The 144,179-nt window shown below is 34.9% G+C and overlaps 2 pseudogenes; one reads left to right on the top strand and one right to left on the bottom strand.

The window, feature by feature from the left end:
* Window positions 1–42,603: 42,603 nt before the first annotated feature.
* Window positions 42,604–43,896, bottom strand: LOC137763591 (protein BTG3-like; annotated as a pseudogene).
* LOC137764463 (stromal membrane-associated protein 1 pseudogene) lies at window positions 43,854–99,541 on the top strand (annotated as a pseudogene).
* Window positions 99,542–144,179: the final 44,638 nt, after the last annotated feature.

Raw genomic sequence — 144,179 nt, 5'->3', positions numbered from 1 at the left:
TTGAAGGTCTCTCCTCACCAGTTCTCTGTCTTAGTTCTAGTTTCTTGGTTCATCCTGCACTCTCATCTCTCTGCTCAGTTCATGGAAGCTGCTGGTCTCTACCTGGTTCTCCTTCTCTGATCTGTGGCCTGGAAACTCTCCTATAGCAGTAAGCTAGACAATAATAGGGTTCATCTAATTTATTTTTTTACTTGAAATGTTGTTCAAGGCATTTACTAATGCTTTCTTGAAGCTGTTGCCTCATTATTTTGTGTTTTTTTCTTTTTCATTTCCTTTGATTTTCTTTTTACTATTTCACACAGGAGAACAAATCTGGTCTCTGGTACTTCATTTTGGTGAGAAGTGGGATTCCACTTGGAAAAACAAAAAATGTTGTTTTAATGTTCACATTTATTTTGGCTTTATTTAAAACTTCAAAGCTAGAAAGAAAACATTTTCAAGTCACATATCCAACAAAGGACTTATATGCAAAATATATTTTAAAAAACTCTCCACATGCAGCAGTAAGAAAACAATAAACCCAATAAAAAGATGGACAAAAGGCTTGAACAAATAATTCACTAGAGAGGATATACTGATGGCAAATAAGCACATGGAAAATGCTCAACATCATTAGTAATTAGAAAAATGAAAGTTAAAACCATGATGATATACCACTACCGACCTCTAAGAATATTTAAAATTAAAGTCTGAACATATCAAATATTGCAAGGACATGGAGAAAATGGAATTCCTATACATTGTTGGTGAGCATATAAAATGATATGATGACTTTGGAAAATAGTTTGTCAATTTCTTAAAAAGTTAAACATATGCCTGCGTATGACTTAGCCATTCCACTCAAGGTACTTATCCAAGAAAGAACAAAGCATTTTTCCATACCAATACTGGTACATGAATGTTCATAGCAGCTTTATTTGTAATAACCAAAAACTGGAAATAGCCCAAATGTCTGTTAATGGAAGGCTAGGTAAACAATTATGGTAAATTCACAAATAGAATACTATTTGACAGTAAAAAGGAAAGAACTATTTTAAAATAATTATGCTGTGTGTAATAAAGCAGAGACATAAAAGAGTCCATATTATATGATCACATTTATTAAAATTCTAGAAAATGTGAGCTAATTAAATTGACAGAACACAGATGTGTGGTAGTGGGGCATTGACAAGGTGTGGGTGCATGTGGGAAGAAACCATTACAAAGTGGCATAAGGATACTTTTTTTGGGGGGGGGAAGAGATACTTTTTGAGTGATAGATATGTTCATTATCTTGATTCTAATGGTGATTTCATGGTACACACACACATCAAAACTTATCAAATTGTACATTTTAATTATACACAGTTTATTTGTGCCAATTATATCTCAAAAAGCTGTTTTAAATATTTTAAAAAATCAGAGCTTTCTATGGACTAGGCATTATGTGGACAGTGGGTATATAGGGTTAAGCAAAGGAGACGTGCTCTTTGTGAATATTAATGTGCAGTCTGTCAGAGGTAAGTTTTGATTAGTGCTATGGGGGGGAGAGACTTTCTGTATTAAATTCCACTTTGTATTGTTTTAAGTCCTTGAAAACAGGAACCACCTCTTCCCTTTTACTTTTTCATACCTGGTACATTGCAGGCTATAGAGTAGCCACTCCACAAACACTTTTTGAATTAACTTATTAGGGTTTCATGGATGAGAAAAAGATACCATTCTAGTTCCCAAAATGGTTTCTCAATGATACTGAAGACTTAGATAAAAATTACATGAGACTATCATGAATTATATGACTAATACATGCCTAGGATGCAGTGGAAAAACAGGGTGCCTAATATATATTTGTAGGTCAGGAACTAATTCTTGGAGGAGCATTTAGTTCAGCCTTAAAGGACAAATAACAGAGAAGAAAGATAGCGGGGAAGAGAGGTTTTATAAAGAGTGATTAGTATGTTCAGAACCACAGAGGTGAAAAATATAGGCAGTATTATTAAATCCCATATGGCTGAAGTTTGAATTGCATTTGGTAAAACAGCAAGATATGAAGTTCTAGAGTTAGCAATAACTAGATAAAGGACTGTATGCTAAGTTATTGCTAAACTATATTTCATGCTAAAAGCCAGAAGGAGCCAGTAATAACTTTAGGTAGGGAAATAATATTGATACAGTGAAATTTGCATTTCATAAAATCATTCTGGCATTGAAGAGAATTAGGACCCTTGTATGGGGACTGAGTAGGACATTTTTGTAAAAATGTAGTGATGAGGTCCAGACCTATAGCTGAGGCACTGAAAATAAAAAGAAGGGAATGGATTTAAGATGTAGTATTAGAATCAAAATGGAACTTGGTAACCAATTCAATTTGGGTAGTAGAGCAAATGACTTAGGAGACTGAAGAGAGGAGGATAGCACTCACGGAAGCAGATAATAAAGAAAAGGAGCAGGTGTGATGCAGAAGGAAGAGAATTAAATCAGACCTGGTTGGTGGATTTGGAGACACCTGCTTAAAACTCCTAAGCCCTTCTCACTTGCAGGTAAAGTCTTTCTTTCCTGCAGAAATTTAGTAGTAGTAGCTTTCCAAGTGTTTCTTTAAGAATGCCCTGGCATTTCACTCAGTTGTAACAAATGCGAGCTGCTGGGTTTCAGAGGAAGATGTTCCTCCCTCTAAATAAAGAATCAGGTGAGGAGAAGCTGCCCCCGATTTCTGTCCTTGCAACAAGCTCTATGTCAACATACATCTTGGGTCATCCGGTTATGAGGGGCAAGCCTCAGAATCAAACTCGACACTAAGATGATGGAGCATAAAGAAGGAAGCACTCAGGAATTTGATAAAAAGTTTGAACTACTTCACTAACATTGAAACTGCTCTTTTTTTGTGAGGTAATAGTGCGTCTACATAATTTAAGTCAGCTTTAACATGGTATTTTGTTTCGTGTCAGCTGACAGCACTCTGTTACAGAGGGAAAGACTGGGAGCTTGGAAAAACAAAAATAGAGGAGAAATACAGATTTGAAAGATATTAGCACCTAAATGATAAAGTTATTGTTACATATAATCCATTTTTAATAACAGAGAATGTATGTCCCATGCTATCCATTCAATATCCATTCCAACCTCCTCCAGTTTGCTTTCCTATAATACAGAAGCTGGAAAGGTAAAAACTGTATTTTTCAAACTTATCTGGCTCAGATTTCTAGAAGTGATTTAGACTTGGCAGGTCACATGCACACACAAGACATTGGAAGACAGAAGTGAGATGGAGGCCATATGGCGGCTTCTTTCGCTATTTCACCTGGCAAATACAGATATTGAGGCATTTGCTGTTTTACGCAACACAACAACAGTTGTGCCATAGTTCAGTAAGTGGCTCCATGAAAGCAGACAAACAGGGTACAAACACCAATTTTGCTGAGGTTGTAGTAGGTACGATGTGGTTCTGGAGACAAGAACAAAACTATAATTTTTTCAGTAGTGGTATCCCGAACATCTATAGGCGTGTGAATATGTGAATTCCTAATCATGGTTGATTTTGATTTTTGGTAGTTCCTGGTGACAATGTAAATGTGGTTCTAGGGTTTACAAATTCATAATCTTTAAAGAAACTTCCTTGACATACTGGTTCCCTGGAGTGATTTGCATAGTTGTTTCTAAAACTCAACCTAGCATCTCATTCTTCAGCCCTCTCACTGATTTCTTAAGCCTTTTAATATCCTACAATAATATCCAATTAATATATTTTAATATTCTGAAACAAATTCCCTCTTTCTTAAAGTACGTAGAGTGGAAATATAAAAAGCATAATTAATTTTTCATTTTTATACACATTTATGTGTTAATTGTATGTTTTCTGTGACTTTGTCATTTTTTCTGGTATCTAGCAACGTGCTAGGCACATGACAATTCATAATTCTATATAGATATACAAATAAAAATAAATTTATATAAAACCTAATATCATATTCTTGTAGTGTTTGTTTCAAAATATTCCCTTTGACTAGGTTATAAAAATAGCAACAAGAAAGTATGTTAAACATTCATTGTGAAAGTTTTATGAGGAAATGTGAAAGGTGAACTCCTGACATTTAAAGTATAAAATGTATACAGACATTCATTTGAAGAGGACAGACACTACATAGTATATGCATTGTTTAGTGACAGGTTTACATGATGTCAACATAATCTTCTGACAGTGAATAAATTGGTGAATATGGGTACAAGTGCCTGACCTGATCTCACTCTATGTTTATCTACTGTTTCTAAATAAAATTTCCTATTAACTTGCATAGAGTTTCTATCCCCAGGATTTCCCATTGACTATTTCCAGTTTAGTTTAAAATATATTCTTCAACTTAACATGGACAATTATTGGAAAGAAAAAAAGAACACATAAAGACAAAATTTGTAATGTTATTCACAGGTAGCCATAGCTTGACCGTTATTAAATTTCTGCTTAACACCTATCAGTCTGTTAGCCATCAGGAAATAGGACTGTCCTTATACTTAAGAGTAAGTAGTTTTCAATCTAGTTTTACTTGGAGAATTGTGCATAGTTACTGGAATTACAGTTATCTTTGTGCTCTGCCTACATTGGTTCAAATCTTGAAATCTATCACTTACTAAGTAAGAGAGTAACCTAATTAACTTCTCTGAGGCTGAATTTCTGCATGTATATATTCACATTTATTAATAGTTATAGTAGCATAAACCCCATAGGAGTTACATAAAGATTAAATAGGATTGTTTTTCTCCTAAAGCACTTAGCCTAGTACTTGCCACATAGGGATAGATTCAATAAAGTCTAGTTTTTCTTAATTGTTGAGGAGCATTTTTGTGTTCTCCTATTTGAAACGTCTCTCTCACAGGCCTTTCAGTGGTTCCAATGAACAAGTTTAGCCTTAGTCTATAAAGGTTATCTAAAAAAAAATATGCATTTAAATTTTATATACGCATGAAGTTATAACAAATGCATTAACTAAACTGCTTTAAGTGTTTATGTCAAAGGATGCAATATTAACCTTGCAGAAAACTGGGACGATAAGGTGCAGGCATATATATTTTGACTAGAACACATGGTAACTATGGAGCTGTAAAAGAGATAGAATTTCAGCAAGGGGAGAAATGATAGGTCATTGTAAAAATTAGTTCTGCCATCTAATTCAAACTTCTTAACAATAATGATGATGTCAACAACATTTTTGAATGTCTAAAAAAGTTAACTGAAAAATGTATCAAGAAAGTATGATTTCAAGTACTCAGAAAACTTGATTTCGTGCATAATAACTAACAGTGATGTCTTTGATATTTCAAATATAAATGTTAAGAATCATTGATTTGATAATTAATCAAATTTACAAGATGTCCTCCTTATCCAATCATATGTATATTTACGCAAAAAGTTTATAATGATTTCAATTAGTCTTCTAGTTGACTTTTTTGCATTCCTTTAGCAAGATTTAATTAATTTTCAATAACTTGCCATGGAGCACTTGTTAAGGTATACTAGATATTACAGAGGCACTGAATATATTAATTTTGTGTGACTTGAGTTATTAATATATTATTCCGGCAAGGTTTTTGGACAGTTAATTAAAAATGTTTAACAAGGCAGCACATTGCAAAGTACTTAAGATAATCACCAAAGTAAGACACATTAACAAATAACACAAGAGAAAAAAGAATATATACCTTAATCATGGCAACAAAACAAATATCTTTGTTGCACCAAATAAATGTGCATTAAAAAAATCATTCCAGTTTCTAATATTGTTGGATACTATCAGTCACAGTGTGGATTTCATAATAAACGGTGCCCTGGTATTACCATAAATGTGTTATGTCCTGATAATACAGTCAGTAACTAATGTCGCCACATGAACAGAATGTGTTAGAGGTATGACTTAATTACTCTGCACCTCCATTTACACTTTCTCAATATGTTCAATCATAATTTTCAAATATCAGTCTGAATATCACATTAATTTCTTTCTTGGAACAAGATACTTGTAATCTATCTGTCTTCTGGGGGCACAGGTCGTTAATATCTTTGAAAGCTGGGTGTATGTTCTGGAGAGAGAAATCTCTGTAAATAAATGCTTGCAGAAATTTATATTAGGTAGGTTGATTTAGAACATATTTATTATAACATATCAAAGAGTATAATTTAGTTCTTCATAGAAAGTTATAATTTGGAGGTAGAAAACATCTTGAAAATTTATGCTTATAAAAATTTGAGGGAACCAAAGACATTTTACAGAGGGGATGTGCAGGGATTTTTGTTTTGTTTTGATGTATCAATTATTCCTCAATAAAGCTGTTTTAAAAAAAGGATGAGTCCAAGGTAAAGAAAATCGTCTATAGGCACAGCTAACACTGAAACAGAGGTTTTCTCATTCATTCCACTTAACTTTTCAATATAATTTATACTTTTAAGTTATAGTTCACATGATTAGTAACAAAAGGTAATAAAGCTTGTATATGTTCAAAATGTGATGTAAAAATCACTTTATTAAGAATTTAAGGCAAGAGCATTTCAATCTCTTCATTAAAAATAATTTGAATAGCTTCTAGATTCACGTTTCTGTCAGCTAAAGCAGGTAGATTATGTTAAACATTAAAAAAATTTTTTGCAGTTTCTTTGAAGTACTCGATGATTGTGATATATATTAAAGATGCACTTTAAAATTAATTTTTGAAAAAAATCATGAGTCTGCATAAACTTACTTGCAAGCGATTATTATTCATATTGTCGAAATTTTTTTCTGCTTATGTTCTTTCAACTGGAAACATCTTTAAAGTTACTAAAGTAATTTTCAATGACATGCACACACACCTGCATAGACACATTACTTTTAGAGAAAATATCTAAAAAGCGTAAACTGAGTCATACCTAGATATAGTGTAAAATGTATGGATCCAGAACACAGCTGCACATTGCAAAATTTTATTTTACCATTTTTGGAGAAACATAATAAAAACTATTTTTCAATATAGGGGCTAAGGTTATAAAAACTTTGTTTATTTGATCATTGTACAAAGATAGTTGCTCCTTGCCTAATGTTCATTAGCTATACCTGCTGTTAAAATAGGCCAGAAAGAAGATATAGAGGACACGTTCCCTTTTGGAGATAGCCAATATATGTGGATATCATAGATAGTAACCCCCAAAAATTGTGATATTATGAAGGAGATTGAAGATAAGGGGATTTCTTCTTTTAAAAACTACAAAATTATTTTCTTCCAGTTTCATGATTCCAGCAATACAGAGGAAAATTGAAGAATTACTTAAGGCCTATAGTACCTATTTAATCAATCCATTCATCTGTCACAGAGGCAGTTATTGGTGATAAAAAGATAAAAAGCATAGTTCGTTTCCTGAAGTTGTGGGAGAGGGATAAGTAAATGAGGAATTTGAACACAGTGTGATATACTCCCAGAACTAAGAAATCCCGAAGGAATGTCACCAAAACACACATTGCTAAATATCATTTGAAATCCTCACAGCAATATTTCAAGGAAGATATTATGACTCCCACTTTATAGAGGTAACTGCTCAAACAGGCTAAGTGTTTATTTACCTGAGATTGCAAGTGGTAAATTTTGACCTCAATCCCACCTTTAACAAGAAACTCTTTACACTTTGGTATGATATGGTTCAGAAATTTGTATCCCGTATTCATCTTATCTTATGTATTTGGTTTTACTCCATTCACTCTTCTGGAATTATCAGGTCAGGAAGTCAGGTTAGGAATATTTTCATTTGTAATTTTAAAAATCTTAAAATAGTGTTTTCTGAGTAAGAATATTTTAAATCTTTTTACACATTGGTCATCATTTAATGTAATATGTAAGATATAAGAGGTAACACTCTAAGTGACATTAAGGTAAAATTCCATAAAAAAATCATTAAAGCTACCAAAACACTAAACACAACTGAGGACTGTTTTATGAAGCCTTTTCTTAAATACTCTCACCCTTGTCTTACATGTCCAGAAAAAAAAAAAAAAAAAAAGGCTCCAGTCATCCAGTGGACCTATAGAAATGCTCAGCTGTTAAGTACTACATTGAGTAGCTATTGTAGACTACACTTGACTCATCCTAGAGTATATTATGATGCACCTGTTCAATAAAAATTATAGAACTTCATATTATTATCCTTAAAACACACAAGAAAATAGGATAAAAGGTTGAGAGCTAATAAATGAAAATTTCTGCTTCTGGGAATATGGAGTAGGCATCTTTTTTCCCCTTTCTCCCATTAAGTGCAACTAGAAATCCTGAATATTGTTCATAAAAGAAACATATGAAAACCCTTAAAAGTGTAGGGGAGGAGGCCAACTGGTAGGGACCTCAGGACACAAAGAATGACACAGTTGTAAGTTCCTGGATTTTCTTTTTGCCTCATATATCTAAGATTGGAGATGGAAAAGCTGGCAACCTAGGACTGCCAACAGGTACGACAAAAAATAAGCCCCAACAAAGGCCTGCCATCTCTGATCAAAGGATCAACAAAAGGGAAGCCTAGGAAGACAGAACACTTTTAGAAACTATTCACTGTACTGTAACCAGATACCACAGCAAAAGTTATGCCCCCAACCCCGCATCCATGGCAGCAAAAGCTGAATGGGGAGTCAAGAGTTCTAACCTTGCCATGCTGTACCAAGGTGCCTCAAACTCTCTGCTACAGTGGTGTCAGGCAAGGACAGTAGGGAGTCAGAGCTTCCATCCCACCAGATAGAGCCTCCAGTGAGGCACCAATTGTGGTGACAGAGGAGACCACAGGAGGACCTGGAATTCACACCCCCATCCAGAATTAATGTGGCACCCTTTCACCTCTCCTTCCCAGGTGGGGTGGTATCAGAGGAGGCCTAGTGGGAGTTAGAACTTTGACTACCAGTCAGTAGAAAATAGATCATCATTTCTTTCTCCTTGTGGTGTCAGGGGGGGCCACTTGGCCTGAGGTAATGAGGTACTCTTACCCCTCTCAACCAGGGATGAATCAGTGGAGGCACAGTGGGAAGCGGGAGCTCTCACCCCCCACCTATAGAACCTTCCCCCTCAGGTGTCAAGGAAGGCCAAGTGAGAATTTGAATCCAGAATCTACTGGTTTAAATCTTAATATCATCCAAAAACACCTTCACAGAAACATCCAGAATAATGTTTGGCCAAATATCTGGGCACCTTGGCCTAGCTAAGTTAACACATAAAATTGACTATCACACTCATATCCTTAATTCTTCCCTATGTGATATGATTCTATGGGAAACCTTCTAACTTCATCATAGATATACATTCAGCAAGTGACAGAATTTATAAAACCCATTTATTTCTTTAAAAAAAGATAGGTTTTCGATAATCTCTGTGAAATTAACAAATCTTTGGGAAGCAACAATGAAATATTATTTAGAGAGAATGAAAAATAAATCAGCTTAATATTTTCAAAATATTCCTTTTAGAAGCATGCAGATATGTAAAAATGAATAATAACCAAAATATGTTGAGATTCTTTCTGTCTTCTCTCTTAATCTTCCAGTTCTCCTATTTTTAAAACTGTTTGTTGGGAACATATGGTTGATTTTATAAAGAAAAATTAATATGAAATTAAAATATTCATTTCTGATGCAAAGAACATGAGAAGCATTTGAAAATATAATTGAACATCTATTTGAAAATTTTAAAAGAGAATTCTATAAATTGTTCTCTTTGGAATTCCATAAAGTTGCATACCTATGGTACCTCTAAACTAGGTTGTGTGATTGATGAGTTAATTTCTAATTATATTTTCTTTGAGTAGAAGAAAAAATATGTCCCTGACATGCAAACTCATCAATGCTACTGGTCTCTTTTCCATACTTCCACTTGTCCCGTATAATGAAATATGAATTTTCTGTTTGGGGGTTTGTTTGTTTTTTTTTTTCCATAATAGGGATTGAAAAGCAGGTGATATATATTAGACCTTGGAACCTGGATACAGCAGAGGCACTTATTTTGTGATCCTTATAGCAGAACTGTCTAGGAACTGATAGCCCAAGGTCAAGCTTCAGTCTTCTCTGAAAAGTAAACAGTGAATCTTTTTGAAGCATTTTGACAGGGAAACAGTCGTTTCCAGCTGAAAGGACATTAAGTGTAGGATGTGTACATTATAATGCACATGTCAAATTTCAGAAATGATAGTGGCTTTTGCCTCTAACCTAAGTAGCCCTGCACTGATGGTTCAGGGTATTTTAACTGAAGTCAACGTCAGAGTACACTGTTCGTCTCCTTCTTTATTCTTGTGGGGACACTTGTGGCAATAAGAAGTCTTTTTGCTCAGTCTATTCTGAAGGAAGAAGCACTCTCTAAAGATTTATGGAGACACAGGTCAGCATGTAAAATTTAAGTTTTCAACTTTATATTTTCTACTAAATGCAAACTATTTTCCCCACTAAACAATCTAGTTCCAAAAACATGAGAGAAGTTTTGTATACTCACAACTTGATACACTGCTTGACCCAGGGTAGGTCCTCTGTAAATATTCATTCAGTTGAGCTGAATTTATTTGTGTGTTTTGTTGAACAATAAATTAGATTATCCTGCTAATAAATTTCAAAAAGGACATTAAATTTATGTGATTAAATATAAACTAGGAACAATGATAAAAGATTTGATATTTTGTGTGGTGTTGGTTCATTCTAATATGTGAAACTGGAGAAAGAAATGTTAAAAGGTTCTAAATGCTTTTCCTAGTGCAGGAGAAGAGAGCACAATGTGAAGGGGAGTGATAATGCATATAACTAGGGGAGTAATTAGCAATAAAGAGCCATCACTAGATACACAAATAAAAGCAAACTAAACAATAACAACAACAAAAATCCCTAGGATTTTTTTCTTGGCCCAAATACTTCTCATTTCTTTCGTATTTTTCACTTTAACATATATCCCTTTCATCAAAACCTCCTTAAATACATTGTCTTAGTGCATGTGAACTAATTCTACAAAATGCAAATGACCTAAATGTCATTTTCTTTCATCAAATTATATATTATTTGGCACAAATAAATACCATCCAGATTATTCTCAAAGATTCAGAAATATAACATAGTAAGAATATATTTATGTTAGATGGCTAAGGCTGTAAAAGTCATAAAAATTCACTTTTCAAATAGGGCACATGAACCCACATGTTCTTAAAATGTGGCCTTTTGTGTTCCTAGATTTGATAGATTGTCCATAAGCACACTAATCTGTGAATTTTAATGAATGCTTATAAACTTAGGTCAATGAATATTTCATGAATCTTCACTGGTGATTCATGAGAATTTCACATGGCTCGTATCAAGTTTTTGAGAATTTTGTATTGGAATTATTTTAGAATAGATGTAGTAACACTACAGTTATTTAGGTGAAGTCTACATGCTAATTACATTACATTAGTTTATCTAAAATATTAATTTCTTCCATCAACTACGTTTTAGTGTTAGTTAACAGAGTCAGAATAAAAGCACTCAGCATGAAAGTCTGCTTACTTTGCTGTATATACCATGCAATCCACAGGCCCATAAAAATCCAAAAGTTTTTAGATTTTTTTCCCCATACTATTTATATGACAGTATCCTGGCGCTTTTATTTAATTCTATATTTGGACTGCCTTTCCATTTCTTTTATTGCCATCTACTTCCTTATTTTTTAATCTCTATCTGGTCCCTTAGACTAGATCCTCACCTCCTGCCTTACACAGAGAAATTTAAACTAAATGGAGGCTCTCAGAAAGAGATGGAAGCTTCTAAGAAACGTGTTATGGCATTAATGTGGATTTATAGCAGAATATATTTTTTTCTTAAATATGAGAAAACTGACAGGGCAACATTAATTCATTGATCAATCATTTTTTTAATTTTTTTTTTTTTTGGCTGCGTCGGGTCTTAGTTGCAGTATGCAGGATCTTTAGTTGTGGCTGGCGGCCTTCTCTCTAGTTGTGGTGTGTGGGTTTTCTCTCTCTAGTTGTGGTGCATGGGCTCCAGGGTACATGGGCTCTGCAGTTGTGGCACGTGGGCTCTCTTGTTGAGGCGAGTGAGCTCAGTAGTTGTGGTGCGTGGGCTTAGTTGCCCCGTGGCATGTGGGATCTTAGTTCCCCCACCAGCGATCGAACCTGCATCCTCTGAACCTGCATCCCCTGCATTGGAAGGCAGATTCTTTACCACTGTATCAGCAGGGAAGTCCCTGAGCAATCGTTTTTAAATCATCAATTGATTATGAGCACCTGTGCCAGATACTAGGAATGAAAATATAAAGAAGAAATAGGTCTGATCTTCAAGGATGTTACAGTGAGAAGACAAACATTAGCAAAATAATTGCATTATAATGCTAGAAATGTAAGATAGATGCAGCTAAAAGATACGTGAAAAGAGGGAGTGAACCACATGAGAGTTTAAGACAAGTAGTAACATATTTGATTACTTGGATTAAAGTAATTTCTAAATAATTTTTTCCATATGAACTATGTATTTTGCCCATATATGTTACTGTTCCATCAAGGACAAATTTAAATGTCAGCTTTATTTCATTTTATATCTCAGTTGTTTTATAAATGATATATATTTTTGGCTTTACATGAGGTATCCTAACAATTTATAACTAATATTAATTTTAGTATAAATCATTGAATGGATGATTATTAGATGATTCTGTTGAAAAATAAGTTATTGTTTTGGAATCATACATGATTTTAAAGACTTTTGGTTTCTAAAGTCATTATTAATTTTTCCCCTATAGCCATTTTACTGACCTTACAGGGTGATAATGTTTTTTTGTTTGTTTTTTTTTATAAATTTATTTATTTTATTTATTTATTTTTGGCTGTGTTGGGTCTTTGTTGCTGTGCGCGGGCTTTCTCTAGCTGCGGCGAGTGGGGGCTACTCTTTGTTGCAGTGCGCGGGCTTCTCATTGTGGTGGCTTCTCTGGTTGTGGAGCACAGACTCTAGGCGTGTGGGCTTCAGTAGTTGTGGCACGCAGGCTCAGTAGTTGTGGCTCACAGGCTCTAGAGCACAGGCTCAGTAGTTGTGGCACACAAGCTTAGTTGCTCCATGGCATGTGGGATCTTCCCAGACTAGGGATCGAACCCGTGTCCCCTGCATTGGCAGGTGGATTCTCAACCACTGCGCCACCAGGGAAGCCCTAGGGTGATAATGTTTTAAGGGTAGAATCTCAACAATATATGAAAGAAAATTTTGGAAAATGTGTAATTTTATTTATAGGGATTTTTCCTTTTTTAAAAACAACCGTATTACTGTATATAAAACAGATAAACAAGGATTTAATTATAGTACAGGGAACTATATTCAATAACTTGTAATAAACTATAATGGAAAAGAATTTAAAAAAAGGAATATAGATGTATACATATGTATGTATAACCAAATCACTTTGCTGTACAGCCGGTACTAACACAATATTGTAAATCAACTATACTTCAATTAAAAAAAAAAAACTGTATTGAGGTAAAATTGATATAAAAAAACCTGCACTTGTTTAATATATACAATTTGATGAGTTTGTACATATGCATACACCCATGAAACCATCATCACAATCAAGGTATTAGATATATCCATCACCTCTAAGAGTTTTTTCGTGTCCTTTTTTTGTGTGTGTGTGGTAAGTATACTTAACATGAGATCTAGCCTCTTAACAAATTTTTAAGTGCACAGTACAGTATTGTTAACTATATGTAGTATGCTGTAGAGCAAATCTCTAGAACTAATTCATCTTGCATAACTGAAACTTCACACCAGTTGAATAACATCCCATTTCTCCTGCCACCAAGCCCAAGCACCATTCTATTCTCTACTTTTTATTCTATGAGTTTGACTGTTTTAGGTATCTCATGTAAGTGGAATCAGGCAGTATTTGTCTTTTCTTTGACTGCCTTATGTTACTCAGCATGATGCTCTCAAGTTTCATCCATATTGTCACAAATGACAATTTTCTTCTTTTTAAAATCTGAATAATATTCCATTGCATTTATATACTACATTTTCTTTATCCATTTATCTTTTGATGGATATTTAGGTTGTTTCCATAATTTGGCTATGGTGAATAGTACTTCAGTGAGCACCATGAAAGAGCAGATAACTCTTCAAGATCCTAATTTTAATTCTTTTGGGTATAAACCCAGAAGCGAATTTGTTGGCTCATATGGTAGTTCTATCTTTAATTTCTTGGTGAACCTCCGTACTGTTTCCACAGCGGTTGCACCATTTTACATTCCTCCTGACAGTTTAGAAGTGTCCCAAATTTCTCAGTTTCTCCACATCCTTGCCAACACTTGTTTATTTTTTTCGGTTTTATTTTGTTTTTAATAATAGCCATCCTAACTAGTGAGAAGTGAGTTTATCACTTTCTTTTTTTTTTTTTCTTTTTTGTCTTCTGGCATGTGTTGCCTATGTGGCTACAAAGTAAAAGACAAAATTTGCGATGAAAACACTATAATAATTATATATATTAAAAAAAACTTTACCCTTTTGAACTCTTAGGAATAGGACTTGATAATACAGTACTATGCTCATGTTTGATACATATTCTCAGGTTGTATACTTGGCTGAGAAACCAATTTACATTACAGTTTTCATCCTTTCCCTCACCAAATTTGACTTCTTAAATCCACTAGTACTCTCTTTGTTTTTTGTGATTGTGTGCTAATCATTAAGTATGGCTTTATTTCTTTCCTTGCTATTAGAAAATAAACTGATAAATTTATCACATAAGGTAAATAAAAAAGAGGAGCAACTTTCTGCCAATAAACCACATTAAACTTTTCCAGTAAATAGCTTCTACTATCCCCTCAGACCCAGGAAGAGTGACAGAAAACTCTGATTGTTGGAAAATTTACTAGTAGTTACTTATTATCTACTTAATAAAAGGAAAATCTGCTGTTCCTCTTTTTATGAAATTCTATTTTCTGGTAGCACTGAATATGAAATAAAATAATCAGACATAGAAGTTGAAGAAAGATTTTAAATTAATTAAAAATTGCAGCAAATCTAACATTCACTTACTATCTAAAGGAATAAAAATACATATAAATAAACACATTTGATTTTAATATTAAAAATACTTAGTGTATTGCATGTTTTTTTTATTATACTAACCATTGATGTCCATTAAAAGCAATTAAAATTTCCTTCTGGCTTCCACAGTTCTGAGCATAAGACTCTACATGGAGTTCCAATGCATTTCCTTACCTCCCCACCTCACACCCCACAATGAAAAAAAAGACCTTAGGTGCTGCTATTTAAAACATTTATTAGCAAACATCTGCTTTCAGAATTTGAGAAGAGTCCCAATGAGTGAGAGTATTTTTATGACTCACCATACAAACTATGTTGTATTGTTAGCTTTAACTGCATAACAAATTACTCCAAAATCTAGTTTCTTAAACAACCACCATTTGTTATTTCCCACAAATCTCTGTATTGATTAGATAGTTCTGCTGATGTAGGCTATGCTCTGCTGACCTCAGCTGGTCCTCTCTAGACATCTATGGTCAGTTGGCGGGTCATCTAGGCCTGGTTGATCTAGGGTGGCCTCATTCTTAAGCCTGGCAATTGGAGTACATATTAGTAGTGGTTGCAGGGGTGATGTGATCATTGTTTTTCATCAGGCAACAGGCTACCCTAGACTTTTTTTTTTTTCCTTACAAATGGGATGGCATATTTCAATAGCATCAAGAAAGGGAAAATCCCAATGTAGAAGCAATTTTCAACTTTCTGCTGTGCCACATTTGCCACTACTATTAACCAAAGTAATTTGCATGACTGGTTTCAGAGTCAGTATAGTAGGCAACTATCTGAGGGCATAGATACAGGGAGAACTGAGTAAATTATAGCAATCTATGAGAAATTTTATATCTGAATAGTTTTGATTTCTTCCACAAAGATACATGATATCAAAGATATTATTTTGCAAAGAGTAGGTTGTTATGGAAAGGGAGGCTGTATGAGGAATTGGCTTCAACTACAGAGAGATTGAAACCAATAATAAAAAGTGAAGCCAACATTACTCCGTGTTGTCCAGGACTGGTGTACAAACTGATGTTTTCTTTCAAAAATTGTTTTCTTCTCCATTTCGGTCCCAGTGTAAACATTTATAAGCTATTAAGTTCCTGAGTGATTTGAAATACAAACTGATCCAAATTATCAGTGCCAGCAGGCTAGCAAATAATAGCCAGCTGACCAAATATGGTATGAAGATAGAAATAAATTATGATTTATGAAATGCCTGTATACTTTTTGAAAATTAATTTCAGAATGAAATGGCACATCTGTCCAGATGGCATTTAGACAATTAATAATGTCATAAATCATTACTTTTTTTATGTGAGGAAAATGTTTACTACAGTCCAACATCATTATTCAGGAAACAGTGAAACTTTAGAATGGTAGACCACAGAATAAACACTACAAAGCACCGAGCTGATCTCCCCGTGTGATGCAGCTGCTTCCCACTAGCTATCTATTTTACATTTAGTAGTGTATATATGTCAGTGCTACTCTCTCACTTAGTCCCAGCTTACCCTTCCCCCTCCCCATCTGCTTTGTGACCATCTAGAGGGGTGGGATAGGGAGGGTGGGAGGGAGATGCAAGAGGGAGGGGATATGGGGATATATGTATACATATAGCTGATTCATTTTGTTATACAGCAGAAACTAACATAACATTGTAAAGCAATTATACTCCAATAAAGATGTTAAAAAAAAAACACTACAATCATTCAAATTGTTTAATTATTCATACTTTTTTGATTCATTTATATTATTCAATTTCTTTATGCATCATTTGCATAATGAAAATATTAATGCTGACTTAATGGGATAATTGCAAGAAATAATTAGTGAATATTTTATGACATTTTAAAACTGAAAAATACTATATACCTTTTGTTCCAATACAATTAGATAGGTACATTCTTAAAAAAAAAAAAAAACATTGTCAAAGCAATATTATAAATTGTTTCAGTAGAAAAAAGACATTTACGCAATACAGAAGTTTTTCACCCATTCCTATGGTTAAAAATATGCAAAGCCACACTGACATAATATGCCTATGAAGTAAGACACAGCATTTTTTCCAAATTATAGTAGGTTTTCCAGAAGATAGCTCCAAACTGAGTAACAACAATAGTGTATAGTATAATCAAGTCAAATTACATAAGTAATTGATCATATTATAGCTAAATTTGCATCACAAAAAATGCATATTCTAACATACAGAGTAATAAGCAACCACTTGAAATGTTTGTCTTTATGGCATACCACTAATTAAAATTTCTGATGCACTACTTCAGAGATTATATTTCGTCATCAGTTTTGAAAAAAATTGTTTCTAAATATATACCACAGAATATTATGAGAGTATATACATTTTGTACTTTCTACCCAAGAATAAATATTGGTGAATTTTTATGAGTGAACCTCAAAAGTCATTTGAGAGAAGAACCTTTTTGTGAAAATAATGACGGCTTTAAATAAAATAGTGTCTCCTAGGGAATGTGTGTGAATATACACGTGCATGTGTGAATTTCACTTATTTTAGATCTTTAACAAAATCTTAGTGCTTAATATGCATTGGACTGTCTTCTCAGAGCACTAGAAATATTATCTCAAAAATTATCATAACGGGGCTTCCCTGGTGGTGCAGTGGTTGAGGGTCTGCCTGCTAATGCAGGGGACGCGGGTTCGAGCCCTGGTCTGGGAGGATCCCTCATGCCGTGGAGCAGCTGGGCCCGTGAGCCACAACTACTGAGCCTGCGCGTCTGGAGCCTGTACTCCGCAACAAGAGAGGCCGCGATAGTGGGGGGCCCGTGCACCGCGATGAGGGGTGGCCCCCGCTTGCCACGGCTAGAGGGGGCCCTCGCACAGGAATGGGGACCCAACACAGCCGAAAATAAATAAATAAAAAAATAAGTTTAAAAAAAAAGTAACAAATGTTCAAGTACAATAAAAAAAAAAAATTATCATAATAGACTTAGGTAGTATGTTAGTATTTCACCCACTTCACAGTGAGAAAACTGAGGTTAATAGCTTGCTCAAATTCACATAATTATTACACACTGAAATACAAAAACTAATCTTTGAGCTTTTTATAAACAGTATTTAGCTTGAAAGTAAATAGTTTGTGTGATTATATCCCAACCTTTGTTCCATTGTTACTTTCTGAAATGCTTCTATTGTAAAAATACTTAGAATGTTGTGCTTATCTCATTGTTCTTCTTTTCTCTCTAGGTCTGGACTTAAAAATTCTTAATATTTTAATGGTCTTCTGATTCTTCAAACAGATTTTTTCCTTCAAATTTCGTGAAACTCTTCTAGTTGTCCCTGTAATTATGTTAGTATGCAATACGTTTCTTTATCATTCCTAGAAGCAGAACTCTTATACTCTATTTATGTAATAGGATTTAATATTTTAGCTGGACAACACTTCTCAATTACCTCTAGTCCTACCAGTGTAAATCTATCTCTACTGTCCATGAAGGTAATTAGCCACAGTATCATCTCAGGCCCTCCATGTTGCGGATATCAACAGAGGACTAGGCTTACAGGAGATTTCTTTGGGAAAATTCCTGTGTAGATAGAGAAGGGGAAGAGCAGAAGTAGGCAGAGAGAACGTGCAGACTGCGGTGTTGGTCTGACATTTGTTCAAGAGGAAAAGGAAGGAACATTGAGTAGAAAGAGCCTTAGACTGCAGTGCAGCCAGAAGAAAGTCTTAGCCAGGCCAACAGGGAGTCCCAGAACAAAGATTACCCATTAGAATAGTCCCATGTTAGGCCGGGACGGCTCAGCTCTAGGAATCCCACCAGGCTCAGTCACTAGATGGGAAGCACCCAGGGAGCATGGCCTTGGCCTGAGCCAAGGAGGTAGTGAAACCCAGAAGGTGGAGCAGGTGAAGGCTGTTGGTTCTCTACATTCCTTGCAGCAAGTTTCTCCTGAAGGGAGACCTGCAGAGTGCATTTCTGTGATTGCCACAACTACAGTCTTACCAATGTTCCTCTGTTTTACATTGCCCTTTTATTATTTGTTTTCTCCTCTAAATAATGAATTAAAATTAAGTCCTGATTTTTAACGTTGATGAAAATATCAAAGAAGAAAATAGAAATGTATTATGAAACACTTAGAGGTGTTAAACAAATCCTAATTATTATGTCATCCTTTAGATATAGCTCCTTACAAAAATATTTCATTCATAAACTTAACAAAATAGATAATAAATTTGAGTTGTAGCAAACTACTATCCATCTTGATATGCTAATGATATATATGTTAAGACATTTCTAATAGAAGCAGCAGTACTAAGGCATACTCTACCTAAGCCCATGATTAGAATTTGGCATTGTTTTCTATATGATCAGTTCAAAATAACATGTGATTTTTCAATGACCAGCACTTAATTGAGAAAATTTAAATGATTCCAAAATAGTAATCAACTTTGAATTTCTAAGATGAAATATGCATATAAGAAGGTACCAATTACAATAATAATTCCTGTGAGAGTAAACATCATCATCAACAGAATTTATGGGCTACCAAATTTTATGTAGGTATGTACTAAATAATTTCCAATAAGAAAATACATACACAAAATATGTAGGTGAAGGTTCTTTTCAAACCATATGTAATTTTTCTGGCTAGATGAAACTGTTTAAGTTTGAAGTCATTTATATTTTAAGAAAATTAAGAAATGAACTAAAATATTAATAAATTATGTAAAGTTATCTGCAGTTTTCCCATTATTATAAATTTATATTCCAGTAAAAAATAATATCATAATGAATTTCTCCCATCAGTTTGTGACACGATATTCTTTGCTTATTAATACATGCATATAAATATCTGAAATGTTAAAAAACATAGACATATTCAGTTGGAGAATGAATGTTCCTATATTAAAATCAATTTGATTATAATTGCTGTGGGGTGAATTTGGGGGATAGAGTAGAAGAGTGAAAATGACAAAATTATGACTAATATGTAATATCATATGTTAATTAAAATACATTGTTTAAAAATACTGATTGTTACTATTAAATTCAAATAACAAGAGCAACTTGGTACATGTATTTAAAATATTTTTTGTCTTGTTTCACAGCATAGTAACAAGCAAGTAAAACTAAATAACCCCAAAACCACTTTATAGTTTTCCTATAATAAGTTATAATAAGTCCTGTGGAAACTCCAAATTACACTTAGAAATGTACATTTATTATTATTTCAGAGGTTTCAGAGAAGTCCAATAAACACACATGTGAAAAATTCTTCTCACATGCACCTTTAGATAAAGGTTTTCAACTTTTTGCATGCTTCTGTTATACTGCTGATCACCAAAATTTTTTTGTATACTATTTAAATTTTTTAAAAACTTTTATTTTATTTTATATTGCAGCATAGTTGATTAACAATGTTGTGTTAGTTTCGGGTGTACAGCAGAGTGATTCAGTTATACACATACGTGTATCTATTCTTTTTCAAATTCTTTTCCCATTTAGGTTATTACAGAATGTTGAGCAGAGTTCCCGGTGTTAGACAGTACGTCCTTGTTGCTGATTACCAAATTTTTGATAACACATGAGAGAAAATTAAATATTTTAACACACTATATAAATGAGGAATAATGAAAATCTATCAATAATACAATAATTTAATGTTGTACATTACTTATAAAAGCATCTGTATTAATCGCCATCTTCCTTTTGTCTACCCTAAGCATTCTCTTACCATTTGAATAGAACTCTTGCCCTGAATGCTTACATGTACCTGTAACCATAAGATCTTTTTTTGAGTGCAAACCTGATTCTGAACCAAATTTCTCACTTAGAGCCATAAGTAGTATGCTACTTACCTCCTTGTTCTAGTGGATACGTATCAGTGTAACAGTATGCATATTCACTACGGAACTTTTTTTAAGAATGAACTTGATATACTGATTGAGAACTTAAGCCTAGGTTATGGATATTCATCTATGCTTCATTCACTTTGAATATTATATCCTGGAATCATGAACTCTCTATAGAAACAATCTTTAAAGTAATATGCTAAAAATTATAGAATAAAAAGTTTCTACTTATTCATTATCCTTCTTATGAGGAGCGGTCCTGTGGGCTCATTTCTAAATAGGTGAAAGTTCTCAAGCAATGAATAATAAATTTAAATTTTATGGTGCTAGTACCTTCTCGATAAAGTGTTTTCAGAAAACTGACTAACCACCAAAAGTCCAGATAGCCATATAACAAATTATTAACAAGAAAAATGAACTTCCCTTTGAAAGTTTTCTACAGGATGAAATATTTTGAAAATAAGCTAGAATGCAGATGTCCATTGAAAATATTGTTTCTAATAGTTTAGTAAGATGTAGGGGCTGGTGTAAAATTTATGCTAAATGAAAAATCTTAACCCATTAGTAATTTATGACCTAAAATTTAATCAACATTAATGAAATAAATGTGGTAAGTTTTTAAGTATATATGTCTAAAAAATGATAAGCTTTTTCCCCCCATTTTGTAAGAGCTGTTACAAATATTGATGAACAGAGGAAAGACACTAAGATCATGGAGACATGCTGACTAAGAAGTGGGCATAGTGAGCGTTCAGAAGCAGAGGCTTTTGAGTAGCAGTGATATCATAGCAAGAATAAATTTCAAGTACAAGAAAGAAAAACTGAATTTGCCATATGTTATCTGATAACTGTCTTTACAACCTGGACCTCATTTGTAACAGAAAGTCTATTTAAAATTCTGAAATACTTGTATATAATCAGCTCCAAACCTACAAAATGAAGGTTTTTCTCCTACTGGTGAAATAACTAGGCTTCTAGTCTCCAGAGTGAGTTTAAAAGGAGGGAAGAAGACTTGAAAGTTGTCAGCACTTTCAACAGCAGATACTATCTGTATAATCAGCTGATCCTAGACCATGTAGGAATTTGTATTAGAACTGGGAACATACAGGATTCTGGCTCAAGATGGTGACATAGAAAGATCCTAAACTCACCTTTTCCCACAGACACTCTGGATCTACAGTATGTGGAACAATTTCCTCTGACTAAAGCCTAAAAACTGGCAGCGTGACCCCTTCACAGGGCAAATGACAATGAAGCGGATAGGAATGGCTGAGACACAGTTTTTCCATAAACCCCACCCTAAGCCTAGTAAAATCAAAACCTAGAGCTTCTATCCTGCATCAGGCACCTCAGCTTTTAAGACCAGCACTTGAGAGAACTGGGAACATACAAACCGAATCAAAATCAAATAATGAAAAAGAAATCTTACATTAGTCCCAAGAAAAAGTGTTGAGATTTCAGAGCACTAAAGTATAGTCAGTCTGAATTGCTTTATTCCCAAATATAATTTGTCTAGTGCCTTATGGTTCTGTTTGATCTAAGTAAAATAATTTTATAACCTACTCTTGACAGTGCTTTCCTTTGTCTAGATTTTATAAAGCCAAAGCTAAAAATGTGAATTTGAGGAGGGTAAACAAAAATTTTCATATTGAACCATATATTTGGGGGGGTGTACAACTCAGATTATTCAGGGTTAAAAACAATTTTAAAATATAAGTGATGACAACAGCTTTTCACAGAGTAATAGGAATTAAGCTTTTATCATTGCAGTTTTCAGTACTTGACACAGAACCTTGATGAGGGTTACGACTGACATGGAAAAGTGTTATTTAAGTACTTGCACCAAAGATATCTATTGCTGAGGAACAATTTTTGAGTGAGGAGTTTATATAGTATCTTTTTATAACCCACAGTAAAATTCATGATTGTGGCTGTCATTCTTCAGTGGAGCTAAAATATTGTAGACTAGAATCTAATCAATAGTATACTTCAGGTGGAATAGAGAGGGTACATCCTATGTGACAAGATCTATACTAAGAATTTAGAAAGCATTTTCTTTTTCAATAATTTCAAAAACTTTGAGTTTTTGATATCTCATTTTATAAATAAAGACAATAAAACTTAGAGACATTACATAATTTACCCAAGGTTACATAAAGTGGCAGAGTCAAGATTCCTTGTATATAATCAAACTTAGAAACAGCTGTATGTTTGTATACCTGCAACACCAAAAATATGCTTTCTTGGGAAGGAAAACATGTGCTGTTAAAAGTTCTGTAATAATGAATGATACCAGAAAACCACTGGTAACAGTGTCCAGGAAGTAGCAGCAAAAGCCACAGCAACAGTTGCAACATTTTCATTATAGTACTCAGCACATGAGTAAACTAATCACAGTGAAAATTTCCCTTAGTACCCACAAACAGGAATTTCCACCAAACATGTTCTAGGGCAAACTGATTTGGTGGTTCATGTTTTAGAAAGGAGTGCTTGTTCTTTGCTGTCATGTCATAGTTTGTATCATTTCAAGTGGATTAAAAAAGATTAAATATATTACTACAAATAATAGTACAAATAATACAAACTATTCTAGCCCACTGCCTTTCTTTCTCTCCTTTTACATAATCTCCCACTTAAATCTTCATTTTCTTTGGAATGTATTTAAAATGTATTCAGAAAAACAAGAGGAAACAAAGCGCCTAAGACATAAAGTACAGCAAGTAACAGAGGCATGAGATATGTTATTTTTATATTAATAAGAATATATTTGTGTGAGATGTAGAAAGTAATAGAGATCTAATGTCAAGAACTCCTAAAATTCTCAGAAACGGCACAATTAGCAAAAAACTTATTGGTGAATTTTAAAAGTGCTAAATCTTCAGAAAAATCATTTGGAATTTTCTTTTTTAAGCCATTAAATGCAATTTAATTGCATGTTTTTGCATAAAATTTAGTATAAAATTACTCTATAGCACATAAAATATTAATTTAAGAAAGTTTTAAAGTTTGTGGAAAAATACATTCAAAGTCCAATGAAACTCACTAAAGCATCCCTTAAATTTAAATTTTTCTTTGATGTATTCATTTTTTTATTTTCAGAAATTTGCCCCAGCTTATTTCCTTAGTCTTCTGGGATCTCAAAGTGTTCAAAGATCACACAAGATTGTAAACACAATTAAGTACACATTATATGAAATTATTTAATAACCATGTTTCTGAACTAAATTGTTATTGACATCAACCATTTCTTCATGAAGTTCCACTTAACACATTAAATAAGTTGTTTTTATATTAGTTCAAATTGAATTATTTCTAAAGCAGTCAAATAAGTAGAAACCACACATAGCATTGGAAATAATGGTCAAGATGTAAAAAGTTAATATCGTGCTTGTAGAACAATCTCTTTGTTACCTCTTTCATGAATCCTGCATGTTCATATGTAATATGTAGTGTTTAATACAAAAAACAAAATCGCTATTGAAGAATTTCTAAGAAGGCACTGTTTATGAAAAATTAAGCAACACCACAAAGTGTGTTGTTTTAGTTATTGGAAAATATTATGATTGGTTATATTAAATTGAGTTAGTAAAACTTTCAGTGTAACACTGGAGTAAAGTATAATCTTTACAGACATTTGTAAATGATAGGAAACATCTATTTCTATCTATCTATCTATCTATCTATCTATCTATCTATCTATCTAATCTGTCTATATTGTTTGGAAATTTTAAGGTTGGAGAAATCCTCCATAGACTTCTGTAGTCAATTAATAAACACACACACTTTGTTTCTTGCCTTTAGAAAATCATTTTAGCTTGCTGTCTCATGTAATCTTCATAATTAAGCTGTGAATTTGCAACTGGGTCATATTTTATAGAAAAGGAATGTGAGCATGATTTATGACTGTTAAGTAACATTTTTTGGTCCCAAATTTCCCTGCCATCAATGCCAATATTTTTCTTTTATGACTTTGCTTCTCTCCCTGTTACAGAAGAAAAGATACTGTATCTTAAAACGTAGTATATATAACATCTATATGCATATTTTATAGATGGTATATATATAATATCTATACACATGTCCATATACATGAACAGTTACATACAGTATCTACATACATACAGATTTCCATGCTGTAGTATAAAGTAGCAAATACGTGTTGAATTCATGAGAAAATAGTAACACTAACAGAACCTCCAACAACTAGCATTACTATGTATCATGAACTCATCTAAGTGCTTTTGTATTGATTAAATAATTTAATCCTTAAAAAGTATACTATTAGTATTCCAATTATAAAGATAAGTAAACTGAAACCTGGAGGTGTAAAATACCTAGTTCATGATCACAGTTACTAAATGGTAGAACTTAGTTATAAAACCAGACACACTTATTCTAGATCCTGGACCTACCTACTCTCTTGTGATGCCTTTCCCTTGTGGGCCATCACTAGTGTTAGAGCGGTCGTTAACAGAGTGCATTCCTTTAGGGAACAAGGCTTTAGCCTTGTTCAGAACTTCTTAAAATTATGTTGATGATCTCCTGTTGAAGCTAGACAGAGACCATTGAGATAACAGAGACATTCTAATCCTGTTACTATAATCTGGTGACTTGGTTGTTGGAGGAGGTGATCCAGAGGACATGACCGCTGGTTGAACCAAGAGCTAGACCCTGACAATCAGAGGATCCTTACCCATTTCCCTTCTCCTCGGAATGTATGCTCTGCCCACCTTTCCCACTGTGGGAACCATTTTCATGGATTTAGCCTTGAGAAAGCAATATGTTGCTGAGACAACCTGTACTGTATATGCGACTAAATCCAGTTAAGGCCCTTTCATAAACTTTTAAGGTTCTGGTGGGCGGGTGTGGAGTTCTACTCAATTTGTGGCCATCAAAGACAAGCCTTGTTTGTAAGTTCCCTTGCTTATTAAACCTGGCACCTACCAATCTAGAGTGGCCCACCTCTTTCTTCAGTTTATTCTTGCCCTCCATGTATGGGAGCTAGTTTCAAATTTCACCTGGGAAGCTTTCAAGGTTTTGAACCAACAATGGTGCAGTGGGTTATTTCCAATTTCTTGTCCTGGTCTCCAAAATAGGAACTTCCTACCTCTCTGTGAATAATTAAGAAAAAGTATTTTATTTTCTTCACATCATATTTGCTCCTCCCTTTCTAGAGTAAGACGCAGCAGTAGCAGCAGCCATTCTGTGTAGCACAGGCATAGGACATTTCTGTTTGTGACTGGGTTGCCTTAATTCAATGTAGGAAGAAGTAGAAGAAAGTCCAAATTCTCTGTAAGTCCTAAGCCATGTTTCAAATCCTATTTTACCAGTTGATACTGTGGTTAAGCACTTTAAGTAAAATTCAATAACTGAGGTAATCACTGTTTTTAAATTATCACATCATAGCATGTGCCATTCAATTATTTCACCCATTTTTCCTTATTTCTTCTTTTTCTTTTTTTTTTTTATTTATAGAATTATGCATGTGTTGAATAATCAAGAAGCATTAAGAATACACGTGCCAAGCTTTAAGAATGACTTTAATGGTGAGTTTACAGCATTAATATAATTACATACTTGCACCTATATAAATGCATAAATACATATTAATTTGAAGAACATAGGACGTAGAGATCAGTTGATGCTTAGAATGTAACTATGGTAATCCTATCTATCTATTTATCTATCTATCTATTCAAGAAAGTTAATATACTTATTTGACCATGAGAAAAACCCTCTTAATAGCAGTGGTATTAAACTTAAGAAAAATATGCTAGCCCTGGTAGGGGAATGAATTATTAGGTTAATACCTGAAATCTTATTTCAGAGTCTTTGACTTAAGCGGTAAAATTAAAATATATATTCCTATTTTATTGTTTTCTACTTATTATATTTTCTATATGTTTTTTTATAAGTATATTATGTGCATTGTGAATCCTTTTAAGTTTTGGGACAATTAGATTAATTTGAAGAAATTACAATTCTCAGCAAGTCTCTGGACTGGGTAATTTATTGTGTCCATTTCCCAATGTGGTGTAGCTGAAACCTATATTTGCACAAGAAAATCAAGCTCAGATTTCATAGCTTGTTGGGGGGAAGGATGATATGGGGTGAGGGTATGGGAGGTACAAATTATTGGGTATAAATAGGCTCAAGGATATATTATACAACATGGGGAATATAGCCAATATTTTGTAATAATTGTAAATGGAATGTAACCTTTAAAAATTGTATATAAATTTTTTTAAAGTTTTTTAAAAATTTAAAAATTGACTATCATAGTGGGGTTTTTAAAAATCACTTTAAAAATACTTCATATTTATTAAAGGTACTGAGAAACTCGAAAGCAAGTTTGTAGTGATAAAATGAATGCTGGCAATGTAAACTCCCTGAACAAAAACATCTCCTTGTCTAAGCTGTGTGAGACTTTCAAAGGAGTACATGATGTATACATTTCTAATCCGTTCAAAGTAATTTCATTTAATAATCTATTCATGGTCCATATAAGATTTAAAATCAGACAGAATTAATAAGATACTGAATCTTAAATTCCATGAAACAATGAAATGCGCATTTCTCAGCAAGCCATTCTATTTTTAAGTGCTATCTTCTCTTCCCTCAACTGATGGAGAATGAAAGCTAGAAATGTTGCCTGTCACACTCCTTGCTTTTATTTCCAAGTGTTAACTGACTGAATCCTCAATTTTTTATAGCTCAAATGTAAGTTAGAAGTTTTTGTTATTAAGTTTCAATAAAAGGAAATAAAAGAGCAATCCACTTAATTCTTTCTCTACCAAAGGAATTTTCATTATCACTGTATTTTTATATGGTTGGAAAACTTATTTTAAAATATCTTTATGAACACAGAGGAACCACATTTGGATGACTATGGTAAAGTTTTGCTACAACTCCTTATAGACAAATTATCTGACTTACAGCAAGCACTTAATTTTATAGTAGCTTATATTAGAAGTATATTATTACTTGTAGCATTTATAATAACAGTACAACCACAGTCTTATATTCATTATACCAAAATCCAAGCATTCTAAAAAGTGGGTTTTGTTTCTAAACTATTTGGGCAGCTAAACCTTAGCTTAGCCAACCTGAACTCAGGTGATGATAAAACCAAACCAGAAGTGAAATAAATCCATTTATAGTCTTTGTAAAGCCCAACACATGTGGATATGCTTACATTTTGCTGAAGTTATATGAATGTGTTTCACTGAGAGGTGCTCCTGGACTCAACTGAAAGTGTTATGCTATATAACATGTATGAAGCTTTAAAAAAATCTGAAAATTTTTGAAATTTAGAGCCCATTGGCCCCATGAATTTCTGAGAAGGTATAGTAGATCTGTAATAGTACCTTCTAGTCCCAGTTCTTGAAAAAGAAAGAAAATCAAAAGACAAAACATTTTACTTAAACCTAAAAAGCATGCCCTACAAATATGCCCAATCTCTCTCATCATCTGCATGTTCTTTACTTGATCTGTTCTCTTCACTCTACTTTCTGTTGTCATCCTGTTTTTTTATACCTACCTCACTAACAGCCTTTGCTAGTAATGCAACTCTCTCATAGTACGTATTATATTCCACCAGTTAATTTTCTTGTCTCTCCCTAACTGAGCTTTCAGACTAGCTTATCCTCTTAGCTTAGTCATACTTCTGTAATTTTCCAAATCTTACTTTGATGTGACATAAAAAACACTACAGAAAGCTTGTTAGTATATCAAATAGGCTGTGAGTTAAAGAAAGTGTAATTTCTATAGAAGTTGACTGAAATAAAAGAAATTAAGTTTAAAAGGAGAAAAAAAATTCACAGTTATCCTGTGGTAGATATAGCTGGTTGACTAGTCAACATCTGTCCTTTACTCTGCCTTGGTAAGAAAACCTTGATATTTTTTAACCCTCCTGTGATAGTGCGTGTACTTTTGTGAACGCTCCTGTAAAGATTTAATAGGTCAGAGTGACCTCATTCCTTTTTATTGTTTTTGGTTTGTGAGGAATATAGGACACATGAAAAGAGATTTTCAGTGAACTTCTGGAAAAGGTTTACATACCACTAACAAAAAATGGTAAACAAGGCCCAGATGGCTTCTTAGGACAATTCTCCCAAATCTATATATTCAGAAGACTGAAGTATTCTGAGGCATAGAAAAATGACAACATATAAATCGTTTGTATGTAGTGAATATACCATTAGTCTGTTACCAAAACAAGAAAAGAATTAAAACCAAAACAACCCACTACAGGCAAACATATCTTATTAATGTTGATGGAAAATCTTAAATAAAATATCTGCAAAATAATTAAAGCATTAAAAAATACAGTACATCCCCTGCTTGGGTTTATTTCAGGAATGCAAACATGGTTCAATTTTAGAAAAGCTGTTGTTTCTTATGGTGATAGATATAAGAAAGAGGGCTTAGGATTATCTCCACAGATGCTGATAAAAACATTTGTTAAATTTATCATTCATTCCTATTCATTGATATTTGGGCCTTTAAATCTCTTTTTTGGAATAGGTTCTAGTAAATCATTCAAAAAAGCTAAGCAAAAGATTCGTAAGGTTTCTTGTGAAAAGGTTTTATTAATTTCCCTTGTGTTTTTTACCTCTGATTTTTCTGTTTTTAATCATAATACTTTTTATTCTCTTTTTTTATTCTTGATCAATCTTTCAAGTGGATTGGTTTGTTAGTACTTCAAAAAACAAACTTTTGACTTTGTTGATTGTATTTATCTTTGTTTTATTGATTTGCACTTTAATTTTTATTGTCCTTTCTACTCTCTGTTTATTCTTCACCTGACTTCTTATATTGGCCACTGATTTTAATATTTCAGCTTCTCTCTCTCCCTTTCCCTTTTTGGTTTATACCAGTGTTTTTTTTAAGACTTTATTTTTAGAGCAGTTTTAGGTTTACAACAAAACTGAGATGAAGGTATAGAGATTGCCCATATATTCTCTGCCCCTATACATGCATAGCTTCCCTCATTATCAAAATCACTCATCAGAATGGTGCATGTTTTTTTTTTTTTTATCAAGAATGAACCCTCATTAACACATGATTATCACTCAAGTTTATAGTTTACTAAGGTTCATTCTTGGAGCTGTACATTCCGTGGGTCTGGACAAATGTATAATGACATGTATCCATCATTATAGAATGTACAGAATATTTTCACTGTTCTAAAAATCCTCTGTGCTCTGCCTATTCATCATTTCCCCCGTACACCCCTGGAAACCACTCATCTTTTTATTACCTCCATAATTTCACCTTTTCCAGAATGTCATATAATTGGAATCATATAGTATTTAATTTTTTTCAGATTGACTTCTTTCTCTTAGAAATATGCATTTAAGGTTCACCATGTCTTTTTTTTTTTTTTTTATGTGTTGAGAATGTGGTTAGACTTTTTTTTTTTTAACATCTTTATTGGAGTATAATTGCTTTACAATGGTGTGTTACTTTCTGCTTTATAACAAAGTGAATCAGTTATACATATTCATATGTTCCCATATCTCTTCCCTCTTGCATCTCCCTCCCTCCCACCCTCCCTATCCCACCCCTCTAGGTGGTCACAAAGCACCAAGCTCATCTCCCTGTGCTATGCGGCTGCTTCCCACTAGCTATCTATTTTACTTTTGGTAGTGTATATATGTCCATGCCACTCTCTCACTTTGTCCCAGCTTACCCTTCCCCCTCCCCATATCCTCAAGTCCATTCTCTAGTAGGTCTGTGTCTTTATTCCCGTCTTACTACTAGGTTCTTCATGACCTTTTTTTTTTCCCCCTTAGATTCCATATATATTTGTTAGCCTACTGTATTTGTTTTTCTCTTTCTGACTTACTTCACTCTGTGTGACAGACTCGAACTCCATCCACCTCACTACAAATAACTCAATTTCGTTTCTTTTTATGGCTGAGTAATATTCCATTGTATACCATGTCTTTTCTTGATAGATCACTTATTTTTAGTGTGGAATCATATTCTGTTGTCTGGATGTACCACCGTTTATTTATCCAGTCACCTATTGAAGGACATCTTTGTTGCTTTCAAGTTTTTGCAGTTATGAGTAAAGCTGCTATAAACATTTGTGTGCAGATTTTTTGTAGATATAAATTTTCAGTTCCTTTAGGTAAATATCAAGAAGCATGGTAAGATTATGTTTAGTTTTGTAAGACATAGTTTTGTAAGAAACTGTCAAACTATCTTCCAAAGTTGCTGTACCATTTCACATTCCCACCAGTAATGTATGAGAGTGCCTCTTGTTTCATATCCTTGCCAGCATTTGGTGATGTCAGTGCTCCAGATTTGGCCATTTTAATAGGTGCATAGTTGTATCTCATTGTTGTTTTAATTTGCATTTACTGATGACATATGATTTGGAGCATCTTATATGCTTATTTGCCATCTGCATATCTTCTATGATTAAGATCTTTGACCCATTTTTAAATTCATTTATTTTATCATGAAGTGCTTTTTTGTTTTTAATTGAAGTATAGTTGATTTACAATGTTGTGTTAGTTTCAGGTGTACAGCAAAGTGATTCAATTATATATATATGTGTGTATATATAAATCTTTTTCAGATTCTTTTCCCTTATAGGATATTAAAAACTATTGAGTATAATTCTGTGTGCTATACAGTAGATCCTTGATGGTCATCTATTTTATATATAGTAGTGTGTATATGTTAATCCCAAGCTCCTAATTTATCCCTCCCTCCCTTCCCCTTTGGTAACCATAAGTTTGTTTTCTATGTCTGTGGGTCTATTTCTGTTTTGTATATAAATTCTTCTTTTTTTTTTTTTTTAACATTTCACATATAAATGATTTCAAATGATATTTGTCTTTGTCTGGCTTACTTCACTTAGTATGAAAATCTCTAGGTCCATCCATGTTGCTGCAAATGGTATTATTTCATTCTTCTTTATTGCTGGGTAATATTCCATTGCGTGTGTATATATATATATATATATATATATATATATATATATACACATACACACACACCAGGATATATATATATATATATATATATATATCCTGGTGTATATATATGGTGTGTGTATATATATATATATACACTATATATATATATATATACACACACATATATTCCATTGCACATGTATATGTATATATATATATATACACATACCATATATATATATATATATATATATATATATGTGGTATATATGTATACCACATCTTCTTTATCCATTCATCTGTCGATGGACATTTAGGTTGCTTCCATGTCTTGGCTATTGTAAAACTGAAGTTTTAAGAATTCTTTGTATATTTTGAATAACAGTCATTAATCAGATGTGTTTTTGCGAATATCTTCTCCCAGTCCGTGGCTTGTCTTTTAATTCTCTTAACATTGTCTTTCACAGAGCAGAAGTTTTTAATTTTAATAAATTTCAGCTTGTCAATGATTTTTTTCATGGACCAGTTCTTTGGAGCTGAATCTAAAAAGGCATTACTATGTCCAAGGTCATCTAGGTTTTCTCCTGTGTTACCTTCTAAGGGTTTTATAGTTTTACTCTTTTACATTTAAGTGTCTTATCCATTGAGTTAATTTTCTTGAAGTGTGTATGGTCTGTGTCTAAATTCATTTTTTGCATGTGGGTGTCCAGTTGTTCCAGCACCATTTGTTGAAACAGGGTCTTTGTCAAAGATCAGTTGACCATATTTACGTGAGTCTGTTTCTGGGCTCCCATATGTTTCATTGATCTACCTATCACCAATACTATACTCTCTTGATTACTGTAGCTTTATAGTGAGTCTTGAAGTTGTGTGGTGTCAGTCATCTAACTGTTCTTCTCCTTCAATATTTTATTGACTATTCTGTATTTTAGCTTCTCTTTTTGTAACATAAATATTACTGTTTTGTTGCATCACACAGGATTTGACATGTTGTGTTTTCATACTCTTTTAGTTCTAAGTATTTTAAATGCCATTGTATTTTCTTCTCTTATTCTTGATTTACTTAGATGCGGTAATCTGCAAGCTAATTCTCAATCCTATATGAAAGAGGTTAGCCATAAATAGTCAAAATATTTTGAAGAAGAAGAAGGTTAATCATCTTCTCTGCCAAATATCAAGTTTACTGTAAAATAATAATAATTACAGCAGTATTTATATATAGAAATATATAACCAGAGCAATAGACAAGTATTGTCCAGACAAGGACCCTCATGTATACTGAACTGAAGTATGTGACAGAAGTAACATGGTAGATTGGTGAGGATAGGATAAACTGTTCAAAAGAAAGATTAAAAATATTTATAGATATGGAAAAAAAATCCTACCTCACATTATATATAAAATTCAAATATAGATGGATTAAGGATTACATTATCTAAATTTAAATTTTAAAAATTAGTAAAATGCCTAGTAACACCCTTTTGTTATTGGGGCATTGTGGTAATTTTACAATAAGACCTAAAATTTTTGAATTGATTATATTAAAGTTAATGGCATCAGTTCATGAAAATATAATAACAAGTGAAATAAAGTTATGAACTGGAAAAAGATAATTGAAAAAATCAACAAAAAATTGGTATCAATAATATATAATAATTCCTATTAATCTATAAGGAAAAGATAGTGCAATATGAAAATATTTCTATGATATATATAACATTCCAAGTTCAGAGAAGAGAAAACACACATGGCACATAAATGAATGAACAGATACTATCCCTTGTTAGAAATTAAGGAAATGCAAATTGATAGCAGTTACAATACCATTTTTTAACATAGTTTATTGCCAAATTTAAGAAGTTGAACATGATTGTTAGCAAGTACGTGGATTAACAGAATCTCTTCTAAATTGATATTTGCAAATATAAATTAATATAATTACTTTGGAAAACAAAATAATATTTACTTATAAATTTGAATAATCAAATTCTCTATTAACTGACATTATACACTTAAGCATATCTTCAATAAAAATTTTGTACTTGTGTGCTAGGAAACATGAACATGGATATTCAAAACTGCAGTACGGTCAGCCCTTCATATCCATGGATTCCACATCTGCAGAGTCAAACAAACTTGGATAGAAAATAATTTTTAAAAATTACAGAAATTTCCAAAAAGTACAATTATTTACATAGCAGTTATTGTATTGGGTTTTATAAGTACTCTAGAGGTGATTTAAAGTATACAGGAGGTTGTGCATAGGTTATATGCAAATACTACGCTATTTTACATAAGGAAACTTTGGTATTTACTGGGGGTCCTGAAGCCAGTCCCTTGAAGATACCAAGGGATGACTGTATTCACAATAGAAAATAATCTAATTACTGAAAAGTGCCTAATAGAAGAATAGATAAATTCATTGTGATATATTTACATAGTAGAGTATCATATAGTAGTGAAAATCAATAATTAGAGCTACACAGAATAATAGAACTGAATTGAATAATATTTAGTGAAAAAGTAACTCCATGAAGATTCCATATAATGTGATACTGTTTTTATAAAGTTGAACAGAAAGATAAGCATATGCATATTAGATAATTTTTTTTAAAAATCAGATAAGTGATAATTCCAATTTTGGATTATCTCTGATGTGGGGAAGCAAAAGTTAAGGAAGGAGTTGTTCTATTTTTCAAGTAGGGTCCCATTCCCAAGTTGTCTCATTAGCTGTTTTAGAGGTTATTACAAGATTTTACCAAGCTAGCAAGATACAGGTGGTATGTCTATGGATGTTAATTGTATTATTAAAATAAATACATAGAATAAAAATAAAATAGGGTATGCATGGATTCTTAAATTGAATTCCCCAAGAAGTAGACCTTGAGTCTAAGATTTGAGGAGACACATTTCATTTGGAAGGTGATCCCAAGAAGCACCAGTGTGGGAATGGGAGAGTAGAACAGGGAAGGAAAATAGGCCAAAAGTGGTGCATTAATGAATAGTTTACCTCTATGCCAAAGTAGAACACACCTCTCTCAGAGTTGCGCCAAAGTTGTCCAAAAAGTCCAAAGCTGGCCCTTCTAATCATAACACCTATTTGTCCTTGGCAGAGGATTTCAAATGCATTTAAAAGCATTTATCCTTGGAACTCTAGCCTGCTCTGCATGCAGCAAATCCTCCTCATGGCACTAGGGAAAGCTCTCAGGCAGAGAGTTACAAGTGCTTGTAGTGAGATGCTATCATCTTCCAAGAAACAGTGAGCTTGAATGCTGGGGAACTATGAGTCAAACACCAATAGCACCTACTATAGTCCACTCAAGTACACTTGTACTTCACATTAAATTCCTCTGTCCTCCCACTGATTCTTCAAGGTCATTGTCAGTCAAAATTTCTAAATCAAAAGGATTTACAGTAATATATTTAGTGGGACAAGCTACACTTATCACTGTTACACTCGTTTCTGAGGCTGTAATTGCTATGTGTACTTTCTGTCCTCTATTATCCATTCTGGACTCCACTCATTTTTGGTTAGAATTTGTGCTAGTTTATGTTGATGACTCAATGAAATAACCCATGGTTAAGGTGACTGGGCCCCTGTGCTCTTCCCTGCTGTGATTACTATAATTGCCCATTTGTGCAACTATCACCAGGCTGGAAGTATAAAGAAGAGCTCCAATTACTTTTTCTCCTGAAAGTAATCTATTTATTCTCTTGGTGACTTCACTATTTTCATGGCTACAAATATTTTTATTTAGTAAGATCCTGGTACTATCAGTAGCCCTGAACTCTTACTGTTACAACTTATACCTACTTCTTTCGTTACCTACAGCACATTTCTTACTAAAAGTATAATCGCAGAGTAAAATATTAAATGTTCAATTCTTTAGATGTATGTGGCATTTAATTTTCCATGGAGAAAGATATAAATTAATCATTTTAGAATTAAATAATATTCAGCCTGGCTAACTTACTATGTGCTTCTTCTTTCTAAAATAAATGTCAATAAAAAGTTAAAACTGTGGGATAGGGAGGGTGGGAGGGAGGGAGATGCAAGAGGGAAGAGATATGGGAACATATGTATATGTATAACTGATTCGCTTTGTTATAAAGCAGAAACTAACACACCATTGTAAAACAATTATACTCCAATAAAGATGTTAAAAAAAAAAAAAGTTAAAACTATTTCAGGAGAAATAAGGGAGGAAGGTTGACCCTTAGACACATGTAAGAGAATGAAAGACAATATTGTTACTGACCAATCTAATAATCAAGAAAGTCTGAAAAAAATAGATTGTTCAGCTTTAGAAATATTTACTGAATATCATTACCACTCTCTTGAAATCTAGGGAAATTGCAATTTATAAATTCAGTTGCAACTCTTCTAAGCGCAAGATACTATATTTAAATTGTGTTTTATTTATGTTGTAGATTCTCCATCTGGTAAATTTTGCTTATTTATTTTCTTCATTGTAAGAAAGAAATTTGCTTTCTTTGTACACTGATAGCTTGAGTAACAGTAAAGTAAAACATTTGACATTGACTTTTTTCAAAATAGATTTTACTCTACTTTTAACAATGCTGATAAGGAATTTGGAGGCTCCTCTACCAATAAACAAATATGAGAAGCATAAAAGTTTACTGATGCATTATTTTACCTAGAAGTAATACATTTGTTTATTTTCAATTAACTAGAAGTGCTAGAGCATATTTTGGTATAGTGGATGAAATAAAAAGCTTGTTTTGCATAGCTTTCCTGAAGAAACTAAAAATGCTTTTAAACTATAATGTTAAATTTACAGTAGAGGATTGGAGTTCTAATTTCTATGAGTCTGGGTTATAAGACTACATATGAGACAAATATCTTTCATCTGTTAAAATAATTATTTCTAGACAGCTGTATTAGTTATTGACCATGCAACATAAAGCTAGACATGATCTACTGCCTTAGGCCATTCCCTTCATATGAAATGTTAAATGTCTTTTAAATTTTATTTATTTATTTTTATTTTTGGCTGTGTTGGGTCTTCGTTTCTGTGCGAGGGCTTTCTCTAGTTGCGGCAAGCGGGGGCCACTCTTCATCGCGGTGCGCGGGCCTCCCATTGTCGCGGCCTCTCTTGTTGCGGAGCACAGGCTTCAGACGCGCAGGCTCAGTAGTTGTGGCTCACGGGCTTAGTTGCTCCGCGGCATGTGAGATCTTCCCGGACCAGGGCTCGAACCCGTGTCCCCTGCATTGGCAGGCAGAGTCTCGACCACTGCACCAGCAGGGAAGCCCTAAATGTCTTTTAAAGATTTGTTTGGCAACTAGACAACAGTTAAAGGTAACATTAGTTCTTTTTCTTTCTTTTCTTTTTCCTTAAATTAAAAAGAAGAATGTCAGCAAACTCAAGTTTTCAGTGTGGTAGAATAATAATTATTTATCAATTTATTAATGAAAAATAATCATATTTTGTATGACCAGGCAGCTAGCATTGAAAAGAAATTATGCTGAATATATATGTGCATATGTATATGAGTACACACAGGTATATCTGCCACCTCAGCTGTGCTACCACTACCATCATTACAAAAGCAAAGCTGCTGGAGTCACTTTCCCCGACCCAACATATGACCCTTGATAACTTATTTTCGGTAGATTCTGTATTTATCTATTCAAGAAGATAAATAGTGTGACTTTCCGGGAATTGAAACTTTTTATGAGGAGGCCCTAGGTCCTGTACCCTCTTAGGCATACTCCTGGGTAGCTTTCTGGGCCTTTGGTTATGTTCTTAAATATTAGCACCAGGTAGAAATCCTTTAACTCAGTAAGTTCAGCAAGAATCTCTTTAGTAGATTAGAAGGAGAATGATAATTTGTAAAATCTTCAAGTAAATTGATTATTTTAAAATGAACAATGTAATTGTCTATAGTCATTACAATAAGAGAATATTTTAAAAAGAAACCACTGTCTGCTTTTAATTTGCTTTCCCTCAATTTATCGTAAATGCAATTCCTCTAAAGTAATTATGCTTTTGGTTTTAACTGTAAGTTACTTAGTAGTCCACTAGATCAGGGTTTCTACACATGCCTTAATAAAAATTTGTTTTCTGAAACTTTTCTAACAAATTGAATTGAAATTCCAGGAGACATTTTAACAATCTCTGTTTTTAACAAGGACACTTGATATACCTTTTCATCAGGTAAATTTGCAGGACACTGCATTAGACTATTGGCTTCAAGTGACCAGGGACAATTGCCTGCCCATAGTAAGTGCTTAATATGTATGTTAGAATGAATGGCATTAAGACAGAGTTCCTTTTTCCAGGCTAGTACTACTTCTAATAAAGATTGCCTGCTTAAGCAGTGATTGGCATCTACAAGCTGCAGTAGATACTTATCTAAACTTCGGTTTATTGGATGGTTATACGTTTGCCTCAACATATAACATAGGCAAACATTTACAGGCTTCACGTAAGGCATTTCTTCCCATGGAATCCCCTACCTCTGAGTTTAGAATAAAAACATACCAAATATATATCTGTCCTACATGTTTTCTCTTAATTGTTTTTCTTTTCTCAGTCCTAAGAAAGAGATAAAGAGAGAGATCATTTTCCAAATACTGAAATCTTCTAAATGGTTACATTTAGGTGGATATCCATCCACTAGTCTTCATCATGACTCCTCTGGTGTATCTCTACTCTTCTGGTAGCTGCTTAGTATACAGTATTACCCCCAGGATTTTTTCCTTTTTATAATTTTTTCTTTTCTATCTTAACTTTCGTTTCCTCAGTTTAAGTGGGAAGTATCTGCACCTAACTTAAACATTAAGGTGAAGATTAAATAAGAGCAAACATAGCATTGGAAAAAGCGGTCTCACGTGCACAATCCTTCCACCCCTACCCCGCTGCACATACCTGGATTTTGGGCCTTAAACACTTCCTTACCAAGAAGTAAAGAACCCATACAACCTGTGTCAGGCTTCTTGCCTGGTGTGGGAGTATCTTTCCCTGTTGCAAACTCAGTGAGCTTTCCTTTGTTCTGCTTAAGCATGTAAATCAATGGCCCTCAGGCGCTCCCTCAGCTTTCAGACTCCCTGAAGATGTGCGTGCATCCTTTTACTGCAGCACAAGATGGGTGCCCTGTGTTGGCTGCCAGGGGAATGCTATAGCCATGGAGGGCACACACTATTGGAGGTGACTTTGCTCTGTCTCTTCCCTACATGACTTCAGTGTTGTTCTCTCCAGTGCTTGACTGCATTGTGTTTTCCTTGGCAACTCTGATCCCAAGATGCAGTGTTGAGTCCTCCCATGGGATTGGTAAGCAGTGCATGGTGTTCTGCTTGACACAAAATGTCTGAACTTCAAAGAGTATTCATTCATAAATTGCTTTCTCAATGGAAGTTATTTACCAATTTTGTCATCTACTAAGTGGCATAACCCTCACCAAATTAATTTGGTCTGAGCCATTATTTCACGCTTTTCTTTAGGAAATACTTCTTAAAACATACAAAACATAATAAAAGGATTGTGAACCATTTAACGGTGTAGTTTTCTCCAGAGGGTATTAACTTGAAAAAAATTCCAACATATTTTAAAATAATTTTCATGACGATATTGTCAATACCTGGTTTGGCTTCAAAAAGTTGGCTAGTGTACTTCTTAAATCTTCTATATAAACATAGATTACTAAAATAAACCTAAACTGAGTACAGCATAGCATTTGCTTAGCCATCTGTTATATTTATATAACCAGTGTCCGGGCTGCTTCCTGGGGTTCTACAACTTAATCAAGTGCTCTATTTACACAGTCATGAATTCCCTCAGAGCTGCCTCTAGTGATGAAGTTTACATTGCTAAATTTATCAGTTAGTTCTAGCTACTCGCCAATCAGTTAATAAAACTGGAAAGCTAGGTCAGAGAGGAAAATCTTAGTTAAAATTCCTTTGACTATCTTAAGAGATTATTTTAAAATGCTGAAATTGTTGCATTCCTTCATTTATTTATTTATTTGTGGCCAGTCTCAGAACAATTTGCAGCTATTGTAGAGACTCAACTGAAGTAATGGAATACAAAGGAAAGGGGCTGTATATTTTGTAGATATAGGAATAAAACAATAAAAACCTTACAAAAAGTTGGTCTGCTTTTTATTACACCAGTAGTTCTAAGTGTTTTCAGTGATAAAATACTCATTCACAAAAAGATCCTTTGTTACTTAAGTTCTAATTAAAACAAGTGCTGCACTGACTGTTGAGTTTTATGTATGCATATACATATATCTTTTATACATACAGATACGTATACATTATATTTATGTTGATATATTTATATTATATATATTTGTGTGTGCATATATATTTCAAACTAGCACTGCTTTGTTACTTATATTTTGATAAACATTTTATTCTACATGAAGGATTACTTTGAGTGAAACTGAGCCCCCCAAAACAGTTCCTCTGCCAAGTTTATGACTAACCTCTTTATCCGAAACATTATTCCCTTTCATGTCCAATACCTCTTCACCTCACGACTGAGGAGTATCAAAAAAAAGGGGGGATTGAAACCAAGCAGGACCCTCTGGGGTCCTCCTGAGTACAAAAGTCTTACTGTGTCCCGCATTTTTTGTTTGTAGGAAAAAGGTTTCAGCCTCCTAGACTTTCCATGAGTTCCAAAGAGTAGACTCAAACAGTTACTAATTAGAAGAGTGAAGGAATGCAGAAACAAAGGAAAGGCAGTCAAGAAACAATAGTGCAGCAATGGGGCAGGGTCCTGGTTCCTCCTCAAGGGATGTACATAACAATATATCTCTGAGTTCTTCTATAGGAACTAAGGCCCCCAGCTAGGTGGAGGATGGTAACTTCAAGCTGAGAATGAGCTTGTGGACCCCAGACTGGTTGGATGCAGAAGGCTGATGATTGAGATTCCTGAAACACCACCCTGTTATCTCACCACCAACCAATCAGAGGAACGTTACACACCCTGCAGATATCCCATCATATTTTGTCTATAAAAACTGTTCCCTGAAAACCATTGGAGAATTTTGGGTTTTTTAGCATGAACTGCCTGTTCTCCTTGCTTGGCCCTGCAATAAACCTTTCCCAGATGCTACAGACTCTGATGTTTCAGTTTGTTTTTCCTCACTCTGTCAGGCATAAGAACTTGGGTTCAACAACATGAGGACACGGTTATGTAATCCTCCCTGACCCCTATCCCCAGACCTATATCTGTGTGTTTGTTTTCTTTTAAGTGGGAAACTCAAGTTAAACAATGATTATGAAAACAAGGAACAGAAATTAAGTTACTTCAATTTTGTTATTCCATGTGACCACTTGGAGATTTTTTTTTTAAATAATAAATGTTCTTAGAACAATTTTAGATTTAAAGAAAAATTGAGCATAGACCCTATGCCCCTCTCTGCTGCACAGATATTACTAATATCTTGCATTTGTGTGGTGCATTTCTTACAATTAAGGAACCAATATGATTCTTTATTATTAACTAAGATAATTTTTGTTAAGTTTCCCTCTTTGTGTTGTAAAGATCCTTGGGTTTTGACAAATGCATAATGTCATTTATCCACCTTTATAGTATCAAACAGAATATTTTCCATGTCCTAAAAACCCCTGTGTTCCATCTATTTATCCCACCCCCCCCCCCCCCACCCGTGAACTCCAGGCAAAGGCTGACCTTTTTACTCTTTCCATAATTCTTTTTCAGGATGTCATATTCTTTGACATTTGACATTTGACATTGTAGTAGTCTTTCTGACTGGCTTTCTTTATTTAGCAATTTGCATTTAAGGTTCCTCCATGTCTGTTTTTTTTTTTTTTTTTCTTTCTAGTTTTGTTGAGAAATAATTGACATAACATCACTGTATAAATTTAAGGCATACAGTATGATAGTTTGATTTACATATATTGTGAAATGATTACCAAAATATATTTAATCCATCATCTCAGAGACTTAAAATAAAAAGAAAAGGAAGAAAAAGACAAAAAAGGAAAAAAAAATTCTCCTTTTGATGAGAACTCACAGGATTTACTCTCTTGACAACTTTCCTATATGCTATACAGCAGTGCTAGCTATAATCATGTTGTTCATTCCATCCCTAGTATACTTATTTGTCTTATAACTGGAAGTTTGTACCTTTTGACCACCTTTCTCCAATCTCCCCTTCTCCCACACTCTGTCTATGGTAACTGCAAGTCTGAGCTCTTTTCCATGAATTTTTTTTTTTTAATATGTCACGTATAAGTGAGCTAGTATAGTATTTATCTTTCTATGTCTAAATTATTTCACTTAGCATAATGCCTTCAAGACCCATCCGTATTGTCCCAAATGGTAGGATTTCCATCTTTTTATGGCTAAATCATATTCATATATGTGTGCATGTGTGTGTGTGTGTATGTGTATATATATATATATATACACATATATTCTCTCTCTCTTTCTCTCTCTCTCTATATATACACATATAGTCTATATATATATATAGAGCCACAATTTCTTTAGTCATTCTTCCATTGATGGACACTCAACACTTAGGTTGTTTCCATGTCTTAGCTTTTATAAGTAATGTTGCTATGAGCATGGGGGTGCAGATATCTTTATGAGTTGGTGTTTTTGTTTCCTTTGAATATATTTTCAGAAGCGGAATTGCTGGATCATATGGTAGTTCTATTTTTAATTTTTTGAGGGGCCTCCATACTGTTTTCCATACTGGCTATACCAGTTAACAATCCGACACAGTGCACAAGGGTTCCCTTTTTTCCATATCCATGCTAGCATTTGTTAAAGCTTATCTTTTTTTTTTTTTGCCTCAAACTACTTTTTATTTGCAACTACATGATTTCACGCAATTCTTCGAAACAACGACATAAAATAGATTTCCTTGTGTATAAATAACTTACATACTCTCCATAAAGTAAATGCTCAAAGGTGCTAGAACAGATCGTCCACTCCTACAGTGTTCTCATATCCAACAGAGTTGATGCACAATATATAAATACTCAAGTCCAATATTAAAAACTCAGGCACTTGACTAACTTTAATAAAGTTTCTCAAACTATATCAATATATCTAAAGTGCATATATATTTTTTAAGAAAGATTATTCTCAATAACTTCTCTATAAAAATAAGTTTGATGGTTTAGCCCATCTAACTTTACTACTTTGAGTATGAACTTTTAATATGCAGTCAGGCTTATTCTACCTTCTCTCAACATGACACCAACAGAATCAAAGCAGCTAGTGAGTTGCTAACATGTGAGGATTAATCCAGTGATTCCGGTCACAATGCATTCCAGGAGGAGGTACCCATGTTACTGGAATTGGGCGATATGGTTTATTCTTCCTTCCCCGATTTGGATAACCAAATGGAACAGGAGGAGGGCAGTGACTTTGATGACCATTCCCTCGGTACATTCCTGGTTTTTTTCTGGGTAAAGGGTGCCACATTGGAAGAGGCGGGAATATCAGCTCTGAAATCTGGTACACGGGGCTGGGGGTCGCAGCCCCTGAATTGGGTTTCACTTCTACTTCCTTACTTGTTTCTTCATCTGAAGAAGAGGACCCTGAATGATAATCAGAGGTAACTTATCAAGGGCCCTGGTCACTTTCTTGGAAATCTCCTCCTTGTTCTCATCCTCATTTTCAAAGCTGGCAACAATGAATGCATTGTTTTTCTCTCCATACCCACAGCACACCTCACATGGGTCCGCCCATAGAGTGAGTTCCTCTGGCAAGCCCAGGTCACTGTACAAAACGCAGCAGCTGTTCTCACAGGCTTTCAGGACGTCAGGATCAACTCTCTGAAACTTATTGACACGAACGCATCTGTAGGCCTGTCCTTTTGATGGTTTTTCCGGATACCAGTGATTTTTATATTTTTCTTGGAGTATTAGAGTCAATTTCTCAGCAAACCTCTCGACTGCTGCTTTTTTTCAACTTATCATGTTTTCGAACTAGCCTTGTGAAAAAGAAGACTACGGCAGCAATTTCGTTCTTCATCTTTCCCGCCGCCGCCTCCGCTCTGGGGCCACCGATTCCCTCCTGGCCGGGAACCGAGGGCGCCGCCTCAGCGGGCCGGCGCTCGGCGGCAATGAGCGCGGCGAGCCTCGTCTGGCGCGTGCGGCTCCCGCGTCGTCGGGCGGCCGACCGCGCGCTGAGAGGGCGGGCTGGTGCTAAAGCTTATGTTTTTGAAAATGTCTATTGTAGCAGGTAGAAGGAGATACCTCATTGTGGTTTAAATTTGTATTTCCTTATTGACTTGTGACGTTGAGCATCTTTTTATTTACCTGTTGGGCTTTTAAATATTTTCTTTGGAGAAATGTTTATTCAGATCCTTTGCCCATTTTTCAATTTTTTTTTTTTTTTTGGTTATTGAGTTGCATGAATTATTTATATATTTTGGATAGTAATCCCTTACTATATATATTGTTTGCAAATATTTTTTCCCATTCCAGAAGTTGTCCTTTCACCTTGTTGATGGCTTCTTTCACTGTACAGGACCTTTTTATTTGATGTAGTCCCAACTGTTTGTTTGTTGTCGTTGTTGCTCATGCTTTAGGTGCCATATCCAAAAAATCATTACCAAGCTCATGTCAAGGACTTTTATTCCTACATCTTCTTTGAGGAATTTCATGGATTCAGGTCTTACATTTAAATCTTTAATCTATGTTGAGTTAATTTTTGTGAGTGGTGTAAGATAGGGGTCCAGCTTCATTCTTTTCCATGTGAATATCCAATTATCCTAACACCATTTATTAAAAAGAGTGTTTTCTCTCCATTGAGTACTCCTGGCTCTCTTGTCAAATATTAGTTGACTATATATGCTTGGGTTTATTTCTGAGCTCTCACTTCTGTTCCATTGGTCTATTTGTCTTTTTGTTTGTTTTTTGTTTTTTAAAGATTTTGTTGATGTGGACCATTTTTAAAGTCTCCATTGAACCCATTACAACATTGCTTCCGTTTCATGCCTTAGTCCCTTGGCTGTGAGGCATGTTGGATCCTAGCTCCCCAGCCAGGGACTGAACCTGCACCCCTCGTATTGGAAGGCAAAGTCTCCCACTGGACCGCCAGGGAAGTCCTGGTCTACTTGTTTTTATACCATTACCATGATGTTTTGATAAATATAGGTTTAGGGTATAGCTTGAAATCAGAAAGTATGATGCCTCCTGCTTGTTCTTCTTTTTCAGGATTGCTTTGGCTATTCAGGGCTTTTTTGGTTCCACATAAGTTTTAGGATATTTTTTTTACTTCTGTAAAAAAATGCCGTTAGAATCTTGATAGGGATTGGATTGAATCTACAGATGGCTTTCTGTTAGTATTGACATTTTAATAATATTAATTCTTCCAATCCATGAACATCAGATACTTTTTCATGTATTTATGTCTTCTTAAATTTCTTTCATCGACTTCTTGCAATTTTCTTTAGTTAAGTTTATTCCTAAGGACTGTATCCTTTTTGATGCTGTTGTAAATGGGATTGATTTCTTTATTTCTTTTTCAGAAAATTCATTGTTAGTGTATAGAAATGCTATTAATTTTTATATGTTAATTGTGTGTCCAACTTTACTGAATTCATTGATTAGATCTAACAGTTTTTTGGTTGTGACTTTAGGATTTTTCTATATAAAATCATGTTATCTGCAAATAGTGACAATTTCGCTTCTTCCTTTCCAAGTCTGATACCTTTTATTTCTTTTTCATGACTACTCTAGGTAGGATATAGTACTTGCAATACTGTAAGTTGAATAAGAATGGTAAGAGTGAGCACCCTTGTCTTGTTCCTGATCTTAGAGGAAAAGCTTCAACTTTTCACCACTGAGTATGATATTATCTATGGACTTGTCATATATGGCCTTTATTATGTTGATATATGTTTCCTGTATGCCTAATTTAAAGGGTTTTTATCATGAATGGATTTTGAATTTTGTCAAATGCTTTTTCTGCGTCTGTTGAGATGATCACATGAGTCTTTTGTTTCATTCTATTAGTGCGATGTATCATATTGATTGATTTGCATATACCATGGTTAAACACACACACACACACACACACAAACCATCAGGATAAGAAACAAGGAACATTGGATATACAAAACAACCAGGAAATAATTAACAAAATGCAACAGTTAAGTCCTCACCTACCAATAATTACTTTAAACATAAATGCTTTAAATATACTTTCTATCCCTTTCTCTTCCTCATCTCCTTCTGAAATTCCCATAATGCAAATATTGTTCCTTTTCATTATGTCCCATAATTCCCATAAGCTTTCTTCACTTTTTTTTCTTTTCTTTTCTTTTTTTTTCTTCTCTCACTGGATAATTTCCAGTGTCTTATCCTCCAAGTAGCTGATTCTTTCTGATGCATGGTCGAGTCTACTTTTGAAACTCTCTATTGAATTTTTCAACTCAGTTATTATATTTTTTAACTCTAGGATTTTTTTGTTTGTTTGTTTGATGTTTGCTGTGTGCTTGTTGAACTTCTCATTGAGTTTATGCATTGTTTTCCTAATTTCATTTAGTGGTCTGTCTGTGTTTTTTTGCAGTTCACTAAACTTCCTTAAGAGGATTATTCTGAATTCTTTGTCTGACAGTTCATAGATCTCCGTTTCTGTAGGGCCAGTTATCAGGGCTTTATTAATTTCCTCTGTCATATTTACCTGATTTTTTGTGATCCTTGATTCCTTACATCAGTATCTTCACATTCAAGTAACTGGGTTCCTCTTCCAGACTTTACAGATTTGCTTTGGCAGAGTCAGTTGTTCACCAGTTGGTTCGTTTTGGGTTTCTGTGTGTGTCTGCTGGTAATATCTTTGGGAAGATGGGTTCTGCTATTTTTGAGTGAGGCAACTGTTGAGCTCTGAGAATAGAGATAGGGGGTATGCCACTGGCTGAGAATAGTTGAATAGAACTTCTGGCTTGGTTCCCTACCCAAGTGAGGCTGGAAGATGGGCTCCACAGTTGCCTGGATTCTCTGGTCATGCTTACTAGATGGGAGTGGATACTATATTCAGTAGTAGACAGGGCTATGAATTGGCTTCCCTGCTCTGGCAGGGCAGAGGGATGGGACCAAGATTTGAAGAACCAAATCAGGCTACAGTGTGTGCACTGAATTCTTTGGTCATGTGAGGCCACTGGTTTTGCTCTGCAGATGGGGGAAGCCATGGGCTGTGCTCTCTATTCAAGTGCCGCTGTATGTAGGGCTATTGAACGGGCTACACAGCATTCTGTGTGCTCTGGTTGGGGTTCCCTCGTTAGACAGGCTGAAGGCTGTATTCAGTGATGAGCAGGGCTATGCATTAAATTCCCTGCCCAGGGGCAGTGGAAGAAGCAGCTCTAAAGCTGGTAAAGCTCTTTGTATATTGTCTTAACAAAGCTGACCACACCCCAAGTTCCCTGACCAACAGGGCCACTGACTTTGTTTTGGAAACTATCAGTCTTCCCATCTGCCTTGCAGCTAGAGTGCAGCTAGGCTGTGCAGCTTCTATGAGTTGACGCCAGCCCTTCTGGTTAGATGGGGCCAGAAAACACTTTCCACAGTGAGTGGTCTGTGATTCGGCTCTTTGCCTGGGTGAAAGGGGGAGGGGCTGTTCCAGACGAGTCTCAACTTCCTACACAGGCTCTCCATTCGGGATGCACCAGGAGCTACCCTCAGCCTTGGCTGTAAATTAATCCCCCGTCTGTGTGTAGCATGGGAATGTCCCATGCTAGGTACTGGCTTTACTTTAGGGCCGATCAGTTCTGCCCTTTTGCCTTTGACTCAAATGGCACTGAGCTGCACTGTTTCCAAGAGTTGTAGCCTGTCTTTTGGTCAGATGGGCCTGAGGACACTCTCCATGGTGTGGGGTTGGGGTGAGTCTGTGACTCAGCGACTCAGCTCCTTGCCTGGGTGTAGGGACACTGGGCTCTAGGGCTGGCAAAACTCCTCATTTGAGGATCTATATCAGGCAGGTCTGTACCCAGCCAAGTTCCCTCATCAGAGTGTGCCCCTGACTTGATTCTGCAATGAGCAAAGCCACAGGGTAGTATTACTACTTGGGTTCACATGTGTGAACTTGGTCTGCTAAGATCTTTGTGCTGGCTGTTGCAAGCCCTTCCCTCTCACCATCATATCAGCCCTGCATATTCCCCTGCAATCCCTGTGGTGCGACATCAGAGTAGAGGCTCCTGCAACGCAACCCACGATGCTCTGTGTGTGTGTGTGTGTGTGTATGGGGGGGCTGGTTGTCCCTTCTGTGTTCTCTTTTCCCACTAGAGCAACCAGAGGCTTAGAGGAGACCTTTCCACATGGTATTCTGCTGGCCTGGGGGAGGGGCAGTACAGTCTACATGTAGCCACTTTTCTTACCCTTCCAATGTAGTCTGTCTTGGTCTCTTTGTTGCAAGGGGTGCTTCAACCTCACCCCTGTGTTTTAGGATTCTCTCAGTGATGCCTTGTTCTTAAATAATTGTTAGTTTTTCTTCTTGTTAAGGGGAATGAAGTCATGAAAAACATATGTTGCCGTCGTGGTGATGTCAGTCCTCCCTCCATGTCTTTTTGTGGCTTGAGGCTTGTTTCTTTTTGTTGCTGAGTGATATTCTATTGTATAGATGTACCACAATTTGTTTCATCATCAACCTATTGAAAGAAAACTTGGTTGCTTCCAGTTTTAGGCAATTATGAATAAAGTTGCCTCAAACATTCATGCGCAGCTTTTGTGTGTGGAGGTATATGTTTTCAACTCATCTGGGGAAACACCTGGTAGTATAGTCATTGGATCATATACTTAGACTATGCTTAGCTTTGTAAGAAACTGCTAAACTGTCTTCCGACGTGGCTGAACCATTTTGCAATCTCACCAGCCATTAATGTGAGTTCCCTGCTGCTTCACACCCTCACCAATATTTGATATTATTAGTTTTAATACTTAAAAAAAATTCTAATATATATGTATCTCATTGGTATCCCATTGTTTCATTTGCAATTGCCTAATAACATATCTTGTTGAGCACTTTTTCAGATACTTATTTACCACCTACGTATCTTCTTTGTCAAGGTTAGGATATTTTGCCCATTTTTTAATTGACATGTTTATTTTCTTATTATTGAATTTTAAGAGTCCTTTGTATGCTTTGGACACAAGTTTGTTACCAGATATGTGCTTAGCAAGTATTTTCTACAAGTATGTGGTTTGTCATTTTGTTTTTTAAGTGTATTTTGCAAAGCAAAGTTTTTCATTTTAATAAATTCCAACTTATCAATTTTTTCTTTGGATCATGCTCTACTTTACACCTTCTCTCCTCTCTAACTCTTCCTTTAAAATTTATGATTTCCAATTAGAAGATCTCTAGGGCTTCCCTGGTGGTGCAGTGGTTAAGAATCTGCCTGCTAATGCAGGGGACACGGGTTCGAGCCCTGGTCCGGGAAGATCCCACATGTCGTGCAGCAACTAAGCCCGTGCACCACAACTACTGAGCCTGTTCTCTAGAGCCCGCGAGCCACAACTACTGAGCCTGCGTGCTGCAACTACTGAAGCCCGTGCACCTAGAGCCTGTGCTCCACAACAAGAAAAGCCACCACAATGAGAAGCCTGCACACTGCAACAAAGAGTAGCCCCTGTTCTCCGCAACTAGAGAAAAGCCCGTGCGCAGCAATGAAGACCCAATGCAGCAAAAAATAAAATAAATAAAAAAACTTTTTTAAAAAGAATTTCCTTCCTAAAAAAAAAAAAAAAAAAATCTCTAAAACTTACCATATGGGCCTTGTATTAGTTTCCTAGGGCTACTGTAACAAATCACCACAAAAGAGTACAGAATATTCTCTTTCAGTTTTGGACATTAGAAGTCCAAAATCATGGTGTCAGGAGGGTTATTTCTTCCTGGAGGCTCTGAGAGAGCATCAAGGAGAAACCAGCTTGCACCTTCTACATTTTACTTTGAAATCTGCTCAGGTAAATGTTCAAGTTCATTCCTTGCGAGTTCTACTTACCACCCAATAGTTGAACACAATTCAGCCAATTTCTGATGCTTTATAACAAGAATCACCTTTCCTCCAGCATCCAATAACGTTCTTCATTTCTATCTGAGACCTCATTAGAAACATCTTTCATATTCTAGCAGTGTTTGGTTAATGATTATATATATATACACACGAGTGTGTGTGTGTGTAAATGATAGAAGCTTTCTCTATAGCTCTCTTCACTTCTTTCTGAGTCTTCACCAGAATCAGTTTTAATGTTCATATTTTTATAAACAATTACTTCAAGGTAATCTAGGCTTTTTCTGTCATGTGTTTCAAAACTCTTCTAGCCTTTATCTACTACCCAATTCCAAAATCACTTCTGCATTTTTTAGGTATTTATTATGGCAGCACCCCACTTTCCAGTATCAAAATCTGTATTAGTTAGGGTTCTACAGAGAAACAATAAGAGATTTTATCCATATCTATTTATCTATATCTGCCTCTGTGTCTATTTCAATATCTGTGTCACCTATCTATCTATCCATCCATCCATCTATGAAGAGATCTATTTTAAGCAATTGGTTTATGTGAGTGTAGGAGTTTACAAGTCCAAAATCTTTAGGGCAGTTAACAGGCAAGAAACTCAAACAGGAGTTGGTACTGCAGTCTTGAGGCAGAATTTCTTCTTCTCATAAAGATACCAATTGTTAGACGAGAACCCGTGCTGTTCCAGTATAAGCTCATCTTACTCATTTTACCTTGATTGTGTCTACAAACTTCTTATTTTCAAATAAGGTAACATTCACAGGTACCAATGGTTAGGACTTAGACATATCTTTTGGGGGGGCAAAATTCATCCTGCAACATGGTACAAAATTATATCATGAGTATCAAAAAACTAAATAAAAGAGTGCATCATTTTCTAGTGAACCTGATAATAAATAATAGAAAACTATTTTGCATTGGTTTGTTTTTTAAAATTCAGATTGATAACAAGATGAATTTTGTGGTAGGTAAATGTCACCTACCAACACCTTGAAAGACCACTAGAGAAACCTGCTAATCAAGAAAAACTAAGTTTATTAGACTTACTGCATTAAGGACAGATACTAATCTTAATAGATTCTCAAAAAGAAGAAATTAGAGAAAGGTATTTATAGTTTTAGGTGCTGGACTGGGTGATTTGAAAGTGTGTCTTAAAAGTCAGAGAACTGGTTGAAATTGTACAGAGTTTCTGCACTATAGATTTGGATTGACTTGTACTGTGTGAAGAGGATTTTGAAGTGAAATTTGATGAACAAGGGGGTTTAAATAGTTTAAAGTCTACTCTTCCAGGGACAAATATATTATACCAGGAAATATATAAGTATAAATATATATGTGTGTGTGTATGTGTGTGTGAGTGTACATAATATATTTTTAAGCTTTTATACATGGAAGCATCTCAAAAGTGTTTTGAGTCCACTAAAACCCGAGAGAATCAAATCTTCCTAAGCCAAAATATTTTTCAAAGGATCATATATTTCAAATATTATAGACTCTTGAATTTACTAAGATCTAAAAAAATATAACAAAACAAAAGGAATCCTTTCAAAAAATAGAAAATGGAGTCAAGAGAGAAGTGGCCACAAAATGATAATATTTTGATAATTTATAAAAAAAAAATTTACTTCTCTCTTCCTTTTCCTATCATTTAAAGAGAAGCAGCAATACATATGGACACAGTGCAAAGGAAAAATTGATAAAATATAAGTCAATATCACAAATTAAAACATTACACGTTTGATAAATGAACAGTAGTTTCAGAGCTCTATGCATATAAAATATAGTTACATTGCCTCAGTCAGCAAACCAGGGATTTTTTTCCTCCACCGTTGCTCTCTGCCTGCCCTAAGTACTACTATCTCTCGAATAGAGTTGTCTTAATTTTCACAAACTGTCAGGAAATGAGATATGCCTTTTTCTTTTTATATTTATGGGTAGCTAAAATTCCTGAGGGGATGAATTACTCAAGATAGTTAAAGATGGTAAGACAAGAAGTAATGGCCAGAAACATGGAGAACTCTTAAGCTAGATAAGATGAAGAAATTCTTAGTCATGAGGTCAATGAGGCAATTTAATAGGGTGCCCTGGGAGGTAGTCAAGATACCATCACTAAACACTATTCAGACTCAAGGGAAAATTAAAAAGACAAGCTCTGGGTAGGAGAATGAGAAATCATACATTTTTAGACAAGGGAGAAATAATCTATTATAGGCAAACTAGGATGCAGCTTTTAAATAGTGGGCCCATGTGAAAATGTTAATTCTAATTGGGATTAAAGTATCACATCTTAAGAATTAATTATACATTTTATGGGCAGGAGACCTAAATAGACATTTCTCCAAAGAAGATATACAGATTGCCAACAAACACATGAAAAAATTCTCAACATCATTAATGATTAGAGAAATGCAAGTCAAAACTACAATGAGATATCATCTCACACCTGTCAGAATGACCATCATCAAAAAATCTATAAACAATAAATGCTGGAGAGGGTGTGGAGAAAAGGGAACACTCTTGCACTGTTGGTGGGAATGTAAATTGATACAGCCACTATGGAGAACAGTATGGAGGTTCCTTAAAAAACTAAAAATAGAACTACCATATGACCCAGCAATCCCACTACTGGGCATATACCCTGAGAAAACCATAATTCAAAAAGAGTCATGTACCAAAATGTTCATTGCAGCTCTATTTACGACAGCCAGGACATGGAAGCAACCTAAGTGTCCATCAACAGATGAATGGATAAAGAAGATGTGGCACATATATGCAATGGAATGTTACTCAGCCATAAAAAGAAATGAAATTGAGTTATTTGTAGTGAGGTGGATGGCCCTAGAGTCTGTTATACAGAGTGAAGTTAAGTCAGAAAGAGAAAAACAAATACCGTATGCTAACACATATATACGGAATCTAAAAAACAAACAAACAAAATGGTCATGAAGAACCTAAGAGCAAGTTGGGAATAAAGATGCAGACCTACTAGAGAATGGACTTGAGGATACAGGGAGGGGGAAGGGTAAGCTGGGACAAAGTGAGAGAGTGGCATGGACATATATACACTACCAGACGTAAAATAGATAGCTAGTGGGAAGCAGCCGCACAGCACAGGGAGATCAGCTCGGTGGTTTGTGACCACCTAGAGGGGTGGGATAGGGAGGGTGGGAGGGAGGGAGACGCAAGAGGGAAGAGATATGGGAACATATGTATATGTATAACTGATTCACTTTGTTATAAAGCAGAAACTAACACACCATTGTAAAGCAATTATACTCCAATAAAGATGTTTAAAAAAAAGAATTAATTTTACATTTTAAAGTGATTTTTAAAGGCTTCAAGCAATATTTACTCAACAAATATTTACCGAGTCCCTACAATATGCCAGGCACTTTTCTAGACTTATTTAATATATATCTATAACATCATACATGTACATAGAATATAGGTTTCTAATAAAATACACTGATGACCTCAGTTGGTGACCTCAAACAACACAGGTACTTAAAATACACTAATGCTTCACTCATGTAGTAGCACACAGCAATATATATTAGTATTTAATATATATTAATACATTATACATGTTTCTATGAAAACGGCATGATGTTTCTTAAGTGCTTTAAATTCTGTCAATCAATATTGCTTAATTTTTTCCTACTGTTTCATTATACTATTCAACAGAGATGATTATAATTATAAATTATAATTTATTTTTACAGACTAATTTCTTTATCCTATAATAATTAAATATAAAACCTATATTTTAAAAAACTATGCTTCTCTAAGTAATGTAAGCAACATTTCATTCAAGGATTTTATTATGTAAAGTTACAGCAAATTTGAGGTGTAAAAAGTGTTGTAAAAATCACTGTAAATATTTAAATTATACAATTTGATTAGTTGTGATATATGTTTACGCTTCAAACCATCACTGCAATTAAGATAATGAACATAACTGTCCATCCACAGTGCTTTTTGTAATTTCTTCTTTTCAGCTTTCCCCATCCCATACCCATCACCAGGTAACAGTTGACCTGCTTTCTCTCATTATTGATTAGTTTGAATATCCTATAATTTTATGTAAAGGAATCATAAAGTATATATTCTTTCTTGTCTGGTTACTTTCACTCAGCATAATTATTTTGAGATTCATTTATGCTGTTGAATGTATTAATAGTCTATTCCTTTTAATTGCTCAGTAATATTCCATTGTACGGATATACCATCATTTGATTGTCTATTTACCTGTTAATGGTATTTTCGCTGTTGTTAGCAGTTTAGGGCTAATAAAAATAAAGCTGTTATGAATATGTATGTAAAAGTCTTTCTATGGACATACGCTTTTACTTATTTTTTTCAATACCTTGGAATAGAAGGACTGGGACCTACATTTAAAGTTTATGAAACTCCCAAGCTGTTTGCAAAATATTGTATCATTTTACATTTACCTAGCAGTGGGACATTTTTACTATGGAGTCATTCTACTAGGTGTATAGTAGTATTTCACTGTGGTTTTAAATGGCATTTTTCTAATGACTAATCGTGTTGGACATATTTTATATGCTTGTTGCTTGCAATCCACATATCTTCTTTCATTAACTGTCTCTTCAAATCTTTTGCACATGTTTAATGGCTTATGGGTTGTCCAGTGTGTGACTTGAAATTGTTTTTTCATTCTCTTAGTGTCTTTCCAAGAGCTTAATTTTGATAAAGTCTATTTAACATTTATTTATTTAGTTGATCATACATTTGGTGTCTAATAAATACATTTGTCTAACTCAAGGTCACAAAGGTCTTCTCTTATGTATTTTTCTTGAAATTTTAAGTCTTTAGTTTTACACATAGATCTATGTTACAATCTGAGTTAAGATTTGTATATGGTGATAAATATGGGTCAAATTTGTTTTATATATATATATATATATATATATATACAAGCATTTGCTGAAAAGGCTATTTTTCTCCAAGAAATTGCCTTTATACTTTGTCAAAAATAAATTGCCCATCTATGTGTGGGTCTATTTGTTGACACACTACTGTGTTCCACTGATCTATTTGTCCATCTTTTCCACAGTATCCACTCTCTTGATGACTGCTACTTTCTCGTAAGTTTGTTGGTAGCTACACAAAGCCTCCTGGGATTTTGACTGGGATTATGAGAAATCTGTAACTCAAAAGGGGTAGAATTAACCTTTTAAGTATACTGCTGTATTAACACTGCCTATCTCTCCATGTATAAATATTCTTTCTTCAGTTTATTCAACAATAATTTATACATTTTAGCATATAGGTCTTTTACAACTTTTATCATATTTATCCTTAATTATTTAAAAGTTTTCATGTTCTTTTAAAAAGTATTCTTTTTCATTTAAAATTTTCATCTTTTTATTGTTAGTAAATATAAATTATAATTTTTTTATGTCAGTCCTATATATTGCAATCACTATTGCGTCTTGCAAAATGCAATCACTATTTCTAATAGTTTTTTGTAGATTCCATAGAATTCTCTTCATAGATGATTATGCCATATGCAAACAAGTAGAGTTATTTCTTCTTTTCTCAAATTGATTTGTTTTATTTATTTTTTTGTTGTTTATTGCACTGCCTAGAAGTACAAGTTCAATGTTGAGTAGCAGTGTTGACAGTAGCACTTCTTCTTTTTTTTTTTTTTAAAGAACCATTTTGGGTTTTTTTGGTATTTATTTATTTATTTATTTATTTATTTATTTATTTATTTATTTATTTTTGACTGTGTTGGGTCTTCGTTTCTTTGCAAGGGCTTTCTCTAGTTGCGGCAAGCGGGTGCCACTCTTCATCGCGGTGCGTGGGCCTCTCACTGTCGCGGCCTCTCTTGTTGAGGAGCACAGGCTCCAGACGCGCAGGCTCAGTAGTTGTGGCTCACGGGCCTAGTTGCTCCGCGGCATGCGGGATCCTCCCAGACCAGGGCTTGAACCCGTGTCCCCTGCATTGGCAGACAGATTCTCAACCACTGCGCCACCAGGGAAGCCCGAGAGTAGCATTTCTTTCTTTCTTCCTGAACTTAGCAGGGAAACCATTCAATTTTTTATAATTAAGAATGTGAAAGAAAGAAAACCTATAGGTCTTTCCTAGTTTCCTTTCTCAGGTTGAGGAAGTGCCTATATGTATGTGTGTGTGTGTGTGTGTGTGTGTGTATATATATATATATATATATTTATGGATGTATTTTGTTAAATGCAATATCAATAAATATTGCAATGGGGTATTTTTTATAAATATCCAACATACTTTTCAATGTCTCAAGTTGTACTCTCAGTCCAAGCAGGTTGAGGATTCTGTTGTATCACATGGACAATGTTTATAGGATTTTGAATGAGATAATGACTTGAACAAAAGCATTAACATTCTTCTCTTTATGTGGCTCAGACATTACCAGAGCTTCATAGAAGAAAAAAAGGGCAATATAAATGACAAAAAAACTTTGAAATTAAATTGTAGTCCTTTTTGGGTACATTTATCAAAACATCTTACAAAGGTAATAAAGAGAATAAATATTATTATTTGCTTATCAAGTTTGTAAATATTATTACTTGTAATGCACAGTGTTGATGCTGTTATAGTAAATGAAGCACTTTCAGAAACAGCTGGTAGGAGTGAATATTGAAGTTTTGCGAGACAATCACAATATCCTATTAAGTAAAAATCCGGTTACAAAACAAAATACACAGTATAGTCATATTTTTGTAGTATAGGTAACTGTAAAACATCTCAGAAAATTATTAAAACTACATGTAATGCATACTTATAGATTATCTGAATGATTAATTATATGAATTATTTTTGCTTTCATCTCTGCAACTTTATGTTTTTGAAAACTTTGTACAACAGCCATATTGCAAGATGTGTTTTTCAGAATAGACTTTGAGTAGAGATTAGAGTGCGAGATATTTACTGTGGAGTACTCTGGGGATTAAAGCTTTTAAGGAAGGAAAGAACACAGAATTGGTCAGAGGAAGAAAGCAACCTGTGATTCAGTTTCAAAGAAAACCTCAATCAACATGCAGATGTTCTGAAAGGGAATAATTTATTTGCCAAAGAAAACTGCTCAGGGTTATTTTCTGCAAGTAACAACATGATTTTTAATGTCACAAATTATGCTTTCTTCATAAGCAGGATGGAGACTTTACTGACTCACATGAGAATTATTTTTAGGAGTATCCAGACATCAGGTTAAGAAAAATGACTTCAAAGCAGCCATTATAAAAATATTTTAATAACTAAAGGAAACTATGTTTAAATAATTAAAGAGAGGTATTATGACAATCTCCCATCAAATAGAGAATATCAATAAAGAGATGGGAATTATAAAATAGGAATCAAATGGAAATTCTGGAGACAAATATAACTGAAATAAAAAATTCACTGGAAGAGCTAACAGTAGGTTTGAACTGGCAGAAGAAAGAATCAGCAAACTTGAAGGTAGATAGAGATTATACATTTAGAATAACAAACAGAAAAATGAATGAAGAAAAATGAACAGAGCCTTAGAGAAATGTGAGACACCTATTTAAGCACACCATCATAAGCATAATGGGATTACTCACAAAGAGAGGAGAGAGAAGATGGAGCAGAAAAATATATGAAGAAATAATGGTGAAAAACTCCTAGAAATTTGATGAAGAATATTACTCTACACAATCAGTAAGCTAAATAAACAAAAAATACTATATATAAACAAAGAGATTCATACCCATACATTTCACAGTGAAAATGTTGAAAGCCAAAAACAAAGAAAAAATCTTGAAAACAGAAATAGAAGAATGACTTTATAAGAGCTGATAAAGCAGTCCAGCAATGTTGACAGATACAAAATCAAAATACAAAAATCAGTTACAGTTCTCTATAGAGGTAATGAGCTATCTGGAAATAATATTATGAAACATTTCCAGTTAGCCTCAAAAAGAGTAAAATATCAGGAGTGAATTTAACAAAAGAAATGTAAATGTACATTGAAAATTACAAAGAATTGTTGAAAGAAATTAAAGAATAAATAAATGGAAAGACATTTGTGTTCATGGATTAGAACACTTAATACTGTTAAGATAGCAATATTCCTCGAATTTATCTACAGATTTAATGCAATCCTATCAAAAATTCAAACTGCTATTTTTGCGGAAATTGACAAGCTGATCGTAAAATTCATATAGAAATGCAGGGAAGTTAGTTAGCCAAAAATAAAGAAGAACAAAGTTGGAAAAGCCACACTATTCAATAAGTAAATTTTAAAATTTACAAGAAAGCTACAGTAATTTTTTTTAAAAATGTGGTAGTACCATATAAATAGACATGTAGACCAATGTAATAGAATTGAGAGTCCAGAAATAACTCATACATTTATGGTCAATTGATTATTAACAAGCTTTCCAAAATCATTCAGTGGGGGAAATGCTGTTGGGATAACTGGATATCCACATGCATAAGAATTAATCTGGATACCTAAGTTCTACCGTATAGAACCATATGACCATCTATATATATACCATATGAACTCAAATAGACAAAGGACCTTAATATGAGAGCTAAAACTATAAAATTCTTCTAAGGAAGCACAATGTAAATCTACATGTCCTTGGATTAAGCAACAGTTTCTTAGGTGACATCTAAAGCATAAGCAACCAAAGAAAAAATAGACAAATTGGACTTTATCAAAATAAAAAATTTTGTATGTCAAAGGAGACTATCAAGAAAGTTAAAAGATAATCCACAGAATGAGATAGAATATTTGTATATCTGATAAGGGATCTAGTGTCCAGAATATATAAAGACAACCCATAACCCAACAAAAAATAAATAATTCAAATATAAATTAAGCAAAGACCTTGAAATAAACGTTTCTCCAAAGAAGATATACAGGTGGCCAAACAAACACATGAAAAGATGCCCAACATCATTAGTCATTAGAGAAATTCAAATCAAAACCACAATGAGATCTTATCTCACACCGTATAGAATGACTATCATCAAGAAACAAGAGATACATGTTGGTGAAGATGTGGAGAAAGAGAACTCTTGTACACTGTTGGTGGGAATGTAAATTTGGTCAGCTACTATGGAAAACAGCAGGTTTTGAGGTTCCTCAAAAAATTTAAAGTAGAACTACCATATGATTCAGCAATTCCACTTCTGGGTACACAGTCAAAGGAAATGAAAACATGATATTGAAGAGATACATGCACTCCCTTGTTTATTGTAGCATTATTCATCATAGCCAAGATATGGAAACAACCCAAGTGCCCACAATAGATGAATGGATAAAGAAGATATGGTAAAAATATATACAAATATTATTCAGCCATGAGAAAGAAGGAAACCTTGCCATTTGGGACAACACGGGACCTTGAGGATATTATGCTAAGTGAGATAAGTCAGTCAAAGAAAAAAAATACTATGATATCACATGTGAATCTAAAAAGTCAAACTTCTAAAAGCAGAGAGTAAATGGTGGTTACCAGAGGCTGTGTGTTAGAAGAATAGGAGAGATGTTGTTTAATGGTACAAACTTGCAACTAGTAGACAATTAATTTCTGGAGATCTAATATACAGTATAGTGAATATAGACAATGATATTGTATTATAATTATCAAATTTGAGAGATTAGATCTTAATTTTTTCCACCACAAAAAAGAAATGATAATTATGTGACATGATAGAGGTGCTAATTATCACTACAGTGGCAGTCATGTTACAATATATAAATGTTTCAAATCAATGTATGTATAAATGTATGCTGTACACCTTAAATTTACATACTGTTATGTATCAATTATATTTCAATAAGAATTCATTTTAAAAATACAATGAGATACTACTTTATACCCATTAGGATACCTATTCTGGGTGTTTCATGTAAATAAAATCAAACAATATATGGTCTTGTGACTTGCTTCTTTCACTTAGCATTATATTTTTAAGGTTCATCTATGTTGTATCATGTATCAGCATGTCATTCTGAATATTTATGCATTTCATGAAAGTCCAAAATGAAGCAAAACTTTAAAAAACCCTGAAAAGATTAATGCACAAATCATAGAGATTTAAACCCTCTCAATAATTGATAGACTAAGAATGGAGAAAATTAGTAAATGTATGGATGACTTGAATAACCAACTTTAATTAATTGATATTTATGTAACACTGCACTCAACAACAGCAGAACGAACATTCATATAAAAATAACACAGAACATATACCAAATAGGCCATATTCTGGGCCATAAAGCATATCTGAATACATTTAGAAGGATTCAGTCATACAAAATACAGACTTTGATCCTGTAAAATTAAATGAGAAATAGATTTCAGAGAAATATCTGGAAAACAAAATATTTGCAAACTAAATAGCACACATTAAGAAAAACCCAGTGGGTCAAAGAAGAAATTACAAGAAAAATTAGTATTTGGCATTGAATTAATAAGAAAGCACAACAAAAAAAAATTGTGAGATTCAGTTAAATAGTACTGAGAGAGTAAGAATGGTCTCTAAATCATTTAACTTAGTTACCTTCTTAAATGATCAGAGGAAAATCCACTAAGTCCAAAGTTAGTAGAAGAAATATTAAAAATAAGAGAAGAAATCTGTGAAGCAGAAGAACAAAAACAATGGAGAAAACCAATAAAATTAAAAGTTGATTCTTTGAGATTAATAAAATTGATGAACCTATTGCCAGACTACTGAGAAAAAGAAAAAAGAGGACATAAATTACAAATTATATGAATGAGAGGTGACATCACTACAGATTCTACAGATGCTGAACTGATAATGAGGGAGTATTATGAACAATTTTATTATAATAATTTCTAAAACATATCACAAATAAGCAAATCGCTATAAAAATAAAAATTGTCAAACTTCAAGAAGAAATAAGTAATCTGAATAGCTCTACATCTATTAAGAAAACTGATTTTTAGTTAGAAGTTTTCCCACCAAAATAATCCCAGACCCAGATGTCCTAATCGAAATGTAGAAGATATTTCAGGAAGAAATAATACTAATTGTACACAGAGGAGAGACCATTTCCTAATTCATTCTATGAGGTTAGCATTACCCTGATACCGAAAAAAAAAAAAAAAAATAAGAGAGAGAGAGAGAGGGTGAGAGCACAAAGATATTAAGAAAATAAAACTACAGAACAATATTCCTCATAAACATATATGCAAATTCATAAAAAAAATACCAAATTAAACTCAACAGTATTTTAAAATAATAAATTATTGACATTATGGAGTCTCTCCCAGGAATGAAATGTTGGTTTTATATTCCAAAGTCAATCAATGTTAATTTGCCACATTAACAGTTTAAAAATGAGAAACAGACAACTAAACAAATTTTATAACCATCTCAGTAGACTTAAAAAGCATATGACAAAATCTAACATCCTATCCTGATAAAAACTTCTGGCAAGTTACAAATAGAAAAGAACTTCCTCAAACTTATACAAGGTGTCTGTGAGAAACTTAAAATTAACATCATACTTAATGGTGAAAGTCTGAAGGCTTCCCCTGTAAGATCAAGAACAAGGCAAATATGTTGTCTCTCAAAACTTCTATAAACATTGTACTAAGTGTTCTAGGCAGTACAATAAGGCAAAAAAAAAAAAAAAGCATTCAGTTCAGAGAAAAGAAGGTAAAACTGCAATTATTTGAAAATTATGTGATCAAGTATATAAGACATCCATATGGAAGGTATAAAAAAATTACTACAAGTAATAAATGAATTCAGCAAATTTGCCAGTTACAAGGCCAATATACAAAAATCGACTGAATGTCTATGTAACAGCAATGAACAGAAATTCATATTAAAAATAATAAGATTTAAAATAGCATTAAGTACATTAAATATTTAGGGGTAAATTGAACAGAAGTGGTGCAGGACCCATGCATTGCTAAAAGAAATTTAATAATATCTAAATGACGATAGAAATATACCTTGTTCATGTACTGGAAGACTCAATAATGAAAAGGTCACACTTGGGAATTCTGTGGTGGTCCCGTGGTTAGCACTCGGTGCTTTCACTGCCATGGGCCCAGGTTCTATCTGCTTGAGGAAGTAAGATCTGGCAAGCTGTGGGAGTGTGGGGTGCAGCCAAAAAAAAAAAAAAAAAGAAAGAAAGAAGAGGTTATAATTCTCCACAAATTGATCCATAGTTTCACCATAATCCCAATCCAGTGTCTAGAAGTGTTTTTGTAGAAAATGACAATCTGATTTTAAGAAGTATAGAGATATGTATAGGACCTCAAATAGCTAAAGCATATTTGAACTCTAAGAAGAAAATTAGAAGATTTCAAGATATTATAAAACTATAGTAATCAAGACAGTATAATACAACCATAAAGACAGACAAACAATGGGACATAATAGAGAGTCCAGAAATAGAAGCATATATAAATGATCATTAATTTTTGATAAAGGTGTTAAGATAATTTAATGTGGGAAATGATATTTTTTTTCAAAAATTGGTGCTGGAAAAATTGTATAGACATATGCACCACCACCCCCAGGAAAAAAACACAAAAAACAAAAACAAAACCAGAATTTTAAAGGTTACCTCATGTCATACACAAAAATTCACTCAAAATGCATCATAAACTTCAATGTAAAACTATAAAATTTCTCAAAAAAAAAGCTAGTAATTTTTGGTTAGGAAAATATTTCCTAGTTAGGATATGACATGTATGAACTGTAAAAGAAACGTTTTTAACATTGTACTTCATTTAAATTAAAAACTTTTGATTGCAAAATGGCATTTCTACAAAAATGAAAGTGTAAGCCATTGCCTGGGAGAAAATATGTGCAAACATATGTCAGACCAAGGGTTTACATCTAGAAAATATAAAGAACACTTACCACTCAATTACAAGAAGACAAAGAACTCTATTAAAAATGACCAAGTTGTTTGAACAGACACTTTCTCAAAGAAGTTATATGAACAATAAATAAGCACATGAAAAAATACCTGCCTTTAGGAAAATACAATTAAACTCATAAGGGCATACCACTCCACTCCCACCAGAATGGCAAAAATGAAAAGGATTGAAAATACCAAATATTGGAATTGAGGTGAAGTAACTGTATCTCTCCTGTGTATTGCACTCCTGGGGTACTATAAAATGATACATTTGGAAATATTTTTGCTATTTGAGATAGTTTCTATCCTATAACCCAAACTCCCACCCCTAGATATTTACCTAAGGGAAAAAGAAAGATCTATCCATGTAAAGGCTTGTACACAAATGTTCATAGCACTTTATTTCTAAAGCCCAAACTGCTAATACCCAAAATCTCAACACATGAATGAAAAAATTGTTATTTAGCTATACAGTGGCATAGTACTCATCCATAAGAGGGAATGAACTATTTAAACATACATTAATATGGGTGAATCTTGAAGTACTTATCCTGAATGAAAAAAAAAGCAAGACATTCTCTATGGTTTCTTTACATAAAATTCTAGAAAATGCAAACCAAAGTATACAGATCAGAGGTTGCCTGGAGATGGGACAGCTGGGGAGAGGAAGTGGGAGGAATTTAAAAAGAGAAACAGGAAACTTTGGGGTGGTGGAGTTCATTATCTTGATGTGGTAATAATTTCAAAAGTACATACATATGTCAAAAATACATTAAATTGTGCACATTAAATCTGTTCAGTATGTTGTATGTCAGTTGTACTTCAACAAAACTGAAAACAGATTTAATAATTCAGTGGCAATATTTGTATTTTAAGCTTTAGTCACGGAAATACTGAACTACTGAAGAGTTATGACTATATTAGCGATAAGAAACTTTGACTAATGAGCCTAGTTTTGACAGCTCTTAGTGTTATTTTGATATTATATTAAGATGATATAGATGTGTTCTAATTATTTTATTGCAAGTATATTGAAATAGCTGTGAAAGTAATTCCAAATAGCTATTATACATAAAAAAAAGTATTCTTTGTTCCCTTACAATACTTTCTTTTTCCCTTTTGATGCCAATTAGGATGTCCATTGCCAAGTGTTCAAAATGTAAACCTTATATTTTAGTATCTGATGGAATAGAATTAACATATAGATCTAATCTATAGTTAAATATGATTTTTTACAATTTTGTCTGGGAAAGACAATTAAAATTATGATCCTTTTTATAATCTCCATCTTTAACAGTCAATTTAATGTCATCAGGACTCATTGGAGTAGTGTAAACAGGAGTGGGAGAATGGATGAAGTAGCTTTCAGAGGATGAAAACCAGAATCCCACACCTTTGAAATGGAACAAAGTCAGAGGCAGATGGTAATGATCTTAAAATACAGTGATTATAGAAGACTCCAAGACTGAACATCCCTAAGTCAACTAAAGACCTAAATGTTTCCATGGTCTTGAAAACATTGGAGAGTACAGAGTTTGGTTAAAAAGTAAAAAAGAGAACTACTAAGTATATTTCATTGGGTTATGACATATTTGTATAAAGTGCACTCTAATATGCAAGTTTGTTTAATTTTTGCTAATTATTGCTGACATAGTGTAGATATTAGGTGAAACTGAAAAGTATCATTAGCAGATAATTCAGATAATGTTGGTTGGTTGCCTGCTTTCTTCTCTCTCTCTCTCTCTTTATATATATATATATACACATACACATATACACACACATATATATATCTTATTCCATATTAACTTATTTCTTCCAAACAAAACTTATTTTTTAAAGGGCTCCACTCTATCTCCAACTCTGCAAGTTCAAGTAGGAAGGTATCTTGATAAATTTAAGCCAATCAGTTTAGGTCATTCTCTTGACAGCTGGTGTTACTCCAGAAATGGTCATGTGACTGAACTTGGCCCATTAAATTTGAAGGGAAGAATTTACAGTTCTTTTGTTCATTTCTCTCTTTGCTTTTCATTCCCATTACATGTAAAGAGAAAAGCAAAACAAAACAAAAACAATTTCACATGCACTCATCTTGCTACCATAAGGGTTACTAGCCTTAGGATAACAGAGAAGATAGAACAGCAAGGAGATGAAAGGAACAGAGGTCTTTGATGATATCATTGGTTGATTACCTAGATTTCCAGTTACTTGAGATAAAAAACATTTTTATTGTTTAAGCCATTTGAAATGGTTTTCCTTATACACAGTTCACCTAAGAATCTGTTAATTTTTCTTTTCCTACTAAAACAAAAGCTAAAACATTTTAATGAAAATAATGTCTAGTGGTTGACCATGTTTTCTCAAACCATTGGTAAATAACACATAAGAATGCTTTTAATTATAATTTAAACCAATGGTTTAATAAATGACTAAGTTAGTAATTAAGATAATTTAATTCTCTACCATTCACTTTGTGATTCTTAAATCTATGTTTAATAAATTAAATATTAAATATTTAATATTTATAAAAACCTATATATTTAGTACTTTAATAATTGAGATGATCTCATTGTTTACATTTAAATATATAGATTTATAAAAGATATATATGCATTCGATTCATTTTTTTTACCATGTAGAAAATATTGTATTTCCATTAAATATCTCAAGAAAAAAATTCCACATTTGTTTTCTTCTTTCAGTGATTAGTTAATCAACACGGAATCTAACTTAATGAAAATATTACTTCCTTAATGAGAATTAAATTTGGGGAAACACTCAGTTATAAATAAATCATTTAGAATTATCTCATGGCCAAATGCTCTACCAAACACCTAACGATATTGAATTAATGTAATTATGTTTATGGTAGATTGATAAAAAGTCTTCAGAAATATCAATCCCTGGTAGATTACAGTTAATACTTTCAATAATGCTTATGAGTAATAAAATAAAATTTTATACATTCGCCACTTAAGTATTAAATTCTAGGATTCTCCCTAACAAGAATTCAGGAACAATCTAATATTAGATATCTTTTACTTCTCCTCTTTTGGGATTGCTCTTTGAATATTTATGCGCTTACTAATAAAAGATAAAGGCAGTTGACTATTTAAAAATCCTCAGAAATATTTCTGGATTTTCCCTCTATTTTCACATGCTATATAGAGTTCAGTGAAAACCAGACAGGTGTTTTAGTGACTTGATCACACTGTGGAGATGGATAGCACCTGTTTCAATAAGAAAACAATAGTTACTCAAACCAGGGAAAAAGTTTTTACTTGGTGAAAATTGAAAATATCACCAATTAATTTACATGCAACCATTACAATTATATCTTTATCCTTAAAAAAACATTTTGGCATCTAAAGAAAGATGAAGCATTAGTAGACAACTATATATTTGGAAATTAGGATGTTTAGGAATTTCCTTAAGAAGTGATGAATAAAACACTAAATATTAGGTTTCTTAATCTCCATCAATTAAGGAACTATCTTACTAAGATATTCATTCTTTCATTATACTCTTTCCTGAGCTCACTGTGGGCTAGAGACAATCTATATGCCAGGGATCCAGGAGTAAACGAGACAGTTTTGATCTGCTTTATTAAATCCTGGAGCTTAGATTTTAGTAATAGACTATATTCTCAATATCACTAAGGGTAAATTATTAACAACTGTATAGTAGTATTTGTTTACATGAGACTGTGAATGAGGTAGGAATTTCTTTACTAACATGCCAAATATATATTGGCAATATGTATAAAAAGTCTTGTCACAATATATAGTACACTGTCTCTCAATGATTGCCACAGGAAATGCCAAAGTCTGGCAATTCATATTTTTGTACCCCAGAAATATCAATATAATAGAATTTTTAGATAGAGAATATGCATATTTAGAATGTTATCTCCAAGACATGTGAGCCTGTAAGTCAAAGACTGTATCCCTAATAAGTGAAAATGATGCAAAATTGGCTTATAACTATATTAAATGTTTTCAGAAAAAATGCTTTATTGCATTTTATTATTGATCTCATAGGAAACTAATTTTAAGAACCAATGTTTCATACTTAACACAGTCTTATAACTTCTTTTACATTCCTGCTGTGTACCAAGTTGAATAATACCCTCTCCCACAAAGTTCATATTTATGACAACCTCAGAATATGGTCTTATTTGGAAATAGAGTCATTGCAGATGTAATTAGTTAAGATGAGGTCATACTGGATCAGAGTGAGCCCTAAATCAGTTGACTTTTAATAAGGACTGGTGTCCTTACTAAACAGACCATAGGAAGACACAGAGAATACACACAGAGAGAACACCTTGTGGTGATGGAGGCAGAGTAGAGTCAAGCCGAGGAATACCTTGGATTCCCAGCAACCACTAGAAACTAGAAGACAGATGTGGAAAAGATTCTCCCTCAGAACCTCCAGAGGAACCAATCTTGCTAACACTTTGATTTCAGACTCCTACCCTCCAGAACTGTGAAAGAATAAATTTTTGTTGTTTTAAGCCAGCCAGTTTGTGGTTATTTGTTATGGCAGTCCTAGGAAAAAAAAATAAAGCTTATATTAAAAACCCCAAACATTTTTCTATTAATACAAAACACTAGAACACTAGAAAACATTTTGAAAATTTAAAACAAGAATAATACTGTGCCATATAAAAGTTTTTATTTGTTTCAGTAACATTAAACAACATAATATTCTGAGTATTCTGATTTCAATGGCATCATGAAATTGTTCCTAGTGACATATACCTGTTGTTCTTTTCAGTGTACAGTTAACTAATATTAAACTTTTGGTTATAGTTATTTCCTTTAATTTTAGAAGAGACAAGACTTCTTCATTTAGATGTATTATTAGAAGAAGTAAAGAAAATTTTCAATACCAATCAAGAGTATGAAAATTCATGCAGTTACCATGAGGACATCAACTAGGAAAGATTGGCAAATAATGGACTTTGAGATTTAGAATTAATGCAAAAGGCAGAAAGGAAACAGGAAATATTATAAACTTAAAAAGTGAAGCCTATTTAAAAAAAAATCACAGCTTGAATTGAATGAGTAGAATGGCAAATTATAAGCAGAAGAATTTTTTGAATCAAAGAAGGATAGTATACCAACTGAGCTTATGAATGAATAGGGAAAATCAAGGGCTTCAAAATGAATATGATATTTCTAGATAATGAGTTTGTTTTAAAGTGATGAGAATGATAATGAAGGAATTGCTTATACTATTTTTTAACTATGATAGTGATTATACATGCCATTGTAGTACCAATAATCCTAGTGAAAAAAGAGCCTTTTTTTTTTTTTTTTAACATCTTTACTGGAGTATAATTGCTTTACAGTGGTGTGTTAGTTTCTGCTTTATAACAAAGTGAATCAGTTATACATATACATATATTCCCATATCTCTTCCCTCTTGCGTCTCCCTCCCTCCCACCCATCCTCTCCCATGTCTCTAGGTGGTCACAAAGCACCGAGCTGATCTCCCTGTGCTATGCGGCTGCTTCCCACTAGCTATCTATTTTACGTTTGGTAGCGTATATATGTCCATGCCACTCTCTCACTTTGTCACAGCTTACCCTTTCCCCTCCCCATATCCTCAAGTCCATTCTCTAGTAGGTCTGAGTCTTTATTCCGGTCTTACCACTAGGTTCTTCATGACTTTTTTTTTTCCCCCTTAGATTCCGTATATATGTGTTAGCATACTGTATTTGTTTTTCTCTTTCTGACTTACTTCACTCTGTATGACAGACTCGAACTCCATCCACCTCACTGCAAATAACTCAATTTCGTTTCTTTTTATGGCTGAATACTATTCCATTGTATATATGTGCCACATCTTCTTTATCTATTCATCTGATGATGGACATTTAGGTTGCTTCCATGTCCTGGCTATTGTAAATAGAGCTGCAATGAACATTTTGGCACATGACTCTTTTTGAATTATGGTTTTCTCAGGGTATATGCTCAGTAGTGGGATTGCTGGGTCGTATGGTAGTTCTATTTTTAGTTTTTTAAGGAACCTCCATACTGTTCTCCATAGTGGCTGTATCAATTTACATTCCCACCAACAGTGCAAGAGTGTTCCCTTTTCTCCACACCCTCTCCAGCGTTTATTGTTTCTAGATTTTTTGATGATGACCATTCTGACCGGTATGAGGTGATATCTCATTGTAGTTTTGATTTGCATTTCTCTAATGATTAATGATGTTGAGCATTCTTTCATGTGTCTGTTGGCAATCTGAATATCTTCTTTGGAGAAATGTCTATTTAGATCTTCTGCCCATTTTTGGATTGGGTTGTTTGTTTTTTTGTTATTGAGCTGCATGAGCTGCTTGTAGATCTTGGAGATTAATCCTTTGTCAGTTGCTTCATTTGCAAATATTTTCTCCCATTCTGATGGTTGTCTTTTGGTCTTGTTTATGGTTTCCTTTGCTGTGCAAAAGCTTTTAAGTTTCATTAGGTCCCATTTGTTTATTTGTGCTTTTATTTCCATTTCTCTAGGACCTGGGTCAAAAACGATCTTGCTGTGATTTATGTCATAGAGTGTTCTGCCTATGTTTTGCTCTAAGAATTTGATAGTGTCTGGCCTTACACTTAGGTCTTTAATCCATTTTGAGTTTATTTTTGTGTATGGTGTCAGAGAGTGTTCTAATTTCATAATTTTACATGTACCTGTCAAATTTTCCCAGCACCACTTATTGAAGAGGCTGTCTTTTCTCCACTGTATATGCTTGCCTCCTTTATCAAAGATAAGGTGACCATATGTGCGTGGGTTTATCTCTGGGCTTTCTATCCTGTTCCATTGATCTATATTTCTGTTTTTGTGCCAGTACCAAACTGTCTTGATTACTGTACCTTTGTAATATAGTCTGAAGTCAGGGAGCCTGATTCCCCCAGCTCCATTTTTCGTTCTCCAGATTGCTTTGGCTATTCGGGGTCTTTTGTGTTTCCATACAAATTGTGAAATTTTTTGTTCTAGTTCTGTGAAAAATGCCAGTGGTAGTTTGATAGGGATTGCATTGAATCTGTAGATTGCTTTGGGTAGTAGAGTCATTTTCACAATGTTGATTCTTCCAATCCAAGAACATGGTATATCTCTCCATCTGTTTGTATCATCTTTAATTTCTTTCATCAGTGTCTTATAATTTTCTGCATACAGGTCTTTTGTCTCATTAGGTAGGTTTATTCCTAGATATTTTTTTCTTTTTGTTGCAATGGTAAACGGGAGTATTTTCTTAATTTCACTTTCCGATTTTTCATCATTAGTGTATAGAAATGCAAGAGATTTCTGTGCATTAATTTTGTATCCTGCTACTTTACCAAATTCATTGATTAGCTCTAGGAGTTTTCTGGTAGCATCTTTAGGATTCTCTATGTATAGTATCATGTCATCTGCAAACAGTGACAGCTTTACTTCTTCTTTTCCAATTTGGATTCCTTTTATTTCTTTTTCTTCTCTGATTGCTGTGGCTAACACTTCCAAAACTATGTTGAATAATAGTGGTGAGAGTGGGCAACCTTGTCTTGTTCCTGATCTTAGTGGAAATGGTTTCAGTTTTTCACCATTGAGGACAATGTTGGCTGTGGGTTTGTCATATATGGCCTTTATTATGTTGAGGAAAGTTCCCTCTATGCCTACTTTCTGCAGGGCTTTTATCATAAATGGGTGTTGAATTTTGTCAAAAGCGTTTTCTGCATCTGTTGAGATGATCATATGGTTTTTCTCCTTCAATTTGTTAATATGGTGTATCATGTTGATTGATTTGCGTATATTGAAGAATGCTTGCATCCCTGGAATAAACCCCACTTGATCATGGTGTATGATCCTTTTAATGTGCTGTTGGATTCTGTTTGCTAGTATTTTGTTGAGGATTTTTGCATCTATATTCATCAGTGATATTGGCCTGTAGTTTTCTTTCTTTGTGACATCTTTGTCTGGTTTTGGTATCAGGGTGATGGTGGCCTCGTACAATGAGTTGGGGAGTGTTCCTCCCTCTGCAATATTTTGGAAGTGTTTGAGAAGGATAGGTGTTAGCACTTCTCTAAATGTTTGATAGAATTCGCCTGTGAAGCCATCTGGTCCTGGGCTTTTGTTTGTTGGAAGATTTTTAATCACAGTTTCAATTTCAGTGCTTGTGATTGGTCTTTTCATATTTTCTATTTCTTCCTGGTTCAGTCTCGGCAGGTTGTGCATTTCTAAGAATCTGTCCATTTCTTCCAGGTTGTCCATTTTATTGGCATAGAGTTGCTTGTAGTAATCTCTCATGATCCTTTGTATTTCTGCAGTGTCAGTGGTTACTTCTCCTTTTTCATTTCTAATTCTATTGATTTGAGTCTTCTCCCTTTTTCTCTTGATGAGTCTGGCTAATGGTTTATCAATTTTGTTTATCTTCTCAAAGGACCAGCTTTTAATTTCATTGATCTTTGCTATTGTTTCCTTCATTTCTTTTTCATTTATTTCTGATCTGATATTTATGATTTCTTTCCTTCTGCTAGCTTTGGGGATTTTTTGTTCTTCTTTCTCTAATTGCTTTAGGTGCAAGGTTAGGTTGTTTACTCGAGATGTTTTCTGTTTCTTGACGTACGCTTGTATTGCTATAATCTTCCCTCTTAGAACTACTTTTGCTGCATCCCATATGTTTTGGGTCATCGTGTCTCCATTGTCATTTGTTTCTAGGTATTTTTTGATTTCCCCTTTGATTTCTTCAGTGATCACTTCCTTATTAGGTAGTGTATTATTTAGCCTCCATGTGTTTGTATTTTTTACAGGTCTTTTCCTGTAATTGATATCTAGTCTCATAGCGTTGTGGTCGGAAAAGATACTTGATACGATTTCAATTTTCTTAAATTTACCAAGGCTTGATTTGTGACCCAAGATATGATCTATCCTGGAGAATATTCCATGAGCACTTGAGAAAAATGTGTATTCTGTTGTTTTTGGGTGGAATGTCCTATAAATATCAATTAAGTCCATCTTGTTTAATGTATCATTTAAAGCTTGTGTTTCCTTATTTATTTTCATTTTGGATGATCTGTCCATTGGTGAAAGTAGGGTGTTAAAGTCCTCTACTATGATTGTGTTACTGTCAATTTCCCCTTTTATGGCTGTTAATATTTGCCTTATGTATTGAGGTGCTCCTATGTTGGGTGTATAAATATTTACAATTGTTATACCTTCCTCTTGGATCGATCCCTTGATCATTATATAGTGTCCTTCTTTGTCTCTTGTAATAGTCTTTATTTTAAAGTCTATTTTGTCTGATATGAGAATTGCTACTCCAGCTTTCTTTTGATTACCATTTGCATGGAATATCTTTTTCCATCCCCTCACTTTCAGTCTGTATGTGTCCCTAGGTCTGAAGTGGGTCTCTTGTAGACAGCATATATACGGGTCTTGTTTTTGTATCCATTCAGCCAGTCTGTGTCTGAAAAAGGAGCCTTTAAATGACAGAGACTATTTGTAGAATAGGTGAGATGTTAAGAATGAATTAGCATAGAAGCTAACTTTTTGGGTGAAATTTGATTACAGAAGTTACTAAACGAACTTTGAGATTACAATATGGATAATATTAAGTGACACATTAAAATTTTTAACATGAATTTATTTTGATTTATTCCAAAACTTCAATTAAACTCTGCAGTGCTTTGAATTTTTAAATATTATAAAGCCTTACAATGTTTTTTTTTTAATATGCAAATGTGTCTGTATATGTGTGAAAGCAGACTGTTACTCTTTTTTTTTTTATTTTAAATTTTATTTATTTATTTATTTATTTATTTATGGCTGTGTTGGGTCTTCGTTTCTGTGTGAGGGCTTTCTCTAGTTGTGGCAACCGGGGGCCACTCTTCATCGCGGTGTGTGGGCCTCTCACTATCGTGTCCTCTCTTGTTGTGGAGCACAGGCTCCAGACGCGCAGGCTCAGTAATTGTGGCTCACGGGCCTAGCTGCTCTGCGGCACGTGGGATCTTCCCAGACCAGGGCTCGAACCCATGTCCCATGCATTAGCAGGCAGATTCTCAACCACTGCGCCACCAGGGAAGCCCCCTTACAATGTTTTAACTGGATCACTTATCTCAAAACCTCTCATTTTACAAAGGAGGAAGTATCAAAGATTGTTGTAATGTCATCAGACTAGGAGCATATATTTGACACTCTACATCACATTAGTAGAGATTAACTTAACAGTTATAAAGGGTATTTGCAAGTACATATTCCCATTATTCCAAATATATACATTGATGGAATTTAATTTGATATGTGAAGTATATAGAAATATTGATGGCCTGAAGGAGGTGGCAGAGCTTTCTGATTACAAGGATTAGAATCATGTTTCCTCATTTAGAACACTACCATTATCATTGTGTGCCTTGTGTTACTTAACATTTTAGAATATGTTATCTCAAGATCCCTATAATAATCCTAAATGAAGTAGGCATTTCTATGTTGCAAATGATGAAAGTGAAGCTCAGGTCATTTAAGTTTGCTCAAGATCTCCAAGCTAATAAATGCTAAGATTACAACAAATCCTTATCCTAAAGCTCCACAATGTACCACATTCTTTCGCTATTTTTATTGATTTTCCTCCATGACATGCTACCAGTTCAGTTGAGGAATATTTCCATATTAGAGTTTCCATTAGCATTTGCTACATTTTGCTCTAATGCATAATCCTTCATATTTTCTCTGCTTAGCTTTTTTTGTTTTGTTTTGTTTAACCTGCCCTTTCTTTTAGGCTGTTTTCTGGCTCATTTACTCTTAGTTACTTAATGTATCCCCATTTCACTCTGTGGATCACAAATACCTGGAGAAGGAGGCGGAGCATCTTTGCTGATCCAGTTAAACATTTTAACGTTTCCAGCGCTGTCCTTAGCTCTAGCAATAAAATAGAAGATCAAAAATGCTTTCCTTCTATAAGCACCCTTCGTTTATAATTCCAACATTTTGTATAAAATTTTTCACCAGAAAGTAACTTATTGTTTTTCCTTGTGAAATGATTCTCTTTCCTTAGCCTTCCTTTCCCTCTGTCCAACAACAGGCAACCATGTAAACAAATATGGGCACACAAAAAGCCACACACAATACACACATACATGCATCCCTCTTTTGGAATTTAACTTCTGCTTTCTGTTAGTGGAGAACCAAGAATACTAGCAATTTACAGATCTAGTGACTCAAAATCCAAATAAATTTGGCATTGATGTAGTCCCACTTGTCTATTTTTGCTTTTATAACTTGTACTTTTGGTATCATATCCAAAAAATCAGTGCCTACGTTGACTACATCAAACTACAAAGCTTCTCCACAACAACAAACAAACAAACAAAAAAACCCCAATCAGTAGAGTTAAAGGCAACCTATGGAATGAGAGAAATTATTCGCAAATCATACTTTTAATAAGGGATTAATATCTAATATATATAAGAAACTTATACAACTCAATATAAAAAATAACCTGATTTAAAAATGGGCTAAGGAGTTGAATAGGCATTTCTCCAAAAAGATATACAGATCTCAGGTATATGAAAAGATGCTCAACATCAGTAATCATCAGAGAAATGCAAATCAAAATCACAATGAAATGTCACCTCACACCTGTTAGCATGGCCGTCATCAAAACTGAAAACCAAAACCAAAAAAAAAAAAAAAAAAATCTCCTAAAACCAGGAAATAAGTGCTGGTGAGGATTTAAAGAAATTGGAAACCTTGTGCACCATTGATGGGAATGTAAAAAGGTGCATTCACTGTGGAAAACAGTATGGAAGTTCATCCAAAACATTAGAAATAGGGACTTCCCTGGTGGTGCAGTGCTTGAGAATCTGCCTGCCAATGCAGGGGACATGGGTTTGAGCCCTGGTCCGGGAAGATCCCACATGCTGCGGAGCAACTAAGCCGGTGCGCCACAACTACTGAGCCTGTGCTCTAGAGCCCACGAGCCACAACTACTGAAGCCCTTGTGCCTAGGGCCCATGCTCCGCAACAAGAGAAGCCACCGCAATGAGAAGCCTGTGCACCGCAACGAAGAGTAGCCCCCGCTCGCGGCAACTAGAGAAAGCCCGCGCACAGCAACAAAGACCCAACACAGCCAAAAATAAAATTAATTAATTAATTAACAAAAGGTGGGGGGAAAGAACTACAAAACATTAGAAATAGAACTACCTTATGATCTGCCAATCCCAGTTCTGAATATTTATCCAAAAGAATTAAAATCAGAATGTGGAAGAGATAGTTGCCCTCTCATGTTCATTGCAGCATTGTTCACTAACCAAGAGGTGGGAACAACCTAATGTTCATCCATAGATGAATGGATAAAGAAAATGCAGTATATATACATACAATAGAATATTATTCAACCTTTATAAAAAAGGAAATCCTGCCATATGTGATAACATGGATGAACCTTGAGGACATCTTGCTAAGTGAAATAAGGCCATCACAGAAGGACAAACACTGCAAGATTCCACTTAAATGAGGTATCTAAAGTAGTCAAACTCTTAGAAGAAGAAGGTAGAAAGGTGGTTTCCAGGGTTTGGGGGAGAGTGACCTTTTTTTTCATGCAAGACGGAAAAAATTTCTAGAGATTTGTTTCACAGCAATGTGCATGTAGTTAACAATACTGTACTATACACTTAACAATTTGTTTAAGAGGTAGATTTCTCAATATACGTTTATTTGCCACAATAAAAAAGAAATCAGACATAATAATACATAAAACAGAGGGTAAGAAATGTCAGTCACAAAATAATACATGATGTGTAATTCACTGATTTGAAGTTAAAATAGGGAAATCTAACATATGGAAATAAAGGTCAGAACATTGTTTATCTTTAGGAGGATGTGACTGGGACAGAGAATGATGGAGACTTCTGGAGTGTTGTGGTATCCACTATCTGGATTCAAGTGGTGGTTAGATGGGTGTGTTCACTTTGTAAGTTAGCTGAGCTGTGCACTCCGGCTCGTGTGCTTTTCTGTAGTGTGGACACCTCCATAAAAAATTAAAAGAAAGAACAATATGAGTAGGAAAGTTCAGAATATATAATTTTAAAAAATCAGTTTTGTATAAGCTACAAATAAAATAGGGTGCCATGTTTGGGAAAGTGGCAAAGCCCTAAGGTGGAGTTTTGGATGGATGACAATACCATCACTGTGGCTGGAATGTAACGAGGAAAGGGAGAAAGTTCAAATATGAGCTGGAGAAGAAAGTTAGTGCAAGATTTATGTAGGGCCAGGTAGGTGAATATGGGGCTATGTATTTTTATGCTAAGCTTGATGAAAGTTATTGAAGTAGTGTAAGCAGAGGCATGAAAAGGTGTGTTATGTTTTAAAAATTCTTCTGTATGAAAAATGAATGCATAAGTAGAGAAGAGGGTAAAACTGGACTAAAGAGATTATTAGGGGAGCCTGGACAGTCGTCCTGGAGAGAAATGATGGAGGCCTGGATTTCAGTGTAATCAGTATAGGTGGTGATTAGATCAAGCCTATTTAATCAAGTAATGACTTCATAGATTAATTTTCTATGATATGTTTAGTAAGAAAACTGCATGTATTTTAAATTATATATGTACATACATACATGTATATACACACAAATATATACATATAATAGGCATATTTGATAATAAATTAATAAACTAATTTTTAATTATCTGGTAAAATAATTATTTGAAGTATTTGGAACATATAAAATGAATAAATGCACCATTTATTCATCAAAAATTCAAATTTTTAAAAGAAAAATAGAAACATGACTTTTATATCTTACACAATCATAAAACAAAACATTAATACCACAGAACGTTAGTAGCAAAAAATTTTACTAACAATTGATATCTCTTGGGAGTCACAGACTATCTGCAACTATGTATTTCAAATTGTTCTTGGTTTGTTGAGCATAACTTATTAAAACCCCATGTATAGGAGGAGGTGACACATAGCACTAACACAATTTTACTTGCCAAGCAGTGCATTCATTATTAAACACATTTATGAAGTGTCTAATGAGAAATAATTCCCACCTGCTGCATATAAAAATAAAACACCCCTTAAAATGTCAACTCTTGTCTTCTTTGGAATAGGGTGAGTGGAGCTGAAATCAGTTTGCAAGACCCTGAGAAATAAGCAGGAGGTTAAGACTGAAGGAAGTTAGTATTGGCTCCTTCTTTCCAGTTTGATGATGAAGAAAATGAGGTAATCTTCAAAAGCCCCTGAATCGAAAGATATTTTTAAAACATATGTAACATTTTCAAAAGTAATTTAGATAAGATTTACATTTCGTGAGGTAACTGTATAGTTTCTTTAATGTATTACCTACTTAGCACCTACGTACACTGTTCTTCAGAGTATGATGAGTTTGATGTCAGACAACCTGGACTTAGACCAAAATTCAAGTCCTCTCTGTAGCATCTGGCAGGCTAATTAATATTAGACCATCTCAGTTTATTCATCTGTAAATGTGGAAAATAATAAATAGTTGTCAGGATTCTTAAAAATAATTAAGTTCATAATAGATCTAAGAGAAATATGATGCACTGGCATCATGCAATCTGGATACTTGTTGCAGACGTGTTCAGCTCACACAGTGCTAACAAAAATCATGCCCTCATTAAGAAAGTAGGAGGTCTGATTTTAAAATTCTGATGACTGAGATATTTCTAAAAATCATGAAATCTGATAATACGAGGCCTACATTCCTGCATGAATCTAAAAAGTAGCTATCTATTAGAAGGGGATTAACTGTCTAACTTACTAGAGTCCACACTATTTATTAATACTGCCTTTCACCTTTAAGAAAATATTAAGAAGTAAGTCAGACGGAGAAAGACAAATGATATCATATGATATCACTTATATGTGGAATCTAAAATAAAATGGTACAAATGAACTTATTTGCAAAAGAGAAATAGAGTCACAGATGTAGAAAACAAATTTATGGTTACCAGGGGGAAAGGGGAGGAGGGATAAATTAGGAGATTCAGATTGACATATACATACTACTGTATATAAAATAGATAACTAATAAGAACCCACTGTATAGCACAGGGAACTCTACTTAATACTCTGTAATGAGAGAGTATTTTCTTACATGGGAAAAGGATCTAAAAAAGAGTGGATATATGTATATGCATAATTGATTCACTTTGCTATACAACGGAAACTAATACAACATTGTAAACCAACTATACTTCAATAAAAATTAATTTAAAAAAAAGACTTGTAGACAACTAGTTAGCAGGAATTTTTAATTTAAAATGCTGGACATCGTATATGGGCTTATCTACCTTCTCCCTCCCATAGTTCCATTTAATTGATAGTAAAATTTTTTAAAATAAATTAATACCCACAAATCTGAAGAGAATGAGAAGTTTGAACAAGCAGGAAAATAAAAGCTCTTTCAAGAGATTTCTGAAGAACTGAAGTGGGTTTGGGAAATGATAACTGGTGAAGAAAAGCAGAGGACAGGGAAGTTTAAAGTATACATAGAGGGGCTGAGCCAGGGTGGACCCAACATTCCTTGTAGCATCCTAGAGGCATGGGTTTTTTAGACAGATAGGACTTGTGGGATAAAATCTCATAGTGACAGCAAAGCGTTGTTTACAGATATGTACTTGTGATTATCAGTAATACACTCTCATCGCATGTACAGAACACGCAGAAGCCAATTTGTTTACATCTCAGTCAAAATTAGGGAGGTTTTTCTCAATGCTGACTAAATAAAATTTCTGGAAAACACCTAAAGAAGACACTGTGGGAGTTAAAGCAGAGTAAAGACTTCTTCATTTTGGCATTTCTATAGGTGGTGTATGTCAGACCACACCCATGTAACCAGAGCTCCTAATTAGCTTGTATTTTTTGCCTTTCTTTCTTCTTTTTCTTTTCTTTTCTTTTTTTTGGAGGGGGAGCTGGGAGAGTGTATTTATTTTTTAAAATTTCTTCTCTATTTTTGATTGAAATATGGTTGATGTACACTATTATGATAGTTTCAGGTGTACTACATAATTACTTGACATTTGCACACATCATGATGCACAGTCTAGAAACCATCCGTCCCCATACAAAATTATTATATTGTTATTGACTATATTCATTACACTGTTTATTACATCCCTGTGACTTATTTATTATATAGCTGAAGGTTTGTATCTTTTAATCCCCTTCACCTATTTCACTCACCCCCTCACCCACCCCCTTCTGCTACCACTCATTTGCTCTCTGTATCTATGAGTCTGTTGTTTTGTTTTGTTTTTTGCTTGTTTTGTTTTATTATATTCCACATATAAGCAAGATCATGTGGGATTTATCTTTCTCTGACTTATTTCACTTAGCATAATACCTTCTAGATCCATTCATGTTGTTGAAAATGGCAAGATTTCATTTTTAATGGCCAAGTAATATAAGTAATATTCCACTGTGTGTGTGTGTGTGTGTGTGTGTGTGTGTGTATACATCTTCTTTATCCATTCATCTATCAATGGGCATGTAGGTTGCTTCCATATCTTGGCTATTGTAAATAATGTTGCCGTGAACACTGGATTTTTCAAATTTCAAATTTGTGTTTTTGTTTTCATTGGGTAAATACCCAGAAGTGAAATTGCTGGATCATATGGTAGTTTTATTTTTAATGTTTTAAGAAGACTCCATACTGTTTCCACAGTGACTGCACCAATTTACAATACTCCCAACAGTGCATGAGGGTTCCCTTTCATCCTCGCCAACACTTGTTATTCAATGTCTCTTTTTAATGATATCCATTCTGACAGGTGGTATCCCTTATGCTTTTGATTTGCAATACCCTGATGATTAGTGATGTTTATCCATTCTGACAGGTGGTATCCCTTATGCTTTTGATTTGCAATACCCTGATGATTAGTAATGTTGAGCATCTTTTCATGTGTCTTCTGGCCATCTGTATGCCTTCTTCTTATATGAGCAGATATGAAGCACATCACATTAGTAAGCTGCTACTGAAGTTAAAGGAACTTTCAGGTGATTGCCAAATCCTGTGACCTAAAGATTATTGCCTTACCAGACCTTTGGGGAAAAGGAGATATTTCTTTGGGGCACACAAGTTGGATAGCTGGGACGCGGACACCTTGCAGCAGGCTAGGACACCCAAAGTTTACTAAGGTGAACCAAGACAAATCAAGCTGCCAGCAAACAGATATGACACAAAAACTTACCTGTCTCAGATGATAACAATCTTACATGTCTCAGATTCCATTCCAAAATTATCTTTTAGGGATATAAAGAGAATTCTTTATATGTGTGTGAAATTAAGAAGGATGTAGAGAAAGGGAACTCTTATGTTGCTGGAAAGGGAGGATGAATGTGCCTTGATGAAACCAATCTGGAGATCAATATCTAAATTGAGAAAGTGCATGGCACATGATTCATCATTTCCACACCTTAGTCCTTATATCCTTGAGAAATTCTTTCTCATAACACAGGGGTACATATACCAATGTTCGTGTTCATAGCAGCATTATTTTAAAAGAGAAAAAAGGGGGTAATAGCCTATTAAAACAAAAATGGATAACGAAGTGGTCATCTATCTAAACAAATTAGTACCATTAGCAATGAATATGAATGAACAAGATTAACCTACATCCATATGCAAGATACTCGAAAGTATAATATTGAATGGTAAAAGCAAGAAGAATAGAGATATATGATACCATTTACAGAAAATATTCAGCATATTCAATAAGATTATTTTTTCATGATACATGAAAATGTAGTAAGATAACAAGAAATGTATGGGAATATAAAAAACAAATTCAGAATATTTTTTACACTTGAACACGTAGGATGGAGAGAAGAGTATATACTTGTATTGCAGATTGATCTTTTTGATTGTTAAAGGGGATTATGGTATAGGTCTGTTGATTATTATTTAGTTCTTTTGCATAATTTCATAAATATTTTATCACATACAGGCATACCTCATTTTACTGTGTTTTTTATACATTGAAGTTTTGTGGCAACCCTACACACAGCAAGTCTATCGGCGCCATTTTTCCAACAACATATGCTCGCTTCATGTTTCTGTGTCACTTTTGGTAATTCTTGCAATAGTTTAAATATTTTCATTATGATTATATTTGTTATGGTGATCTGTGATCAGTGATCTTTGATATTACTATTGTAATTGTTTTGGAGCATCACAAACTATGCCCATATAATATGGTGAACTTAATCAGTAAATGTTGTATGTGTTCTGACCACTCCGCTAATTGGCAGTTCCCCCATCTCTCTCCTTCTTATCAGGCCTCCCTATTCCCTGTGACACAAAATTATTGAAATTAGGTCAATTAACAACCCTACAATGGCCTCTAAGTGTTCAAGTGGAATGAAGAGTCACATGTCTCTCACTTTAAATCAAAAGCTAGAAATGATTAAGCTTAGTGAGAAAAGCATGTAGAAAGCTGAGACAGATCAAAAGCTAGGTAGGCCTCTTACAACAAATAGTTAGCCAAGTTGTGAATGCAAAGGAAAAGTTCATGACAGAAATTAAAAGTGCTACTCCAGTGAACACACGAATGATAAGTAAGTGAGACAGCCTTATTTCTGATATGGAGAAAATTTTAGTGGTCTGGATAGATCAAACCAGCCACAACATTCCCTTAAGCCAAAGCCTAATCCAGAGGAAGGTCCTATGTCTCTTATCTGTGAAGGCTGAGAGAGTTGAGGAAGCTGCAGAAGAGTTTGAAGCCAGCAGAGGTTGGTTCATGAGGTTTAAGGAAAGAAGCTGTCTCCATAACATAGAAGTGCAAGGTGAAGCAGCAAGTGCTGATGTAGAAGCTGCAGCAAGTTATCCAGAAGATCTAGCTAAGATAATTCATGAAGGTAGCTATATTCAACAACAGATGTTCAGTGTAGATGAAATAGCCTTTTACTGGAAAACGATGACATCTAAAACTTTAATAGCTAGAGAGGAGAAGTCAACACCAGGCTTCAAAGCTTCACAGGACAGGCTGACTCTTTTGTTAGGAGCTAATGCAGCTGGTGACTTTAAGTTGAAGCCAATGCTCATTTATCATTCCAAAAATCCTAGGACTCTCAAGAATTATGCTAAATTGACCCTGCCTGTGCATTATACTTGGAATGACAAAGCCGGATGATGGCACATCTATTGACAACATGGTTTACTGAATATTTTAAGCCCACTGATGAGACCTACTACTCAGAAAAAAGATTCCTTTCTAAATATTACTGCTCATTGACAATGTACTGGGTCACCCAAGAGCTCTGATGGAGAGGTGCAATGAGATTCATGTTGTTTTCATGCCTGCTAACACAACATCTGTACTACAAACCCATGGGATCAAGGAGTGATTTCAACTTTAAAGTTTTATTATTTAAGCAATACATTTCACAAGTCTATAGCTGACATAGATGGTGATTCCTCTGATGGATCAGGGCAAAGTCAATTGAAACATTTCTGGAAAGGATTCATCATTCTAGATGCCATGAAGAACATTTCTGATTCACAGGAACAGGTCAAACTATCAACCCTAAAAAGCATTTGGAAGTAGTTGATTCCAAACCTCATGGATGACTTTGATGGGTTCAAGACTCCAATGGAGGAAATAACTACAGATGTGGCAGAAATAGCAAGAGAATTAGAATTCGAAGTAGAGCCTCAGATGTGACTGCACTGCTATAATCTCATGATAAAAACTTAATGGATGAGGAGTTGATTCTTATGAATGAGCAAAGAGAGTGGTTTCTTAAGATAAAATCTTTTCCTAGTGAAGTTGCTGTGAAGATTGTTAAAATGACAACAAAGGATTTAGAACATTACATAAACTTAGTTGATAAAGCAGTGGTAAGGTTTGAGAGGATTGACTCCAGTTTTGAAAGAAGTTCTACCGTGGGTAAAATGCTAACAAACAGCACTGCACGCTACAGAGAAACTGCTCATGAAAGGAAGAGTAATCTATTCAGCAAACTTCATTATCTTATTTTAATTGTCACGGCCACCTCAACCCTCACCAACCACCACCCTGATCAGTCATCAGCCATCAACATCAAGGCAAGACCCTCTACCAGCAAAAAGATTATGACTTGCTGAAGTCTCAGATGTCGGTTAGCAATTTTTAGCAATAAAGTATTTTTTTAATTAAGGTGTGCACATTGTTTATTTAGACTTAATGCTGTTGCACACTTAATAGGCTACAGTATAGTGTAAACATAACTTTTATATGCATTGGGAAACCAAAAAAATTTGTGTGACTCACTTTTTTGCAATACTTGCTTTATGGCAGTGGTCAAAAACTGAACCCTCAGTATCTCTAAGGTATTCCTGTACATCTTTAAGCAATTAAAAAAAAAGAAAAAAGAAAAAAAAGGAAAAATGTGACCCTGTAGGAATCGGAAGTAATTCATGGAAAATGGAGGAACTAAATATAAATACAGTTGCAATTAGATTTCTGTAAGCGTTTTCAAGAAACTATTATCCATTAAATAAAAACAGGAAAAGAGTACTATAAAAAAAGGATTCAGTGATAAATAATTTTTCAAATTACAAATATAATTGCAGAAATTATTAAGCAAGCAATACAAATATTGGAATATTAGAAATGACACAGAGAGCAGAACAAAAACCCAAAGAGATGAAGAGTAACATAGATAAATAAGAATCATAGAGATTCTTTTCAGCAGTCTCAGTATCCTCCTATTAGAATTCCAAAGAGAATCATAGAGAAAATAGAAAAAAGTTATCAAATTGATACAAGGGAATTTCTTAGAGCTGTATGATTCAGAAATCCTACCAAAATCCCATAAACATGAATAAACAACACATCATTGTAAAATTTCAGAACAATGAGGATAATGAAAATGCCCTACGTGCTTGAAGAGAGAGGTGGGAGTGGGGGGAATAAGGTCATCTACAGAAGGACTACAGTTAGACTAGAAGGTTATTTCTCATTAGCAATAGAGGATATAGAAGACAATGGAATATTATTCAGCCATAAAAAAGAGGGAAATCCTGCCATTTATGACAACATGAATGAACCTGTAGGGCATTATGCTAGTTGAAATAAGCCAGATATAGAAAAACAAATAATAAATATTGTATTATGTCACTTATATGTGGACTCAAAAAAAAGTTGAACTCTTAGAAACAGGGTGTAGAGTGGTGGTTATAGTGTTTGCCAAAGTCTAGGGCTGGGGGGAATGAGGGGGAAATGGGGAGACATTGGTCAAAGGATACAAACTATCAGTTATAAGATGAATAAGTTCTGAGGATCTAATGTACAGCATGGTGACTATAGATAATAATACACTGTATTGTATCCTTGAAATTTGCTGAGAGTATATCTTGTGTTCTCACTACATACACATACAGAAAATAACTATGTGGGTTGATGGTAGTGTTAATTAACTTGATTGTGATAAATATTTCATTCACAGTGTGTATGTATACAAAATCATCAGATTATATGCTTTAAATGTATACAATTTTATTTGTCAATTATGCCTCAATAAACCTGGAAAAAGAAAAAGATAATGGAGCAAGACCTTCAATGTGGTAAGGGAAAATTCAAATGAGAATTCCATTACAAAACTATCAGTCAAGTGCAAAAGCCTGAAAAAGATATTTTCAGATTGAAAAGACTCAAAATTTAAGAAGTTATCTGAGGATTTACCCAGTAAAAATATGAGCATAAGTAATAAAGAAGAAAAATTTGAGATCTAGGAAAGAGTTCACTGAACTTGGGAGATATGTGTTCTCTCATTCTAGAATGACAACTGTACAGCCAACCTGAATTGCAGCCAATCTTTATAGTTGCAGGAACAAAGGACTCCACAAATTAGGTGGAGAAATTAACAGACAACAGAGAACAAGTTAATGTTTATACAGTCTTGAGAATATGATAAAAGGATTAGCTTTCTAAAAATAAAAAAAATAGGTTAGCATAGTACCAACATATTAGGCTTTCAATACAATTCATCAAATTGAAAGACTGTATTTATTTTATGTTTTAAAATTAATAATATAAATCAAAATACAATCAAAACCATGTACGCTTACAGAGAGGCCTCTCCCATAAATATCTTACTAAAGGTTTGAGAAGATACTTTAATTATAGATATTCATAGTTAGTTCTTGATTGTATCTTAGTTTCAGCCTATATATATTTTTTAATTTTAATTTTTAAAAAGTTGAAGTATAGTTGATTTACAATGTTGTATTAGTTTCAGATGTACAGCAAAGTGATTCAGTTATACATACAGACATATCAGCCTATATTTTTTGACTTTTTTTCCTTATTTTTTACTTGAATTGTAGAACACTATTGTAAACTTTTTTCAATTTTTTTTTATTTTGGCTGCGTTGGGTCTTTGTTGCTGTGTGCGGGCTTTCTCTAGTTGGGGCGAGCAGGGGCTACTCTTCGTTGCGGTGCGCGGGCTTTTCATTGTGGTGGCTTCTCTTGTTGCGGAGCACAGGCTCTAGGCGTGCGGTCTTCAGTAGTTGTGGCGTGTGGGCTCAGTAGTTGTGGCTCGTGGGCTCTAGAGCACAGGCTCAGTAGTTGTGGCACACGGGCTTAGTTGCTCCGCGGCATGTGGGATCTTCCTGGACCAGGGCTCGAACCCGTGCCCCCTGCATTGGCAGGCAGATTCTCAACCACTGCACCACCAGGGAAGCCCTATTGTTGTAAATTTATAAAAGATTGTTACTATCTATATTTTATGCTTGTCTTTCCCCTGTTTTGTTAATTTCTCTTTTTAAGATTTATTTTCTCTATTACCTTTCGAATATTCCTATTATTGCTTTTCACTTTATACTACTATTTACATTTATTTCCAAATATCTGTAGCATATTTTTAAATTTTTATTAATGCCATATGAAGAGGAACTGTTCATTCCCACTGATTTCCCAAAGGTGCATATTCTTTAAGAGAAAAGCTGAAAAGGAATATTTATGGGAAAAGAGGAAAAGCCCACCTAAAACATAGATTATTGTTTAGGATGAACAATAAAGATAAGGAAATTACTAATTGAAATATGGCTATTGTTAAAAAAAAAGGCAACAGGCTCCAAATGGACCATTTATGCTAAGCTCCACATCACAACCAAGACTTAATTTAATTAGTTTCAACTCTCTCAGAAATGGAAGCTTAAACCAGTCAATCAAGAATCACCTGGTAAGCACTAGTTAAGTAATCTGCCTGATAGACCCCTAAAAGAAAGTAACCTTGCAATAACCAACCTGCTTTTTTGCCTAGTATAACTTCTTCTGACTCTCTTCTGCCTATAAAGTCTTTCATTTTGTACAGCTCCTTGGAGATTGTTTCTATCGGCTAGATTAGATGAATCAATTTTTGCTCAAAAAAAAACCACTTAAAATTTTTAATATGCCTCAGTTTATCTTTTAACACTATAAATTCACTGTGTTTCCTTGATCTTATATGACATATATCTTTGCACTGATAGTGACAATTCCTAACATCAAAGAATTTCATTTATACACACATTTCTTGATGGCTTTCTTAAAGTAATATCATAGATGTTTATGAATTATTTTCAAAGTGTTTAGTTATAAGTACAATCATTCTCTACAACACGAGGACTTATATATTTATTTGAACTGTTACTGAACAATTAAATGATAAAAAGTTGACTTGTTGAGAAAAGGGTTGGGTTAGCACTATTTGTAAAGTTATATGCAGTAGATTGTATTCCTCCTTACAGCTATGTTCTCTGTGATGATTTACTTCTAGTTGAAATAAGTTTGGGGTCATACTTTTGACTAAGTACCAAAAAACACTTAAAGATGTTAACTCTCCTGAGAGTGGCTGAATTCTGTGTTAAGCTTCTTTAGATGTCAACTTATTTAGATTAGAAAAAGGGAGTTGGTTAAAAAATATACAAGGAAATAAGGAGAAAGTGAATTTCCTTGTTATAGCCAAGCCTTGGGGGAATCCAGGAATAGTAGATAGACCAAGACATGCAAGTGAAATTCAGAACTGCAATACTGTCATACGTCTTATAAACTAGATAATGGGAACCAGGAGGTAATTCAAGATCTAGAGTTGCCAGTATACCCTGTGATGATATTATCTTGCTAAGGTATCAATAATGAAAATTCCTTCTTCATTTCAGTACTGCATCATTTTCACGATTTACATGCTCCCTCTAGGCTCCTTTTGCTATTCACCAGTTATTTCTATACATTACTACTAGTAGTGGTAGTGCTCATAATACAAGTATTATTAATTTTATTCTTTCCTTCTCCCTGCAGTCTCTGATACCCTTTCCTCCTGTGTCTTTCAGCTCCAGCAGCTGCTGGTAAACACTGGTTTTTTATAACATAACACTTTCAAATTCCTCACCGAAAGATTTTTATGGTTTAATTTAGTCACCTGTTCCCTGTCAGCTAAAACATTCATCACTAAGGAATTTTATAAAGTCCACTGATCAGCATGTGGATGATCTTCCCTTTGATCCAGTTGGCTGTGGTCACAGTAGCAAAATCCTGTGTTAGGCGGCATGGCCAACAATGAATGAAGACATGCCTGGAGCCACAGGAAGCTATGGGACAGAATGCCCAGAAGGGGTTTTAGAAACAACATTAAGAAGATTTTCCTATCCATTCCTCCAGTCCAAACTTCACAAGATAGACTCCAGAGTCTATGTTATCTGGCTTGACACTGAATAGTTTTGAAACACTCATGATTTTCCTGAAAAGCCTCATATATTAAATTAGGCTTCCAGAGAATTCTGATGCATTACAACTAAAAGTGAAATCATTTTACCCATACAAGCTACTCAAAAATACATTTTTGACAGGTAAGGTACCTTTTGAAAATAATTAAAATTTTATACTTATTTTGTAAAACCAGTCTTTGATGGATAAATTAGGAGAAGACTTTTCTTATTATACTTAATATTTTTATTTAGAAATTATATATCCCTGCTTGGGTTTCTACCATACTGAAACTCAAGAATCCAATATAATTGATTCAATTAATTATTGTACATTTAAATGGTTAACTTGTGGGTACAATTTATATATTGAGATGATATCACGATGACAAAAATCTAAACCAATACATCAGCAAGTCTATTGAGTGTATGAAAAGATATGAATGGTATACAGTATTATCTTGTATTGAGTTTTTTTGATCAAAAAAGGCAGTGTATAAAGTAACTTGAATATTTTTAAGAAAGTAGATATGAATAAAGCACTGTTTCAAAGCCTTTAATAACTGGAAAAAAAATACAAAGGAAGAGGAAGAGTATAGAGATATGTTCAAGTTAAATTTTGTAACATAGGGTATTTGCTGCAAAATTATATTAGAAGATAAGGTTTAGACCAAAAAAATATTCCTAGACAATAAAAAGATGTTTTTTAAAAAAATCATTTTCAATGCTAATCTAATGACATTTCATTCCGAATACAGATAGAATTATAGATAATGTAAGATTTACATATCCTTTTTCACTTGAAGAAACTTTAGGATTACAACAGATATGATCATCATTTTCACTACAGAAAACAGTGTAGCCTGATGTAAAACCAGAGGGGAAAAGAAAGACAAAGACACAGAGAGAAAAATAATAGCAAGTGTTCTTTGGAGACCTCAACAATATATTGCAGCTGGTATGGAGATTTCATACTATTCTTCATAAATAATCCGTAAACAAAATCTAGCATTGCTGATTCCAAAAGTATACAAAATTGTCAAAATAACAGTAATTTTAATCAGTTAAAGGGAAAACAGTGTCAGAATTAATTTGTTTCACACCTGTTAGAAATGACAAAAAGAATGAACTTACTGATAATGTGTAAAACATTTTATAAACCTGCATATGACATGGGATACATGCCAAAAATGATTTGCAGGTTATCAGTAGTTGAAATGCAACAGATAATCTGAAAATAAAAGCGTCCTTTATAATAGAAGCAAACGGAAAAATGTTGGAAGATGGGATTTGGACTTCCATATGAGGGTTAAAATTCTAAATATTATTTATGGATAGAGAGATGCACATTGGATCTAGTCCATTCTATGTATTCAAATATACATATTCATCCCTTGATTGACCAAAATCATATGACTATGTAAATTTAAGACATTTCCTTAGAGATCTTAAATATTTTTACCCAGATATTATAAAAATGAAAACTATAGTAAAATATCACTAGTAAACTGACCACTTTAGCAAATCGTATTTTTATCTTCAATACTTCATTCCAGTTTTTGGCCACATATATACTCTTCACAATCATTGAAGAGATAGAGTATTAAGTTTTTAGATTTTCTTTATCAAAGTCATTTTCAAGATAATGCAGTTTTATATCTGTTAATTTTAGTGGCTGTATAATAGTCCATTAAGGTGATATAACATGATATAATTTACTGTCTCCCACTGCTGCATATTTAATTTGTATCTATTGTCTCATAAATAACACTGCAGTGGAATTCATGTTGCACATCTTTTTTACACTTCTCTTGTATTATCTCCTCAGGACACAAAACGTTCTGGAAATAGCATTTTGGCTTTGGTAGTGGGAATACAGAAGAAGTAGAAATGCGGCAATGAATCTAAAAATATGATCCTCTATTTAAATCAAGCTCATTGTCTCACTCCATGCTTTAATTAACATTGATGGATTTTTACCTGAACCTTAAGTTCAAGGTAGAAAACACTTCAAATTAAATATTGCATAAATGATTAAAAGCAGGGAAATGACATTAATAAATTGACAGGGATGGTACTAAGAATTTGTTTGCTATAACTGAGTCTAAAATTTATATTAAGGTATAATTTCATGACGCTAGGGAATGTTAACAATCTTGGTGAAATTAAGGAACATATATCAGGGTCAGTTCAGGTGACATAATCCAAAAGCTGTAATAATCTTGGAAGATGAGATAAGAACTTTTAAGAAGAGCGGTGTTAGAACAAATTCCCTATCTCAGGGGTGGGATATTCTTTGTATATCCAGGATTTAGGATATGGCCAGGGTGCAATGTGACATAAATATCAATGGAGTAAAACGAGCTAGGGATATTTGATGTTAGCTATTTAATAGATGATCAAAATGGATGTTAGAGTTACCAATACTGGCAGCAGATAATGCAGTAAAAGAAAAATATAACCTGAGACTTAAATAGCCTAGAAAGTAGAAAAAGTGAATTGCAAAGTGAATAGATTGACATTGATTATATGGACATAAAAAATGGAAATAAATGAAATGGAAATTTTGGTCCTTTTTCATTGCTGCCACCACTCCTCATCCCGTGTTTTCTGTTCTTAACATAAAAATGATTCTTCCAAAATGTTAGTTCAGATCTTAACGCTGTTCTGCTCAAAACCCTTCAATAACTCTCTATTCCTCTGTGTAAAAGCAACATAGGCTATCTCTTTCATGGCTTATGAGTCTATACAAAATCTGTCCGCTGTTATGTTTCTGACTTCCCTTCCAAATACTCTACCTCCTATCACTCTATTTTAGGTGCAATTGCTTCCTTGGAGTTTCTCAAAAATTCCTAGCTTTAAAACCGGCTCTCTCCTTTTCCTGAAATGCTCTTCCCTCAAGTATCCATGAGGCTAATACCTTTATGTTCTCCCACTTTCCTCTGCTAAATGAGCCCTGCCCTGACCATTCTGTTTCAAATGGAAATCTACCATCCTGTCTTATTTCGGGCTGCTATCACGAGTTACCATAGACCGAGTGGCTTATCAAAAACAAAAATTTATTTCTTACAGTTCTGGAGGCTGAAAATCTGAGATCAGGGTGTCAGCATGGTTGGGTACTGGTGAGAGTTCTATTCTGAATTGCATACTTCACCTTGTAACCTCACATGGTGGAAAGAGGATGAGCACTCTCTAGGGTCCCTTTTAGAATGGCACTAATCCTATTCATGAGGGGTCCACTCTCATGATCTAATTATTCCCCTCCCTCCTGAAGGCCCCACATACATTGGGGGCTAAGATTTCAACATGTGAATCTGAGAAGGATACAAACATTCAGTCCATTGTGTTCTTCCCCTGCCCACTACCCTGATTCTTGTCTTTCTTACATGCAAAATATATTCATTCCATCCCAACAGTTCCAAAAGTCTTAACTAATTCCAGCATGAACTCTGAAGTCCAGTCTCATCTAAATATCATCTACATCAGATATGGATGAGACTCAAGGTACAATTCATCCTATGGCAATTTTAACATTCATTATAATTTCATTTTTTTAAATTTATTGTTCACGTTCTATCTCCCACACCCTCCTTAAAGCAGAAACAACTCCAGAGCAAACATTTCTAGCTATTATGTTCACTGATGTATCTCGAGGGCCTGTAATACTACCTGGCACATGGATGACACTAAATAAATATATATTCATAAATAAGTGAATTAACGTTCACTGAAGGGGTTGGGGAAAGTAGGTAAATTGGATTTTAAGGTAGCTTTACAGAATACCAAATAAGAGAAAAAGAAAGAGCAGCACTGAATGCAGCATAACTGTGGAAGAGCCAAATCTGATCATGATAAAAAATTTAATGTGAGATGAAAAACTGAGCAAGAATAAAAATGAAATTGCTGATAATAAAGTACGATGTACATAGTATTAAGAAAAAGAAAGAAAATGGGATTAGTTTAAGTTGGTATGGTGGGAATGAATTATGGGCATATGAGTGTTCACATAGAGGAACAGGGCAATATATGTGGGCTAGATGTTTCAGAGTCCCACTCAAAAATTTACTAAAGATTAAGATTTTAAAAATCTTGAATTATTTATTTTCCTCAAAGCTATGATTCTATGTCTTAAAAGAGTGTAAATTTTACTGAATAATTGTTTGTATTTATAGTCATACCTTTCCTTATTAAGCCCTCACTCTGTGCCAGGTACACTATCAAGCACTTTTCATAGCTTATCTCTCTGTTGTTGAATTCTCACAACAGCCAGCATAAATTTAAAAGATAATTCACTTTATTTGAGTATTTGATTATCTTGATTTCTCCTTTGACAAACTGAAATCCCTGCCATGTTCACTGAGTACACAAAATGCAATCTGGGTTTGATCTCAAGTGTTCATTATTTGAAATGTCTTACTTGTATTATTAAACCACTTCAAGACCCAATTAAAAGGGAAAACAATCAAAGAAGAAAACATGTTTTTGCCACATGCCAGTCTCATATCTTTTATTAAAATGGTACTCCATAAATTTGCATTTATTTCTTACCTGAACTTATATTTCTTATTCTCTCATAAGGAAATATGCATCTTGAATATCTTTTTGTTTACATCTCATTTTCTAATTATTATTTGCATATCTACAGAATCATTGGAAACAATTCTCTGGAACACACACATGAAATTCTTTGAAAGCACTATGTTTTCACCTTGTTTATAAAAGAATAAGATTCATTCATATAAAATAATTGTAAAATACTTCCTAGGTAAAAATTCATTCTCAAATGAGTAAATTAAAGATCATACAGTACAGAATATCTATCAAGGTATTGAATTTTTTAATAAAGTTAATTTAGTATCAATTAGTGATAACAACTGAAGGCTGAATTATTTCATATTTCAATAAAAGAAGCCTTATGACACTGAAGCTGAGTAGGTACCATCACAAATATACACTTGACAGCCAATAAATGTGTTTAAAATGTTCAATATTTTGACTTATCAAAAATGGTAAATTGATAAAAACATGTTAGTGACATTTTGTTTTTTTCACATGATATATAGGGAAAATATGGATATTTGCAAAAGTAAGTGTTGACAAAGTGATAACATTTTAAATATAGAAATAAATTATTCCACTCATGTTAAAAATAATATTATTATCCTCATAATTGTCATAAGAAATCATTTTACTGTCATATATTTTGATTTTGAGTCATTATAAATTTGAGTCATTAATTGATTGACTGCTTTTCTGATCTTCATCACCTTTTTGCCCCCCTCTGCTATAGAAGCATTAGGTTTATTGTTTGACTATGATTATCTATGATAATTTACTTTTCTGATGACGTGTAACAAATAGTTATTTGTTTGAAAAATTGTTTTATTTAGGGAAGTAGCACAAAACTTGCCCTGAAAATTACTGTTTCAGTATTTGTATCTGCCATTCTGTCCTTTTCCTTAGAGAGAGAGGCTGACAGAGAGGAAGAGAGACTAAATTTTTGCAACCAGTTTACCTTTAGTAATAATAGGTATTTTCTTAATGACTGTTTTAAATTGCATCTAATAATACATTAAATAACTCATATACATTTTCTCTTCATTCTCTATTCACTTTCTTAGTGCTTTTTATAATAACTATTTTTCTTCTTCTCAAACCCCATTAATTTTTTGAGGACTAGAAACTGTATCATATAGTACTGAGAATATTAAAGACTGGAAGTAATATCATATAATGTTAGGATAGAAATGAACTTAAATGATCATAAAATTTGCAATTCTCCTTCTTTTTTAGATTGTTCTAAGTATTTGAAATATCTGTCTTATCTAGATCCAAAGTAAATTGTTCTTAAAATGCCCACTTGTTTCTTGACATGATCATTTGGGCTAAAACAAAAGATATATTTCCCCACTTGTGCATTCATGTATCATTCCATTAGCAGATATTTAATGAGTGATACTATGAACCACACAGAGTTAGGTACTAAGGATACAGGTTTTTAAAAGTACTTTTCCTCTTTTTTTTTTTTCTTTTAGATTCCATATATATGTGTTAGCATACAGTATTTGTTTTTCTATGTATAGCTGATTCACTTTGTTATAAAGCAGAAACTAACACACCATTGTAAAGCAATTATAATCCAATAAAGATGTTAAAAAAATAATAATAAAACAAGAAAAAAAAAGTAAAAAAAAGTAAAAAAAAAACCAATAAAAGTACTTTTCCTCAAATTGTATACAGCACAGTGGAGAAGACTAAGACATATAGTAGATGACTACAACGTGCTTTGATAAACGCTCTCATAAAAATCAAAGCAGGTAGTTCTATAATCACATGGCACATTACTTAATTCAGCTTGGCAAGAAAAGGAAATGAAATATTTGCAGTTCTCTTTGTACTCCTACTTGGACCTGCAATGTAAATGTGCTATGTCCCTGTAAACTCCCATCATCTCCAGTAGCTGTGAGCTGCTCTCTGTCATGGCCATGTCCTTTCTAGATATAATATCTTGCAACAACAGGGAGAAACAAATTACTATAATAGAATATACATGTTACTCCTTGACATTGAGACAGATTTTCTTCAGTCTGATAATATTTTCGGATCCCCTTTGTTTCTTGGATATTGCTAACTTTTCAGTGTTTTTTTGTTTTTAATATATCACTTTTACATCTCTGCTTCAGTTCTTCTTTAATTAGTTTTTCTTCATTAACTTAACATTTTTATTTCATAGTGACACTCCACTCTTCTGATTTTTCTCTTATCTTTCAGACAGATTCTTCTAAATTCCCTTTACTGGTTTCTTACTTATGTCAAATTGCCTCAGGGCTATGTCCTGTACCTTTTTCCTTTTTCCTCCACAAATTACTTTTTTGGTGATTCCATTTACTCTTAGGGATTTAAAAAATAATTTGGGAGCTTGAAAGGTCCTAAAGTTTTACCTTCAGGCAAAGATACTCTTCTGGATTTGCATACTCAATTACATATTTGACATTCTGTGTGCCTGTCCCACAGGCATCTGAAATTCATAACTCCTATATCTGAAATCTGAAAATTTTTCCCCTTTCTTTCCACACCCAATCCCTGTGAATCTAAATTCAAAATATGACTTTATTTATATACATATCTCCATCTTCACTGACACCATACTAGTTCAAGCCACCATTGTCTCAGGTCTGAATTACTGCAATAACTTGCTAAATCATCTCCTCACTTATCTTCCTTTAAACTGTCTAAAATTTATTTTAACATGACTAGCTGCTTCCTTTCTTAAAATCCTTCAGTAGCTTTTCATTATTTTTAATATGAAATGAATATTTAATAATAGAGCCTGTAAGACCATGAAACCATTTTTATAAAATGATAATAATATATATAAAACATATTTGGTAATAAGTAATTGCTTAATAAAAGGTAGATATTTGTTCCTAATGAGACCATAAGTACTAGAGAAAATATGAAAACACATACACTTACCTCTCATTATGTCATTTAATGTACCTGTATCTCTCGGATGCAGAATCCAGATAATATTTTAAGTAGAATTATTGTAAAATTAAATAACATCAGGTAAGCAAGATATCTGAAATAGGCATGCTACTTAGGTTCTGAATAAGTGGTGGGTTTTTTTTTTTTCATTTCATTATCACTGTAATCATCCAAGGAATATGCTAAAAAAGAATTGTACCATAGTTTAATCTTGAAGGTGCCAATTTGTCATATTATAAGTGATTACTATAGCTCTGAGTAGATTTCAGCCAATAGAGAAGACTTTGGGCTGGTTTGTGTGATAACGGGAGAATAATATTGAACTTGGTTCATTTATGCAAGGTAGCAAGATGTCTGCCCTAACAGGAAAATACTTTGTATATTTTAAATGTTCATTTCTACTAAGGTCAATTTTAAAAATAAGCAATTAATTCTAATAATCTTATTAATCACTCTAGAAAATCCCAACCAAAACAATAAAAACAAAAATAATTCAAAGGTTTTGTTTTTTTTTTTTCTTTAATTAATTAATTAATTTATTTATTTATGGCTGTGTTGGGTCTTCACCTCTGTGCGAGGGCTTTCTCCAGTTGCGGCGAGCGGGGGCCACTCTTCATCGCGGTGCACGGGCCTCTCACTATCACGGCCTCTCCTGTTGCGGAGCACAGGCTCCAGACGCGCAGGCTCAGTAATTGTGACTCACGGGCCCAGCTGCTCCGCGGCATGTGGGAACCTCCCAGACCAGGGCTCGAACCCGTGTCCCCTGCATTGGCAGCAGACTCTCAACCACTGCGCCACCAGGGAAGCCCCATAGGTATTCTTAGCTGTATTTAATTTCTTTTTCCAGCAGCACCTCAGTTATTTCACTTTTGAACGGATCATATTCCAAAGAAATCTTTCCATTGTAGTAATGTTAAGACAATTTATTGTGGGTGTGTATACTTTTAATGATAAATGGATAAAGGAAGATTTTAAATGATGAAATTGAATGTTTTAATAGAGTAAAACAATAATTGAGAATTAATCAAAATATACTATTTGCTCTTTTGCAGTTTGAGTTCTTAGAACAAGAATATTTTCCTGGTAAGTTAGAGACAAATTCACTGTATAAAATCATTGATAATACAAGAAAAATGTTCACTTCTTGGAATTGTAGGCTCCCTACCACTTCATTCAAAACTTATGAACACATAATTTATAAGCACAGTATTTTATAAAAAATGAAAATTTCATTTTATATAACCACAGAGAAATTTTAAATTTTAGAGAAATTAAAAAATTCTCTATATTCATTTGTATTAAAGTAAAATAGTAGCAAGTTATCATTTTGTATTTGAGACTTTATTTTACCTCCACATCAAGGTGAGAATCAGAGAAATATTACCACAAATTTGATATTTGCTTTCAACATATATCAGAACGTTTGAGCCATTTCCTTAAGCTCTTTATTTAGTTTACTAGAGGAGTCTGCTATTGTGAAATATATCAGATAAAGCACTTAGTTATAAACCTAAAGATTACAGGATATAGGGGAAATAATACAAAACATCAAATAATTATGAACATCAAAAAATTATGATGTTTAGATTTTAAGGTGTAAAAACTAGGATAGTACACTTCCTTTATCTTTCCTGCAAATTTGATACGAAGATACTTGTAGTAGGAGCCTGAACAAGCTAGACTAGTCAGAAAGGCCCATCCATGAAGTCTAATGAAAGCCTGAAAGATGGTGATGACTAGGATATAAGTTGTGACATAAATTTTTAGTGAATTCAGTCATATATATATATATATATATATATATATATATATATATATATATATATATATATATATATTTATCATATAAACATCTCCAGAGTGGGAAGAGGACCCCATGCAATCTTTTCACTAAGTAATAATATTTACAAGTTCAGTTTATAGAAAAAGATATTTGAGAGGTAAAAGCATTGCTGCTTGCAATAACCTAATGTAGATTTTTGACACGTTTTCAACTTTTTATAATCATCCCCCAAAAGCAAAATAAATATAAAGATTAAACTCAAAGAATAAACCACGTGAAATTTTTAAGCATTATAAAGAAAGGACCTTGATTTCAGAGCTTCCTGAAGGGCACACATTTCAAAAATTGAGCATCATCTACAGAAAGTCTTACTGTTTGAATGAGGAGAACTGTTACAAGAATGTTGCACACATACACTGCCAAATGTAAAATAGCTAGCTAGTGGGAAGCAGCGCATAGCACAGGGAGATCAGCTCGGTGCTTTGTGACCACCTAGAGGCGTGGGATAGGGAGGGTGGGAGGGAGACGCAAGAGGGAGGAGATATGGGGATATATGTATATGTATAGCTGATTCACTTTGTTATAAAGCAGAAACTAACACACCATTGTAAAGCAATTATACTCCAATAAAGATGTTAAAAAGAAAAAGAATGTTGCACCGTTATTGTTTGTTATTGGAAAAATGTGTGAAAGCCATCCAAATATTCACTGACAAGATAATGGGTATACCTGTCATATATTCATACAGTTAAATATGATGCCTTATTTTAATGACTAAGAATGAGGCTTCTGGAGTCAGACTTTATGGATTTGAATCCCAGGTCTACTAGTCATTTTTCTCCAGTTATTTCACTTCTCTGCATCTGTTTACTCATATATAAAATATTGATAATGAGAGTTTCCACCACTTCTTTCCTGTAGAAATAAAAGCATTTGGACACACAAAGAGCTTAGAACTGTTTCTGAAACACAGTAAGTCTAGAAAACACTAGTTATTATTTTCTTATCATTTTTAACGCACTGATGATAATGAGTAAACATACTTCACATGTGATCACATGAATGTGAATGTTCTTTAATATAACGTTGAATAATAAAAATGTGTGCCAGAAAAATATGTATAATACAGTACCATTTATATGAAGTTCCAAAACAAGGATAATTCAAACCATATCGTGTTTAAGTATACTTAAATTTGTGGTAAAACTAAAATGAAAGCAGAAAAGTAACTGCATATTTCATCGGAGCAGTAACCTCCTAGCAAGGCTAGAAGATGGGACAGTGACACGAAGCACACAGGGAGCTTTAAGAAGAGAGGTCATTTCAAATGTTTTAATTGGGTGCTGGCTATACCAGTGCCATTCATTATATTATGTTCATTATGTTATTTTGTAATATAAATTATTTTTGAACAAAACTTAAAGAGGTGACTCATAGAGGGCCTGGGGCCGGTGGACGGGGAGCCTCTCTCTCCGGCTCTCTGCGGGAGTGCGGTGGAGCAGCCCGGCCGCCCTGGAGTCGGCAGTGACAGGGTGTCTCTCCGGGGTCCTCGTGCACACCTGGGCCGCTTCTTAGCACCTTTGCCAAATGCCATTGTTTGTTTTGTTTTCTGCGTTTAGTTTAATTTTGAATCAAATGCTTTATTTTCCTGTGGATTCTGACAACGTTTACACTGTGAGGAAAATTGTTTAGAATTTATTTTGCAACCCATGGAAAAGTGTTAATATGTCCTCGATGGGCTTCCTGGAATATTGGTGTGTTTATTTGCATCAGATGTGCTGGCATCCATAGGAATCTTGGGGTTCATATACCCAGGGTCAAGTCAGTCAACCTAGACCAATGGACACCGGAACAGATCCAGTGCATGCAAGATATGGGAAATACTAAAGCAAGACTGCTATATGAAGCCAATCTTCCAGAGAACTTTCGAAGACCACAGACAGATCAAGCAGTGGAATTTTTCATCAGAGATAAATATGAAAAGAAGAAATACTACGATAAAAATGCTGTAGCTATTACAAATAAAGAAAAAGAAAAAGAAAAAAAAAAAAGGAAGAGAAAAAGAGAGAAAAGGAGCCAGAAAAGCCTGCAAAACCTCTTACAACTGAAAAGCTGCAGAAGAAAGAAGATCAGCAATTGGAGCCTAAAAAAAGTACCAGCCCTAAAAAAGCTGCAGAGCCCACTGTTGATCTTTTAGGACTCGACGGCCCTGCTGAGGTGCCAGTGACTAATGGGAACACAGCCACGGGACAGGCCTTGAACGACGATCTGGACATCTTTGGACCGATGATTTCTAATCCCTTACCCGCAACTGTCCTGCCGCCAGCTCAGGGGACGTCCTCTGTACCAGCAGCTGCCGCTCTGTCTACAGTGATGTACATCTGGGGATCTGGATCTGTTCACTGAGCAAGCTACCAAGTCAGAAGAGGTGGCCAAGAAACAGCTCTCCAGGGACTCCATCTTATCTCTGTACGGCACAGGGACCATCCAGCAGCACAGCGCTCCTGGTGTGTTTATGGGACCCACAAATATACCGTTTCCCTCACAAGCACCGGCTGCATTTCAAGGCTTCCCGTCCATGGGGGGGCCTGTGCCTGCAGCTCCCGGCCTCGGCGGGAAGCGTGATGGGGCTGAGCGCGGGCGTGATGGTGGGCGAGGCCCTGCCCAACGGCTTCATGGGAAACGCACAGACTGGGGTGATGCCACTTCCGCAGAGTGTGGTCGGCCCCCCAGGAGGGATGGTGGGACACGTGGGTGCAGCCCAGAGTAAGTTTGGCCTGCCGCCAGCTCAGCAGCCCCCATGGAACCTCTCCCAGGTGAACCAGCAGATGGCTGGCCTGAGCCTGGGCAGCGCAAGCCCCGCGGCGGGCTTCAGCCAGCCCCCCAGCACCACGGCGGGGGCAGCAGGGTGGTCGGGGGGCTCGTCAGGTCAGACGCTCAGCACACAGCTGTGGAAGTGACCCTGCAGCACGGCCCACCGCGCTCCGCCCCACCCCCCCCCACCCCCCCGACATTCCTGCGGAGATGCAGCCGGGTTCCCCTGTTCATTCGTGTACATAATATTTTTTTCTTTTTTCCCCATTGGTTCATATTAAGAATTATCTGATTGATGGATTGACTGTGTTGGTCTGTACTGATGGATTAAATTTGCTGTGGCGAAAAGCAGGTTGAGAAACCATTTCATGTCGAAGGCAGCTTTTGCTCACAATTTCCCAGGATTTCATAGACACAGTATCTGGGAAGCTGCTCGGTCAACGTGCATAATCAGTTTCCCTGTCGATGAAATTACAGCTCTCGTGTTTGCATATAAGGGAAGTAGCTCTCATGTTTGTTAGTAATACCTCTAACAGTATGAACCCCACCCCCAGATTAGCCAGTAATCCTGTAGGAAGGTACGGTATGATCAAATGTTTAATCATATAAATAGAATGTCAGTGTATCACTGAGCACTGTTTTCTAGTGTATCCAGATCCTTTTATGTCGTCATTCACGTCACTGTGCTGTTGCTATGATGTGCTTAACCGGGAACGTGGTTAGAGAAAGGAAGATAAACCTGGATGTTACTACAAAATTAGTTGTTGTTTAACGAATGTTTGAAGAAGTCAGATTTTACCTGCCTCCCTTGTAATTGGGATCTCTTCCTATGTACACATAGTGCTAACAAACACGAGACCTTTCTCTGCACTAGATGCAAACAGGGTAACTAAAGCCACTTCAACCCTTGAAGGTGTATCCAGGTTTATGACAGTAATTGTGTTTACATTTTATGGTGCCTAGTACTGACAGATGTCATATCCCTGTATTAAACAGATGAATCCATAAAAAAAAAAAAAAAGATGGCTCATAACCATCTATAACACATTCACTTTCAAGATTTCTAGAAATAGGGTAACCAACCATCGTAGTTTGCCCTAATTGAAGTGTTTCCCAGAATGCTGGACTTTCAGTGCTCAAACTGGGACAGTCCCAGGCAAACTAAGAGGACTAGTCAGCCTAGAAATACATGAGCAAATATACAAGTAATTGTGAATGTCACTAGAAAATTCATCAAGATATCCATTAATTTCACATATATAGGAACAAACACATTAAGTTTTTAGAGATTCATGAGTTCGTTTTCTTATATAACATGTACCTCTATCACTCTCGAGTTGTATTCACCTGTGTCCTTTCTAGCAACCATCTAATGCTCGTTGCTTCAAGAAGTCTGTAACTATTATTAATGAAAACATCTAGTAAATTTGGCGTGTTGCCCATAGTCTTTTACCCAGACATATACACCTCTCCAAATTATATGTGTTGTCATTTGTGATCAAGAGCTTAAATCTGTATTCCTGGTAATTAATATATGCCCACTGTAATTTCCAGTTTCACCTACTGTTAAATAATACTCATTACTATAGTCATAAGATGAAAGCCATCTCCTCTTTGTTGGTGATATTTTCTACCATCAATCAATCTGAAGCATAGTATCCTGGAACTTGGAGGTAGTTAAGACATGAGCAGAACACAGTCTCAGGAGTCACATCTTCTCAGGAAAAACAGTTCCTTGCCCCATTTCCACACTGTTAGCTGTTCTCTTATGCTAATTATTTTTCTAGTCACATTTAGAGCAGAGGTTGCTTGAATGCAAACTGCATTTATTCTCTATAAAACTCCAATTTCTTTACCAAATGCTTTATGATCTATACCCTAGCTTCTCTCTCTCAGACTGCATATCCTACCCCTTTACAAATCCTACTACCCATCTCATTCTAATCACACCAGCCTCCGTGTTCCAGAACATGCCAAGCAAACTTCCACCTCTGAGTCTTAGGTCTTTTACACTTGTGGCTGCTTCTGCCTGGAGTACTTTACTATAAGATACTCTGTGCTGGGTCTCTCCCTCCCTTGTTATTGAGATGTTACTTAATAAAAGAGACTTTTTCTTTATTAAATGGGAACATCTTTATTGAATTCAACAAATGATTCCCTTTTGTTACTGAAACTTTAAAAGAGCAAATGGAGGTGTTTTTGCATACATCTAAGTTGTGACTTATTTTCTGATAATTGTTACTTGTTAATTTCTTCAAAAGTGGCTTTCTGTTTTAGAATTTCTTTTGTGGTATGTTAGTTTAGCTAACAATATTTTTATGTCACTGATGACATGGCTTAATGGAAAGTGTACCTTGGGGGCTCGAGTCAAAATAGGTTAAAGTCTTATCTTCTATCTCTGCACCTGTAGACTTGGATGAACAACTTAAGCAAATCACATGGCTCTTTTGGCCTCAGTACTCTCCATTATGATATAGGGAGTGTAATAATATTTTATACCAGTTTAAAGACGGAATCAAAATAACACCTCTGGAGGTTCTACCTGCTATCTTGAATTCACTTTTTAATTTTCATTTGCTTAGTTCTCCTTTTTGGGCTAGTATCACGTTAAGAAATGTAGTGACTTGACAATTTGTATGGAAACACAAAAGACAGAGCTGGAGGAATCAGATTCCCTGACTTCAGACTATACTACAAAGCTACAGTAATCAAGACAGTATGGTACTGGCACAAAACCAGAAATATAGATCAATGGAACAGGATAGAAAGTCCAGAGATAAACCCGTGCACATATGGTCACCTTATCTTTGATAAAGGAGGCAAGAATATACAATGGAGAAAAGACAGCCTCTTTAATAAGTGGCGCTGGAAAAACTGGACAGCTACATGTAAAAGAATGAAATTAGAACACTCCCTAACACCATACACAAAAATAAACTTTAAATGGATTAAAGACCTAAATGTAAGGCGGAACACTATCAAACTCTTAGAGGAAAACATAGGCAGAACACTCTATGACATAAATTCCAGCAAGATCCTTTTTGACCCACCTCCTAGAGAAATGGAAATAAAAACAAAAATGAACAAATGGGACCTAATGAAACTTAAAAGCTTTTGAACAGCAAAGGAAACCATAAACAAGACCAAAAGACAACCCTCAGAATGGGAGAAAATATTTGCAAACAAAGCAACTGACAAAGATTCATCTCCAAAATATACAAGCAGCTCATGCAGCTCAATATCAAAAAAACAACCCAGTCAAAAAAATGGCAGAAGATCTAAATAGACATTTCTTCAAGTATGACATACAGATGACCAAAAAGATGAAAAGATGCTTAACATCACTAATCATTAGAGAAATGCAAATCAAAACCACAATGAGGTATCACCTCACTCTGGTCAGAATGACCATCATCAAAAAATCTACAATCAATAAATGCTGGAGAGGGTGTGGAGAAAAGGGAACCCTCTTGCACCGTTAGTGGGAATGTAAATTAATACAACCACTATGGAGAACAGTATGGAGGTTGCTTAAAAAAATAAAAATAGAACTACCATATGACCCAGCAATGCCACTACTGGGCATACACCCTGAGAAAACCATAATTCAAAAAGAGACATGTACCACAGTATTCATTACAGCACTAATTACAATAACCAGGGCATGGAAGCAACCTAAGTGTCCACTGACAGATGAATGGATAAAGAAGATGTGGCACATACATACAATGGAATATTACTCGGCCATAAAAAGAAATGAAATTGAATTATTTGTAGTGAGGTGGATGGACCTAGAGTCTGTCATACAGAGTGAAGTTAGGTCAGAAAGAGAAAAACAAATATGCATGCTAACACATATATATGGAATCTAAAAAAAAAAAAAAAAAAATGGTTCTGATAAACCTAGGTGCAGGACAGGAATAAAGATGCAGACCTACTAGAGAATGGACTTGAGGACACGGGGAGGAGGAAGGACACGAAGTGAGAGAGTAACATTGACATATATACACTACTGAATGTAAAATAGGTAGTGGGAAGCAGCTGCATAGCACAGGGAGATCAGCTCAGTGCTTTGTGACCACCTAGAGGGGTGGGATAAGGAGGGTGGGAGGGAGACACAAGAGGGAGGGGATATGGGGATATATGTATGCATATAGCAGAAACTAACACAACATTGTAAAGCAATTATACCCCAATAAAAATGTTAAAATAAAAACTCTTAAAAAAAAAAGAAATGTAGTGACTTGAAACTTTTCACCAATTCATTTGAGAGGGTTGTTATTACTACTTTCTTATATTTACAGTTTGATTGAAGTTAAATTATAGTACAATAAAATGCAAATATTTAAAGTTTAAAATTTGATAAGTTTACATATATATTTATATATCATAAAATCATAATAAACATTTCCATCCCTATAGTCAAGTCACTTTGCAATACATTCCTTAATCTTACCCAGGCAATCACTGATCTCTTTGTCACTACAGATTAATTTGCATTTTCTAAAATTAGACACAAATAGAATCATAAAATATGTATTTTATTTTGTTTGGCTTTTTTCACATAAAATATTTTTTTTTAGTTTTCTTAATAGTATTCCATTATGTGAATATACTACATTTATTTATTCATTCATGTATTAACAGAATTTTGGGTTGTTTCCATTTTTTTTTCAATTATTATTACAAGCAAAGCTGTTATAAACACTTGTACAAATACTTGCATGTGTATATGCTCTCATTTCTCTTGGGGAAATAACTGAGAGTGGAATGGCTGAGTCACATCTTAAATGTATGTTTAATTTTTTAAGAAACTGCCAAACAATATAGGTGTACTTCATTCTATTGCACCTTGCTTTTATTGCACTTCACAGATACTGAGTTTTTTACAAATTGATGGTTTGTTGCAGTCCTGCATGGAGCAAGTCTATTGGTGCCATTTTTCCAATGGCATTTGCTCACTTTGTATCTGTCACATTTTGGTAATTCTCACAATATTTCAAACTTTTTCATTATTGTTATATTTGTTATATTGATCTGTGATTAGTGATCCTTGATGTTACGACTGTAATTGTTTTACTGTTTTGTACTTTTTAATTAAGGTATGTACATTGTTTTCTTAGACATAATGCCATTGTACATTTAATAGACTATAGTATAAACATAACTTTTATATGCACTGGAAAACAAAACAAATTGTATGACTTGCTTTATTGCAATATTCACTTTTTTGTGGTGTTCTGGAATAGAACCTATAGTATCACCAAAGTATGCCTGTACTCCAAAGTGGTTGTATGATTTTCTATTCCCACCAGGAGGGATAAGAGTAACATATACTCCACATGCTTGTCAACACTTTAAATAGTCAGACTTTTTAGTTTAGCCATTCCAGTGGGTTTAAAAAAACATTTAATTAGTCTGTTGACTAATGTTGAAACTGTTTCATGGTATTGCTGCCTCAGTATTCATTTTGTTTTACCAAGTGGCCTGTGGGGGACTGAGACCGACCCTAGTCCCCTTATACAAGTTCATGCTCTAAATAACAGCCTGCACAGTTGCACACAAGTAAATTTAAGTTCTCGATTTGACTTTCTCAACCACCTTTTTGATACAATCTCCCTGCTTCCCAGGACTCCCCTCATGCACGCCTTAGACAAGACTTCCTGAAGCTTACCAGAACCCTGCTCTTTTTGCTTTGAGTTGACCAATCTGCCTTAGCCCAGGAATCACAAGGCACTCTACCCACAGACCTTAGTAGGGTCATGTGCCCCAGGTCCTGATGCTCTCTTTGCCCACACCATGCCTTGCCTCCCACTCTGGCCTCTTGAACTGAGCTCTATACTTCCTCCAGGACCCATGAGTAATAAACTTCTCTATTTCCATTCCCTTGTGTCTTTTACTGAACCTGAGCTCAATCTGACATACCAGGGAGCTCTATTTGGCAAATGTTAATTCAATAAAATCACAACTAATGATGTTAGCTTCTGTATGGTCAGGCCACTCAAGATGGCTCTTCTCTTGCTCTTTGTACATCCTCTGCTCGACCAGTCCCTGCTTCACCTACACCCTACTCAAGCGAATGTGTTTTTTCCCTTCCCCAGCTAGTAATTGTTCTAATCCTTAGGCCAGAACGGCTCCACCTGCTAGTTTATTAAAGGGAAACCTCTGCCCTCCTGATGGTAGTTAGGCAGAGGGGCAGTAAGGGACTTGCCCCAGCTGCTGGTTTCCCTGGTAACTCATCAGCCAACCTGACGTCAATTCCTCCCATATATGGTAGCCTCCATCTGCCCTGAGTAGTGAAGATTGCTGCCATGTCCTGCCTGCTGTCTGCTGTACAGGCTGGGGTGTCTCCAGGAACCTTTTGTTTCTGTCAGGTAAGGTTCCCTATCCATAAAACATTGATGCCTCTGTCGTTGTCTCCAGGCACTTCAGTCTTGAGGCTGGGCAACTATAAGTCTTGCAGGCCTGCTGGGTGCAACCCAACAGCTTCCTTTCATATGCTTATTGTTATCAATATAGCTTCTTTAGTGAAGTGTCTATTGCAATTATACATTATTTTAGATTGTAAGAGTTGTTTATATAGTCGTCCCCTGCTTGATCAGTCCCTGCTTTACCTACCGCCTACTCACATGACTGACCTTCCCTGTTAATCATAGAGCTTAATCAGCATCTCCCTATTGTGTTTGTCATCTACCCCAGCTGGTGATTTTTCTAATCCTTAGGCCAGAATGACTCCACCATGCTAGGTTATCAAAGGGAAACATCTACCCCCATGACAATTGATCGTTAACCCAAGAGGCTATAAGGGATGTGCTCCTCTGCTGGTTTCCCTGGTAACTGATGAGCCAACCTGACATCAATTCCCCCTGTAACTGTTAACCTCCATCACCTTCCCGGCAGCGAAGATTGCTGCCTCGTCCTACCTGCCCTCTGCCTTACATGGGTGGGTGTAGCTCCAGGACCTTTTTCTTCTGACTAGTAAGATTCCCTATCCAATAAATCTTGGATGTCTCTGTCGCTGTCTTTGGGCTCTTTCTTGCTCTCATGGCTGAGCAAATATTGTACAAGGCTTACAGGCCTGCGGATGCAGCCTAGCAAAAATCTATACACAAGTTCTTTGTTGGTGTAAAATAATATTTCACCCAGCCTTTGGTTTCCTTTTTTGTTTCCTTAATAGAATCTTAGTAGTGAAACTTTAAAATTTTATGGAGTCCAATTTAGTGACTTTTTTTCTTTTTTATCCTTTTTGTGTGCTATTTTAAAAATTCTTGTTTTTACATTTTTTTTCTTAAAAAGTTTGTGTTTTAGCTAACATGTAGGCCAATGACCCATTTTGATTTAACTTTTGTAAATAACGTAAAGAAAGAGTTCATGTTCTTGTATGTATGTATGTATGTATGTATGTCTTTATTTACTTACTCATTTATTCATTTGTGTGTATGGCCATCCAATTGTTCCAGCATTACTTGTCAAAAAGATTATTCTTTCCCACTGCCCTGCATGGCATCTTTGTTGAATGTCAGTTGACTGTAAATGTATAGGCATATTTACCAACACTCCATTTTGTCCTATTGATGTATATATATATATATATATTTTTAATACCAGTATCATTCAGTCTCCATTACTGAAGCTTTATAACATATGGTGATATCAAGTAGTGTAAGTCCTTGAGCTTTGTTCTTCTTCAAAATTGCTTTGGCTATCTTAGGTCCTTTCCATTTCCACGTACACTGTGGAATAAACTCATCAATTCCTATAATGTCACCTGCTGAGAGTTTTATAGCGATTGTGTTGAATCTATAGAGTGATATGGGGAGAAGTGATATTTTAATAATATTGATTATTCTGATACATGGACATAGTTTATCTTTCCACTTATTTAGCTCTTTAATTTTTCTCAGTAATATATTGCAGCTTTCAATGTGTTGAACTTATACTTCTTTTATCAAATATATTCCTAATCTATTATGTTTTAACGTTACTGAAAGTGATATTAATTAAAAAATTATTTCTAGCTGATCATTGCTTGTATCAATAAATAGAATCAATTACTGTATGTTGAATTTGTATCCTGTAAACTTACTAAATGCACTCATTAGTTCTAAAATCTTTTCTGTAGATTCCTTAGGATTTTCTACATAGATAATCATGTTTCTGTGATTAAAGACACTGGTACTTCTTTTGCCATCTGATTGCATTTTGTTTCTTTCTCCCCCCCACCCCCCCGCCCCGCCCCCCAATGTTCTGGTTAGGACAGATTACTTTAAAACATTTTTAATATGTTGAATTATATAGATTTTCGATTGTTACATCAACTTTCCTGGTGATAAATATGCCACAAGGTCTTGATGTCTTATCCTTTTCATATGTTATTAGATTCAACTTACTAAAATTTTGCTAAGGATTTTTGTGTCTCTGTTCCTGAGAGATACTGGTCTGAAGTTCTCTTGGAATGTCATTTTTGTGTTTTAGCATCAGGGAAATGTTGGCCTCACAGAATGAAATTGTGTACCTAATTGCTAATATTTCTCCAGTAAATTTTTGAATAAGTTAGTAGTGAAACCATCAAAAGTTGGAGTTCTCGTCAAAGAAAAATGATTAACTACAAATTTAAGTTCTTTAGTAGATGTAGGGTGACTCAGTTTATGTATTGCTTCTTGTATGTGCTTGTGTGTTTTCATTTCATCTGTGTTGTTGAATTTATTGTCATAAACTTTTTAATAATATTCCCTAATTAAACTTTTAATATCTGTATAATATAGAATGTTCATTGATGTCCCTTCTCCCATTCTTGTCATTGGTAATTCTTGTCTTCTCTCTTTTTCTTCTTGGTCAGTGTGGCTAGAGAACTATCATTATGATCGTTTTAAGAACTAGCTTTGCTTATATTCATATTTTTCTACTCTTTTGTTGTCTCTTTTAATAATTCCTGCTCTTATCTTTATTAACTTTCTTCTGCTTACTTTGGTTTTAATTTGCTTTTCTTATTATAATTTCTGAAATTAGAAAGTTAAGTCACTGGTTTTAACATTTTTATGTGGGAATTTTCCCACATGAACAGACTAATCAGAATTCAGCTGTAAACTTGCGGGAAAGCCCCTGAGGTTCTTGGATCAGTGTGTGTGTGTGTGTGTGTGTGTGTGTGTGTGGTGCACCTGTATGCTCAACTCTTTCCTCCCCAGTACTCTGTCCTGCAAATTTTACCTGCTTAGGTCTCCCCAACTCTGAACTCTGTTTCTTCAGCTAGGGAGATTGCCAAAATTTGTTTGGGTTCCTCCTCCCTACACTGCTACTCGGAAACTCTCTCTAGACAACAAGCTATGACTCATCTCATTTATTTTTGTTCTCTCAGAGATTAATGTTTGTTTCCCAAAATTTGAAAAACATTGTTTCATCAATTTTGTCCATTTTTTTTTACTTACCATAGTAAGATCAATCTGGTTTCTGTTAGCTCATTGTGGCCAAAAGCAGTCGTGATTATTAGCTTTTGGATATAGACATATAACCCAACATTAAGACTTTATCTTTTACTGTTTTAATTAGTGCGATGCCAAATTCATCTAGAAATGTATGACTGCCTTAATTATCACAGTCATGTCATTCACTATTGATAGTAGAACATTACAGCTAAGTTGGCTTCCACAGAAATAACCCAAAAGATAGTAGGTGTTTCAGCTATCTCTGTGTTAACAGGGACTTAGACCAAGATCAAAATATTTATTCAACTTATTACTCCAGTGATGGTTCACATGGTGGATTGATCAGGCAGATTATTTTTTTTACTCTTTGGTATTAAATCCTAGTTTAACTACGACAATTTAAAAATATGATCTGTGTTTAAAAGTGGTTGTTAGTAGTTTATGCCTTAATGTTTATTTTGCTTTTGTGAAACAAATACAGCTTAACTCCTTTTGCAATTTCACATTCTCTGTCCCCAGGATTTTGCACCTCCCCCTAATAAACAGTACCCATTTTCATCGTACACTCAGATCTTTCAACATGCAGATCTTCTGAATTCCACTGCACTTCATGTGTCTCAATGTAATGCTCAATGCCAAAATCCAGGAAATTTTGCCTAAGTGCTCAGGAACATGGTATTGGTCATGGTACCTTGAAGATGACCCTTATGACATACCAACATAGTGGAGGAAAGGAGAATTCACTGGTGCAAAAATAATCAATTCAAGTGAGTAAGTCAGTCCTATAGGCTGCATAAAAATGACAAATGTCTCTGCATTAAAAAGTAAAGTAATACTCAGTGCCATTTCATGGAGAAACCTACAGCTGCCATGCTATAATAGTCTATGATTCCAATCATTTATTCTCTTACGTACTTTTACTCATGTACTCACATACACACCTAGACTCACATACACATACGCACAACTCCTTCTCAGTCACTTTTGGTGAACAGTACAGTAAAAAGTATTTTGAAGTGTATGAACTACAAATGTTCTGATACCTACTTAGAATACTCAGATGTTTATTTATATAAAATGTAAATCAATGAACAAATTCTGCGTCAAAAATGTTTTGGCCCTCTTCAGTGATGAATAAGTAATCACTAAGTGCATATTCTGTCTTGGAATCATTTGATTCTTAAATAGCAATGATACGTAGTTTGAATTCAGAACCTATGTTCATTTATGATTCCCATGAGGTTGTAGAAATCTTCTGCATTTTAGGTATGACCGGATACTAGTGCAGAAGAAATTTCCAACATAAAATATGTGCTATAGGATGTGTGCAGTTTCACAACCTCTAATCATTTGGACCTGGAAATTTATCGATCAGAGATTATTGAGAAACCTGGATGAGTTCACCAGCATCAAGAAGTTGAAATTCTCCTTAAATTCACACAAGTTGCCCAGAATTTTTGGAGCTTCCTAGAAATTGCACTAATTCCAGATAGCATAGCACTTATTTTCATTCACTGCAAATTTTGCTAACAACTCTGTCAGCAAAAGGAGGAAATAGATTTGATCTATTTATTCACTAAAATTAAACTACCTGGAAAGAATTTCTGAGATACTTATAATTCCTCATAGAAATTCTAGTAGTTCTGGTTAATATATGAGTTATAGGGAAAGAATATGCCATTTTCTGTCTGGTTCTGAATTAAGGAAAGGAGTTAACATTAAGGAAAGGAAATCAAAGATTGAATTATGACCTTTTCCAGGCAGGTATTAAAATGATCTTAGAGGTAAAAAAAAATTAGCATAACCAGAGTTTATTAGGTTGATCAAATGCCCCATTTTATGAGACACTTTATGGAGCTTTTCCTTCAAATTCATGTCAACCAGACTTTATATTCGTTCACTCTATGAATATAGAGTGTGCAATATAAAGAGATTGTTTTTCAAAACATGCAAGAGCCACTCAGAAACAAATGTTTAAAAGACTCACAGAATTTTAGGTATGGCAAGAACAATGGAAAAAATCTAGTTCCGTATCTCCAATTTTATACATGATGAAATTGAGCTCAGTTCTCATTGAAGAGATTTCTTCAATTTACCTCTTTGCTCTTTTTTCCTATTCTCCTAGCCTAATCACACCATACATTGAAATGATTATGTGTTATACTATTAGGTCAAGAAAGACATTAATGTAGTCCCAGATTTTATCAATTCTGCTTTTAGTTTCAGCACTATTGTTCATTGCTCTCTCTAATTACATAATAGGTGAGTTTTTAAAAAGAATAATTGGCATTGGTTTCTTAGTGTATAACATTCCTCATTACAAATCATGCAAACTTTCGTGAATAAATTTACTCTTTTTTATTTACTCATATACAGATGTCATAGAGTATATATCATATTATAGATTGGATAGAAATCTCAACTTTGTCAGGATGCAAGCCAAAATGACCCTGTTTTATTTAAGATAAGTTGCTATTTTCTAGGTTTGGGCACATTTTTAAATGGTGCTATAAATAATAATTACTTGATCACACATTCTAATCTGTTGGGTGAGTTCAGAGCTACACACTATTTGCTGTAATCTACCCCTCTGGAATACCTGTTAGTAAAGAACTATATGGAATCATGAAAATCATAGTTGTTCCACCATAATATGGAGTTGACTTTTAATGCAAAGGAGAAAAGTCATTATAATAGAGATTAGGCAGAACTATTCCATTTTCTTCCTATGACCTTCAAGTTCTACTTTTTCTCTTTTTTACATTTCCACATGGCTTGAAAGATGAGACCCAGATATAATCTGTGCTTGGGAATTGCCATCCCCCTATAAGGTCAAATAGGAATCAAGTTGGGGATCATGGAAAGGGAATCATAAAGCAGGCAATTTATATCCTCCTTCAGGCCAGACCATGAATAAAAGGAGCATAAGGAAACTTCAAGACACACATGAGGCTTTTGTTAGTTAGCTGGGAATAAAAAAAACTTGTGGTTGAAACAAAATACACCCAAATACATTGAGAATTTTCCGGATGTATGCCTTTTGCAATATAAATATTTGTAAATACTCTGTCAATGGAGGCAGGTGGATGGCATAGTTGATGGCATATGAGAATTGGAGATCTTGTTTTTCTCTTCCCAAAATATGACTACTATTTTGAATTATAAAGACCAAATTTTGACCTTCAGCTTTTGTCATAATTTAGGCTTTATATATGGAAATTTGGACTCTCAGAAGCAAACCAGTAGGAAGAGAAAGAAGTTAAATTTGGCAAGATTAAGATGACAGAAAATGGCTTAGAAGGGCTGATTCCATGTGGATAATCTAGTCAATAAAAGTCCTATCTAAAGGGATGTGATAAACTCATTTAGACCTAGATCAGCAAGAATGTCTATACAAGTTCCATGGGGTGGGTTGGAATGAAAAGAAGTGGTGGTACTTTTAGAGCAAACACATGGAACTTAGTGGTCAGTCTTCCTGGAACAGAAGACTCCCCAGAAGCAGCTGAGGTGGTTCTCCATTTATTCCCTGTCAGTATCTTGCGTGATCCTGGATAGAATATTTCTTAAAGTTGTCTTTCTGAAAATGTCATCTATATTGATGAAAAAAAGAAACATCAATCTATTTGTGTACTCTAAATGTAATGACTTGTTCTGCTCAGCAAGACTTGACCATAAGAAAAACATTTAAATGAAATTTCTCTCCCTGAGGAACACAAACCAGTTAAGTCTAGAATAAAGAGACCCTCTATATTTAATGTGTAGAGTTTGGGAATAAACAAGCCAATGGAAAGTAAATTCTCATTTATGATTTAAAAAAGGAAGATGAGAGAGAATTATTATTAAAAAATAAACCACTATTTCCGATGAAGGAATGGGAAGTTGATAATAAGAGGATTGGGGAACACAATATACTATAGGAGTTATCAGCATCATCAATATCCTCATCATTGTTATCAAATAATTGATCATCATCTCTAATCTTCTTATTTGAACTATAAGCAGAGTTTGACATGGTTCATCAATCATTTCTCATTGTCATACTTTCTTCACTTCAGATTCCTCATCTCTCTGACATCTTAAAGCTGGTGGTTTCTGGCACTCAGGCTTGATTCATTTGTCTTATAAAATTCATTCTCTTGGTGTCTTATCAAGTCCTGTGGCTTTAAATATTATCTATACACAAAGATTCTCTAATATGCGTCTCCAGGACAGATATTACTCCCTGTCCTTAACAACTCTACATGCATATCTACACAATATCACAAAATAATATTAATAGAAGTTATTTTCTTTTTAAAATTAGTATTTAGTACTTGCTTGGCTTTCCCTTTTGTTCTAAACTTTTTTCTTTTTCTCTCTGTTCAGTATTTCTATTTTCATGAAGTTTGATTCAAACTTTATAATGACTCTCCTATAAAAAAAATAGCCAAATTTTTCTTTGAAATCCTTGATATATTTGAATTTATTATCTTACAGTCTTAACGTATATGTTCTATTGCAGTACATTTCTATGTCCTGACACCATTGCAATATCCTCCTTTTGATTGCCAGAGTAATTTTTTTCAATTTATTGTTTTCTTCTACTAATTAGAATATTACACATTCTATTTTTATTTTTTTTACTTGTTAAATATTTTATTAATTCTTAGGTCATCAAAGTCTAAAATTAGTCAATATATTTACTACTCTCCCTTATGCAAGAACTTGAGAATACTTTAATGTCAAACACATCACTTGAAATTTATATGCTGATTTTATCATGTATATTATTTCTTCCTTTGTGAAACACACAGAGGTGTTAATTATTATTGTTTTTACAGATTTCTTTAGATTTTTGCACTTATTTATAGCTTTCTTTGTTCTTTATTTTTTGCATCTTGAAATTTTCAATTGGTATTATTTTCTTCTGCCTACAATACCTACTTAAGAATTTTCTTTAGTAACATTTCATCTGTTATAAAATCTCTGTTTCTTGTTGTTGGAGGTCTTTTTTTTAACCTCATCCTGACAAAGTATGTTTGTCAAGAAAGCAATGACTAAGTAAAATGTTATTCCACTACTTTCTGACTTCCATTGTTTTTCTTTTTTTAAAAAAAATTATTTATTTATTTATTTATTTATTTTTGGCTGTGTTGGGTCTTCGTTGCTGTGTGCAGGCTTTCTCTAGTTGCGGCAAGCGGGGGCTGCTCTTTGTTGCAGTGCATGGGCTTCTCATTGTGGTGGCTTCTCTTGTTGCGGAGCATGGGCTCTAGGCACACGGGCTTCAGTAGTTGTGGCTCACGGGCTCTAGAACACAGGCTCAGTAGTTGTGGCGCACGGGCTTAGTTGCTCTGCGGCATGTGGTATCTTCTTGGACCAGGGCTCGAACCCGTGTCTCCTGCATTGGCAGGCGGATTCTTAACAACTGTGATACCAGGGAAGTCCCCATTGTTTCCCTTAGAAAGTCAGTGTCAGTATAATTTTTGTTCCATTGAAAGTAATTTAATTTCTCTGACACTATTATAATCAACTTATAGTTACATGATTTGTTAAATATACTTAATCCAAAATCAAGTTTCACAACTTTACATATACATCTATGTTCCTTTTTTACTAATTAACTTGGTAAATCTTTTGTGCATTTTTTAAAACGCGCTATTTAGGCTTCCAGCTCCTGATCTAATATGTAAAGAGCTTGGAAGTTGTTACTCCAAATATTATAACAAGAAAATATCTGAACAAAATGAAAATCAGCAACTCTTCTTAGATACATCAGAGAATTGAGGACAAATGTATATTGCAAACTCTAGGACAATCACAATAAAATTTTAGAAAAATAAGTATAATTGATATGCTAAGAGAGAAGGGAAAATGGAGTCATATAAAGTACTCAGCTAAAACCATGGAAGGCATAAAAAGAGTGGAAGAAAAAAGAAAAAGAGCCAGAGCAACTAACAGAAAATAGTTACAAATATTATGGCTATTAATCCAACTATATCAATAAGCACAATAAATGTGAATGATTTAATACACCAATTAAATGAGACAGACTGTCAGAGTGACTAAATCAAAAAACAACTATTCTTTGTCTACAAGAAACCCACATTAAAAACAAATACACGTGTAGATTAAAAGTAAAAAGATGGAAAAAGATATATCATGGTAACAGATCAAAAGGAAGCAGGGATAGCTATATTAATTTCAGACAAATCACACTCAGAACAAGGAAAAACATCAGGGATAAAGAGAAGCATTACATAATGATAGAGGGGTCAAGTCTCCATGAAGACATAATAATCTTTAATGGGTATATGCCTGAAAACAGATTTTCAAAACGTGAGGCAAAACCTAATGTAACTGCAAAGAGAAATAGACAAATCCACTGTTAGAATTGAAGACTTCAATACCCCTCTACACCAGTAATTGACAAATCCAGCAGGCAGAAGTTCAGTAAAACTATAGTTGAACAGAACATCACCATCAATCAGTTGGATCTTGTGTTCTATATGAGATCTTGTTTAAGAGAATGAAAAGATGAGTCACAGACTAGGTGGAAATATTTGCAAAACAGATATCTGATAAAAGACTTGTATCCAAAATATAAAAAGAACACTTAAAATTCAACAATAATACAACAATCCAATTAAAAAATAGGTTAAAGGTCTAAACAGATACATTACTGTAGATGATAAACAATAATAAATATACATAATAAAAGGTGCTCATCGTATGACATTAGAGAATTGTAAATTAAAACAATAATGAGATACCACTATATACGTGTTAGAATAGCTAAAATTGAGAAAGCTGACAATAGCAAATGGTGGTTAGGATGTAGGGCAACAGGAATTCACCTTCATTGGTAGTGAGGATGAAAAAATGTACCACAATTTTGCAAGACCATTTGGAAGTTTCTTACAAAGCTCATCAGAATCTTACCATATGATCCAGTAATTGTACCCCTAGTTATGTACCCAAATAAGCTGAAATTTTAGTTACATATGAAAACCTGAAGACAAATGTGTACAGCAGCTTTATTCATAATTTCAAAAAAATGAAAGTATTGAAGATGTCCTTTGAAAAGTGAATGGATAAACAAACTGTGATACATCCATGTAATGGAGTGTTATTCAGTGATTCAAAAAGCTATCAAGCCATGAAAAGACATGGAGGAAACTTAAATGTATATTGCTTAGTGAAAGAAGCCAATCTGAAAAGACTACATACTGTTTGATTCCAGCTACATGATATTCTGCAAAAGGCAGAATTATAGACAGTAAAAAAATTAGTAGCTGCCAGGGTTTTAGGAAGAGAAGAAAGGATGAAAAGGAAGAACACAGGGGATGTTTAGGGTAATCAGTCTCTTCTGCATGACATTGTCATGGCGGAAACATGTCATTATACATTAGTTAAAAACTATAAAATGTACAATACAGTGAACCCAGATGTAAAATACAGGCTTCAGTTAATAATAATGTATCAATATTGATTCACCAGTTATAACAAATCTACCACAGTAATGAAGATGTTAATAATAGGTGAAACCCTGGGATGGGGGGAAGAGTAAAGGTATAAAGGAACACTTTGTATCATCTGCTCAATTTTTCTGTAAACCTAATCTGCTCTAAAAAATTAAGTTCATTAATATTTAATTTTAGTGTTATCCATATTTTATGTAAAATTTTAATTATATTCACTGGTGGTTGGGACTTTTGGTCCACCAAGCTGTCAGAAATTGTAGAGTGTGTGTGTGTGTGTAATATTACTATTGCTAAGAAAAATATTTAGAACTATGACTGACCTCCTAGCCAAAACTAAAAATTTTCTGTTAATAAATTTCACATGGCTAATTGCAGATTGCTTTTACTGAAGAGAAAAAAAATTCTATCACTTGATTTTTCCATATAATTGCCATAAATGCAACCCCCAAGTTATCTTTAAAAGCTCAAGTGCTTAGACTGTATAAAATTCATATATATATATGTGTATATATATATATATATATATATATATATTTTTTTTTTTTTTTTTTTTACAGAAGTAAAATCTCAGTTAAGTGTTTGACCCAATTAGTTCTTTTTTGTTTTGATCACAAAAGTTAAAATAAGTTATTTTCACTGTATGTAAAGCAATTTAGAAGTTGTCCCCCCGTGTATATAAAAATCTCTGGTTTTAATGGTTCATTTCAGAGCCTTCCATATCAATTATTATGAGGGATAGTTCTTATGATGTAGTTTTACAGCAATAAAACCAAAGAAAATGTGCAGTGATCGTTATTTCCTATTTGATGGTAATTGAGAGAATTGCTTAAACATTCTGAAAAGAGGTGATAGCCGTATTTAAATGACTAATTTTAAGTGGGTATTGTCAAGACTCCTCCTTTAAAGAATGGTGCCAAAGTGAGGACTAATCTTGTTTGGATGTGTCTTTCATTACCCACACTTAAATCCAGTTATTAGAAAGGGCAAAAATAAATTTCATTTCCATGATTGTTACAGTCAATCTCAATTTTACTTAAATGTGTTCAATGGACTCCATAGAATATTTTTCTTCTATCTTCAAATAATTTGACAGAACATGTTATTAGTGTTTCACATATTGCCATTCCCTTGCTATTTTCCTTTCTTACAATAACAAGCTGATAAGCTCACAGTTTTCCCTATGACCAGGAATTAGAGCTACAATCTATTGAGATAGTTAAAATCTTTGACATAAAAGTCTTTTGTGGTTCAATGTTTACTATTAAATGATAACATTGTTTCAGAATCTTATGCCTGTAATAAGGGAGGAAAAAATATGAGGGTTAACATTGTTTCAAAAGGAATGCTTTACAGTATGAAGCTTTAAATTGCTAACCTTTTCACTTAATGAAATAAATATTTATACAACCTCAAAATTCAGTTTCATTAAATTTACACACCCCCTTATGAACTAATTCTTCTCAGCAACTCTCAAACGTTTGAGTGCAGAACACTGTCATAATGAAGGTGTTGGATGCAAAGCAGTGGTGCTGACTTACATTCCACTCCCCAATTATCTGTGCTACTTTTTTTATAGTAGATGCTTCTGTCAATTTTAATTTCATCTTGGCTAAACACAAAATAGTGTGAAGGCTAAGCAGATGGTTGTCACAAGCAGAGGAACACAAATAAAATTTACGGGAAATTTTCCAGTCTGGTAGCAGAAAAGGGAATGAGTCGCCAAACTCATTTTATTGTTCATGAATATCATGTGCCAAACCCTTCATATAACATGTGGAAAATAATCTTATTTGTGAACCCAAACAGTTTATAAAACATTTAACCAAATTGCCATTGTGACTGTAAGGAGCTAATAATTATCAATCTACTGCGATGATTTTTTGTTAATGGATAAAGAGAAAAAATATATAACAAGAATAAATTAGGAAATAAACACTTTATGCGTATCTTTTGTATTGTTAGGTAATCTTTGCCTTGAACTGAATTGTGCTCCATTTAAATGAATTTTATGAGGAAAAATGTATATTTTTGTGGTGTAATAGGTTGGATGGGGGGACCATTTGAGTGTTTCCTTCCCTTTTTGTCTTAGGGTGACTTATTCCTAATGTAAATGGATTCACCCCTTGAATTCAAACTTTGTAACAAGAAGAGGAGATGAGGGAGAATATTCTGTATTTTTCAAGTCTAGAAAAGAAGTGAAAGAAGTCAAATAGGTGGTTTTGTATTTTATGAATTCTGAGAACTTTCACATGTTTTAGTATAGAAGGGTGTGGCCAAATCACATTGCTTCAGATATTTTGCACATTGAAAGTTAGCCCAAATAATTTCTGGAAGAAACTTAGGTTTGAGATCACCTTTGTTATTTGCATTAAGCATGTTAATTTAGGTTTAACATGTAAGGGATATAAAGCTTCAATATAAAGTTCAAGCACAGAATCTAGGGTTACTTCAAACACAAACAGATCATTAGGCTCCCCTAAATGTTAATAAGGACCTCCAGGCTCCTAACTCTCTTCTTCTTAAAATAATTCTAAGTGAGCATATGCTGAGAAATAGTTTTATCTCATTTCCACTAAGGAGAGTCATGGTGTGGAATAGTCATTCTTTTTTTTTTTTTTTATTAAAATTTTTTTTTTTATTTGTGATAAGAATGTTTTAGATGAAACTAATTTTGTACAACAGTTGGACAAAGACTTTTTTTTCTTTTTTAGATAGAGTTATTTATTTATTTATTTATTTATGGTTGTGTTGGGTCTTCGTTTCTGTGCGAGGGCTTTCTCCAGTTGCGGCGAGCGGGTGCCACTCTTCATCGCGGTGCGCGGGCCTCTCACTGTCGCGGCCTCTCTTGTTGCAGAGCACAAGCTCCAGACGCGCAGGCTCAGTAGTTGTGGCTCACGGGCCTAGTTGCTCCGCGGCATGTGGGATCTTCCCAGACCAGGGCTCGAACCCCTGTCCCCTGCATTAGCAGGCAGATTCTCAACCACTGCGCCACCAGGGAAGCCCGGAATAGTCATTCTTGAGGGGGATATAGAACTACAAGTTGAGGAAATTTACCTGAAAAGGAGGAAATAACACAAGTTTATAAATTGTGTAGCCAAATATTTTACTTACATCTTTTTAAAGATACGGAACCAAATATAGTATTTATCTTTTTGATGTTTAATGGTATTAATTAATTTTCCCAAAGTCTTTATAAAAAAGGTTTAGGTCATACTTAATGCTTCCAACAAATATATGAAAAGCAACACACACATATATATGACTAAAAATATGGAAATAAAAATACAGAAAGCCACATGTATACATACATATATATATAGCCATGCATATACATTTTATATACAAGATAGATAATAGATATGAGTGAGAGGCAGTGTCTTAAATTCATTTTGGAATATATCTTATTAGTTCAAATGTAAGACAACACTAACTTCTACCTTTTAATAGGATAGAGTAGTTTAGAGTACACAAATACCTCCATCATGAATAATTTTAAAAGTTGGGTGCACTGTAAAACAAGTTGGATTTTTAAAAATTGCCTGTTTATAGGCATCAGAAAGCTATTCAAAAAGCCAGGATAAGAAAGACTAATATTACCAAGAAGTAAGGGCCAAAGAGTTGAGCCAAAATTCTGCTTTTGGTTTTCCTCTGGGAGGTGCTTACCAATTCTGAGCGCAGAGCAAGAGGCTGAGAATCCAGGCTTTCCCAGGTAGAGCTACTGCAACAGGACAGAGAAACCATCAAAAATTCTGACAGAATTACAGATACGGAAATATAAAACTGGAGACATTAGGAGACTCAACCACATGATCACTCTTTCTATTAGGTGAACATTTTCCATACAGATAAGAGATGCTAGGACTCAGATGACATTTAGTGGTCCCCTTGCCCTCTCCAAAAAACTAGAGCCTTTCTTCAGAAGCTGTTCTCATATGGACTCAGCATTCCAAAAAACAAAGGTGTTGACAATTTGATACCTGGTTCTGTATTTGTTTGCTAGGGCTGCCATACAAAGTATCACAAACTGGGTGCCTTATACAACAGAAGTTTATTTTCTTACAATTCTGGGGCTAAAAGTCCAAGATCAAGGTGTTGGCAGGGTTGGTTTCTACTGAGGAGGAAACTGTTCCATGCTTCTCTCCTAGCTTCTAATTTGCTGGCAATCTTTGACCTTCCTTGGCTTGTAGTTGCGTCATCTTGATCCCTGCTTTCATGTTCACATGGCATTCTCCCTGTGTGCATGTGTCTGTGTCCAAATGTCCCCTTTTTATAAGGACACTAGTTAAGCTAGATTACAGTCCACCTAAATGATCTCATTTTAACTTGACTGCCTCTGTAAAGACCTTATTTCCAAATAAGGTCACATTCTAAATACTTGTTCGAGCCTCAGCATATCTTGTTGGGGGGCATATAGTTCAACCCATAACAGGGCATCTAGTTTTCAGAGATATCGTTAAGTCCCTCTGACTTCATTTCTTTCTGTACAATGCTGATGTAGGTGATTTGGCACTACTCACTCTTATGATGGTATTTGTTATATCTTGTTTAGTTTTGTTGCAGAGTTTGTCTCTCGGTTTTATTATGCCTATGTGTTCTATCTGTTACTATAGGAAGTACTTCAAATTCAATGACTATAATACCATCATTTTGTTGTTAGCCTCCTAAGTTATTTTTTAATCATACTCAGTGCTCTGTGAATTTTTCTTTTTCTTTTTTTTCTTTTAGTTTTGAGAATCATGTTCTTTTGTTCCAGAGAATTTTCAGTCATTTTCTTTTTTCATCATTTTTTTCTTCTCCATTCTCTCTATTATATCCTTTGGAAAGTCGTTACAGTCATTGGTTTGGAAGCTCATGGATTATCTTCCCTGTCTGTAACTTCTTTCCTATATTTTCCTTAATTTCATTTCTCCAAGTTGCCTGCAGACAGATTTGATACTTTTAACCTCTTAAGTCAATATCCTCTCTTCAGTTTGTCAAGACTATCATTTATTCCATCTTTCCCGTTACTACATTTTCATTGTTGCCAGATGACCTTTTTTTTTAAGCTTACCTACTTGTTAATTAAAAACCTCTAATAGATGTTATTTCCACCTATAAGTTGAGAATTTTAATCACACTTAATTTAACATCTATTTCAGATATTATATTCTATTTTCTTGAATGTCTTGTTGCTTGTTTGGGAATCTTGGGTTTACATTTGGTGGCATAAGATTCCTTAATGAATTTTGTAATTTTAGTTTGAGATGCAAACTGTGTGAAGAGTTTTTCATTCTCTGTTAAATGGTTTTTATCAATTACTTCATCCCAAGGTCTTCGGAGTTCAGGTCTTCAAATTAAGTCTTGTATTGATAGCTATAGGTCAAAGGCTGGCTGTTTCCAACATTTGATTTGTATCTTTGATTTTTTTTCTGGATATAAGCAACCATAAATTTTCTGCTGAATTCTCGGAGAATGGGTGGAAATATTTTCTCTCCTGTTTATGTTTCAGATGCATATCCCCACTCTTCACCTCAAACATTGAACTCAGTATCATTTCTCTGACATTGATGGTAGGTACATATTTGATCCCAGGACTCAGTCACTAAAACACTGGCCCTAGGAACCTGTCTCTTATACCAGCCTTTATAGGACCCTGTGACTTCAGTGCCAACTTAGAAGCTTGGCTATCCTTTTAATATATATTTATGAAAAATTTCATCTTGTTTTTACACATCATTTATTTTAATAGTTAAAATATATTTTTACCTCTCATAAGTTTGAAGCAGATTGTCAAGTTTTATAATGTGTCAATGCTACCATCTTGTCTCACAATACCAAGAATATTTAGGGGATTATAAAGGCACTCACTAGTTGGTAACCAAATAGAGAAATCTTCCTTTTAAACACTGGCCCAATTAACTGCAACTCTATTATCGATCCCATGCGTGACAGCCAACCAAGTCAGTTTATCTTTTTACACATAATGTGTAACTTAAATTCTAGTCCTATGTCTGACTATTTCTCTATCTCACCAAAGTTCAGAATGGCCACGGTATTCTTTCAGTTAGTCTAAAAATGAGGCTGTCACCTTCTTCCTCCCAGGAAGATAGTGAGTTTGTGAGGCAGAGATAAAATACCTGACTTCCAAAGCAGACACTGTAGAGATGAGCAAATTTTCACTAAATATTTCAGAAGCTTGATAACATTACTATGTTTATGAAAGTACTAATTTATCTTAAGACCCTGAATTATAACTGATAAAAGTTTCATAATTTTAAACAGAATAGTCTTAAAAAGTTAAAAAGCATATATAGCTATCAGCTATGTCATCATATAAATATAGTCTTCTGTATAATAATAATATTTTTTATTCTTAGAACTACCTTTTATATAAAAATGAAAAGTTTGAAATCATCTATCCCAAAATTTCATTGTGGTAAATCAGTGGCAGTATCTGCCAAGGTAATCAGAAATGTCAGGTTTAATTTTAACATGCTTGAAGCATTTATTTAACCATCTGCCTGACTCCTTTAGCAGTACAGAAAAATAAAATAAGTCATGTGGATATCAGTGAAACACACAAGGTAAGAACAGATCTTCCACAAAATTATTTTATTGCTGCAAAACTATACTCTAAGCTAACCTTACTCTATATCATGGGAGAACAGAACTGCAGGAACTCATAAGCAAAAAACATACTAATATTGAACCAAAGCCCATGGCACATAGATCGTCAGCTAGAAAAGGAACACATCAGTTCTTTAGTTTATATTTTAGGCTTGCAAAACTACTCTTCCTAATCGCGTATCCCTGAAAAAGTATCCTGAAAATTCACATCAGTCATAAAGCAAACCAAATTTCCCCGGTTTATATAAAAACAGTAATTGTGGCAAATTTGACTTTTATCCTTTCATCAATGTTCCCCCAAATATACTTGTAGAAAAGTGGTTTTGCAGCATGTTGATAGCATGACAGAAGTTTCCATTTGCTGAGTAAAACTGGTAGCAGGAAAAGTCTGATTTAAGTGAATCCACTTAGAAATGGAATTTAATTGCATGGCAAATAATTTTAATATTTTGATTTGCACCTGTATCTTACAAAATAAAATGAAAAAGTGGAACTTAGTTAACAGCATTATCTTAAAAACTGTGTTAGTATTATAATGTACTAATTTTAGAAATAAATAACATTAAAATTTTTGCACTGTTGTTCTACTAATAACACCAAATAGTATGACACCAAATCCTGAACTTCATATCTGACTCATAAAAACCTTTGAAAAGGACAATTTTTGCAAAAATATCTGAAAGCTAATTCAGTGTTCTTAAGGGCTTCTTACTCTTTTGACTTCAATTGCCATTGCATCATTTGCAACATTTTCATTTTGTTTGCAATGATTGTACTGCATTTGCTTTTTTTAACCATACAGTACAATCGACCACAGACTGTGCCACTACTATGTTAGCTATTTACCTGTCTCTCAATCTCAAACTGCTGGGGCTGGGAATCTCCAATTTTATTTCCCAGTCTGCCTTGTTAGGGGCTTCCTCTAGGCACCGCCAAGAGGAAACAGTTATAGGAAATCACAAGGCAGGATGGAGAGAGAAACGTCTGTCTTCTGTCTCCATAAGTCTGAGAGCTGCTGGAGGTCGCCTTGTGGCAACAGGAGGGATGAGGTAAGTTTGGCTTCCTGAAGTCTCGGCAGAGGCAGTGTACTTGTTGATACTAGTAGCCTGGCCACTGCTGCAGTTTTGGGGATGGACCCAAAACCAAATATTACAAAATCTCCAAAATACAGCAGCAGTCACGAGCTTGTGGGTTCCGGAACAGGAGTTGGCAGCTTCTCAACATTACCTTTCCTTCTTTTGCTGCTTTCACGACCCCTCATTTTGCCTTTGCTCTTGTCCTTTAAACAATATTGGAAGCGTTTCTCTGGATTAAATTCCACGTGTTTTAAATGAGCAGAGTGATTTCTGGTTTCTTGATTGTGCCACACTGCCACAAGGAGTGAAATGTTGCTCATGATGGGCAGGGATACATTTTCCTATTGAGTCTGGCAGATTGTTGGAGGAGACATTAATGTTTAAGTGACTGGTTTATTAGAGAATATTTTAGTGCAAAGAGATTACTTAAGGTACTTTGAGAACTAATTTGATGAATTCCTAGACATCAGGGATGCCTTTGAATCTGAGTGCAGGTTATCATGGTCAAATCATTTGGGGAAAGATGGCTGTTATGGAATAAATTGTGTCCCCCTAGAATTCATATGTTGAAGCCCTAACCCCTAGTAGCTCATAATGGGACTGCATTAGAGGTAGTGCCTTTACAGTGGTAATTAAGTTTAAATGAGGTCTTAGGGGTAGGTTTTAATCCAATACACCTGGTTTCCTTATAAAAAGAGGAGATTAAGACATACAGAAAGAGACACTGGAGAATGTGAGCGCACAGCGACTAGGTCATGTGAGGACACAGTGAGAAGGCAGTCATGTACAAGCCAAGGAGAGAGGCCTCAGCAGAAACCAAACCTGCCGATACCTTCATCTTGGACTTTCAGCCTCCAGAAGTCTGAGAAAATAAATTTCTGTTTTTTAAGCCCCCAAGTTTGTGGTATTTTGTTATAGCAGTCCAAGTGGACTAACAACTGAGGGTGAAAGTAAGGTAAATAGGTGTATTTACTGTGCAGATCTTCATTGTGATTTTTTTTAAATGAGATTATGCCTTATGTTTTCCAAATTGCTCGCTCACCTCTTTTTCTTCACAAAACGTCTCACAAATCTTTTGTTAGCAGAACACTTTCCAAACCTGCCTCAATTTTCTTAATAAGACTATGTCTCCTGAATACAAGCACACTGTCCTTTTCTTTTATCTTTTCATAATTTCAGTTACAGACATTATATCTGAAGTATTAATATATCCGTCCCAGACGACTTCTCCATCAGTCCCTCCTCAAAGGTGAATTTTTATCTGTGAGCCTGACTTCATGGCTCCCTTATCTCCCCCTTAATATACACCACAACAAAATCAGGCATTAACTGGAAGTCTCAAAAGAAACAAAAGGACATATTTAACATCATTTCAATAAATTTGAATCTCAAAACCGTATCAGTATTTTCTCTAAGTTAGTCCAGGATATAAAAACCCTCTCAGATTTGGAAGACTCATTTATTTCCTCGGTTTCTTATAAGGAATAGAGCGTTGGTTTTCTATTGCTGTGTAACAAATTACCTCCAAAACTTTCAGAGTTTATTTATTATCTCGTATTTATTACCTCACAGCCTCTGTAAGCTGCGAATTTGGAAACAGCTTAGTTAGTAATTGGGGCTCAGAGTTTCTTATGGGGTTTTAATCCAGATGTTGGCCAGAGCTGCAGTCATCTGAAGTTTTGATGAGGGCTGGAGGATGTGCTTCCTAACTCACTCATATGGCTATTAGTAAGATGCTGTAGTCCCTCATTAGCTGTTCTCCAGAAGCCTCACTTCCTCACCATGTGGACTTCTTAGGGCATGAAAGCTAGCTTTCCGAGAGCTACTGATCCAAGAGAGAAGAAAAAGACACATTGTCTTTAGTGATCTCCCCTGAGAAGTGACATGCCATCACTCCTGGCATATTCTGTTGGTCCTAGAGCCCAGCGCTGATACAATGTGGGAGGGGCCTGACTATGCAAGGATGTGAACACCAGGAGGTCAAGATCCTTGGGGCTCTCTTGGAGGCTGGCTACCACCGAGAGAGAAATGCAAAATAAATCGTCAAATTAAATTTTGACAGCAATTACCAGTGTCTTCCTTAGGCTTTTACTTTAAATATTTTGTCAGTGTAATCTATTTCTGTTGATTTTAACTCTTTTTTTTTATATTTTCAAGTTTTATGAGCTGCTCCAATAATTTTATACCAATCACAGTGCAATAAATATCAAGAAAGTTTTGCTCACATTTCTGGAAAAAGTAGAGTAACTGAGAAATAGGTGGGAGGCAGGTATGAATTTGTCTTGTCTCATTCAAATATCACACATTTATTTTATACCAGACTTCTCATGTTTCAAAAGAGAGTAGTTCATAATAGACTAGGAAATGAACAATAATTTATGTATCAGATAATGCATATTAGACTACCTGTGACAGTCTAAGTAATGAAAAGCTTACAAAAAAGAAAATATTTTCCTCATGAGAATCTTTAGGATTTTAAATTGTCAAGTAACTTCAGTGTGTCAACCTCAATTTTACAGAACTTGATAGCATTTTTCCCAATCTTAATGAATGCTTCATTATACATGTAATTGCTTGAGCTTAGAATCTGAGCCGTTCTTGATTCCTGATTTCACCTCATCCTCCACATCCAATTAACCAGCAAATTCTGTTGATTCAACCTCAAAATTATATGACCAATCCATCCACTTTTATCAGTTTCCGCCTCATCAATTCAACTGCATGTCATCAACATTCCTTCCCTGGTCTATGCAACAGTCTCTTGTCCCCTTTCTTACTATTTTTCTTCAATCCAATTTAGTCTTCAATCAGGAAACAGACTTGTCATTTCAAATGGAAACACAAAGGTGAAAATTGTCAACGGCTTCCCACTGAATTTAGATTAATATCGAAACTACTTACAGTGACCTTCAAGGTCCTACAGTATATTTGTTTATTTATTTTAATATTTTTTTACTGAAGTATACTTGATTTACAATATTATAGTAGTTTCAGGTGTACAATATACTGATTCAAAATGTTTATAGATTATACTCTATTTAAAACTATTATAAAATATTGGTTATATTCCTGTGTCCGTACAATATATCCTTGTAGCTTATTTATTTTATAAATAGTAGTTTGTACCTCTTAATCTGCTACCCCTATCTAGTCCTCCTCCCTTCCCTCTCCCCTCTGGTAATTAGTTTGTTCTCTACACCTGTGAGTCTGTTTCTATTTTGTTATTTTTATTTGTATTATGTTTTAGATTCCACATGTAAGTGATAACCTTCAATATTTGTCTTTTTCTATCTGGTTTATTTAATTAAGCGTAATATCCCCTAAGTTTGTTGATATTGTGGCAAATGGCAAAATTTCATTCTTTTTATGGCTCAGTAATATTCCATTGTACATACATAATACATCTTTTTTATCCATTCATCTGTTGATGGGCACTTAGTTTGCTTCATATTTTGAGTACTGTAAATAATGCTGCTATGAACATTAGGCTGCATATTTTTTTTGAATTACGGTTTTTTTCACTTGGATATATACCCCGGAGTGGAATTGCTGGATCAAATGATTGTTGTATTTTTAGTTTTTCAAAGACCCCCCACCCCATACGGTTTTCCATAGTGGCTGCACCAATTTGCATTCCCACCAATAGTTTACAAGGGTTCCCTTTACTCCATATCCTTGCCAACACTTGTTAATTGTGGTCAATTTGATGATAGCCATTCAAATTGTGACAAGTGTGAAGTTATATCTCATTGTGGTTTTGATTTACATTTCTCTGATGATTAGCGATTTTGTGCATAGTTTCATATGCCTGTTGGTCATCTACATGTTTTCTTTGGAAAAATGTCTGTTCAGCTCTTCTATCCATTTTTATTCAGGTTGTTTGTTTTTTTGGTATTGTGTTGTATGAGCTATTTATATATGTTGACTATTAACCTGTTATTGGTCATATCATTTGCAAATATTTTTTCCCATTCCATAGGTTGCCTTTTTGTTTTGTTGATGGGTTCCTTTGCTGTGCAAAACTTTTAGTTTAATTAGGTCCCATTGTTTATTTTTGCTTTTGTTTCATTTGCCTTTAACTTCTCCTTTTTCATTTCTGATTTTACTGATTTGGGCCCTCTTTTTTTCTTGATGAATCTGGCTAAAGATTTATCAATTTTGTTTATCTTTTCAAAGAACCAGCTCTTCATTTCACTGATCTTTTGTATTTCTTTTAGTCTCTACTTAATTTATTTCTGCTCTGATCTTTATGATTTCTTTCCTTCTACTAACTTTGGGATTTGTTTGTTCTTCTATTTCTAGTTCCTTTAGGTATAAGGTAAGGCTGTTCATTTGAGACTTTCTTTGTTTCCTGAGTTAGGCTTATATGGCTATAAACTTCCCTCTTAGTACTACTTTTGCTGTGTTCTGTAGATTTTGAATCATTGTTTTCATTTTCATTTGTCTCCAGATATTTTTTAAATTTCTTCTTTGATTTCTTCAGTGATCCATGGTTTGTTTAGTAGCATACTGTTACCCTCCAAGTGATTGTGTTTTTTGCAGTATTTTTTCCTGCAGTTGATTTCTAGTCTCATAGTATTGTGGTCAGAATGGACGCTAGATATGATTTCAATTTTCTTAAATTTACTGAGACTTGTTTTGTGGCCTAGCATGCGACCTATCCTGGTGAATGTTCCATGTGCACATGAAAAGAATGTATACTGTTTTTGGGTGGAATGTTCTATGTATATCTATTATGTGCATTTTTTTAATAGGTCATTTAAGGCCACTATTTCCTTACTAAATTTCCTTACTAAATTTCTAATAGGTCATTTAAGGCCACTATTTCCTTACTAAGTGAAGTGGTATCATCCCCTACTATTATTGTGTTACTGTCAGTTTCTCCCTTTATGTCTGTTAATATTTCCTTCATATACTAGGTGACCCCATGTTGGGTGCACATATATTTACTATTGTTATATATTCTTCTTAGATTTATCCCTTGATCCTTATGCAATGTCCTTCCTTGTTTCTTTGTTTTAAAGTCTATTTTGTCTGGATATAAGTATTGTTGCCTTGACTTTCTTTTACTTTCCATTTGCATGGAATACCTTTTTCATCCCTTCACTTTCAGTCTGTGTGTGTCTGAAGTGAATCTCCTGTAGACAGCATAAATATGGGTCTTGTTTTTTGTCCATTCAGCAATTCCATGTTTTTTGACTTGAGCATTTAGTCCATTTACATTTAAGTAATTATTGATAAGTATGTACTTATAACAATTTTATTAATTTTTTTTACAGTTCTTTTTTGTTCATGCTTTTGTTCTCTTCCCTTATGATTTGATGGCTATCTTTAGTGTTATGTTTGAATTCCTTTCTCGTTTCTGTGTGTGTATCTATTATAGATTTTTGGTTCATGGTTACCGTGTAGCTTATGTATAGCAATCTATATATACATATGATTATTTTAAGTTAGAGGTCCCTTAATTTTAAATGCATTTTAACTACCTTCCTTTTTCTCCCCTCCCTCACAATTACTATTTTTGACATCATATTTTACATCTTTTTTTTTTTTTTTTAACATCTTTATTGGAGTATACTTGCTTTACAATGGTGTGTTACTTTCTGCTTTATAACAAAGTGAATCAGTTATACATATACATATGTTCCCATATCTCTTCCCTCTTGCCTCTCCCTCCCTCCCACCCTCCCTATCCCACCCCTCTAGGTGGTCACAAAGCACTGAGCTGATCTCCCTGTGCTATGTGGCTGCTTCCCACTAGCTATCTATTTTACATTTGGTAGTGTATATATGTCCATGACACTCTCTCACCCTGTCACATCTCACCCCAACCCCTCCCCATATCTTCAAGTCCATTCTCTACTAGGTCTGTGTCTTTATTCCCGTCTTGCCACTAGGTTCTTCATGGCCTTTTTTTTTTTTTTTCCATAGATTCCATATATATGTGTTAGCATACTGTATTTGTTTTTCTCTTTCTGACTTACTTCACTCTGTATGACAGACTCTAACTCCATCCACCTCATTGCAAATACCTCCATTTCATTTCTTTTTATGGCTGACTACTATTCCATTGTATATATGTGCCACATCTTCTTTATCCATTCATCCGATGATGGACACTTAGGTTGCTTCCATGTCCTGGCTATTGTAAATAGAGCTGCAATGAACATTTTGGTACATGACTCTTTTTGAATTATGGTTTTCTCAGGGTATATGCCCAGTAGTGGGATTGCTGGGTCATATGGTACTTCTATTTTTAGTTTTTAAAGGAACCTCTGTACTGCTCTCCATAGTGGCTGTATCAATTTACATTCCCACCAACAGTGCAAGAGTGTTCCCTTTTCTCCACACCCTCTCCAGCATTTATTGTTTCTAGATTTTTTGATGATGGCCATTCTGACCGGTGTGAGATGATATCTCATTGTAGTTTTGATTTGCATTTCTCTAATGATTAATGATATTGAGCATCCTTTCATGTGTCTGTTGTCAATCAGTATCTTCTTTGGAGAAATGTCTATTTAGGTCTTCTGCCCATTTTTGGATTGGGTTGTTCGGTTTTTTGTTATTGAGCTGCATGAGCTGCTTGTAAATTTTGGAGATTAATCCTTTGTCAGTTGCTTCATTTGCAAATATTTTCTCCCATTCTGATGGTTGTCTTTTGGTCTTGTTTATGGTTTCCTTTGCTGTGCAAAAGCTTTTAAGTTTCATTAGGTCCCATTTGTTTCTTTGTGTTTTTATTTCAATTTCTCTAGGGGCTGGGTCAAAAAGGATCTTGCTGTGATTTATGTCATAGAGTGTTCTGCCTATGTTTTCCTCTAAGAGTTTGATAGTGTCTGGCCTTACACTTAGGTCTTTAATCCATTTTGAGTTTATTTTTGTATATGGTGTCAGGGAGTGTTCTAATTTCATACTTTTACGTGTACCTGTCAAATTTTCCCAGCACCACTTATTGAAGAGGCTGTCTTTTCTCCACTGTATATGCTTGCCTCCTTTATCAAACATAAGGTGACCATATGTGCGTGGGTTTATCTCTGGATTTTCTATCCTGTTCCATTGATCTATATTTCTGTTTTTGTGCCAGTACCAAACTGCCTTGATTACTGAAGCTTTGTAATATAGTCTGAAGTCAGGGAGCCTGATTCCTCCAGCTCCATTTTTCGTTCTCAAGATTGCTTTGGCTATTCGGGGTCTTTTGTGTTTCCATACAAATTGTGAAATTTTTTGTTCTAGTTCTGTGAAAAATGCCAGTGGTAGTTTGATAGGGATTGCATTGAATCTGTAGATTGCTTTGGGTAGTAGAGTCATTTTCACAGTGTTGATTCTTCCAATCCAAGAACATGGTATATCTCTCCATCTATTTGTATCATCTTTAATTTCTTACATCAGTGTCCTATAATTTTCTGCATACAGGTCTTTTGTCTCCTTAGGTAAGTTTATTCCTAGATATTTTTTTCTTTTTGTTGCAATGGTAAACGGGAGTGTTTTCTTAATTTCACTTTCCAATTTTTCATCATTAATATATAGGAATGCAAGAGATTTCTGTGCATTAATTTTGTATCCTGCTACTTTACCAAATTCATTGATTAGCTCTAGGAGTTTTCTGGTAGCATCTTTAGGATTCTCTATGTATAATATCATGTCATCTGCAAACAGTGACAGCTTTACTTCTTCTTTTCCAATTTGGATTCCTTTTATTTCTTTTTCTTCTCTGATTGCTGTGGCTAACACTTCCAAAACTATGTTGAATAATAGTGGTGAGAGTGGGCAACCTTGTCTTCTTCCTGATCTTAGTGGAAATGGTTTCAGTTTTTCACCATTGAGGACAGTGTTGGCTGTGGGTTTGTCATATATGACCTTTATTATGTTGAGGAAAGTTCCCTCTATGCCTACTTTCTGCAGGGCTTTGATCATAAATGGGTGTTGAATTTTGTCGAAAGCTTTCTCTGCATCTGTTGAGATGATCATATGGTTTTTCTCCTTCAATTTGTTAATATGATGTATCACGTTGATTGATTTGCATATATTGAAGAATCCTTGCTTTCCTGGAATAAACCCCACTTGATCATGGTGTATGATCCTTTTAATGTGCTGTTGGATTCTGTTTGCTAGTATTTTGTTGAGGATTTTTGCATCTATGTTCATCAGTGATATTGGCCTGTAGTTTTCTTTCTTTGTGACATCTTTGTCTGGTTTTGGTATCAGGGTGATGGTGGCCTTGTAGAATGAGTTGGGGAGTGTTCCTCCCTCTGCCATATTTTGGAAGAGTTTAAGAAGGATAGGTGTTAGCTCTTCTCTAAATGTTTGATAGAATTCGCCTGTGAAGCCATCTGGTCCTGGGCTTTTGTTTGTTGGAAGGTTTTTAATCACAGTTTCAATTTCAGTGCTTGTGATTGGTCTGTTCATATTTTCTATTTTTTCCTGGTTCAGTCTCAGCAGTCTGTGCATTTCTAAGAATCTGTCCATTTCTTCCAGGTTGTCCATTTTATTGGCATAGAGTTGCTTGTAGTAATCTCTCATGATCGTTTGTATTTCTACAGTGTCAGTGATTACTTCTCCTTTTTCATTTCAAATTCTATTGATTTGAGTCTTCTCCCTTTTTCTCTTGATGAGTCCGGCTAATGGTTTATCAATTTTGTTTATCTTCTCAAAGAACCAGCTTTTAGTTTCATTGATCTTTGCTATTGTTTCCTTCATTTCTTTTTCATTTATTTCTGATCTGATCTTTATGATTTCTTTCCTTCTGCTAGCTTTGAGGTATTTTTGTTCTTCTTTCTCTAATTGCTTTAGGTGCAAGGTTAGGTTGTTTATTTGAGATGTTTCCTGTTTCTTGATGTAGGCTTGTATTGCTATAAACTTCCCTCTTAGAACTGCTTTTGCTGCATCCCATAGGTTTGGGTCGTCGTGTCTCCATTGTCATTTGTTTCTAGGTATTTTTTGATTTCCCCTTTGATTTCTTCAGTGATCACTTCGTTATTAAGTAGTGTATCATGTAGCCTCCATGTGTTTGTATTTTTTACAGATCTTTTACTGTAATTGATATCTAGTCTCATAGCGTTGTGGTCGAAAAAGATACTTGATACGATTTCAATTTTCTTAAATTTACCAAGGCTTGATTTGTGACCCAAGATATGATCTATCCTGGAGAATATTCCATGAGCACTTGAGAAAAATGTGTATTCTGTTGTTTTTGAGTGGAATGTCCTATAAATATCAATTAAGTCCATCTTGTTTAATGTATCATTTAAAGCTTGTGTTTCCTTATTTATTTTCATTTTGGATGATCTGTCCATTGGTGAAAGTGGGGTGTTAAAGTCCCCTACTATGATTGTGTTGCTGTCGATTTCCCCTTTTATGGCTGTTAGTATTTGCCTTATGTGTTGAGGTGCTCCTATGTTGGGTGCATAAATATTTACAATTGTTATATCTTCCTCTTGGATCGATCCCTTGATCATTATATAGTGTCCTTCTTTGTCTCTTGTAATAGTCTTTATTTTAAAGTCTATTTTGTCTGATATGAGAATTGCTACTCCAGCTTTCTTTTGATTTCCATTTGCATGGAATATCTTTTTCCATCCCCTCACTTTCAGTCTGTATGTGTCTCTAGGTCTGAAGTGGGTCTCTTGTAGACAGCATATATATGGGTCTTGTTTTTGTATCCATTCAGCCAGTCTGTGTCTTTTGGTGGGAGCATTTAATCCATTTACATTTAAGGTAATTATCGATATGTATGTTCCTATTCCCATTTTCTTAAATGTTTTGGGTTTGTTATTGTAGGTGTTTTCCTTCTCTTGTGTTTCTTGCCTGGAGAAGTTCCCTTAGCATTTGTTGTAAAGTTGGTTTGGTGGTGCTGAACTCTCTCAGCTTCTGCTTGTCTGTAAAGGTTTTAATTTCTCCATCATATCTGAATGAGATCCTTGCTGGGTAGAGTAACCTTGGTTGTAGCTTTTTCTCCTTCATCACTTTAAGTATATCCTGCCACTCCCTTCTGGCTTGCAGAGTTTCTGCTGAAAGATCAGCTGTTAACCTTATGGGGATTCCCTTGTGTGTTATTTGTTGTTTTTCCCTTGCTGCTTTTAATATGTTTTCTTTATATTTAATTTTTGATAGTTTGATTAATATGTGTCTTGGCGTGTTTCTTCTTGGATTTATCCTGTATGGGACTCTCTGTGCTTCCAGGACTTGATTAACTATTTCCTTTCCCATATTAGGGAAGTTTTCAACTATAATCTCTTCAAATATTTTCTCAGTCCCTTTCTTTTTCTCTTCTTCTTCCGGGACCCCTATAATTTGAATGTTGGTGTGTTTAATGTTGTCCCAGAGGTCTCTGAGACTGTCCTCAGTTCTTTTCATTCTTTTTTCTTTATTCTGCTCTGCAGTAGTTATTTACACTATTTTATCTTCCAGGTCACTTATCCGTTCTTCTGCCTCAGGTATTCTGCTATTGATCCCATCTAGAGTATTTTTAATTTCATTTATTGTGTTTTTCATCGTTGCTTGGTTCCTCTTCAGTTCTTCTACGTCCTTGTTAAATGTTTCTTGCATTTTGTCTATTTTATTTCCAAGATTTTGGATCATCTTTACTATCATTATTCTGAATTCTTTTTCAGGTAGACTGCCATTTCCTCTTCATTTGTTAAATCTGGAGTGTTTTGACCCTGCTCCTTCATCTGCTGTGTGTTTTTTTGTCTTCTCATTTAGCTTATCTTACTGTGTTTGGGGTCTCCTTTTCACAGGCTGCAGGTTTGTAGTTCCCGTTGTTTTTGGTATCTGTCCCCAGTGGCTAAGTTTGGTTCAGTGGGTTGTGTAGGCTTCCTGGTGGAGGGGACTAGTGCCTGTGTTCTGGTGAATGAGGCTGGATCTTGTCTTTCTGATGGGCACGTCCACGTCTGGTGGTGTGTTTTGGGGTGTCTGTGGCCTTATTATGATTTTAGGCAGCCTCTCTGCTAATGGATGGGGCTGTGTTCCTGTCTTGCTAGTTGTTTGGCATAGGGTGTCCAGCACTGTAGCTTGCTGGTCGTTGAGTGAAGCTGGATCTTGATGTTGAGATGGAGATCTCTGAGAGATTTTCGCCATTTGGTATTACGTGGAGCTGGGAGGTCTCTTGTGGACCAGTGTCCTGAAGTTGGCTCTCCCACCTCAGAGGCACAACCCTGATGCCTGGCTGGAGCACCAAGAGCCTTTCATCCACATGGCTCAGAATAAAAGGGAGAAAAAATAGAAATAAAGAAAGAAAGAGGGTAAAATAAAAGAAAATAAAATAAAGCTATTACTATAAAAAAATAAGAAAAAAATTAAGAATAAATTTATTAAGAAAAAAATTTTTTAATTTTTAAAAATAGATTTATTAATTTTTATAATAAAAATAAGAAAAAAACTATTAAGAAAAAACTTTATTAAGCAAAAAAATTTTTAATTTTTGAAAATAAAAAATATGAAAAAACTTATTAAGAAAAATTTTTTTTTAATTTTTAAAAATAGAAAATAAGGAAAATTATTAAGAAAACATTTATTGAGAAAAAAAAAAATTTTTAAGTAAAGAAAAAAAAAAAAAATGGACGGACCAAACACTAGGACTAATGGTGAAAGCAAAGCTATACAGACAAAATCTCACCCAGAAGCATACACATATACACTCACAAAAACAGGAAAAGGGGAAAAATTAATATATCCTGTTCCCAAAGTCCACCTCCTGAATTTGGGATGATTCGTTGTCTATTCATGTATTCAACAGATGCAGGCACATCAAGTTGTTTGTGGAGCTTTAATCCGCTGCTTCTGAGGCTGCTGGGAGAGATTTCCCTTTCTTTTCTTTGTTCGTACAGCTCCCGGGGTTCAGCTTTGGATTTGGACCCGCCTCTGCGTGTAGGTCACCTGAGGGCGTCTGTTCTTCGCTCAGACAGGACGGGGTTAAAGGAGCAGCTGCTTCGGGGGCTCTGGCTCACTCAGGCCTGGGGAGGGAGGGGTACGGAGGAGGCGGGGCGAGCCTGCGGCGTCAGAGGCCGGTGTGACATTGCACCAGCCCGAGGCGTGCCGTGCGTTCTCCGGGGGAAGTTGTCCCAGGATCACAGGACCCTGGCCGTGGCGGGCTGCACAGGCTCCCGGGAGGAGCGGTGTGGAGAGTGACCTGTGCTCGCACACAGGCTTCTTGGTGGCGGCAGCAGCAGCCTTAGCCTCTCATGCCCGCCTCTGGGGTCCGCACTGATAGCTGCGGCTCGCGCCCGTCTCTGGAGCTCGTTTAGGCGGCGCTCTGAATCCCCTCTCCTCGCGCACCAGGAAACAAAGAGGGAAGAAAAAGTCTCTTGCCTCTTCGGCAGCTGCAGACTTTTTCCCGGACTCCCTCCCGGCTAGCTGTGGTGCACTAGCCCCCTTCAGGCTGTGTTCATGCCGCCAACCCCAGTCCTCTCCCTGTGATCCGACCGCAGCCCGAGCCTCAGCTCCCAGCCCCGCCCGCCCCGGCGGGTGAGCAGACAAGCCTCTCGGGCTTGTGAGTGCTGCTCGGCGCCGATCCTCCGTGCGGGAATCTCTCCGCTTTGCCCTCCGCACCCCTGTGGCTGCGCTCTCCTCCACGGCTCCGAAGCTCACCCCTCCGCCACCCGCAGTCTCCGCCCACGAAGGGGCTCCTAGTGTGTGGACACCTTTCCTCCTTCACGGCTCCCTCCCACTGGTGCAGGGCCCGTCCCTATTCTTTTGTGTCTGTTGTTTCTTTTTTCTTTTGCCCTACCTGGGTACGTGGGGAGTTTCTTGCCTTTTGGGAGGTCTGACGTTTTCTGCCAGCGTTCAGTGGGTGTTCTGTAGGAGCAGTTCCACGTGTAGATGTATCTCTAATGTATCTGTGGGAAGGAAGGTGATCTCCGCGTCTTACTCTTCTGCCATCTTGCCATATTTTACGTCTTTTTGTTATGTGTATTACTTAACTACGTATTGTGGATATAGATGACTTTTCTACTTTCGTCTTTAACCTTCCTACTAGCTTTGTACATGTGGATTTACTACCTTTCCTGTATATTTGGTTTTAGCAATGATCTTTTTCCTTTAATAATTTTCATGTTTCTAGTTTTGACCTTTTTTTTTTTTTTTTTGCTTAGAATAGTCATTTTAACATTTCTTGTAAAGCTGGCTTGGTGGTGCTGAACTCTTTTAGCTTTGCTTGTCTGTAAAACTTTTGATCTCCCCATCAAATCTGAATGAAAGCCTTTCTGGGTAGAGTATTCTTGGTTGTAGGTTTTTTCCCTTTCATCACTTTAAATATATCATGCCACCCTTCCTGGACTGTAGAGTTTCTGCTGAAAAACCAGCTGATAGCGTTATGGGTGTTCCCTTGTATGTATAAATAATTGTTGCTTTCCCTTCACTGCTTTTAATATACTCTCTTTATCTTTAATTTCTGCCATTTTAATTATAATCTGTCTTGGTGTGGTTCTCTTTGGGTTGATCTTGTTAGGACTCTCTATGTTTCCTGGACCTGGGTATTTGTTTCCTATAACAGGTTAGGGAAGTTTGCAGCTATTATGTTGTCAAATATGTTCTCAGCCTTTTATCTCTTTCTTTTCTTTCTGGAATCCCTATACGGAAATGTTAGTATGCTTAATGTTGTCTGAGAGGTCTCTTAAACTGTCCTTATTTCTTTTTATTCTTTTTTCTTTTTTCTGTTTAGCTTCAGTGATTTCCATTATTCTGTTTTCAAGCTCACTGATCTGTTCTTCTGCATCTCTTAATCTATTACTGTTTCCTTCTAGTGTATTTTTACTTTTAGTTATTATATTCTTCAGCTCTGTTTGGTTCTTCTTTATATCTTCTGACTCTTTGTTCAACTTCTCACTGTGTTCTTCCATTCTTCTCCTGAGTCTTTAAACATATTTCCAATCATTATCTGAACACTTTCTTGGGTAGCTTACCTATCTCCACTTCCAATAGTTCTTCTTTTGAGGTTTTAACATATTCTTCCATTTGAAACATGTTTATTTGATGCCAAATTTTGTCTAATTTGCTGTTTTTATTCCTATGTATCTGGCAGGTTGGTTATGTTTTCCAACCTTGGAGAAGTGGCCTTTTGTGTGAGCATCCTATGATTCCAGCAGCACACTCCCCTCTGTTTGCCAGAGCTATATACTCTAGGTGTGCTCCCTATGTGGGCTACATGGATCCTTCTGTTGTGATGGGCTGACTATTGTGGGCAGTCTGGTAGGTGTGGTTGGCCCCTAATCAACTTGGTTGCCAGGTCCTGTCTTATGGAGGCTGCCAGACATTTTTGGTGGGGTCAGGTCACAGACGTCTGGCTGCAGAATCCCAGGGTGTCCTGGGCCTAGATTGGCCCATTGGTGGGCAGAGCCAGGACCTGGGGCGGGCTGTTGTGTGGCCATGGTTTCTGCATCTAATGTTGGCCTGCTGGTGAGTGGGGCTTGTTCTCGACATGGCTGGCTGGGGGTTCCTGGGTGTCTCAAAGCTGATGCTGGCCCACTGGTGGGTGGGGCTGGATCCCAGGGTGGCTGGCTTAGGGATCCAAGGTGCCTCAGAGCTGGTGCCTACTGGTGGGCAGAGCCTGGGCCCAGGGTGTCCTGACGTTAGTGCCAGCTCACTGGGCTGAGTTCCAGATTCTCTGACTGTAGCGTCCAAGGAGTCCTGAAGCTGGTGTCACCCTCTGCTGGGTAGGGCTGGATCCTGGGGCCACTGACTCAGGGTCCCAAGGTGTTGCAGAGCTGGTTGGCCTGCTGATGGGCAAGGCTGGGGTTGGGGCATCCCTGGTGTGGTGCCAGCCTCCTGTTTTGTTGGCTGAATCTTGACAAAGCAGGCTGTGGGGCTGCAGTGGTCCCTGGGCTGATGCCTGCCCACTGGTTGGTGAGGCCGGGGCCCAGGGGCTAGTACTGACCCAGTGATATGCAGAGCTAGGTCGTGTCTATGGCTGCAGGGCCTAGAGGTCCCAGACCTAGTGCTGTCTCACAGTTGGGTGGGGCTGAATCCTGGAATCACTGGCTATAGAGCCCTAGGAGTCTTTGAGCTGGTGTTGGCCTGCTAGTGGGCAGGGCCTGTTCCTGACACAGCTGGCTACAGGGTCTGGGATGTCCTAAAGCTTGTATAGGCCAACAGGTCAGGGCAGCTGGCTGATGGGTCCATGGTTTCTCAGAGCTGGTCTTGGCCTGCTGGTGGGTGGGGTCAGGGCCCAGGGGATCCCAGGTCTGTTGCCAGCCTGCTGGTGGGTGGGCTGGGTCCTGCCATTACAGGTTAAAGTGCTGCAGTGGTCCTGGGGCTGGTATCTATAAGCTGGTGGATAGGCTGCATTATATTTGTACTCTGGACTCACTTCTTAAGTTTCAGGTCACTAGTCTTCCATTTTCTCAAAAGCAACACTTTTTTCATGCCTTAAACTCTTTACACGTGCACTGTTCTCTTTTAAAGAGCTTTAAAAAAGCTTTTCTCTACTCTTCCTATGACTGACTTTTCTCACACTTCAGCTTTCAACTTAACGTACTATGTCCTCACAAAGGGTTTTCCTTGAATGACTCTCTCTTGCTAAATGAATTCTCTTTCCAGCAACATCTTTTTGAACCAATATTCACCCAAACCTGTTATTCTCTGTTATGGAACACCCACCCCATTGCTTTCTTTATTCATTTTCTTTATTATCTTTGTCTATTTTCCCATTGTCAACTAGAATATATAAATTCTTTTATTCTCCCTGAATAAAGGAAGCTGAAATGCCTACCACATGGCCTTGCATGTTTTTGAATAAATATATTAACAAATATATAGCCTAAAGATTCATTATGAATTATTACCCAAATCGAATAATTGGAGCAGTTCCTCTTCAGCAGCTCTATTTGACCTGTTAGTCTGTTCCATTGCTACTGTGGATAGTTTAGCAAGAATAGAGATTTTCACATCTCATCCATATTCTTCCCAATTTCCACTATCACACCAGACTCTGTTTTTCTATATGGAAAGTAGCCTTCAATATCTGAAAATTATTTCAAATAATAAAAATGTTTTATTTTAAATATTGTGTAAATCAAAAAACTTAAATGCCTACCGGGCTGGCTAGTCAAAAACAAAACATAACCTTAACTTATAAAAAGGGTTAGAGATGGAACCATTTCCCTGTAGTCTGGAAGTCAGATAGTTCCCTTAAAAGGTTTTTAGCCACTGTAACTGATGTGACATTTGAGCGACTTAAAAACATTGTGGATAACAGGGAATCCAACAAATGGAAACCAATGAAAGGCATTACCACGGTCCACCATTCATAATCCCTTTAAAAAGTCTTAGGGTCATTCATGCTTCCTAGCAGGCCAGAAATCTCACATGCTTTCAACATCTCTAAAGCAGCAGACACAGCAGGATAAAAAAGTGTGTGCTTTACTGGTACTTTCAACCATGTTATTGGATGACCCTTCTTAGACAAATGTTGCCAGATATTAAAAAGTGCCTATGTCACCATTAATAGATAGGAAATTATGCAGGCCAACACATTTAAGACAGAGAAATCCCAAATCTGAAAACCCTTTGCTCATTCAACTACTTAAGACAACTTTGTAATTTTTAAACATCATAAACATCACAAAAATAATGAATTTATATACCAGTACAAGGCAATTCTCACTTTTTCCTATTCCACAAATCACAATGATAAAAATTTTACATTCATATTTATTATTTGACATTCTTGTCAGACATATGATTTTGAATTTTTGGAAATAGGAACTTCAAGTAAATGTTTTATAACTCTCATTCCTCACAAATAGTTTTACTCCTAATGATGTCTTAGTAAGTTCTTCCCTAATGATTTCCATATTTATTGGATGTGGGAGTGTGACTATTACACCTTACCCTAATTATTTTAGTTGAAAGATGAACTGACTCTCAATCAATACCTAATATTAACTGTATGTCTCTTAAGTGCCTTGCACTGTAAAGCTGTGTGAATTCAGTCAGGTGTATGTCCCTTTCTCTGCCTGCTAGAGATGAATCAGGCAGAGACAAATCTGAGCACCTCAAGGCCTCATATTCTTTGCCCTTCTGGCCCCTGAAAAATCTGTAGTTTCCCTTGGAAGTAATGCTGCCTTCTGAGTCTGCTTCAGAGATGTTTTGGATCAAAGACACACAGACACCATCTCCATTGTTTCTGAAAATTTTTCTTTAGAACAGGAAGAGTACAGTGGAGCTGCCATGAGAAAGACCCATGAAAATCCTGCTGCATGCAACAAGCATTGTCTTAGCAAAACTTACCTTTGGACCCCTTCAGTTGCACATGACTGAGGACTTACTATACATTTTTTATCACAAGGAGAATTCAACCTGGAGAATAGGAAAGTTATAGCTATAAAAATGTGGTATGAAGTTGAGCTAGACTGAAAATTTGAATCAATCTAACTCTAATGTTGGCTTTTTATGTTGGCTTCCTTGAAATTATGATTTACGTAGTATTAAGGTATGACTAGCCTGCTGTTCAGAATGCCATTTAATATATTGGTTTAAAAGATGCACTTCGCATTAGTTTATAGACATCCTTCCTCACCTTAACAGCTTGCATCCATAGAAACGATTCCTCCATTATGATACTTTTCACCACCGTTTTTTCAACCATATTAGCTCTGAGGTACTGTTAAATATATTTTTTCCTGGTTAATGAAACAACTAAATATCAGAAAGAAGATACTGCCTTCATCAATGTCTGAAATGCCTGGGGAGACTTGGCCCAATAAAAGAAATCCCCTAACTATTCAGCTATCATTTCTCTTAGAGGCTTATTAAAGATAACAGCACCAAGTATTTGTTTACAACTGAATTGCTAGACACATAATCAAATACACTCCCAAGGATGCAATCAGTCAGGAAACATCCTGCGCAACAAACCTCTGTGGGATAATCTGACACTGTTGTGGGCCCCTTGATTTCTCTGATCACAGAAGCAGAGCACAGACTGTGTTTTGAAGGTATTCCTGGATTTATGTGGGAATGGTGAACTCACTTTCTTGGCCCAACAATTTGCACATCACTGCTTTTCTACTGTTATCTCTGTGAAGCTTCTCTGCTTCAAATCCATCAACTATTTATTTACTCGAATATTCTTTTGAAGTTATTCTCTTCACAGAACAAATGATCTGAAAATTAATTTTTCAAAACTGACAACTGAATCAAAAGGAAAGTCTTTTTAAATTTAAAAGGAAAATTTCTAGAAATTACATATTTTTATTGGCAGAATCTAAAAGTTGGGTTTTTTCTAAATGAATGTGACAGACAGAACTCTAAAAATGCCCCCTCCACCCAAGATTACCTGCCCTAGCAACTTGGGACTATGAATTTGATGATATTTTATGGCTGTGAGTATGTTACCTACCATGGCAAAAAGGACTTTGCAGATATAATTAAGACGACCGATCAATTTGCTTTAAAATAAAGAGATTGCCTTGGATTATCAGGTGGGCCTAATCATATAATTATATGAGCCCTTTGAAAGCAGAGAGTTTTCTCAAGCTAGTAGGAAAAAGGGAAGTCAAAGAAATTGGAAGCCTAACGTTGACATACTGTTGTTGGCTTGAAGATGGAGGGCATCCTGTGCAATGACAGGAGAGTTGTCTCTAGAAGCCAGGAGCAATCCCTGGCTGACAGCAAGGAAGGGAAAAAAGGATCCTCCAAGTCATGGAACTGAATTCAGCTAACAACTTAGATGAGCCTGAAAGAGGATTCTTCCCCACAGCCTCCAGAGAAGAGCCCATTTCTGCCAAGACCTTGATTTCAACATTGTGAGGCAGGACCATTTGAGTCTACCCTGACCTCTGTCCTACAGGACTTTGAAATAATAAATGAGGGTTAAGTGACTGAACTGTCAAACAGCAAAAGACAACTAATACAGAGATATTCTGAATTGTTCTTTTTTGGGGGAGGTATATATAAAAGACATTTATTGTATCAGTTGGAATTCTTTGGGCTACAAATAACCAAATAGACAATCCAAATTGAATTAAATGTCAAGATGCATGTAATATTATATAACAAAATATCTAGGGGAAATATTTTAGGTTAATTTGTGGCTTAATAATATCAGCAAAGAATCAGAGGCTTTTCCTCTTCCAGTCTGCCAATTTCAGTCTGTCAGTGTGGTGTTCCCTCCTGGTTGCAAGGCAGGGGTAGCAGTTCCAGGTATTACATGCAAGCATAACCATGCCCATTGAATTCTTTAAACTTTTTAAAATTTTTTATTATATAACTTTCATTTATAGAGCATTGTACTTCAATACCTGTATATACTACAGAGTGATCACCGTCACAAGTCTGTTTACCATCCGTCACCATAGAGTTGACCCCCTTTATCCATTTTGCCCAACCTCCAACCGCCTTCTCCTTTGATAATCACTAATCTGTTCTCTGTACCTATGAGTAGTTTATTTTTCTTTTGTTTGTTTGGTTTTTCTTTCATTTTGTTTTCAGATTTCACATATGAGTAAACTCATACAGTATTTTTCTTTCTCCTTCTGACTTATTTTACTTAGCATGATATCCTCCAGTTTCATCCATGTTGTCACAAATGGCAGGGTTTCATTCTTATTTCTAGCAAAGTAGTATTCTATTATATATATTTGTATCACTTCTTCTTTATCCACTCATCCTTCAGTGAATACTTTGGTTGTTTCTACACCTTAGCTGCTGTAAATAATGCTGCAATGAACATAGGGGTGCATATATCTTTTTGAATTAGTGGTTTTGTATTCTTCAGATAAATACCCAGAAGTGAAAAGCCTAGGTCATATGGTAATTCTATTTTTAATTTTTTGAGAAACCTCCATACTGTTCTCCATAGTAGCTGCACAAATTTACATTCCCACCAATAATGTATGAAGATTCTCTTTTCTTCACATCCTCTCCAACATTTGTTTTCTCTTGTCTTTTTGATAATAGCCATTCTAACAGGTGTTAGGTGAAATCTCATTAGGGTTTTGAGTTGCATTTCCCCGGTAATTAGTAACGTTGAACAGTTTTTCATGTGCCTGTTGGCCATCTGTATGTCTTCTTTGGAAAAATGTCTGCTCAGATTCTCAGGCCATTTTTGAATCTGCCTGTTTGGTGTTTTGTTGAATGAATTCTTTATATATTTTGGATATTAACCGCTTATGAGGTATATGATTTGCAAGTATCATTTCCCATTTAGTAGGTTGCCTTTTCATTTTTATGGTGGTTTCCTTCACTATGTAGAAGCTTTTTAATTTGATGTAGTCCCACACAGTTATTTTTTATTTTGTT

Source organism: Eschrichtius robustus, chromosome 4 (genome assembly GCF_028021215.1).
Source record: "Eschrichtius robustus isolate mEscRob2 chromosome 4, mEscRob2.pri, whole genome shotgun sequence".
Classification (NCBI taxonomy): Eukaryota; Metazoa; Chordata; class Mammalia; order Artiodactyla; family Eschrichtiidae; genus Eschrichtius; species Eschrichtius robustus.
This window is presented reverse-complemented; position numbering and strand designations above follow the sequence as displayed.